The sequence below is a fragment of the Bos grunniens genome, chromosome 19, assembly GCF_055505025.1.
Source record: "Bos grunniens cultivar Pamir isolate PY7600 chromosome 19, Bosgru_T2T1.0, whole genome shotgun sequence".
Classification (NCBI taxonomy): Eukaryota; Metazoa; Chordata; class Mammalia; order Artiodactyla; family Bovidae; genus Bos; species Bos grunniens.
In genome coordinates, this window is record NC_141183.1 from 52,335,554 (window position 1) to 52,452,875 (window position 117,322).

General features: G+C 36.6%; 1 protein-coding gene across 2 annotated transcripts; it reads right to left on the bottom strand.

The window, feature by feature from the left end:
• Positions 1 to 3,680: 3,680 nt before the first annotated feature.
• MED13 (mediator complex subunit 13) lies at positions 3,681 to 100,227 on the bottom strand. 2 transcript variants are annotated; one of them, XM_086360561.1, is made up of 31 exons: positions 99,871 to 100,093; positions 97,820 to 98,054; positions 90,331 to 90,369; positions 89,791 to 89,959; positions 71,849 to 71,994; positions 70,808 to 71,005; positions 69,209 to 69,403; positions 68,491 to 68,653; positions 68,131 to 68,241; positions 56,880 to 57,563; positions 46,059 to 46,272; positions 44,693 to 44,774; positions 42,884 to 43,005; positions 41,109 to 41,199; positions 40,760 to 40,974; positions 40,354 to 40,550; positions 38,705 to 39,621; positions 28,762 to 28,923; positions 24,425 to 24,648; positions 22,525 to 22,714; positions 21,199 to 21,661; positions 19,802 to 20,021; positions 18,968 to 19,159; positions 18,566 to 18,789; positions 16,589 to 16,731; positions 15,968 to 16,126; positions 15,665 to 15,850; positions 13,469 to 13,617; positions 11,741 to 11,914; positions 8,010 to 8,110; positions 3,681 to 7,675 (listed from the first exon to the last, which is right to left on the bottom strand). In XM_086360561.1, the coding sequence occupies exons 4-31, from the start codon at positions 89,865 to 89,867 to the stop codon at positions 7,543 to 7,545; spliced, it is 6,132 nt and encodes a 2,043-aa protein (XP_086216687.1). In that variant the 5' UTR covers positions 89,868 to 89,959; positions 90,331 to 90,369; positions 97,820 to 98,054; positions 99,871 to 100,093; the 3' UTR covers positions 3,681 to 7,542. The 2 variants fall into 2 exon arrangements, with proteins under 2 accessions (XP_086216687.1, XP_086216686.1); XM_086360560.1 differs by lacking the exon at positions 90,331 to 90,369 and having other exon boundaries at positions 99,871 to 100,227.
• Positions 100,228 to 117,322: the final 17,095 nt, after the last annotated feature.

A 117,322-nucleotide genomic window follows, 5' to 3' on the forward strand; every position in this document is an offset into this window, starting at 1 on the left:
CAGTAAGCCACTCAAAATAGGAAAGAATGAAGAGACAGAGCCAAAATGAAAGCAACACCCAAATGTGGATGTGACTGGTGATGGAAGTAAAGTTTGATGCTGTAAATAACAATACTGCATAGGAACCTGAAATGGTAGGTCCATGATTCAAGGTAAATTGGAAGCATCAAGCAAGATATGGCAAGAGTGAAGATCAACATTTTAGGAATCAGTGAACTCAAAGGGACTAAAATGGGTGAATTTAATTCAGAAGACCACTGTATCTACTACTCTTGGCAAGAATCCCTTAGAAGAAATGGTTTAGCCCTCATAGTCAACAAAAGCGTCTGAAATGCATTTACTTGGATGCAGTCTCAAAAGTAACAGAATATCTGATCATTTCTAAGGCAAACCATTCAATATCACAGTAATCCAAGTATATGCCCCAACCAGTAATGCTGAAGAAGCTGAACGGTTCTATGAAGACCTACAATGACCTTCTAGAACTAACACCCAAAAAAGATGTCCTTTTCGTATAGGGGACTGGAATGCAAAAGCAGGCAGTCAAGAGATAGCTGGAGTAACAGGGAAATTTGGCCTTGGAGTACAGAATGAAGCAGCGCAAAGGCTAAGAGTTTTGCCAAGAGAACACACTGGTCATGGCAAACACCCTCTTCCAACAACACTAAAGATGACTCTACAAAAGGAAATCACTACATGGTCAATACCGAAATCAGATTGATTATATTCTTTGCAACCAAAGATGGAGAAGCTCTATACAGTCAGCAAAAACAAGACTGGGAGTTGCCTGGCTCAGATCATGAACTCCTTATCACAAAATTCAGACTTAAATTGAAGGAAGTAGGGAAAACCACTAGGCCATGTAGGGATGACCTAAATCAAATCCCTTACGATTATACAGTGGAAATCGGGATTAAATCCGATAGACAGACTACCTGAAAAACTATGGATGGACGTTTGTGCATTGTACAGAGGCAGGGACCAATACCATCCCCAAGAAAAAGAAATGCAAAAATGCAAAACAGTTATCTGAGGAGGCCTTACAAATAGCTGTGAAAAGAAGAGAAGCGAAAGGCAAAGGAGAAAATGAAAGATATACCCATCTGAACGCAGAGTTTCAAAGAACAGCAAAGAGAGATAAGAAAGCCTTCCTCAGTGATCAATGCAAAGAAATAGAGGAAAACAATACAAGGGGAAAGACTATAGAGATCGCTGCAAGAAAATGAGAGATATCAAGGGAACATTTCATGCAAAGATGGGCACTATAAAGGACAGGAATGGTATGGACCTAAAAGAGAAGAAGATATTAAGAAGAGGTGGCAAGACTACACAGAACTATACAAAAAAAGATCTTCATGGCCCAGATAACAACGATGGTGTGATCACTCACCTAGAGCCAGAAATACTGGAATGCGAAATCAAGTGGGCCTTAGTTAACATCACTTGGAATAAAGCTGCTGGAGGTGATGGGATTCCAGTTGAGCTATTTCAAATCCTGAAAGATGATGCTGTGAAAGTGCTGCACTCAATATGCCAGCAAGTTTGGAAAACTCAGCAGTGGCCACAGGACTGGAAAAGGTCAGTTTTCATTCCAATCCCAAAGAAAGGCAATGCCAAAGAATGCTCAAACTACCGCACAATTGCACTCATCTCACACGCTAGTAAAGTAATGCTCAAAATTCTCCAAGCCAGGCTTCAACAGTTCGTGAACCGTTAACTTCCAGATGTTCAAGCTGGATTTAGAAAAGGCAGAGGAACCAGAGATCAAATTGCCAACATCAATTGGATCATTGAAAAAGCAAGAGAGTTCCAGAAAAACATCTATTTCTGCTCTATTGGCTATGCCCAAGTTTTTAACTGTGTGGATCACAAAACTGTGGAAAATTCTCAAAGAGATAGGAAAATCAGACCACCTTACCTGCCTCTGAGAAATCTGTATGCAGGTCAAGAAGCAACAGTTAGAACTGGAGAAGGATCAACAGACCGGTTCCAAATCGGGAAAGGAGTCCATCAAGGCTATATATTGTCACCCTGCTTATTTAACTTATATGCAGAGTACATCATGTGAAACGCTGGCCTAGATGAAGCACAAGCTGGAATCAAGATTTCTGGGAGAAATATCAATAACCTCAGGTACACAGACTACACAACTCAACGCAGAATGTGAAGGACTACTAAAGTACCTCTTGATGAGTGAAAAAGGAGAGAGAAAAAGCTGGCTTAAAATTAAAACTCAATATTCAGGAAACTAAGATCATGGCCTCTGGTCCCATCACTTCACGCCAAATAGATGGGGAAGCAATGGAAACAGCGAGAGACTTTATTTTGGGGGGCTCCAAAATCACTGCAGATGGTGACTGCAGCCATGAAATTAAAAGACACTTGCTCCTTGGAAGAAAAGCTGTGACCAACCTAGACAATATATTAAAAAGCAAAGACATTACTTTGCCAACAAAGGTCCGTCTAGTCAAAGCTATGGTTTTTTCCAGTAGTCATGTATGGATGTGAGAGTTAGCCCATAAAGAAAGCTGTGCACTGAAGAATTTATGTTTTTGAACTGTGGTGTTGGAGAGGACTCTTCAGAGTCCCTTGGACTGCAACATCAAACCAGTCCATCCTAAAGGAAATCAGTCCTGAATATTCATTGGAAGGACTGATGCAGAAGCTGAAATTCCAATACTTTGGCCACCTGATTCAAAGAACTGACTCACTGGAAAAGATCCTGATGCTGGGAAAGATTGAAGGCAGGAGGAGAAGGGGACAACAAGAGGATGAGATGGTTGGATGACATCTCCAACTCGACGGTATGAGTTTGAGCAAGCTCCAGGAGTTGGTGAAGGACAGGGAAGCCTGGTGTGCCACAGTCTATGGGTTGCAAAGTCAGACACGTTAAGTGACTGAATTGAACTGATTGCTAAATTGTGTTTAAAGGTAGAGAATGACCAGATGTAATAAAAATATATATTTATAATTTTTTTGTCTTCTCTTGACAGAAAAAAAATTTAGAAATTCCAATGACATTCACACCTTTTTAAAGGATTCTTTTTTTACTTCTGCTGTCAGAAATGACCACCAATTTTAAAATGAGCACAATTTTGGGATTTGTCCTTACTCAGCTTAAGTTTGGACAAAAATACTTTGAACAGCTGCTTAAACAAAATCGGCAGAGCTATTTTTCAATTGGTTGTTTATATGTGAACAACACTTCTCTGGAAATTCTCTGGTAGTCCTGTGGTTGGGACTCCACGTTTTTACTACTGAAAGCCTAGGTTCAATCCCTTGTCTGGGAACTAAGATCCCACAAACCATTCTGTGCTGCAAAAAACCAAAAACAAACCAACAGACCTCCCACCCACCTACTTTATGTTTCAATAACACTTAGGCGATTTTTTATAGTACAGAACTAAGCTTTCAGTATTTCAAGGTAACTTGTCTAGACTAGAAAACTAATATGAAACTGATCAGCCTAAAAGGAATTTATATGTATAAATACAATTTTCCTGTATAGTATACACTGATGTATGATTAAAATCTTTTACAAAGCAAAATACTTCAAAGAAATTAAAAGCTCATCAGTTTTTGGATTGCCCCTTTTCATTTATAAGTGACATAAAAATACCACTACCACTTTTAACATGAATTTAAGATGGAAATATTTTCAAGAGAATGAGACACCACAATGAAGGCTTCATGAATAATTTATTCCATTTGAAGTTTTTTTTGTTTTTGTTTTTTTTTTTAAAAAGTATAAACCTTTTCATTTCCTCAATCACAATTTGTACAACTCAGTGTTATGGCATTCGGCAGCAATAGTGTTTGTTCCTTATTCTTTTTTTGTCACGTTAAAAAAAAAAAAAAAAGCAATTGGACCATATTAAATGTCACTGCTAAACAACTTTAAAACGCCCCTTCATAAAGTGACCAAGCTATTTTGAGAGAGTTGATGCTGACATGTCCAGTAATGACATTACAATTTATAGTTTAAACTCAGTAACTTTAAGGTCCACAAATCCAGTTTACTCTGAAAACTAAAGCTATTTTAAAACTTCATGAATACATCAACCTGAGGAGTATTTTAGGTCCCAAATCCAGTTTTAAATTAATACTCCACAAAAAAGAAAACACATATATAAAAATTTAAACCACAGTTCTGGGCCCATTAAAACATCAAGAAAAACTGAATGGTTAAGATTTTCTAGCATATTTTTTTGAGGGTTGCAGGGAAGCAAAAGAATTTTATGTCAAAAACATTTTTCCTTAATTTAGACAAACTAAAGTCTTAAAGGAAACCCAGACCAAAACATCACTCATGAAACATTAAATGTATTAATAGACTGATACGTGATGCCATAGTGGATGAGTAGCAAATTATATGATGCAACAGCATTTAAAAACTTCATTTTAATGTATTCAATTTGAACATTTTAAATAACGCAACATAGTATTTTGATATTACAGTATTAACATAGTGCTTGATTAAAGATCTGCAAATCTTTGTAGTAACACATTAAGTTAAAAAATTACCTCAGAAGGTAAATATGAAGACGAAAGGAGAATATTTAAATACAGTAATCTGTGCCATACTGACAATTGAGTACGAATACAGCTGAGGATAGTTGACTAAGTAGTAAGAGCTTAATTTTTAGTGGTTTAAGAAAAGTTAGAAAGATTTAAAAATTACAGCTACTTTAAAATTTAAGGATTACATATAAGTACACTTGGTGGCCTTGTGGCCAAACAATAAGGTGTACAGAAATTTATTCATACAGTGTTAATTCACAGTCCTGATAACTGAATGGCTTGCATAAGAAAGGTATGGCTAGATGTTTCTCACTGGCTGGAAGCAGACATTATATAACTAATCCTTTAAAATGCCAAAATACTCAACTCCCACCCCACTTTGTAATGGATAACTGCACAAAAAACAGACATTAGCACTGTAACAAAGAAGTCATGGTGTTGGTGATCAACTGGTATAAAGTATATTACTTTGCTTACCTATTTAAACAAAACTTGTCTGTGACTACACTAGTAAGTCAGATCCATCATCCTGCACAAAGGGCTTAATTTTTTTTTTTTTTTCCTGAAACAAGTTTCCTGACCTTTTCGAATGGCTATTTAATAATTTTCCATTTGAGTGTGAATTTATATATGAAGGGAAGAAAAAAATCTTATCAGTAAATCCTATATATTTGGGAACTATTCCTTGATTCCCAGATAAAAAGGAATCATGTAATGGGTTCCTTTCTTATGGCTCCATATAAAAGAAACTGTCAGGGAATAATTTTTTAAAAATATGTTTTCAAACTGAGGTGTGGTTACTATAGATTAGTGATTTTAAACAACTGAGAGTATATTTTTTAAAGAGTCACTACTGAGATAATAAAATATATAAAAAAGAATACCATTTTAATACAAATTTCAAATAAGCATCTTTCCCCTCAAATCTCAGACAAGTATTTTTTTAAGTACAGAACAAAACATGCCAACATAATCTGTAGTGTGTTAGCATAATTTAAGAACAAATGCACAGATGTGACCTTTAAATTTTCACTTCAAAATAGGCTGACCACTGGGATTGCATTATAATTTTGAACAAATGATTGAAAACCTTTGTTACCAATTGTGTTTTCTCTATAGGAAAAACAAGACTTGCTAATGTTTTAATATACACAATCTGAAGAAGTTGTATTTTTCATAAGAAAGTGATATTTAAGCTAAGCATATAGTATTTACAAAACAAGTTTCAGTTTAAAAAAAAAATAACAAAACATACCAAATTACAGTTTTGTAAATACAATCCATTTTGTCCTTGTAGAGAATTAGTGAACATACAAATTCAGAATTTAGCTAGACTGCTTCCAAGAAAGACAGGTAGACTTGGCGACTGTGAATTCAAGTCAGCTACACAGGTAGGAGGCTAACTTGGACTCTCTTGTGAGCAGCACTGTAGAAAGGATTTTTTAAGGGGATAAAGGCTGCATAAAAGCAGTTTTCTTGGCATGTGCAAACAAGAAGAGGGAAAGCTGCATTGAAGGAAGGGGTGAATTAAAGTCCCTAAAATTCAAGTCCCTTCTTTAGGGAGGTGAGAACCTCCTTGGCATATGCCCTGCCTTTTCTGAGCTGTGTTATAGAAAAGTACAGACTCTGGTGTTTGGGACTGCCATCTCCAAACCAAGAAAATTAAATAAATAAAAAAGGCAAAAGGAAACAGGTTAAGTTTAGAAAATGGTTCTTTAACTAGTGGAATAGTCTGAATACCAGAATTCACTGAGAATCTATTTACACCACAGTTTGATTGCACACACACACCCATACATATGCATACTCTCACACACATTCCCAATCTTTAATTAAAAAAAAAAAGTCAAACAATCAAGAGTGACTGCTCTTAAAATAATTTGTAAAATGCCTAGAGCTGGGCTAAATTTCAACCTATAGCAGATCCTGAAGATAATTTTCATAATTAATAATACTCCCATGCCTAGATGTGCCACTGTTAAATCAAACAAAAAATTTTAAGCATGTAACATTAAACACCAAAATTAGTTTAAGCATTCAGTAGCAAATGTTTTTCTTGTAAAACTAAGTTTCTTTCACTGGAAATGGCCTGAAATATTAGTCATAGCCCTAAACCATAGTACAAAATATAACTGAAGAATTCTCATTTTTATTCTAAGTTAAACCACCTAACAATATCACTTGTATATTGCCATCATGTTATTCTGTAAAGGTGTGATCGATATAAAATGTTGTAAGACCCGGTACCTTTTCAATTTATAAACACAGTGAACTTCATTACTGTACATGTACTCTGCAACTACAGCTTAGCTGTAAATCCTCCACACACAATGGTATGGACATTATTTCCCCTCTATCCCCATTAAACTGTACATCAAGACAATACAAATTTACTGTCCCACCCACCCCCTTACAAAAAAATAATACTCTAAAAGCAACCCTACTGCAACTTTTTAATTAAGACGATTACATATATTTTAGACCAATTGCTTTAAAGCAAGAAGGCAGTATAAACCTTCTAGGAAAATTTTTATAAAAGAGGTTAAGAAATATAAGACAATTTATACATTTAAAAACTTACAATAAATAAGAGATGCAGGCATTTTTGAATACTAGATACTATAATCCAATACAAGAACATCTTGATGTTCTGAAGCCATATGTTGAAATTCATTGTTCCTCATGTTTCCTTCTCCATGCTTTTAATATTCATTTAACATGACTGGGTACTATGGCTCATTACTTTTCACAAATACTGTGACTGGAAAAAAAAAGGTTAATTTTGCTACGAAAATGTTATAATACGTTGTGTATGATCAGTCATCATCCTAAAGAGTTCAGTATAGTCAATGAAAAATAACAGGGTTATCGCCCCTCCCCCCAAGTCAAAACAATATTTGTTGAAGTAATAAGAATTAGACCCCATCACAAATGACTTTCACTGAGAAGATAACTGTAACTTAATGTTGCAGCAAAATCTTTTTCCTTGTTCTTTTCTTGCACAGTTCCATCAAATGAAGATCACAGCATATTCATGATAAAGTTATATAACTGATTCAGCACCACAAAATGAATTGGGAGACATGAGCGTCTGTCCTGGATTGCAGGGTCACAGGTTAGCCAGGAGAGTGCATTGTACTGTTCCAAAACAAACCTGAAAAGCAAGTAAACTAAGTCAGTCATGTATGTACCTACATTGTAAATTTTGGAAGCAAATTCGAAGATGGCATATAAGATTAAAAGTCATACACAGAAAAAAAGTTAAAGTATGAAACAGAGGGTCTTGGGGAGGTTAAAGAAAACTGATTTTCATTAAAATGTTCTCAGAGGTAGATTACATGTATTAGAAAGGAAAGCACTCATTCTGAATGACAATTCAACTAGAGATCCAAAGGTAACACAACTGTAAACTACTGCCCAAAAGGACAAAAATATGAAAGGACCAACATGATAATTCCTTCCAAGCTTAATGGTAAAAAGAACTGTACCTGAGGACATCTGAAGTCTGATTTGAGTCAAGTGGGTGGGAGTGTTTACTGTGAAGCAGCTCGTCAGATTGCACTGAAGGCACGTGGAGGTGCAAAGAGGCCTACAAAGTAACAGATAATCGGTCAGCCACATGGAAAAAAATCTGTTGGCTTTACCTTATTTTCCCAAGGTCTCCTCCTTGATGAAATATATTTTAGACTTATGTAATGAATGGGAGCCACTATAAACATGGCTATTCTTCTTGTTTAATTCATTATATAATTTTTAAGTGCATAACAAAATTTTTTCAGTTTCATTGCTTTTTAGGCCACATAATAATCCTACAAAAAGGATTTTTAACTATTTTCTATGTATAACCTGCCTAGATGTGTAAAGTAAACATTTAAGAAAGAACAAAACTGATAAACCTGAGTATAGTCTCTATGTAACATAGACTATGCAAATTAACCTAGGTCTAGCGCTGAAAAAAGTACTGTGCTAAGTAGCTTCAGTGTGTGACTCCTTGCGACCCTGCAGACCATAGCCCGCCAGGCTCCTCCGTCCACAGCGAATTTTCCAGGCAAGAATACTGGAGTGGATTGCCATGGCCTCCTTCAGGGGATCTTCCCAATTCAAGGATCGAACCAACATCTCTTATGTCTCCTGCACTGGCAGGTGGGTTCTTTACAACTAAAGCCACCTGGGAAGCCTGAAGTGCCAGAAGTAAGCATATGCAAATATTTTACCTATAAAGCTATAAATCTTAAGCAGAGCTACTTTCAGTGGCTGGATGAAGCACAAGCAAGAAATCAAGACTGCCAGGAGAAATATCAATAACCTCAAATATGCAGATGACACCACCCTTATGGGAGAAAGTGAAAAGGAACTGAAGAGCCTCTTGATTAAGGTGAAAGAGGAGAGTCAAAAAGTTGGCTTAAAACTCAACACTCAAAAAATGAAGTTCATGGCATCCCGTCCCATCACCTTATGGCAAATAGATGGGGAAACAATGGAAACAATGACAGACTTTACTTTCTTGGGCTCCAAAATCACTGTAGATGGTGACTGAAGCCATGAAATTAAGACGCTTCCTCCTTGGAAGAAAAGTTATGACCAACCTAGACAGCATATTAAAAAGCAGAGACATTACTTTGCCGACAAAGGTCCATCTAGTCAAAGCTATGGTTTTTCCAGTAGTCGTGTATGGATGTGAGAGTTGGACCATAAAGAAAGCTGAGCGCTGAATAATTGATGCTTTTGAACTATGGGGTTGGGGAAGACTCTGGAGAGTCCCTTGGACTGCAAGGAGATCAAACCAGTCCATCCTAAAGGAGATCAGTCCTGAATATTCATTGGGAGGACTGATGCTGAAGCAGAAGCTCCAGTACTTTGGCCACCTGATGCGAAGAACTGACTCACTGGAAAAGACTTTGAGGCTGGGAAAGACTGAAGGCATAGAAGATGACAACAGAGGATGAGATGGTTGGATGGCATCTCCCAACTCGATGGACGTGAGTTTGACAAGCTCCGGGAGTTGTTGATGGACAGGGAGGCCTGGCGTGCTGCAGTCCATGGGGTCGCAAAGGGTTGGACACGACTGAGCAACTGAACTGACTGACTGACTGAGCACCTTAGGTAATACAGTGCACAGATGCATTTTTTGCCCATCCCATTTCATAGTGGAGGCTTAGTAACAACTCATACACTCACTTAGGTATGGCAATCAAGAGTAAAAGAAAGGAATGTGGTACTCTTCTTCACATTTCAATTAAAGAAAGTGAACTGTTTTGTTTGTAAGTCAAAATATATAATAGTGTTAAGCTATGAAAAGACATAGTACTGACTGCAGAAACTCTTGACAGATCTCATTCGGTGTACGACTATAAAAGGTACTATTTTATATTGAGATGCGCTCTCCTCTACAATTGCAATAATACGTGTAAAATTTTGTGTTGTGTATTTAGAAATATAACCAAAAATATGTTTCAACTGCCCATGGGCCCTTGATTTATGAGTTATAAGCAAAAGTCTTTCATATGGCAGATTATAACAAATAAATGAATGTAATTAGTAGCAGTGCTCTAATTTCAATGATAAAAAGATTTTTTTAATCATCTAGGTAACCTTTTTTTCCCAAGACAAGAGAAACATACCAAATGATTTTATTGCCTATGGTATAGAAATAAAATGGAATGTATGAAAAAAAAAAGGTGAACAAAATTATGGTAAGTTATGCCTTACCTGGTAATTCAGACCAGAAGTCCTAATCTTGTTACACTGTATCTGAGGGTGAATGCCCACTTTACACTATCCTCTCTGCAAATAAATATTGAGTAGAAAAGAATCTGGATAGTCCCTTGGACTTCTTATAAAGTGGTGTTTCTTAAAAACATGTTCTGTGAAACACTATTATTTGCTGCTGTTTTTCAGAGCTTTTAATGTGTATGGTAATAACAAAAGAGAGCAGAAAGCACATGGAGCACTTCCTAAAGGAGCAAAGAACCCTTTGTTTTGTAGAAACTCCAAGGATTACTACAGAAGTGCAGAAATCCCCCTGGGAACACGTTCTTGTAATGAGACACAAGACCACTACACATACACTGGAAGGGGTAGAAAAGTCTTATGCTAAAACTATTACCTTGGCCAACACTCTCTAAATATATTATCTCACTAACAGTCAATTCAGATCAACAGCTCTTGTATTCTTCATGAATGTGCTACAGAAATTCACTGTTTAATCAAAATGTGACTGACTCAATGATATGTGAGCCAAGGGATTCAGATTTAATAGTAACAGGCTTAAAAGACAGCAACAAGCTTACTGATTCAAGTACCCACTAAATATAATCCTAAAAAACGAAAGTATATACTATTCAACTTTCATCCTACAAATAAAAATCAGTTGGCAAGTACTTAAGTTAGCATAATTTATGGAATAAACCAGTCTACTTCTGGTGGGTTCATACAAGAGTAAGTGAAATCAGATCTGCATTTGTTATTTTGGAAAAGTAGTAGTAGCAGCAGGAACAAACTCTAGATAGAGCTTTCACATTTCATTTTACCATTTTATAATTTATCTCCACCTTGTTGTATCACTTGAAAATTAATTTGTTTTGATAAAATAAGTCACTATGGGTCTGAGAATACCATTACTTGAAAACCACTCAATAGTTTTAACACAGCAATTTACACAAAGCTAGCAAGCTTTTTTAAGGAGGTAGGGAAATGCACCTAAATAGTAAACATTTTTACAAAGATTATGAATCCTTTAGTTCTCAAAATAATGATGCATAATAGGAGTATACTATGATATAATTCAAAGAATAACATTACATAATCATTAAAAGATCCAGTTTTAATCAAGTCTACTACCAATTTATGACTTTGGACAAATGATTTTTTCTGAACTTTTAACATGCTCACTGAGAAAATGAAAAGGTTAAAGGTATTTTAATACAAGGTTTCTTCTAGCTCTAAACTCTAAATGTGCAGCTAAAAATAATTAAGAGCAAGGGTCTCAGATAGTCCATTTAAAGTTATTTAAAAGTTTAAACTTAATATAAATTTAAGAATTAGAATTGTTTCATAATTATTCTCTTTGTTATTTTATCTAGAGAGTTATATGTGATAATGCATTTAAGACCTCAGACAAAAGCTAAAGACTTCAAAACATCACTTCCATACTTCTTAGGACTTAAGTGGTCAATCAGCATCACTCAGGAACTGGCCAGAAAAAAAATAAGAGCAATACCTTAAGAAAAAGGGGACACTGATATTGTGCTTGAGGACATGCTGACCAGAACCAGTCAGGTAAGGGACCCGCTTTGGCAGTTGATACAAAGTAACCAAGGGCCAATGGTTGCTGAAGAATATTAGTTACTTCATCATGAGATTCTGTTGAAAGTAGTCGATCAGTACCTTGACCCTTAAAAAGACAAAATTAAAAATATGTTAATTCATTTACTATAATAGCTATAAATACAGAATGGTTTTTTACTATCAGTCTCATTATCTAATTACTTCAATTTAAAAAATACTGGATATTTTAAAAAATCAATTTGCTATGTATCATAATTAGTAATAGCATTAAATAAATGAATTTTAAGAGTTTTAAGAAAATATACTATTTTAACAAGTTTGTATTATTATGCCAAGCACATGTTCAGCATGTGAGTGTGTGTATAAATCTTTGTAGCTGACTCAAAAGTACAAAACATTCAATGAACTTTCTAACTTATTTCCTAATACCCTCTCAACTAATTCATGATCATATCCCAATCCAAAAGGTGGACTGAATTTATCTTTGTTCATGTAGCACTATCTATAAAATGCAATTAAGAGTCATTTGGAAGGCATTATGGCAATGCTCAGATCCTTTAGACTAGTTAACACATTCTTTGCTATTTATTTTAAGGAAACAGATAAAAAGAAAACTGATATATCAACAGGAAATGTTCACTGCAATTATTACCTACAACAGAAAAAAATAAAAGATTTAAGTGTCCAATATTTGGGGAATATGTAACAAACTAGATAGTACTGCTGACTCAATGGACATAAATTTGAACAAACTCAGGAGATAGTGAAGAACCCAGGAGCCTGGCATGCCGTGGTCCATGGGACTGCAAAGAATTGGACATGACTTAGGAACTGAACAGCAGTGAGAACAAACTATGGTAAAGGAACAATGCAATTAAAAAGCTGCTAAGGGAATTCCCTGATGGTCCAGTGGCTAGGACTCAATGCTTTCTCTGCCAAGGATGCAGTTTCAGTCCTGATCTGGGAACTAAGATCCCACAAAACTGGTTCTATTAAACTGGTATGATTATTGGTGCTTTTCCTTATTTGTTTCTTTTTTTCCATCATTTCATTTCTTTCCACTTAAAAAAGAAAAAGGAAAGGATGCAAAGTAAGGTCAAACAAAGATCCTTCTTTAAACATATGTAAACATATGCATATTACAATAATTAAATAACCACTATATATATAATTTCATTCAAATAATATTATTCAAATGAAGCTCAAATAGTTTTGAGTTCAAACAGAAGGATAAGACAAAATGTTTCTGTAAGTGGTAAAAATAAAAAGGGGAGGGGTCGGTGTTTTTTCTATTTTTATGGGAAAATCAGTATTTCCTTTATGTTCCTTGTCCACAGCTCTGATATGAATGGCAGCTCTTAGAGTCATATCCTGTTTTTCAGATAATCTAATCCTATTTCTACATAGAAGCTATGGTGAAGTGGCAGGAAAACTAAAAGAAGGATTAATGCCAAGTAGTCTAGAAAATACAAAGTCAGAGAAAGAAGAACCTTAGAGACCCTCTTAATAATGTACAACTCTCTGTGGTAGAAGTACATGAATGGACTGTTTTAATTTTCTTGCTAATTTTCAAGGGAAAAAAGTGTTCTCTCTCATTGATATAATCCATTACTAAGTTAATGAATGACATTTAGATAAACTGAATTTATAACAGGGTTACCTTGCCAGCATCACCGCCATGGGGGTAATGAGATCCTGGAGAATGAACAGGAGAACCCGTTGGAGATGCAGGAAGGATATTAATGATATCAGGGTCAAGATCATCTCCTGTGTCTAATAAATCAAAGATACCCATTCCATCTGCTCCATCTATGAAGAAGGAAGAAAAAATTAAATATTCCCTTTTTCATATCCCACAGTCATTTACAAGAAAGGATTAAAACAATGGATCTTAACCAAAATGAGTTAATGTAATCAACATTTAGTGAATGTCTACCATGTGCCAAATAATCAACTATGCATAAATAAACATGAGACTGCTTTGAATAATGGTCCCTCCCCAAAATGCCCACATCCTAATTCCAGAAACCTTGAATATGTTACGATAAAGAACTCTGCAGATGTGATCAAACTAAAGGTCTTGAGATGGGGAGATTTTTCTGGATTATCCAAGTGGGTCCAATGTAACCAAAGGGGTCCTAATAAGAGGGTTAAAGTAAGCTTAGAGTCACTGAAGATGTGACTGTATTATCTTGCTGGCACTGAAGATGAAAAAAGGGACCATGAGCAAGAGATGTACATGGTCTCTAGAAGTTGTCAAAGACAAGGAAACAGATTCTCCCTTAGAGCCTCTAGAAAGAATCAACCCTGTAGATACCTTGACTTTGTATTTATAGCCCAGTAAGAATAATTTTGGACTTCTGACTTCCAGAACTGTAGGAAAATAAATGTGTGTTGTTTTAGGCCAATAAGAATGTGGTAATTTGTTACAAATAGCAACAGGAAACTAACACAAATGCTGGGAATGAAAATGTATTTAAAATGAGACTAGTCAGAATAAATTCCTTAATTCTTTATTATTAAAATACTCAAGTTACTGTATACACATTAAAAGAGGAGAATAATTATTACGCATACTTTTGACTTTAGAGATGTGCCATGTTCTAAGGTAACTCAGAGCAACAATGGAACATCACTTATTTTCTCTTGTACTAAAATGCAATCTATACAAGTACATCTAGAAAAGTTATAAATTACTATACTCTTTTGGTAAATCAAAATAGAAAAGAATATAAAATGACCTGCAAAGTTTACATACAGGTAACTCAACAGTATGTACATAAACTGTACAAATATTTTATGACCAATGCTGCCTTTTAACCTAAGTAAACATCAGGGACTTCCCTGGTGGTCCAGTGACTAAGACTGAATTCCCAATGCAGGGAGTCTGAGTCTGACTCCCAGGAAACTAGATTCCCAAATGCCACAACTAAGAGTCCATATGCTATGAGCAAGACTCAGTGTAGCCAAATTAATTAATCACTCAAAAAATAAGTAAACATTTATGGGGTAATTCACAGCATTAGTTCTGATATCAATAAAGCAGAAGAATGGTATTAGTCTCCTGTAGCAGTTTAACAAATTTCCAAAAACATGTTTAAACAACAAACATTATTTTCTTCCAGTTCTGGAGGTGAGAAGTCTAAATTCAGTTTTACTGGGTTGAAATCAAAATGCTAGTCATTAGGCCAAAAATCTAGGTATAGGCAGGGGTGTGCTCTCCCTCAAGGCTCCAGGAGAAAAATCTGTTTCCATGTCTTTTCCAACATCTATTCCTATTTGCCTTGGCTCATGCTCTTTCCTCCATCTTCAAAGTCAGCAGCAGTCATTTCTGACTCTGCTTTCCTCTGTTCCCACTACACGGTCCTCTCCTCTTTTGTGTACAGTCAAATTTCTCTTCTATGGATATATAAGACTGCGTTTCAGGCCCAGCTGCATAAGCAAGAGTAATCTCTCCATCTTAGAGCTTTACTCAGATCTGCAAGCACATGCATATAATGTTAACAATCACAGGTTTCAGGAACATATACAGGACACAGATGCTTTGGGAGGCATTATCCAATCTATAATCAGTCAGAATCACCCAGATTTATTTTATATCTGCAAACCTCTAGAGAACAATTTGACTTCCCTGGTGGCTCAGATGATAAAGCGTCTGCCTACAATGCAGGAAACCCAGGCTTGATCCCTGGGTCAGGAAGATCCCCTGGAGAAGGAAATGAGAACCCACTCCAGTACTCTTGCCTGGAGAATCCCATGGATGGAGGAGCCTGGTGGAATACAGTCCATGGGGTTGCAAAGAGTAGGACACGACTGAGCGACTTCACTTTCACTTTTCAGAGAACAATTCACTTACCATTGTTGGGATTGAAAGCTAAGTCTAAATTTTCGGTGGTATAAGTAGCTGAAGCTACTTGCACAGAAGCAGAAGTTGGAAACACAAGTATATGAGTACATGATATATCCTGTGGGGTATTAAGCTGAGACGTCTGCATGTTTAGAGTGGAGCTTCTTCCGAATACAGAACCAGTTGACACAGAATCTGAAAAGAAAATGAAAGGTATTTTTTTCTTTTAATGAATGAAGAATCAATTTTACGTAATACTTAGAAACTTAAGTACATAAGAATTAAATCTGACATAAACTAAAGATAGCTAACCTGGCATGATAACAAAAGAGCCTTGGGGTTCCATTGCTACCAAGCAAGCACTGAGAATGCTAGGAGAGTCTGCAGCAGATATACCACACATTCTACACATGTCTTTCAGCCTTTTACTTAGAGACTGCAGGTTTCGACGACTCAGCAAACAGCTCCAATCTGTGGGTATCAACAGTAAATAATAATAATAATAATATCCAAAGTAAAAGCACTGTTACCAACCTAGAGAACAAAAGTTAAAACATAATGGTTTTGAAATTAATGTACTCCTCAAGAGTCATCAAGTCAAAAGTCTATTACTGATATGTCTCAACATCTTTTACCCCCTAACTTCAATATATGCTGATAACAGTATGTACTGAATATAGGATGAGTTGACTAATAAGCAGAAAGGGGATAAAACTGGAAGATGACAAGAATAGCAGTAAAAGCACTTATATAAAATTGCAGTAAGTTCTCTTAAAATTTGAGTTAGGCCATTTGGGCGCTAGACAACAGAATACTAGGTTTTTATTACCTTTTGCATTTTATTCAGTACCTATTCCTAGATATGCTTTGAATAGTATATGAATTAACATAAAACAGAAATTTAAGTATTAAAAAATAAAAACAAAAATTTACCTTTTAATTCTCCATGACCAATCCTTCCTAGACGGCCAATTACAACTCTCCATGGCAATGAACTCATCTGTACAAGTCCTAAGCACCATTCCCAAAGTTTCTGTAGACCAAATCTTCTAGCAGACCCTTTTTTCCGACGAGCTCTGTTGTATGGAATAGAGACAGTCATAAATATTTCTAAAATTCCAATGATGACATTTCAAAAGAGCTCGAATTTGTGAAAAATTGGTTCCTTCATTTTAATGCTTGACATTTTTTCACAACTCCTAAATAAGAATACATATAAAATTACAGGTTTGGTATGCTAGTTTACATTTTGTTTAATACATGCTAAAATATATACTTAAAATTAAAAAACTATTCACAAATTATCAAAATTCATCAAAAACAGTGCTCTACACCAGAGACTGGCAAGCTCATTCTTTAAAGGGCCAATATTTTAAGCTTTGCAGGCCATCAAAACTCTTCTGCAACAACTCAACTCTGCTGCTGCAGCATGAAACAGACAACAGTTACACAAATAAGTGTGGCCAGATATGGCCCCAAAACTGGAGTTTGCCAACCTCTGCTTCATACATTAAATTGAAAAATGTCAAAAAAAAAAAAAGAAAAAGAAAAATATCGAACAAATTCCCCCATACTTCTCAGAACAAACAAAGCTGTTTTCTGCATGCATGTCCTTTATTAGGCCAAGTACATAAACACTCTCTGGAGAGCAATAGTAGCTATCATTTGTTGAGTACTTACTATGTACCAAGCAGCAGCCTAACTAACTTATATGTAACACCTCATTTCATCCTAAAAACCCTTATAAGGCAGATAAAATTATCCTCCTGATTTTACAGAAAAGTAAGCTATAGCTCAGTTGGGTAAAGTAATTTTCTCAAGATCACACAGCCAATAAGCCAGGATTTGGATTTGAATCCAGATCTCTATGACTCTAGCACTGGACCTCTTAACCATCATCTCACTTTTACTTTCAGTAAAATGGCAATATACTATCTCTGTATTGGGAAGGTAGTATTATTATTTCTCTATTCTCATTCTCATCCTTCATAGATCAATATTTCTATATCTGTTTCTTCAGCGCCACTATACCCAAATAATCAATTTTTTTTGCATACAACCAATTTCTGACCTTAGAACTACAGACTGTTTATAAAAGAAAGAAGAAAATAAAGGAGAGAACCAAAACTGAAAGATCAAAAGTTATTTCATGGACTTTTCACGTTCTCTTAAGCAATGTTCACTAGCTTTGAAATATGGTATCAGTATGTCTATTAAGTGATAACTCAATACAAGGTTCATCTGTTGTAAACTATTAGTCACAGCCTTCATGAATAACTAGTCATGATACCTAACTACTATCAAGAAGAATTCTAAAGAGGGCCACCATTTTCAGAAGACACTCTAATATTTAAATAGTAAAATTTTTAATTGTTTTTTGTTTAGTCACTAAGTCATATCTGACTCTTCTGTGACCTTCTGGACTGTAGCTGCCAGGTTCCTCCATTCCAGGGATTTCCCAGGCAACAATACTGGAGTTGGGAGCCATTTCATTTCCCAGGGGATCTTCCTCACCCAGGGATCAAACCTACGTCTCCTGCATTGACAGGTGGATTTCTTTACCACTGAGCCACCAGAGAAGCCCCAAATTCTCAGTGAATAAAGTTAATTCAGTTTATTAGGGACTGTATCTTAGATGGTACCTGAGAAAAATAAATGTTCTAGGATGCTTTACTGGATTTTAAATTGCAAATGACCTTCTAGTCCCATGTTTCAAAATTTGTTAGGCTAAAATCATTACCTCAAGGTTTATTATATACAATTTAGGGGCTTTAATCTCTTTTGTCTATTTAATAGATTAATCAAAATTATTAATTCCCTTATATAATATAAATATTCACTATAAAAGAAATGAAATGTACCCATAATCCCAAGACTTTATATAATGATACATTTAAGAAAATAAAATACCTGTTTGGGACATCAATGTTAATGATACAAGTTTCTAAAAGTTCTCCATATAGATCTGTGCAAGATGCAAGAATCCATCTTTGATCATGTGATAAACAGTAGCCCACGAAAAGAACATTATATTTCTGTCCAGGTTCCCCAAAGGTTTCTCCTAGCTCTGTTTGTTTATCCTTCACTGGAGCCAGGATAAAAGGAGGTGTGTAAAGTCGAATACACTCTGGTCTCTGTAGAATAAAACGTTAAGTTACTATGGCACCATACAAGTGCAGAAAAACTTTTTATTGAAAATAAAAACCCATTACAAGATAACTGGAAAATAAGAACTAAAAAGAAACCTGCACTTAGTTTTGCATAAAATCATACAAAGTAGTCATTTAATAACTTTGGTTATGGAAAACATACATCAGGACTTTTAAGAGCTGTTTCCATGGCTAAACCTGGACCAAAACCAGTCAATGTTTTCACATTGGTTGATGTTGGAAGTGGTCTCCGACACTGGGTAAAGGCCGAAAAAGCCAGAGATTTTAAATGCTGGGTATAGATTTGTCTATCTTCATGCTTCACAGGTTGCAACAGGTACTGACAGGGAACAATCTAAGAATTAAAGGCAAATAGTACAAACGTTAAACTTTTAAGAAGAGATAAAAAAAGAATAGTAGGTTTAAAACTCTAAAAAATTTTTTAGAAAATTTAAACAGAACCTAAGTAAAATAATAAAGAATTATACTTTCTTATCTAGTATATAGATTTTTAATAAATACTCAATTATACTAATGAGTTATATAAAAATCTTTAGACATTTCTACGTAGCAGCTATATTAATACTGCCACAGTCCTATTGCAGTCTATAAAGAAATAATTCCAATTCTTTTCATACAACTTAATGTGTGGTTAGTTTTTCTCTACTTTTACTTTATAACCAGTCTTATTTAGAACTCTAGCTTATTTCAGACCATTCTTGATTTTCTTATTTAAGCCAATGAATTTAAAAATTAGTTCATATAAAAGTAACACAGGAGAAACATTTACCCTACTTAATGCAATCTTTTTATTCTCCATTATTACTGTAGTATGACTGCAAGTTTATCTTTTATAAACTCTCTAAGATTTCTAATATCATTTAAAATGAAGTCAATAAATCTGGCTTTTAGAGAATCAATCTAGATATAGAATAGTAGCTGTGAACTATCAGGACCAAATTGTTTTAAATAAACTTGTAACATTTATCATTCTTACCTGTACAGAAACAGTATTCTTAATATGAGGAGGAAGAGTCTGGACCATTTCCAGAAAACATCGAAGTAACCCCAAAGTCCATACATTAGAAGAACTAGTGCTCTCATCTTTATTTTCATATGTAAAAGGGTCAATTATATAAACAACAATTGCAGGTGGATAAGTGATTGCATGTGAATCACCATCTGTGGGAATGCCCACTTTGTCTCGATCCATTGTGCTAAAATTTGAAGTAGAAATAAGACAGTTAGGGAAAAATCTGTACTCCACCTTCTTAAAATAGCATCAAAGGAGGTTCTTATCCTCTCCCCACTTTGGGGGTGGGGTGCTATCGAGAGCCTCTCTAAAAATGAGGGACACCATTCCAAAGAGAATCATAAATGTACACAATTTCATGGTGTACAAAGACCTTTGGCATTAAGAGGTTTGCAATTAAAAGAAACAGAATTCTTAAAACCACAGAGTATAGGAAATGTCAGACAGTGTAGTGCTTATGTGCTAAAACTGAGACAAAAGTTAAGTTAAATGAGCCGCCCAAGATCACAAGGCTGTCTAGAGGCAGAGCTAGACCAAAAAGAAACCAGTTTTCCAGACTTAGTCAGTGGTCTACTACCTTTTTAGAAAATACACATTCATTTCATACTTCATAACTTCACTGGTGATTAAGCTTCATTCTTTGATGGCGGTATGAGTTTTTAAAACTCCAAATCTATTATAGATATTAAAGATGGAAGGATCTAGCTGGGTAATTAAGAGTTTGTTTTTAATCACATTTCTAACTTTGGGGAAAACTGCAACTGGGAGCTGAAAGATATAACCAGGCTCAGGCTAACCTAACCTATAAATCAAAAGGGAATATCTTCTTCATAAAAAGAACAGAGCTGTCATCATCATTGTTGTTGTTGTTATAAATAACAAATGTGATTGGAAGCATTTTCTGAGGCACACAATGTACATTATATCCTTCTGCTCCCACTTTCCGGATAAGAAAACACCAGCTCAAAAAGGCTAGGTAACTTTCCTAAAGTGATAGCCAGTAAACGACAGAGCAAAGATTCAAACCCTGGTACAACTCTTATGCCTCTGAACAGGGTCATTCAATAGTGACTTATAAATCACTAGTGATTTGCACAGGCAACTCAACTTGACAATTATGTCACAGAATAGACTCAAACATCACAGGACAACTGGACTAGACAGTTTTCAAGGTCTTCATTTCCACTCTGAGATTCTATGACAAAGACTTTACCAAGAGTCTTCATCATAATTTTATAGGTAAAATATTCAACATTAAAAACTAAAATTTCAAGGGTAAGATCAAAGGCTCTTCTATATTCTTATTCAGATAGAAGCGGCATGTATTTATATTTCTGCGAAATTAGTATATTTAAAGATACCTTTCAGACACATCAGGATGTGGCTGAGTGGGAACTGAAGACGACTCTCCAGAAATGCCAGCTGTTTGTAGAGCTGATGGAGGTTGCCCTCCTAGCTGGCTATTCGGAACTGTACTTGCTTGTGTAGACATGGATCCCGCAGCACTACTGTTCATAGTGCCAAAAGGTGGAAATGAAGGTAGTTTATTTGATGACATTCCACTATTCAAGCTGGAGGACAACGAAGATGAAGTTGAAGTTGTAGTCAAGGTTGAGTTAGCTGTGGCAACTGAAGAAGACATGGCAACACCTGAAGACATTGTCATAGTGCTGCTCACTGTAGACGCTAGGGTGGCAGATGGAGTATTAGCATTTCCAGTACTTGTCATCTGAGGTGGTGTAATCAAAGACTGACTTGTAGGGGCAACTAAATTTGGCTGGGAAAGTAAAGAGCTGTCCAATGGCTGGGAAGCAAGATAAGGACCTAAAGAAAATAAAAACAAGCAGGATATTTAATTCTTTATTTCACTAACTGGTTCTTTAGTTACTATGTGAATAATAACTAGTGGATACTAATTACCCTCTCCCTAAGTTGCCTGCCAACAGTGTAGCGCACACTAGCTTACTATTCCCCCTAGAAAGTGAAAAAAATGAATTCTGAATGGAATTGAAAACCACTTTCAATTGAAAAACCAACAGATACAAAATAAAAAAAATGATTTCTATGAAATATCCAGCAAATTTTCATTAAACCATTCAAAGAGTTCCCTGGCCACAAATTGAAAAGTGACTATATTGGGGACTAATTCAATATAAAACAGAGGGGTTCAAATTATGGAGTTCAAATGATAGGAATGTCTAATGAGGTTCAATGTTTTGGTTCTGTGTCTCTTTCGATTAAGTCTAAAGTAAGTCCATTGATATTTAATTAAGGGTTTTAAAAACAAGTCTCAATAACTGTCATTTTCTTAATTCCAACAAAGAACTATCTCTTGATATTGTAGAGGAAACTACAAGTTGTTTTTATCCCTAAACCATTAACAAATCAAGAATCTTAATGTTAATAAACAAAAAACACATATCTTCCTACTTGAAAGGAGCCCTATTGCAGTGATCAAAGTTTCTTCTGTAAAGGATCAGATAGTAAATATTTTTGGCTTTGCAAGTTACACAGTCTCTGTCACAACTACTTAGCTCTGATTTTAATATTAATAGCACAAGAGGAGGCCCAGACAACCTGTAAATAAATGAATGGCTGTGTTTCATTAAAATATTATTTACAAAAAACGTTGGTGGACTGCATCATACTTTGCTAAAATTGGCTAAAAATAAATATAAATTCAATACCTAGGTCATATCTGCAGACTTGTGCATAAAGCTTTAGTTTAGAAAATGCTTCACTGTTACCATCAGCTGCCTGAGAAAACCATTCTGCTACCAACTTTTCTGATAGTTTCTTTGATGCAGTAGATCCAACTCTCATGATCCCATCCGTCAATAATCGAGAAATAGGTCTATGTTGACCCAATCGACAACACTATAAACATATATACAGAAATCAGAATTAGTGAATTTGCTATAGTTTTTTTTAGTACATATGATAAAATAAAGCACTGAAGCTATTTGAAAAATAAGCTTTATCATTTAGAATTAACATTTGGAATAAAAATATCAAGGGTGAAACAGTGCCATAAGTCTTCATGCTTTTTACATTAGAAATCCATTAAATTTCTATCAAAGTTATCTCCAATGAAATAAAACACCTAGATAATAATAGCACCAAAACCACGTACTTCAAATAACAAAAACTTGCAGAATACAGAAGTAACTGAGTACAGATCTGCAGCCATTTTAAGTCGTATAACTATTTCAAATCATGTATATAAATACAAATATCCAGCTCTGCCTCTAATTCTGCTGGTCACTATGGTTTGTTATACGAAGTCCAATTTCAAATAGGTTTGCAACACTGGGTTACGAAAACTTATGACAAAGAATTTCTTTACTGTAAGAATTTCAAAGGCTTTAATTATCTAACATGTATAATAAATCTCTAAAAGGTAAATAGATACACAATGTCTCCCCAAGCCTATCTAACTATGGAATTTTTTTCTCGGAAGATTTTGCAGGGCTAGTGTTCTAAGTAACACTCTTTGGAAACACTTACTTTTATAAAACACACTACAGATATCTTGCAATTATTAAGCAGAATATTAATGAGGAATTAAACTGGCACAAAATAATGATTCAGATTGTAAAAGAAATTTTAAAGACTAGACTTCCAAGTATTTGTAGGAGAAGGAAAATACCATAAGTCCTTCATATCCTTAGGTTCTACAACCACAGATTCAACCAACCAACCATGGATCAAAAATATTTAAAAAAAAAAAAAAAAATCAAAAGTTTCAAAAAGCAAAACTTGAATTCCCCGCATCTGCAACTACTTACATAGCATTAGATACTGTAAGTAATCTAGAGATGATTTAAAGTATAAGTGAGGATGTGTTTTGATTATATGCAAATACTATGACATTTTCTATAAGAGACTGGGCATCCATAGATTGGGGTATCTGCAAGGGGTCCTAGAATCAATACACTCAGGATACTCAGGAATGACTATAAAATGAAGACTTTATGTTCCAGAGTACTTAAAATTTATAATCATTGCACTCAATGGTCGATACAACATAAGAATTATAACTTAAAAGACCAGCCAAGAATTTCAGAAATAAAATGAGTCTTAGAGAGGCCTATCATAGCTGTATTTTACTATGAGCAAAGTAAGGACTAGAGTCACTACCTGACGACCCAGAGGGATGGTGTGGGGAGGGAGGAGGGAGGAGGGTTCAGGATGGGGAACACATGTATACTAATTAAATAATTTTCTATTAAAGAAAAAAAAAAATAGAAAAAAAAAAAAAGACTAGAATTTTAAAAAATGTAATTTTTTTCCTAGCCATTTAACAACATTACCCTTTCTTTCAGAAAAAGATTATCTTAAATGGGATGTATATGCACACAATGTTTTCCCCTCAGTATGGCAACTTCCACCGTGAGTCATGGCATACACATCTAACAAAGGATCTGGGTCAAAGCTGTAAAGAATGTAACTGGCTGGTACAAGAACTAAACATCTAGCCTGACATCATAATTATTCTTTACCAATCAACTGAAATGTTCAGTATATTTTATATATAAAAACATGCAAATCATAAGGTGTTTTAAAAAGATCTTTTAAAGTACCTACCTCATATATTGCAGTAAGATCTCTAAAAAAGCTTTTGGCTCCATTTAACAAGGCTTCATTTTCTGGACAGAGTACAACATAGGCTATATCTCTTTGAGATCCATAGGGTTCTAGCATAAGTCTCTCCCAATAAGGGAGAGCAAATGGAGAAAGCACCAGAAAATCAAAATCATAACCCAACAAAAACGTGGGGATTGGCAGTGGTTCTGGGGATTCATCAGTTCCTAAATAAGAAAAGACATATTTTAAGAAAAGATCTAAAAGAGGAACATTTAAATGTCAAGAGTTAGTGAAGTTATTATTAGTAGTAAAAATATTTACTACTTTGTCTTTATTTAAAGACAAAAATGCCTAAAAGTCAGTGGCTGAGACTTTTACAGTTAGGAATTTACTAAAAATCTGTATGAAACATGTGACTTATACCTTCACTTAAATGAAAAAAAATTAATTTGGGTGAAACACTTATCAGTAGAAAAGAAAATATGGGACGGAGAGTTTTTTAAAATATCAGTTTCAGGTGTACAACATAGTGATTTGACATTTTTATACATTATAAAGTAATCACCAAAATAAGATGTTATTATTATTCACCACACAAAGTTGTTATAATTTTACTAACTGCATTCCCCATGTGTACATTACATCTCCATGATTTATTTATTTTATAGTTGGAAGTTTGTACCTGTTAATCCCTTTCACCTGTATCATTATCATTTTATTTTGAATAAATTTAGACGAGAAAAAATCTTTGCAGGCATAATGTAAAACCTGTACATATACAAACTGATTGATCTGGACCTCTGGTGGTCCAGTAGTTTAGAATCCACCTGCCAGCGCAGGGGACATGGGTTTAATCCCTGGTCTGAGAAGATTCCACACCCCATGTGGCAACAAGCCCATGTGTTACAACTACTGAAGCCCGGGTACCTAGAGCCCATGCTCTGTAACAAGAGAAACCACAGCAATGAGAAGCCCGCACACCACAACTAGGGAGTAGCCCCACTCACTGCAACTAGACAAAGTCCACACGCAGCAATGAAGAAACAGCAAGGGCAAAAATTAATCATAAAAATAAAATTTAAAACTAATAAATAAAAATGATTAATCTGACAATATAAATTTTAAATTGTGGCATGAAAAAACACTACTAACAAAGCCAAACAATTAAAAGCAAATCAGAAGAAAAGATCTGCAACACATATAACAAAAGGTTAATCCCCTTACCATAGAAAGGGAACCTATAAATCCATAAGAAAATGATCAACATCATAACAGAAAAATGGACAAAGGATATGGACAAAATTCACAAAACCCAGAAATACCAAAGTTCACAAAAACCAGAAATACCTCTTATACATAAAAAGATGCTCAATTTCATTAAGAGCAAAGAATTTAAAATAATTAATAGCAAGTGCTAAGTGCCAGGTAATGTTCAAAGATCTTTACATACATTAACTCATTTAACCCCATGAAAACCACGAGGCAGACACTAATATTAACTTGATTTTAGAGGTGAGAAAGCAGGAATAGAAGAGTTAATAACTTGTCCAGTGTCACACAAGAAGTGGCACAGATGGGATTAGAATTCAGGAAATCTACCCTTACAGTATGTATTATTCTACCATTCAAACTATAAAGAAACACACCATTTTCTCCCATCTACTCAGCACCTTACTGGCAAAGGTTGGGGGAAACAGGCATTTTACTGATGGGATTTTAAACTGCTATGGTAGGGAGCAATCTGGTAATACTTAAAAAAAAAAAAAAGTACACACATGCTTTAAGCCAGGGATTGTATACATTATAGAAAAATAGTTGTAACGATAATGATGCAAACAATATACATCCATAAACAGTAGACTGGTAAAAATTACATCATGTGTGTAGAGAATAATGGAATATATGCAGCCATTAAAAAAAAAGAGAGCTTCTTATGTTATTGATCAGTAAGTTGTAGAACTCTGTGTCTACTATTTTGACTTTTAAAAAGAATGTAAAAATACTAAAAAAACAAATGCTGGAGTGGGTGTGGAAAAAAGGGAACCCTGCTACACTGTATGTGAGAATGCAAATTGGTATAACCATTATGGAGAACAATATGGAAGTTCCTTAAAAAACTTAGAAATACCATATGATCCAGCAACCCCACTCCTGGGCATGTACCTGGAGAAAATCATAATCCCAAAGGATACATGCACCCCAATGTTCATTGCAGCACCATTTACAACAGCCGAGGCACGGAAGCAATCTAAATGTCCATTGAAAAAGAAATGGATAAAGAAGACATGGAACAAATATTGTTGTTCAGCTGCTAAGTCGTGTCTGACTCTTTGCTACCCTAAGGACTGTAGCCCACCAGGCTCCTCTGTCCATGAGATTTTCAGGCAAGAATACTGGCATTAAAAAGAAAAAAAAAAAAAAAAAGAATATTGGAGTGGATTGCCATTTCCTTCTCCAGAGGATCTTCCTGACCAGGGATCGAACCTGGGTCTCCTGTGTGGCAGGCAGATTCTCTACCACTGACCTACTGAGAAGCTCAGCACATATATACAATGGAGTATGTGTCTGTGCTGGGTGTTAAGTTGCTTCAGTCATGTCTGACTCTGTGCGGCCCTATAGACCATAGCCCTCCAGGCTTCTCTGTCCACAGGATTCTCCAGGTAAGAATACTAGAGTAGGCTGCCATGTCCTTCTCCAAGGGACCTTCCCGACCCACGGATCGAACCCAGATCTCTTATTATGTCTCCTGCATTGGCAAGCAGGTTCTTTACCTCTAGCACCACCTGGGAAGCCCTACAATGGAATATTACTCAGCAATAAAAAAGAATGAAATAATGCCATTTGCAGCAACATGCATGGACCTAGAAATTATTATACTAAATAAGTCAGACAAAGAAAAACAAATATCACATGATATTACTAAGCTGTGGAATCTACTTACAAAAAAAAAGATACAAATCAACTTATTTGCAAAAACCAGAAACATACTTACATATATTGAAAACAAACTTACCGTTACTAAAGGGGAAATGTAGGGGGAGGGATAAACCGAGAGCTTGTGATATACACACTACGATATAAAATCAACAAAGACCTACTGTATAACCCTACTCAAGATTCTGTGATGACCTACATGAAAAAAGAATCTAAAAAAGAATAAACATATGTATAACTGAATCATTTTGTTGCACACCTGAAACTACCATTGTAAATCATTTTAAATCTTTTTAAATCGTTGTAAACCTATTTAAAAAATAGAAAAAAAAAAAAACTAAAAATACTATAATTAAACTGCAGTTTTCACTGAGTATCAAGGTTTTGTTTTTTATGACTGAATTGCGTCTTTGCTGTTGCACACAGGCTTTCCCTAGTTGCAGCGAGCAGGAGTTCCTCTCTAGTTGCAGTGCATAGGCTTCTCATTGCAATGGCTTCTCTTGTTGCAAAGCATGGACTCTAGGCACCTGGACTTCCATAGTTGCAGGTCACAGGCTCTAGAGTGCTAGCTTATGGGCTTAGTTGCTCTGCAGCTTGTGGGATCTTCAGGGACCAGGGATAGAACCTATGTCCCCTGCACTGGCAGGCAGATTCTTAACCACTGAGTCATCAGGGAAGCCTCGAATATCTTTTTCTTTTTTTAAATGAAATTTAAATTATTTACCCATTAATAAAAGGAGGAAAAGGAAAATATGAGCAAATCTACTACTTCTGTACATGATGCATTCTAAAACCATGCAAAAAGTCAAGGATTTCAATGCTAAGAACTGTTATTCCAAATATATTTTAAAGTTCCATTACATCTCACCTTTCAGAGAGAATTTTTTCCCCTCTAGAGACAATGTTCAACAGATAGTTTAAATATTTTGAATGTTCCTTCCATTACAGTTGACCACAAATCTACTGTGTACTATGTGGGAGTTATTCTTGTCACAACTGGCAAATTTCATGTTTTTTTTTTTTTAAAGGAAGACCTTTGGGCCTCTTATCACTAGTATTATCCTTTTTCATTTTTCAATTTTGTATGTAAAATGGTAACTTACAAAAAAGTGTATAAATCCTTTTGAAAATTTTGGCAGTATGATTCTTTCTTAGCATAGAATCTTACTGGTCTGTGTAACACGTAAAAACAAGCTTTTCTTTCTGAAGTGAGATTGGAAAATTCAGTAAACTGAATGCTGAAAATGTTTAAAGTAAGGAAGGCTGAGATTGACCACAATGGCCTTAAGTCAAGCACATGCCACAGAAATATTTAAGGAAGATAAATGTGCTTATTAAAGTTCGGTAAAGATACTGAGGACTGATATGAAATAAGTCAAAACATATGATTGTAAATTACTTACCATAAGAGCCTCGGCCAGCCATTTTATGAAATTGTTGCCAAGTGAGAGGACCTTGAACCCCCCAAGGCCTTACTGTTCTTTTTTTCTGAATAGCATCCTGAAGAACTGGCTGAAGCGATAGGAGCATTCGAAGTATATCTTGTGAGCACTGCACACTCACATCTACAATCATTAAAAAAAGAAGAATTGCTATTGTCAACACACAAAAAATTTCAAGATAATAAAGAAATCCATCTAGGAAAGTAAATTCAGCTCTACATCACCAAGATTAAGCATCTGCTTGTATAGAGTGCTATATTAAGTTCTATCTAAAATGATCTGAGAGTGCATGCTAAGTCACTTCAGTCATGTCTGACTCTTTGTGACCCTAAAAACTGTAGCCTGCCAGGCTCCTGTCCATGGGATTCTCTAGGCAGGAATTATGGACTAGGTTGCCATGCCCTCCTCCAGTGATCTTCCTGAACCAGGAATTGAACCCACGTCTCTTATGTCTCCTGCATTCACAGGCAGGTTCTTTATCACTAGAATTACCTATAGAGATGATTTTTCTAGGTATTTAAGACCAAGAAGAAACGTAATAAAACACTTATCATAACTTATCTTCATAAAGTCATTCATTAGCTCATTAACCGATTTATAAATTAATCAAATCAATTTCTTCCTTTTTGCATTTGATTGTCTTTGGTGCTCATAAGTACCTTAATAGAAAGAACACTACCTCATACAGAAATGGGTTATTAATTATCCACTTTATATACCTCTACTGTGGTAAAAGATCAGATAGATAACACTGGTTACAATGATTAAAGTTTAATTTGTGAAAAATAGTAAACTGTAACAATTCTAAAGTATATAATTTGCATGCTATGCTAAGTCACTTCAGTCATGTCCGACTCTGTGTGACCCCATAGACGGCAGCCACCAGGCTCCCCCGTCCCTGGGATTCTCCAGGCAAGAACACTGGAGTGGGTTGCCATTTCCTTCTCCAAATTTGCATAGTAACAGATAAACTTGTTCACACTGCTAGATAGTGTCATAATGCCCACACATACTTTATAAACCTAGACTTAAATACCCACACAATTTTTATAAACCTAGACTTAATAGATTTACAGATTATCAAATTATTATGATCTGCATTTCTGACCAACTATCAGAATGGATATGAAAGGTGATGCTCTTAAACATCAAATGGCTTTTTAAAAAACCATGAAATCTTGCTAATATAATTAATCTGTCCCTTGAGCATGGTTCAGTTTTATCATTAAATCTTGTCTGAGCACTCTGTTACATTAAATCATTCAAATTTAATTCATTATTATTATTGCCTAATTTATTATTTCTTGCTTTAATTCCCTATATCTATAAATAGTATACAGAATCAGAAATAATTTAATTTCAGATATATTGCTGAATAACTATTATACTTAATAAACTAGTATTATACATAGCAAAAATACTATTTAAAAGTGATAAGAGCTATCTGAAGTGGACTGATAATACACTAGTAAATAAAAAACAGGTTTTAAAACTGGAAGATATTTTACACAAACAGAACTGTGTATTGATATGTGTTTACATAAAATCTAGAAAAAGCTATCACTGGCTAAGGTTGTTTATCATAATCAAATGGGGAACTTTTATAAAACACATATACAGAGCTTACCCTGAGAAATTCTGAGGTGAGTAAAGTTCAGGAATTTACAGTTTGATTTTATTTTTTATTTGTTTTTCAATAATAGAACTATTTTATTAAACATATGAACGTACTTATTTTGTACAACACGCATTTCTTTCTTTCCTCTGCCGCAGGAAGCCAGCACTCTAGAACCCCATGTTTATAAAAACACACTTTGGCAGCTACTATGACAAGGTGAAAAAAGTGCAATTCCGAAAGTAACAACACATAACCAAAGTGGGGAACAAAAAAAGGCAGAGGTGAGTGGGCCCAGTGCTGCTCATCTTCTCTCAAGAGCAAACAATTTAAGAATAGAAACTCTTGAGCATTATTTAAGCAGTACTGCCCAACTCTCTTGGTAGCATCTCTTTCAATTCCATTTATCTTGATGTTGTAACTAACTAAACTGTTACTTCTTTAAGAAATTCTGCCCTAGTTTATATCCTTTTCAGTGGCCCATATCCCTTTGAGCTTCAAAAACACAGAAGTTGCTCAGTCGTGTCCAACTCTTTGCGACCCCATGAATTGTAGCCCACCAGGCTCCTCGGTCCATGGGATTTTCCAGGCATTGGAGTGGGTTGCCATTTCCTTCTCCATACAGTTTGATTTTAATTCAGAGAGATTCTCATTCGCAATCTTTCATTATTAAAAACATATAACAAAGACCTACTATGGTTCAGGAATTATGCTAGCTGCTGGGAATACTGTGAAATACATGCTTATTCATGTCTTCAGGGATCTTATAATCTTGTGGGGAAGAATGCATAAACAACAATATAACTGCCAGGTCTCAAAGCTGAAATCTGGTTGGAAAGCAATGGTTTTAGAATATATATTTTTAAGAGTGATCATGAAGAATAGATATTCTGTTGAGTAGAACAGAAATAAGCATCCAAAAATAAAACTTCATATTTACAGTCAATTGATTTTTGACAAAGGTGCCAGCACAATTCAATGTGAAAAGATAATCTTCTCAACAGATGGTTCTGGGTAACTTGATATTCATGTGCAAAAGAATAAAACTGAATCTCTTCCTTACATGATATATCAAAGTTAATTCAGAATGGATCACAGACGTAAATATAAGTGATAAAACAATAAAACTCATAGAAAAAAAAAACAGAAGTAAATTTTCATGACTCAGGATTAAAGTCTTTTTAGATATGGCACCAAAAGTACAAACCAAAAAGTACACAAGAGAGTAATACACTGAACTTCATCAAAATTAAAAACTCTTCTCCTTCAAATGATAGCATCAAGAAAGTGAAAAGACAAACCAGAGAAAAGGAGAAAATATGTGCAGATGTTAAGAAACTTATATCCATAAGATATAAAGAACACTCACAATTCAATAATGAAAAAACAAAACAACCTAATTTAAAAATGGGCAAAGGATCTGAAAAGACATTTCTCTAAAGAAAAAATACAAACAGGCAATAAACACATGAAAAGACATTCAGTATCATTAGTCATTAGGGAAATGCAAATCAAAACAATAATGAGATAATATTTCACAATCCTGTATGATGATGATGATGGTAATAATTACAAATGCATGAAGACAAGTGTTAATGAGAATGTGGAAAAAGTGGAACCCTCACACACTGCGATGGGGATGTAAAATGGAGCAGCTGCTTTAGAAAAGAGTCTGGCAATTTCTCAGAAAGTAAAACAAGAGTTATCAAGTTCACTCAAGACTAATAAAAATATATGTTTACATAAAAACTTGTACACAAATGTTCAATGTATCATTATATTCACATCAGCCAAAGAGGGGAAACAATCCAAATGCCCATCAACAGATGAATAGGTAAATAAAATGTGGTATATGCCTAAATAGAATATTATTTGGCAATAAAAATGAATTAAGTACTAACATATGCTACAACCTGGATGAACCCTGAAAAATTATGCTAAGAAAAAGAAGTCAATCACAAAAGACCATATAGTGTATAATATTATTTATATGGAGTATATAAGAGGCAAATCTACAAAGACAGAAAGTAGACTGATCATTGCCCAGTGCAAGGAGCGGGTGGTTGGAGGAAAACGGGAGTGATCGCTAATAACTACAGATTTTGGGGATGATGAAAATATCCTAAAACTGATTGTAGTGATGGCTACACAAGTCTGTGCTAACTAACCATTCAGTTGTTCACTTCAAATGGATGAACTGTATGATATGCCAAAGTTGCTTAAAGATGAGTGATCATGCAGTGGTGTAATGATGGGCCTGGGGCAATTTTTACTTCTATTTATCTATATTATTTAGATTAACTTTCTTTTCAGAAAGTATGTATTTTTTTATAATTAGAACAGAGCTCTTCCTGTTTTGAAAAAAATAAACATTGCCATTAAATTACAGACTCTTAATACCTTCTAACAAATATTTCAACACCTTGGACTTCTGGACATCTACTACATGCCAGGTACTATTTTAGGTATTTGGATATAACAAAACAGACAAAAATCATTTCTTGTACACAGAACTTGCACAGAGTGAACCTAATGGAGTGAGAGATAATATTTAATATACTATACAATATGTTTAGAAGGTAATAAGCAAACACTAGGGGGAGAAAGCAAAAGCAGCAGGATGGGGAAGATGAAGAGTGGTTTGCAATTTTACACTAAGATGATTTCTGACAAAAGTAAAGAGATAAGAGGGTTACTCATGTAAATACCTGGAAGAACAGTGTCCCAAGCAGAGGAAAACAATTGGGGCAAAGGTACTAATGTATTAAATCAGAGCTTGCTACTATTTAATGAAGCTGTTATAATTTAATGAAAAAGTACTCCATGATTGAAAATTTAGGTTTTATAGCATGTTTACATTGAAATTTTAAACTGAAATATAAAGATATTTCTTTTTTGTTTTGAATTATTTTCTCAATGTAAGTTCTTAGGATAAAATTCATCTTTATGGCTGCAAAGTTATCTGTTTATATCAATGTTTATTGTTATTAAAAAAAAGTGCTCATTAGGTAAACAACCCAGTATTTGTCACTTGTTGCTGTTGTTCAGTCGCTCAGTCATGTCCGACTCTTTGTAGCCCCATGGACTGCAGCACGCCAGGCTTCCCTGTCCTTCACGATCTCCCGGAGTTTGCTCAAACTCATGTCCATTGATTTAGTGATGCCATCCAACCATCTCATCCTCTGTCACCCCCTTCACCTCCTGCCTTCAATCTTTCTCAGCATCAGGGTCTTTTCCAATGAGTCAGCTCTTTGTATCAGGTGGCGAAAGTACTGGAGCTTCAGCATCAGTCCTTCCAATTAATACTTACAGTTAATTTACTTCAGGACTGACTGATTAGATCTCCTTGCTGTTCAAGAGACTCACAACAGTCTTCTCCAGCACCACCATTCAAAAGCATCAGTTCTTCAGCACTCAGCCTTCTTTACGGTCAAACTTTCACATGCATACATGACTACTAGAAAAAACCATACCTTTGATTATATGGACTTTTGTCAACAAAGTGGTATTCTGCTTTTTAATACGCTGTCTAGGTTGGTCATAGCTTGTCTTCCAAGGAGCAAGTGTCTTTTAATTCCATGGTTGCAATAATCATCTAGAGATTTTGGAGCCCAAGAAAATAGTCTGTCACGGTTTCCCCATCTATTTGCCATGAAGTGAGGGGACCGAATGCCATGATCTTCGTTTTTTGAATGTTGTGTTTTAAGCCAGCAAACTCTCCTCTATCACCTTCATCAAGAGGCTCTTTAGTTCCTCCTTCACTTTCTGCCATAAGGGTGGTGTCATCTGCTTATCTGAGACTGATAGTTCTCCCAGCAATCTTGATTTCAGCTTGTGTTTCACCCAGCCTGGGATTTTGCATGATGTACTCTGCATATATTTCTGTTTCTACTTTATTGACTATGCCAAAGCCTTTGACAGTGTGGATCACAATAAACTGTGGAAAATTCTGAAAGAGATTAGAGTACAAGACTACCTGACCTGCCTCTTGAGAAACCTGTATGTAGGTCAGGAAGCAACAGTTAGAACTGGACATGGAACAACAGACTGGTTCCAAATACGGAAAGGAGTACGTCAAGGCTGTATACTGTCACCCTGTGTATTTAACTTATATGCAGAGTACATCATGAGAAACGCTGGACTGGAGGAAGCACAGGCTGGAATCAAGATTGCCAGGAGAAATAATACCTCAGATATGCAGATGACACCACTCTTATGGCAGAAAGTGAAGAAGTAGTAAAGAGCTTCTTGATGAAGGTGAAGAGAGTGAAAAAGTTGGCTTAAAGCTAAACATTCAGAAAACAAAGATCATGGCATCTGGTCCCATCACTTCATGATAAATAGATGGGCAACAGTGGAAACCGTGGCTGACTTTATTTTTTGGCGCTCCAACACCACTGCAGATGGTGATTGTAGCCATGAAATTAAAAGACATGTACTCCTTGGAAGCAAAGTTATGACCAACCTAGACAGCATATTGAAAAGCAGACATTACTTTGCCAACAAAGGTCTGTCTAGTCAAGGCTATGGTTTTTCCAGTGGTCATGTATGGATGTGAGAGTTGGACTATAAAGAAAGCTGAGCACCAAATAATTGATGCTTTTGAACTGCGGTGTTAGAGAAGACTCTTGAGAGTCCCTTGGACTCCAAGGAGATCTAACCAGTCCATCCTAAAGGAAATCAGTCCTGAACATTCATTGAAGGACTGATGCTGAAGCTGAAACTCCAATATTTTGGCCACCTGATGTAAAGAGCTGACCCATTGGAAAAGACCCTGATGCTGGGAAAGATTGAGGGCAGGAGGAGAAGGGGACGACAGAGGATGAGATGGCTGGATGGCATCACCAACTCAATGTATATGGGTTTGGGTAAACTCTGGGAGTTGGTGATGGACAGGGAGGCCTGGCATGCTGTGGTTCATGGGGTCGCAAAGAGTCGGACATGACTGAGCGAATGAACTGAACTCGGCATATAAGTTAAACAAGCAGGGTGACAATATATAGCCTTGACGTACTCCTTTCCCAATTTGGAACCAGTCTGTTGTTCCGTGTCCAATTCTAAACTGTTGCTTCTTGACTTGCACACAGGTTTCTCAGGAGGCAGGTAAGGTAGTCTGGTATTCCCATCTCTTGAAGAATTTTCCAGTTTGTTGTGATCCACACAGTCAAAGGCTTTAGTGTAGTCAATGAAGCAGATGTTTTTCTGGAATTCTCTTGCTTTTTCTATGATCCCGCGGATGTTGGTAATTTGATCTCTGGTCCTCTGCCTTTGCTAAATCCAGCTTGTACATGTGGAAGTTCTCGGTTCATGTACTGTTGAAGCCTAGCTTAAAAGATTTTGAGCATTACCTTGCATTTTCTATTGCTTGGCAAATAAGTGCTTTTTTCTTTTTTTGAGGTATAACTGACATAATATTAGTTTCAGGTGTACAAAATGATGATGCATATGTATTGCAAAATGATCACCACAGTAAGTCCAGCTAACATCCACCACCAAATACAGCTGTAAATTTTTTTTTCTTGTGATGAGACCCTTCATCAAAAGAAGATGAGTTGGTTCTTAAAAACAAATAGTAAAACAAAATACCACTAATGCTACTCTTGCTATTATTACTACTGTTACTACTACAAATATCTGAATTCTTATTTTGTGCCAAGCATTCTATTTTATATGGTCTCTGTTTATTTGTATTAGCTCATTTGATTCTCTTAACATTGTATGAGGTAAATACTATCACTGACTATTTCCAGATACTGAGACAGAGATGAAATAATTTGCCCAAGGTCATAGATTATAGTGATGGAGCCACATTTCAAACCCAAGTAGTCAGTTCCATGGCCTATGTTCTTAATTACTACTTTAAAAATCTATGTATTAAATCTGTATCTATATGTACATTAAATCCACCCCTATAGATTTTTAAAAATAAATCTATGACATTTATTTATACTTCTTTAAAAATTTGATCCTTGAGTATAGTGAGTTTGATGAACCATCAAACTAGATCATGAACAAAATTTAACCACTGGTTCATGCACAGCCCTATCTTATTCACACATTTTCTTTAATGATAATATTATGAACAACTATGATCTCACAGACCAAGAAGTAAAGCTGAGGGATATGATTCTATCCCTCAGCTTTTAAGAATTAACTACTATCCTGAATTCTAGCTGCATCTGAAAAATACATTTAGTTTTGCCTGTTTTACACTATAAAAAAAAAAAAAAATCTCATATAAAATCTTCTGGGACTTGATTCCTCTCCCTCCCCTCATTACTTCTAGTAAGACTCATCTATTATAATAGTTTTATTCATTTTCAGAGCTTATGTAAGATTCCCTCTGTACTGTTATATCTTAATTATTATCCATTCTCTTGTCAATGGGCATTTAGAGTATTTTCATCTCAAACTTTTACTGCAGTTTTAGTAACAGACTTTAGTTTACTTACAGATTCCAAGCAGTCTATAAGTAATTTAAATATAGGATATCTTCCTATCTTCCAGAATACCAAGCACATTGTTTTGCACATGTGTCAAAAAATGACTGATTAGCAAATGACATAAGGGACTAAATCAGAGTTATTAAATGGCACCTATCACCTAAGAATATAAATTCTTAACAAAAACACATGAAAGACAGCTAGAAGATAGGTAGGTTTCAGGAAAGACTAACTTCCTGTGTAATTACCAAAAGTGGTATACTGACACACCATTTTAAAAGTATGAATCTCCTAGTGGCTACATCTGGGGAAAAAAAGAAAAAAAAAAACACCTTATTGCTAACTTTAATAATGGCAGCTTATACAAATTCATTACTTAACTGTGTGATAAGTATTATGTTAAGCAACTCAAATGGATTAACTCGATAACTACATATAAATATTTGATATCAATGATCATTCTGTCTTTCAAACATTTCCTATACTTGGCTTCCAGTATACCATACTTCCTTGGTTTTCTTCCTACCTCCTTAATTTCCTACTCTGGACCCTCCTCTTCTTCCCCCTCTCTAAATGTGAGTCCTACCCTTAGACTTCTCTACCTACAGTCACTCTCTAGGCTGTCCCATGCAGCTCCACAGTCTAAAACACTGACAGGGGCCATGTAGGTGTCACATGCTCAGTCATGTCCCAATCCTTTGAGACTCCACGGAGGAGGGGTTGCGACCCCCTAACGGGCTCCTCTGTCCATGGAATTTTCCAGGCATGAATACTAGAGTGGCTTGCAATTTCCTTCTCCAAGGGATCTTCCCAATCCAGGGACTGAACCCACATCTCTTATGTCTCCTGCATTGCAGGTAGATTCTTTACCCACTGAGCTATCACTGGGAAGCCCCAAAACACTGCTAACACACTCACAAATTTTTTAATCTCTAGCCCCAACCACTCCTCTCAATTTAAAACTTGTATTTCCAAATATGCATTTGGATAAGTAAGGATCATCTTACTTCTTTGCTCAAAGCTGTCCAAGTCATCTCGGAATAAACCATAAAGGCCACAGTTAAACATGGTCCATAAGACTCCACATGACAGTGGTGCTCAGCCATCTCTTAGACTTCCACCTGCTACCAGTCCCCCCATCACCCAACTCAATCCAACAACAGTGCCTCTTTCCTGTGTCTCAAACATTAAGCACATTACTCATGGTCTTTGCACTGTCTGAAAACACTTCTCTCGTTTAGCCACACAGCTTACACTCCCCCACTCTAGGTCTTTGCTCAAATGCTGTCCCTCAGTAATATCTTCTCTAAACATACCTCTAAAGTAACACATTTCTGTCCTGTCTTTTTCTACTTCTTTCCCTGCTTCTCCTTCAAAGCAGTTGTCACTATCTGATACCATATAATTACTTTCATTTAAATTTGTTATTTTGAGTCTTATAGGCTCAGAAAGGGCAGGAAATACGTTTGCTTTAATATTGTAGTTTATAAAAGAACAGTCCCTGGCATATACTAGTTGCTCAATAAATATTTAATGAGTGAAAGAATCCTGAACAAAGCAGACAACCAACAATTTTCTGCTAATTAACATGTGCAAAGTACCTTTTATACTCCTACACAAGTACATAATTACAGATTTATAATAACCATACTTTTGTTGCTGAAATTAAACTAAACTACTCGGAAGTCCTTCCTTTAAAAGTGTCATTCTTGAAGGAGTTTTAAGTGCAAATTTAAGTGTCTCTATCAGCTAAATGGGAAACTGTCTTTCTTACCTTTTCTTAAGAAAGAAAAGTCATACAACTAAAACACAATAGAGAGAAAAACTACTTCATTAGCATACTTACCATTTCTTTTGGACCAGGGGTGTAAGCATGAACTTTTCACAAGTGCTTCATCAACTTTGCCTCCTGACATGTTATCCATGAACTGACGCCCATGTTCTAATGCAAGGTAGCAGTCATTGCAACAGTCCCGCTCTTCAACACGTACCCAATTGTTAGTTACACCAATTTTGGGAAAGGGATCTTGGTCTGCAGCTCCGAAAGGTGAAAATAAATTAGTGCACTGATCTTGTAGCAATAGTATCAATTCATCAGGCAATTTTTCGGATTCCTTTAGTCCTCCATTAACATGTTCAGCAGAAGTGGCCCTGAGAGCTTCAAAACGTTTTTCTGCTTCTTTGCCACATTCTGTGTTGCGTCCTATGATATCTAGTTCATCTTCTAGAAATAATCCTGAATTGTTGCCAAACTTCCTGTTCATGACAGCACTGAAGCCACAAGTACACCTATACTGTGCTTCCTGTGTTGGATCTGGAATGTAAACTCCAACATCGGCACCCTTGATATTCATGTTGCAAACACAGATACAGCAACTATCAAAGTTACAGTCTTTAAACAAATTCATAACTGATTCTGAAAGAATGAGGTTTACATAAAGACTGTGTGCTTCAGGGATGGAAGGAACAGTTGCAGGTTCAACAGAATTAAGGGGTCTGCAGGTGGATGGGGTGGAGGCTGGTGAATATAAGTCTGAATTTTCATATTTGACTGAACCTTGAGCGCTAGCCGGTCCACCAGCTCCACGAGGAGTCCTTGGAGTCCTTGGGGTCCTTGGAGTTGGAAACCTAGGGGTAGACGGAGAAGGAAGAATTCCTGCTCCACTGTTACTAGGAGGTGCACTGCTAGGAGGCATCCCAAAGGAAGTATGAGTCTGAGGTGTATAAGCAGGGCCATATTCTTGATCCATAGTACTTCCATCACTAGCGTCATCAGGGGAAAAGAAAATAAAAAAACATACATAAAGGAACATATTAGTAATGTGAAATACAACTAAAAATGTCCCAAATATTTCTCAGTAACACTGAAAATTATGAAAACACAATTGGTTCAAAAATTGTTAAGTACAATTAAAATATATGTTTGGTTAATATATCCACTCCAGGTGATTGTTGTGTGGTGAAATCCAACTAATTAGTTCTATGATAAATACAATTTGTATACATTGTTCCACATCTATATATCCATGATTACTATCTCTACAGTTCTTGTACTAGAAATACTCATACTTCATCGATTCTAAGACGCCATTAATTGTTTAAAAAAAAAACCCTGATTTTAGAGATCTTTATGGGTAGAAAAGGACAGTGGCAATTTTAAGATGTTACCAATTATAAGACACCCCAATTTCAGAGATACTTAAATATAAAAAGTGTGTGAAATATGGCAAATATACAAATAAGTCTGATTAGAATTTTAGACCAAAACAAAAGATGCTTCCAAATACTAAGTTTTCTCATCTTTTGTGTTCCAATACTTTACTTTAACAGTACCAAACACCATTAGCAGCTATTAATCAGAAGATAATTTTTAAAAATTTTCAAAAACCAGTATCTTTTTCCAGATGCCAATATATTAGGTGTTAATTATTAAAAAAAAATTAAAGCTACACAAGTATTCATATTCTATATCAATAATATAAATTTAAATCATACCCCTCTTTGATGAATGGCATTGTAGGCCCTGAAGAAAGCAATTCTAACTTTCCAACAGTCCAGCTCTGACGGTAAATACACTCTTCTGGCAATTTGATAGGAGGCAGACACTGGCTTGGTAGAGTTTTTAGAGGTGCAAACATGGAACATCCCACTAGAACCTGACAATTTTCAGGCTTATACACATAAGAAAAATCCTATAATATAAAAACATCATTTTCAGCATCTTGTCTTTCAAGGGGAAAAAACAAAGTAACTCTAACCTTTTTCCCTTTTTCAAACAGAATAATAAAATGTAAATATAATTCTACTCTTTCATTATGAAAGGATTTTTGAATATAGCAGTAAACCAATTCTATATAAAATATAGAAGTGAATTATTTTTCTAGAAAAATAAAATACTTACTTTAATTTCAGAAGGTTTTGGGCTACAGAATCCTTCATCAACCTCAATTTTGAACTGTGCTCCAATACCAGAACTATTTCCTTCTAGAACAGTTCCTCCAGGTGTTGTATCCATACTACCATATTCTTTATTATTCATATTCATTGGGGAAAATCCCATAATATGTTGTTCCAATGATGGTGGTGTAGGATACATTTTATGAAGATCTGCAGTACCTATATTTAATAAAACACACATTTTAACATAAGACTAAAAAGAAGTTATTTTGTGTATAAAAGAAAGGGATGGGAAACATTATTGAGATTAAAAGTTTGCAGATATATCTGGAATACAGATTTGGTAAGCTTACTTATGCAAGATAATGGGTCCAGATTTCCTGTCTTTGATTCCTTGCAGCTGGATTTATCATCTGATCCATTCGCCGATTTTTTAGATCCAGGCTATTAAAAAAACACACACACACACATACATACGTATTTCTCTGAAATTTAAATCCAGTGTGATCAAGATAGTAATCATTTGTATGTAACTTGAAAGTAGAGCCCATTTGTGTCGCAGCCAAATATCTACTAGATGCAATTTAAAGACATAAAAAAACTTTAGGTATCAATAATCCAGATTAGTTTCTCTAATGATTATAACAATACTCCAAATTAACAGAGAGGAAAAAGTTCCTTCATAAAAACAACCATTACTTTCAAAACACATTAAAACCTATTAAAATAACAAAAAAATAGTAAGAAAACTTACAGAATTTGGGAACTGCCTCTTAGTAAAAGATACTTATAAAGCATCTGTCTCTTTAAACAAAAGACATTAAAGATTCCTATATAATCAATAACCTCTCCAAATTCCTTTTACATTTTTATCTTTCCTAATAATCTTCTTGCCCCTACAAATATACTACAAAAGATTAAACTAAGCAAAACTCCAGAAAGGTCTTGTACGACAAAGCAACAGTATCCCTAACTAAAGGCAAATTTTAATACACTGAACAAAACAAGTCTTAAAATCTCCAATCAGTCATCAGTGTTGTTAGAGCTGACAATCTGGTTCCTAAAACAAAGTGGCTAACAGGATACAAGGAACCAAACTGTCAGCTCTAACAACACTGACACATCAACAGCAGCAGGGAGAAAGTACAAAAGTATGAGTATTCAGGGACTGTCGTTTAGTCTCTAAGTCATGTCCGACTCTTTGCGACTGCATGGACTGCAGCCTGCCAGGTTCTCTATTCATAGGGTTTCCCATGCAAGAATACTGGAGGGGGCTGTCATTTCCTTCTCTAGGGGATCTTCCCGACCCAGGGATCAAACCCATGTCTCCTGAATTGGCAGGCAGATTCTTTACTGCTGAGCCACCAGGGAAGCCCTGTTTTCAGGCATATATTTACCTAAAATACACTACATTGTGGGATGTGGAGTAGAAGTTTATGTATAGTGATCCCTGCATTATATCACTTAATTGAAGAGACCAAATGTACAATAGAAGTCTCCAAGCTACCTTTATACAGATGAAAAAGGAATTCCCTTTTATAATGCAATACTCGATTCATTAATTTCTCAGAGATTTCACATTCTGAGTGATAGTCGCTCAGTCATGTCTGACTCTTGGCGACCCCATGGACTGTAGCCTGCCAGGCTTTGTCCATGGAATTCTCCAGGCAAGAATACTGGAGTGGGTTGCCATTTCACATTCTAGGGACTCTCATTTTAAGCTTTAATTTCTTGTATCTTCACCTTTCTCTGCAAATGGGTGTTAAAGATTAAATATTACTTTTTCTTCGTCTTTCACTACTATAGTATATAGATGTCTTATAATAATGACTGTGGTACCAAACAGAGAAGGCAATGGCACCCCACTTTCACTACCAAGGGCCTGGGTTCAATCCCTGGTTGAGGAACCAAGATCCTGCAAGCACCACAGTGGAGCAAAAAAAAAACCACCACCACCTGAAACATGAGGTTAAAAAAAGGATACCAATTATAGAAATTTTATTTCAAAACATTTCCTATTGTTCAGGGCTAAAACATAAAATTCAAGTCACATATCACTTCTAAAGAAAAACTTTTATAAAATCAAGGAAAATAAATTATAATTGTAATCATTAATAAGGATACTTACTGTCAGTTCATCTTCATCAGAATTAAAAAGATTATCAAGGTCAGTATAAGAGACAGCCAGGTCTGAGTCATAAATCAAACTGGTTGATGGAGGTCGGGCATGACCAGCAGGGCGGGGAGCATCTACATATGGCAATTAGAAAAACAAAATAAAAAATTCTACTACTGACCAAGTAAGTATTATTCTATTTATTTAAGCTAGACATGTACATTTACATTTATAAGGCTATTATGCAATAAGAAATTCTGATTTGTTTAAAATCCATAGATTTTTTTTCATAGAAATAAAAATTGTAAATATATGGTGATATCTTTCCAAGGAAGCTCACCATATATAGGAAGCTCAGGTTATATAATCCATAACATAGCTAAGTAACCTACATTAATAATGCATCAAATAAAACTGTTAGGACAATAGAATTAAACAGACATTTTTAGTTTCCCTATCTTTCTGAAACACAAAGGAAGCACAGAATAATTAAGCTATCTAGTTATGTCAGAGAGACTATTTTAATTTGAATTCCAATTCCAGCACTAACAGTATGACAAGAATTAAATGTGAGAGAATGCATTAATGGATAAATCACTTTTGCCCAGTGCAGGAACTTAAGTACTCACTTAAGTACCTCTTAGTTAAGTTTCATTTCAGTTCTAAAATTTTATTTTCCTTTTTGCTTTTCTCCCCAGTTTTAGTGAAAAATATGACTACTTTAGAAAAAATAAACATACAAAGGATAGTTATATTCCACCTGCATTCCCACACAAGGAAAAAAAAGCAGTTGGTGTATAAATCTTCCAAAGCATCCTTAGGATGGTTAAACAACTTGAAACAACCCTCTCTTTCAGGAAGATTAAGGTCACTTTCCAAGTGCCTTTGCAAATCCATCCTAAAGATTCACTAAAGCAGTAGTTCTGAAATTTTAGTGTGTAAAAGTCATCTGGAATACTTATTAGACACCAAGATTCCCAAGTTTCACTTCAAAAGATGTTCAGCGTCAGATGGTCCACATTTTGAAAAAGCCACACTACAGGCACAATTACACAGTCCCTTTATCCTAAGGTAGGTAAACAGATTAAAAAACCTCAATAGTTAACTCACCAAGATACTTAGAACCACTGACCATTAAATTTATTTCATGAAAGACCATCATCTCTTCCTTATTTAGATGGACGTTTTTTCCTACTTCGTTTTTGGCTACAGAGTCTGATGGATCCTCCCTTATTTATTCCAAATGCTAAAACAAAACTGTCCTTCATAGACACATACCAAAGAACAATTTCTTTTGCCTCCATCAAAAGTTAAGCAGATCTTGTAAAAGAAACAATACAACCCATCTCTCTTTTCTACTTACAAGGAGGACAAAACAGACACTTTCAAAGTGGAGTCTTCAGTGTACCTCCAGTGCTGAAAACAGTGCTAGAAAACTGTCAATATTAAGGACCTCAGCAATAACTGTTCTAATTTGGGGGGAGGGGGAGAAAAGGACAACCAAATTACAGTAAAGTCTAATTCATAAACTGAGTTTTCATAACTGAGAGGGATCTTAGGTAATGATCTTATCCTATCTCCTTCTTTTACAGATAAGGGAGTTATTTTTATTTGTTAAACACAGGAAAGAAGCTCCACAATTCAAAACAGAATTTCTATCACCTGAGCCTCCTTCTCCTTAAAATCCATCATTTAAAGATTAGTCCCTTTCTATGAGACATGAATTATGCAAAAAGGAATACTAAAAGTCCAAGAATATCAGATTACTTTAAAGTAACAATCCTGGAATGCAGTATTTTGACAGGAAAATAAAAGTTTTACCTTGCTTGATAGAGGGACTAAATAATGACATAGCATCTTCTTCATGTGATAACACTGTAACACTAGATGGCCCATCTTCTACCTGCATACAATATTACATATTAGATGGAAATACATATTTTACCAATAATAAAATATACCAATTATTGAGTAGCTATGTATTGATCCAAACAGTCCATCCTAAAGGAAATCAGTTCTGAATACTCACAGGAAGGACTGATGCTGAAGCTGAAACTCCAATACTTTGGCCACCTGATGCAAAGATCTGACTCATTTAAAAAGACCCTGATGCCAGAAAGATTGAAGGTGGGAGGAGAAGGGGACAACAGAGGATGAGATGGTTGAATGGCATCACCGACTCGATGGACATGAGTTTGAGTAAGCTCTGGGAGTTGGTGATGGACAGGGAGGCCTGGCATGCTGCAGTCCATGGGGTCACAAAGAGTCGGACACAAATGAGTGACTGAACTGAACTGATATACTGATCATTCTGCTGGGTGTTCTACAGACATTATCAATAACTCTCACAACTAACCTACAGGATAAGTAAGTATGTTCACCTTACAGATGAAAAATACTTCTATAGATAACACAGGAAATACAACTGATATGTAGTGGAGCTGGGATTTCAAACTAAATCTGTCAAGTTTCAAAGTCCACGTTCTTTCTACAAAATCTATTACCTTCCCAGCTACTTGTTTTCATATTTACAAAAGAACAAAATGTCAAGTACCTGGCACACAAAAAGGCTAAGCAAAACTTTGTGAAATGAATTCTTTGAATTAAACATATGACTGGGTACTTTTTGTAATTTTATAGCCTTCAATTTCCAATTCTGTGTTTAAGGCAAAACTCTTCTCTAGCAGAGTTATCTTGTACTTAACAGATACTACTTAACAGATCCTCAAATATTTGATTTAAAAATATTTTAAAAACACTTTATTAACATAAGCTTACTTCTTGGGTCACATATTCAAAATATCAATCACTGTATTTTATAAACACAGTGATGTGTATTTTACTGCATTTTTGAAAACTGTTAATTCACTTACAGCATAGTTTAACTCAGAATCAAAGCAGTTCATCTACCTAAGTGTTTTGATTTCAATATAACAGAAATTAATGTCCTTTTTCTCTAATCTCAAAACTTTTATAATAAAGATCTATTCATTATCATCAGAGACCAGTAATAATTTCAAATCCATATAAGCTCTTAAATTTTGTACAATGTGCCTGATTAATCTATTTTTAAGAAATGTTTTTCTAAGTTAATGATGAATCAATCTTTTTTTAAAATGAGAATTGTGGTACCATATGCAGAGCTACAAAACATTAGTGACACTTTGGTGTACTTTCTCTTACTCACCTTGTGTTTTTTTCCAGCTTCTCTTTCATTATTTTGTCTATCTTTCTTATCAGGAAAAAGGAATTCCTCATCTCCTTCAACGAATGCATATGGATCAATTTTAGGTTCTTGTTCTGAATCAGATGCTATTGCTGAAAGATACTGATTTTTAATTTGATATTGCTGCACTAATTCATCAGAAACTTTTAAAGGTTTCTTACATTGCACCATTAACCTGCATCAAAAAACAAAATTAGAAAAATTAATTATATTCTCCATAAAAGCATAAAAATTTCTAAAGTGACTATCACAAAATTTTCAGATTTTCTTAAAAAAAAAAAATTATTTAGAGATGATCTAACTTGCAATCCTCCATTTTACAAATGAAGAAACTGAGGCGTAGAAAGGTTATGTGATTTACTGAAGTCTCAAATTCAGCAACAATGAAATAGAGCTAAAATCCTGGTCTCAGTCTTTCACCCAAATGTGTTGTCTTTTGGTAATCCACTCCATTCCCAAATACTCAAGTGCATTACCCTGTACAAATTCAATCACTTGAAAGGGATTCATATCTAAACTGCTTCAGCACAGGAACTCTCAAAATTTGCACTAAACAGTGAGACTACTGAACTTTTATACAATTTATACCTTTATATAATACCTTTATAATAATTTATATCTACTTCTACACAGTTTATACCTTCACACCTTTATACAATGAAAGTGATTATCCTTTTCCTACTGCCATGAGTGGATATACTTTAAGTTTAAAAAGTTTAAGAGGCTGATTTGTATTTCATGAAAATAACAATTTGTCAACTGTAAATAATTCTAGCAAAACTTTTATAATGTCAAGTGGAGTTTCAGCACAAGTTATCTCAGAGGTTTTTACTAATCACATTGGAAAATAAGTTATTAGTCTTCTGGTTCCACTTCATGAATGATAAAAGTACCTCTATACTCTCCTAAAATATCCAATAAAATGACAAAGGACAACAGAACAGCCAAGACAACACTGAATTAAGAAAGATGAACTACTAGAAACAGAGACCAGAAAAAAGTGAAATCTAAGGCTTAGCAAAAGAAGTCACAACAAACTGATCGCATCACAAAACCCTGGAAATGATCATCAGGACTTTTACATGTCTGAAGACCAAGGTGCTTGGTGAGTGTGAATAGAAAAATGATTCATTTTCGGTTTGTATGACACTTTTAGACTCCTAAATTCATTTTCTCTATGGCTCGCAAAGCTGAGATTCCCACACTACTGTAACAATGGCAGCCCGGCTTCTAGTCAGATAATGCTTAAAATCCTGCAATGACTATTTTACCCTGAGTAAAAAACAAAGTCCTTATAATATCCTATGAAACCTTTCCATGATCTGTCTCCCCTTTTCCCTTCATCTTCTACTATTCTATTCCTCCCTCTCTCACTGTTCTTTCAAGGGCTTCCTTGATATTCCTCAACAGGTGAGACACACTCTTGACTGTTCTTTTTATCTGGAACTTTCTTCCTCCAAATATCTGCATGGTCAACTCCCTCACTTCCTTCAAGTCATGTCACCTATTTATGAGACTTTATTTAAAATAAATCCACTATCTCAACATTGATCCCCCTTATCTGGCTTTACTTTTCCCTCCATAGCATTTATCTCTTAATATACTATGTAATTTGCTTATGCTCATGGCTGTCTGTCACTCCACTAGACTATAAGCCTCTAAATGTCAGGGATTTTGTCTGTTTACTGAACTATCCCAAATGCCTAGAGTAGTGCCTGGGACATAGTAAGTGTTCAATAAATACTTGCTAAATTAATACATGAAATCTAAAAGCCACAGAGGATTGAGATACTGTGTTTGCATTAATAATTCTAAGGTACACTATGTTGTACTTTGAAGTAAATCATCTTTATTTGTCAGAAAATGATACTACTGCTGCTCCTTGTCTGTCCTGGATATTAAGACAAAAAAATCATAAGAGAAATAAGGTTTGGAATCAATGAGGTATTTGCTAGTTTATAAACTATCTGAATGACAGAGCTACCACAGCTAGCTAATCTATTCACCAATGTCCAGCACTAGAAGCACTCTATACCCTATAAACTAAGGTTTGAAATAGAGGCAATCAAAAGAATAACTGACATTTTCTCACAATGCTATCAAATATGATATATGTCACTATAATCTCAATGTGCCTCAGATTTATCCTCAAACTGAAATCTCAAATATACAAAACCTTTTTCCATAGGAACACAGTGCTAACCCAACTGTCAATGGGGTATATGTTCTACAGTTTATCTATTAGAATGGTTCTGTTCTATAAATAAGCATTTATTTCTTAAGAGAAGTTTTCTATCTCACCATATTAGATGCTAAATGTTTCCTGAAATGTCTATCAGATACCAACATAAATCATTAAAATAGTATTTTTATCTACTTTGACATGCATTTTCTTATTTAATACTTAAAAGTCATGAAACAGGAACCAGAGGGTGTGCTCTCTGACTTGGATGTGAAAATTATGTTGGAAGAAATGGTCAGATAGTGGCAGGGTTAGGGCAGGGAAGATTTTAAATATGCAAATACACATAACTATTCATAGGGGGAAAGTATAAGAACCTACCCCTCATCCCCAGTCACTAACCTGAAAGACTACTCTGTGTTGAGGTGAATAAAACAACTATTTCCATATTAAGTTGTCCTCTGGCAGAAGCAGAAAAACTGCCACACTGTTCACATAAGTAGTTGTTAAGCTAGTGGGCAGTAACATTAAAAAGAAAAATCCTACTGCACAGGGCTCTTTTAGGAATAAAAATGAGTAAACCAAATGCAATACCTAAAGACAACTTTTTGTTATTTTATTGAAGGGTTCTCACAGCAAAGAACTGAAATGAAGTCAATGATATCAAGAGTATCAAGTCACAATAAATGAAAAATGTAAATTATTTACATTATACATCCTTCTGTATTTAAATCTGATAAAAGAAATAAAAACTGTGATTTTTTTTTAAAGATAAGCCAGATTAAAAACTCAAGTTAGCATTTCATCACTATCCAATTATAAAGTATACAGACACTTTTGTGAACAGGAACAACACACCTCTCCTTTTCTAAAAGGAACTTTCACATAAAGCCAAATTGTTAACTACAGAGATAATTTCAGTCAGATATAAAAGTAAATACAGACAAACTGGAAACGAATGATTAGGTACAACCATGAACAGGAACCTTTGTAATGCCCAAAGCAAACCAAAATTACTTTTATTAATTAACTGTATCTCCTTCTTTTCACTATGACAAAGCAGTACACTACCCTAAAAAGTATTTGTAGAGAATTTAACATGGCTTACAGCTTATGCTTTTATATCTTTATTCAAAAGAAATTCTTTCAGACAAGATGTAACAATATTTTAGAACTAGCAATTATAAAAAGAGGTAAGCTATAATTTAAGAATTGTTAATGAAGAAATTAATTTAATAAATCTCAAAAAAATTAATAGTACCTTTTCTAATACCATCTCCAATATTCAGAACCAATCCTTAAACTGAGTCAAGCTAGCTGTCAAAAGTATAGCTGTATTGCATTAAAGTAAGATATCAAATAAGGAAGAAAAACAATCTTAAAAAGAAAAAAAAACTTAAAAGATTTAGAATACAGTAAATCAAAGCAAGTTTACTTCATCATAGACATCTTTCTATGAAACAAAGTAATTAAAATCTATCTTTTAGAGATCAAATAATGCATTATAATAACTATATACATACAATAAAAATCTGATATATCACTGATACAACATAAAAGCTAATTCTACTAATGGACATTATGGTTAAGATATCTTGATATATCCTTAATACTGACCAAGACTTCATGATAAGAACTATGCTCAAGTACAGTTCTTTGTTCAGGGTTTAGAAAGATTCCTTGTGAATCAGAATAGCAGATTATTTTAAGCTGTCACAAATTCTACTAAAACTAAACTCTTGAAAAAATATGTCAAAAAGCAACTGTAATGTTTCTTGGCAGAAATTTTGCTTTTTAAAAATATTTACAAGGTCTTAAGCTACTATTCTAAAATAGATGTTATCATTAACAAAGAAACTATAATCAGACACAAAAAGAAAATAAAGATATTTGTCAAAGATGTGTATATCTTGTGTGGGAGATATGCTAAGCTCCACCCAACCTCTCTCTCCTCCAATTAAATTCTAACAAATCAGAAAAGGAATTTTGCTTTAAAGGGGCTACTAAAAAATGCCGTGCTGGATGAAGCACAAGCTGGAATCAAGTTTGCCAGGAGAAAAATCAGTAACCTCAGATATGCAGATGATACCACCCTTAGGGCAGAAAGTGAAGAGGATCTAAAGAGCCTGTTGATGAAGGTGAAAGGGAGTGAAAAAAGGTGGCTTAAAAGTCAACATTCAAAAAACTAAGATCATGGCATCCCGTCCCATCACTTCATGGTAAATAGACAGGAAAACAATGGAAACAGTGACAGACTTTATTTTCCTGGGCGCCAAAATCACTGCAGATGGTGACTGCAGCCATGAAATTAAAAGATGCTTGCTCGGTGGAAGAAAAGCTATGAACAACCTAGGTAGTGTATTAAAAAGCAGAGACGTTTCTTTGCCAACAAAGGTCCATCTAGTCAAAGCTATGGTTTTTCCAGTAGTCATGTATGGATGTGAGAGTTGGATCGTAAAGAAAGCTGAGCGTCTAAGAATTGATGCTTCTGAACTGTGGTGTTGGAGAAGATTCTTGAGTCCTGTGGACTACAAGGAGATCCAACCAGTCAGTCCTAAAGTAATCAGTCCTGAATATTCATTGGAAGGACTGATGCTGAAGCTGAAACTCCAGTACTTTGGCCACCTGATGTGAAGAGCTGACTCACTGGAAAAGACCCTGATGCTGGGAAAGATTGGAGGCAGGAAGAGAAGGGGATGACAGAAGATGAGATGGTTGGATGGCATCACTGACTCGATGGACTTGAGTTTGAGCAAGCTCTGGGAGTTGGTGATGGACAGCGAGGCCTGGTGTGCTGCAGTTAGTGGGGTCACAAAGACTTGGACACCACTGAGCGACTGAACTGAACCGAGCTACTAAAAAATTTGGCATCAACTCCTGCACATGAAGCCTAAGAATAAAGGAAATGCTTAGAAATGATGAATTACTCTTCACAAGTGGCCATCACCAAATAAAACTGATTAGCAAAATAAAGAGTATGTCTTTCTTTTATCTACTTATTATTAATACCTATTACAACCCTTTAATACCAATCAGTGGAAAACTTCATTTATTTATGCCAAATGTAAACTGAATTGCCACTTAAACAAAAATAAAGGTCTAAATTTCTCCTTCATTATTTCCTAAAAAAGCATACATTTGTAAAAGTCAACTAGTATAAAGAAACTTTTTATTTCCACTGATGCATTCTTGCCACTCTGTATTATAGATCTATTCTAATTGGCCCTAAGATTCTTTAGTCTACTCCACATCTATAAAATCCATCCATCCCTACTGCATCCTTCTAATTTCCTAGGAAGGTCCCTGTATCACCTTATAAACAATAATTTGCTACTCTATTATACAGTTCCACCCTACTCTTGAGATTTCATTTCTCATCATGACATACCAAATCATTGAGCAGCACCCTATAATCTTTCCATACTAAGCTACTTAAAGCTTCTGATCTCTATAAATGGAATTATTTTCTACTCTGACTCTGTGTTCCTACTATATTGTATATATATCTGTATCAGAGAATTTAATATTATTTTCTATTAGATTACAATTTCATTTAGGGCCAGGACCAAATTTATCTTATACTCCAACATCTTATGGCATCTTGTATGTTACAGAAACTTCAGTTTTATTCAAATTGATAATGCATCTTTGAGGAATATGAATTTTAAAAAGATAATCTTCCTACAAAAGGAGAAAGAATAATGTAGGAGTTGCAACAATCTTCTAATTAATTAACCTCATTAAAATTAAGTGTTATACATTTAAAGACTTTCAAAACTCAAAGTATTGAAAAGGATGATAGAAATTTACAGTGACTGGGTAATAGGAATTCACAAAATTTTTTAATATAAAACAAACTAGGCTTTTGAATGGATTACTATATGGCCAGAAAGGTGTTTGACATATTACATCTTTGAAAATATAGAATACTTCTACAAAGAATTTAAGAAGATTGTTTAAATGCCATTAAGGAAGTTTAACAGTAATTTAGGGTATTTATAATTCTTTTTAGAGAATTTATTTTTAATCATAAGGGACATCATCTGACTCTGTCAACTGGCTTTGCCATTTACTGTAAGGAGATGACCAGTCCTCATGATTTCCCATCTCAAGTGATATTAAGAGCAGGCACTTGAATTAATAAGTTATTTCAACAAGATCTCTTTAACTGTGAGAAAAAATAACTTTTGTTTCAGCACAATACAAACACAGAAGACCATGCCAGGTATTTTACTGTGGTTTGGAGAGACAGAGTATGGGAGAGCTCTCACGTGAAACTAATCATTAAACATGGTTAGCATATCTAATATAATAACTTATTCTAGATTTCTATTTCTGTTAAAAGTTATTCATGACATTAAAGGATCTCAACATGACTAACATTTCAGGCTGGAGAATAATTTCTTGTTGTACGGGATAATCCTATACATTGTAAGATATTTAGCAGCATCCCTGGCCTCTACCTATCAGATGGCAGTAGCACACTCCCGGTCGTGACAATCTCTCTCTAGACACTGCCAAATGTTACCTGGGAGGGGGGTGTGTGTGGTGTCTGTGTATCAGATGCCAGTTGACACTGCCAAATGTCACCTGTGTGTGTGTGTGTGTATCAGATGTCAGTAGGACACTTTCGGTCGTGACAAACAATCTACCTCTAGACACTGCCAAATGTCACCTGGGAGGGGTGTGTGTGGTGTGTGTAACAGACGTCTGTCAGCAGCACACTCCCGGTCATGATTAACAACCTGTGTATGTGTTTATGCTGAAAGAACACAGTAGTACACAAGACAAAATCCTTACCCTCATAGAGTTTACATTCTAATGGGGGAAGAGACCATTAACAAATATGCAATTTCAGGTAATTTTATATATATATATATACACATATACGTATACACGGAAAACAGGAAGAAAGCAGTTCACAGGATAGGCAGTCACTTAGGGATTAAAGAGAAGCCACAGTTTAGTTACAGTGGTCAAGGAAATACTTCCTGAGAAGGTAAATTTTGAGTTCGACTGAACAAAAAGGAGTGAGCTGTCCCCTCTCCCCCACTGCCCCATAATGCAGTTCTAAAGGCCTTGAGGAATGACCTTAGCTTTCTGACAGAACAGCAAGAAAGCCGACGTGGTTAAGTCAGGAAGCAAATAGGAGAGTAGTAAACACAAGTGAAGAACCAGGTATGCAGGAGATTGTGTAGAAACCTTACAGATGAGGAAAAGACTATGGATTTTATTCTAATGTAAAGGGGAACTACTTGTTTCCAACATATCAGTTGTTTTCAAGAGAACTGTTGACTAATTCAGTAATTAAGTTAGTCGTCTTCCATGATCATAAGGATATCCTAAAGTCCCTCAATTTTAAATTAATTTTAATTTTAAAAAAAGTCATACTAGTATGCTTTTACAATTCAAAGTGCTAGACAAAGCACACATTTATATCTATTAAAATAATAATCAAGGAACTTTAAAAGAAAATACATCTCTGCAGGGAAAATGAGAGGTTATAAATGGATCGGGCATTTTACTTTATCTCAGGGAAGCTCAAAAATCAATGAAACACGAGCAAAATGAAAAAAAAGAAAAAAAAAAATCAATGAAACACTGTAGAGAAAGTTCATAGCTTAGAATATGCAAGAGGGGGCTAAAGGCAAACTACATTAACAACAGGAGGGCCAAACTGCCTAAAAACCAGAGAAAACTTCTACTTTTATCTCTAGAAAGAAATGAAAAAGCTGAAAATGGAGAAACAGAAAGTGTTCCTTTTAAAAAATAACCATTTTTTAAATTGAAGCATAGTTTATTTACAATGTTCTATTACTTTCAGGTGTATAGTGATTCTGTTTTGTGTGTGTGTGTGTATACATTATTTTTCAGATTCTTTTCTATTACAGGTTATTACAAGACACTGTAATATAGTTCCCTGTGCTATACAGCAGGTCTTTGTTGTTTATCTATTTTATATATACTAGTATGGATATGTTAATCTCAAACTCCTAGTTTATCCCCCTCCTCTACCCCCACCCCAGTCCTGAAAGGGTTCCTTTTCTAAGAAAAATGAATAAATAACCTGCTGAAGGCACAAGATTTGTCATTCTTTTTATCCTGAAAGTTTAGGTATAAGGCCTCTGCTCCAAAACATCCACTACCCCACTACCATAAAGTGTTTAGAACTGATACACAATTGATACTGAAATATTTATTGAATGAGTAAGTCCTGCCAATTGACAAGGTTCTATCTTTACACACAAATTTCCACTCAGCTTCTCTATTCCCTCATTCTAAAATGTGTAAGATGAGGAGCTTCCCTGGTGATCCAGAGGCTAAGACTCTGCACTTCCAATGCAGGGGGCATGGGTTTGATCTCTGATCAGGGAACTAGGATCCCATATGCTGCAGAGCCAAAACAAATAAATAAAATGTGTAAGATTAAACAATAATATGATGAGAATCAGTATAGTAAAGAAAAAGAAAAAAAAAAAAAAAAGAAAAAGACCAAAACAAAATACTTCTAAAGGAAAAAAAAGTTACAGGACATTTAACAAGGGGGTGCTATTATTTTTTAATTTAGAAATTAAAAACACATGAATAATAAATATTAAAACTGTAAGAAAAGAGCTAGAAGTTGAGGAATCCTCTCAGGAAAAAAAAAAAGAGAGAGAGAAAATATAAAAGTTCAACATCTGAATTCTACAAATTCCACAGAGAAGAGAGGAAAAAACAAAGACATTATCCAAGAAAAAAGTAACTTCCAGTAATGGGACAAAAAAAAAAAAAAAGACTTCAAATTAAACCAGCCCTCCTCAAAAGTTCAGTACAAGGAATGAATGAAAATATCACATTTATAAGTGCGCGTGTGCGTGTGTATATATATACACATACACGTATTCTTGTGAAATTTTAACATTCTAAGCAAAAGATCCCAAAAAATTTCACTGACGACAGAGAAGAAAATGAAATCTCTGCACACTACTTGGCCTTGTATTGATAAATAGGTAGATAGTTTTAATGACTATAATAGTAAAATGAATATAATGGTTTTCACATTAAAAAAAAACACCAACTGATTCACTTTGCTGTACACGTGAAATTAACACGACACTGTAAATCAACTATACTCCAATAAAAAATTAGGGGGAAAAACCCTACTATAGATACAAATGCAAAAAGCTGTGGGACTGATGATAATCAGAACAACAGAGAAAGTAAAGGGAGAACTAAAAATAAGATCATTTTTGCCCCAAAGTACATCATACATAACATGTACCTATGACATACTTTGTGGACAAAGAAAGCAGACCACAGAACAGAGGAAGGTATTTGTAGTACATATAACTAACACAAGAGTAACAACCAGAAGATACAAAGAATAAATCGGGGTGGGAGGGAGATGAAAGACCAAAAATGGACTAAAAATTATATCCAAAGTATATATAACTAATATAAGATTAACAACCAGAATATGAAAGGAATAAATCAGGGGGAAAAAAGAAAATAGACTAAAATATGATATACAGTATAGGCCCATAAACACTTAAGTGCTGCTTAACCTGACCCCACTCCAGTACTCTTGCCTGGAGAATCCCATGGACAGAGGAGCCTGGTGGGCTGCAGTCTGTGGGGCCGCTAAGAGTCGGACACGACTGAGCGACTTCACTTTCACTTTTCACTTTGACGCATTGGAGAAGGAAATGGCAACCCACTCCAGTGTTCTTGCCTGGAGAATCCCAGGGACGGGGGAGCCTGGTGGGCTGCCGTTTATGGGGTCCCACAGAGTCAGACACGACTGAAGCGACTTAGCAGCAACCTTACTAGGAAACTGTAAAACATATAGTAAGACAATAATATGCCATTCTGCATGCAGCAGACTAGAAAATTAAAAGTCTCTTAATACCAAGTACTGAGGAAAATGTAGAATAGCTATTCTCATACTCTGCTGTTTGATGAGAGTGTAAACTAGTATAGTTTAGAAAGTAATTTGGCAACAACCTTTAATGCTGAATATCAATATACGCCATGGCACAGCAATTCCACTTTTTGTTATATTCCCTAGAGGAATTCTTACATACAAGTGTACAAGGAAATGTGTACAAAAAAATTCACTGCTACATCTTTTGTGAAAAACTGAAAATAATCAACATGCCATCTCAAGAGAGTAGATAAATTGTGTAAATTTTGGCTAATATATTCATAACAAAGAAAATACTTGAAAGCAAGTGAAATTAATTAACTAGAGCCACATGTCTAAAAACATGTAGAGAACTGATAAATACCAAATTCAGGATAGTGGAAGAAAGAATTAGAGGAAAAATAATAGTATACAAAAGTGCTAATTGCATGTAAAATCCTTAAGTTGGCTGATGGATCAACTTAGTTGATGGATAAACGTTATTATTTTCTCTGCTTTTTTTGTGACTAAAATATTTCATAATAAAGAGGTCCCCTGAGGAAAAAATACAGTAGAGAAATTATCCAAAATTAATACTCAACTACTGAAAGGATTTATTATTGTAAATCAAACCCTGAAACCATTCTGGTGTCTATTAAGAACTTACATCATTTCCACCCTTAAATTTTAATTGACTATTAAAAAAAATACATACTCTGTAACTGATGTTACACTTTCCTGTCCAAAAGGTCCAACTGGATCATCCTTGAATTTATCACTTGGAAGTTGAGGTGGTAAAAACTCTAAATCTTTTTTCTTTGGGACCTTGTAATACTTCCAGGCTATATTAGCTTCATCTTCTTCCAAGTTTACTGCTGTACCAACATATATTGTAGGTTCTACAGCTTCCTGGAATTGAGCTGGGAAAGACTGGGATAAACTGTCTATCCCATCTTCCACTGGTTTAGAAGGAATCAAGGGATCCGGTGTTGGCATTTGATAAAAGTGTTGACTTTGTGGAGTTGAGGGTGTTTTAGTCACTCCTTCATCAACCACATCACAGGGGTGAGGACTAAGTGGGGGTGGTTGAGGTGAATTTGCCATTTCAGTGCCATGCATTTGAGGAGTCTTTGCTACATCATTAGTTCGGATATTTGTAAATCTCACTTGACTGTCTGGAGCAGAGATCACAAGTCTTTGGCTGGCTGAATCTGTGTCCATGCCAACATCATCACTAACAGATACACGATGGTGAAAAGGAGTCAAGGGGCGTTTTTGTGGTTTTTCACTCTTTTCTTGCTTTTCATTGGTCTTGTGCTTCGGAAGTACTTGTTGTTGCTGACTTAAAGATGGTGCCTGTCCTTGTTGTCCAGGATTTCTAGGTTTGAGATTTTTGTGTCTGAAAAGTTAAAAGAAAGGTGTATTAATAGCATAACTATTGTATCAAAGTATATAAGTTAATAGTATTAGAAATTTCACATGTCATTTGTTTTTCATACATAATCCTAAAAATTATTTAAATTTACATAGGAAAATTCTCTTTAGTGGCCTAAAACTAAGACCATGTAGAAAACTTTATAAAAGTCAATTCTCTCATGCTCACTTAATATGTAATCAGATAGGCAAAGGTGATTTGCCTTACATAATTTAAGTATCTTAGTATTTGAATATAGAGATAAGAGTCTAGTTAAGATAAAAAGGTATAAAATAGACTCAAATCTATCCATTTAACCCTCTCCACTGAGGGAACATACTGAGATACCCTTCTGTGCAGAGCCTGGGACCTCTTATTGTACAGGAAGGGAAAAAAGCATGAAAGTTAAAACTGCAGTTATGCTGAAACGACACAAGAGAAACCCATTATTACCATGACCAAAATCAAAGACACTGTAAGAAAACAAAATCATAGAACAAAATTCCTTAAGAAAACAAATGTACTTGGTGATTACATAGTTGTATATATTTGTCAGAACTCAAAACTGCCCACCTGAGAAGGGTGAGTGTTAGTTACTCTATTAAAATTATACCTCAATAAATTTCACTTGAAAAAAAAAAAAAAAACCACAGATGTAAATCAGTAACAAAAGATAAGCAATTGAGAAATGCATAAATTAAGAACACATCATAATCAAATGGGATTTGCACCATGAATGTAAGGTGTAACATTCATAAGAAAAAAAAAACAGTATTGTTCATCATATTAATAAAACAAAACCATATGATTATCTCAATAAATACAGAAAAAACATGACAAAATTCAATACTTATTCATATATTCATATAAAAAGATTCGGCTAGCAAGTACTAGAATTTAATCCAATAAAGTTCTGTTCAATTCAGCTGCTCAGTTGCGTCCGACACTTTGCAACCCCATGGACCGCAGCATGCTAGGCCTCCCTGTCCATCACCAACTCCCAGTTTACTCAAACTCATGTCCAGTGAGTCAGTGAGGCCATCCAACCATCTCATCCTGTTATCCCCTTCTCCTTCCGCCTTCAATCTTTCCCATCATCAGGGTCTTTTCAAATGAATGAGTTCTTCATATCAGGTGGCCAAAGTACTGGAGTTTCAGCTTCAGCATCAGTCTTTCCAATTAATATTCAGGACTGATTGCCCTTAGGATGGTCTGGCTGGATCACAGTGCAGTCCAAGGGACTCTCATGAGTCTTCTTGAACAACACAGTCCAAAGCATCAATTCTTTGGTGCTCAGCTTTCTTTATGGTCCAACTCTCACATCCATACATGACCACTGGAAAAAAAATAGCCTTGACTAGATGGACCTTTGTTGGCAAAGTAATGTCTCTGCTTTTTAATATGTTGTCTAGGTTGGTCACAACTTTTCTTCCAAGGAGCAAGTGTCTTTTAATTTCATGGCTACAGTCACCATCTGCAGTAATTTTGAGCCCCCCAAAATAAAGTCTGTCACTGTTTCCTGTTTCCCCATCTATTTGCCAGGAAATGATGGGACCAGATGCCATGATCTTAGTTTTCTGAATGTTGAGTTTTAAACCAACTTTTTCTACTCCTACACTTTCATCAAGAGGCTCTCTAGTTCTTCTTCACTTTCTGCCATAAGGGTGGTGTCATCTGCATATCTAAGGTTATTGATATTTCTCCCGGCAATCTTGATTCCAGCTTGTGCTTCTTCCAGCCCAACATTTCGCATGATGTACTCTGTACAGAAGTTAAATAAGTAGGGTGACAATATACAGCCTTGACGTACTCCTTTCCCTACTTGGAACCAGTCTGTTGTTCCATGTCCAGTTCTAACTGTTGCTTCTTGACCTGCATACAGACTTCTCAGGAGGCAGGTCAAGTGGTCTGGTATTCCCATCTCTTTCAGAATTTTCCATAGTTAATTGTGATCCACACAGTCAAAGGCTTTGGCATAGTCAATAAAGCAGAAATAGATGTTTTCCTGGAACTCTCTTGCTTTTTCGATGATCCAATGGATGTTGGCAATTTGATCTCTGGTTCCTCTGCCTTTTCTAAAACCAGCTTCAACAGCTGGAAGTTCACGGTTCATGTACTGTTGAAGCCTGGTGTGGAGAATATTGAGTATTACTTTACTAGCGTGTGAGATGAGTGCAATTATGAAGAGTTTGAGCATTCTATGGCATTGCCTTTCTTTGGGATTGGAATGAAAACTGACCTTTTCCAGTCCTATGGCCACTGCTGAGTTTTCCAAATTTGCTGGCATATTGAGTGCAGCACTTTCACAGCATCATCTTTCAGGATTTGAAAGAGCTCAACTGGAATTCCATCACCTCCACTAGTTTTGTTCATAGTGATGCTTCCTAGGTTGACTTGACTTCACATTCCAGGATGTCTGGCTCTCTAGGTGAGTGATCATACCATCGTAATTATCTGGGTCATGAAGTTCTTTTTTGTATAGTTCTTCTGTGTATTCTTGCTACCTCTTCTTAATATCTTTTGCTTCTGTTAGGTCCGTACCATTTCTGTCCTTTATTGCACCCATTTTTGAATGAAATGTTCCCTTGGTATCTCTAATTTTCTTGAAGAGATCTCTAGTCTTTCCCATTCTGTTGTTTTCCTCTATTTCGTGGCATTAATCACTGAGGAAGGCTTTCTTATCCCTCCTTGCTATTCTTTGGATCTCTGCATTCAAATGGGTGTATCTTTCCTTTTCTCCTTTGCCTTTCACTTCTCTTATTTTCACAGCTATTTGTAAGGCCTCCTCAAACAACCATTTTGCCTTTTTGTATTTTCTTCTTAGGGACGTCTTGATCCCTGCCTTCTATACAATGTCATGAACCTCTGTCCATAGTCCTTCAGGCACTCTATCAGAGCTAATCCCTTGAATCTATTTCTCACTTCCACTGTATAATCATAAGGGATGTGATTTAGGTTATACCTGCATGATCTAGTGCTTTTCTCTACTTTCTTCATTTTGAAGTCTAATTTGGCAATAAGGAGATCATGATCTGAGCCACAGTCAGCTCCTGGTCTTATTTTTGCCTACCGTATAGAGCTTCTCCATCATTGGCTGCAAAAAATACAATCAATCTAATTTCGGTGTTGACCATATGGCGATGTCCATGTGTAGAGTCTTTTCTTGTGTTGTTGGAAGAGGGTGTTTGCTATGACCAGTGTGTTCTCTTGGCAAAACTCTATTAGCCTTTGCCCTGCTTCATTCTGTACTCCAAGGCCAAATTTGCCTGTTACTCCAGGTGTTTCTTGACTTCCTACTTTTGCATTCCAGTCCCCTATAATGAAAAGGACATCTTTTGGGGGTGTTAGTTCTAGAAGATCTTGTAGGTCTTCATGGAACCATTCAACTTCAGCTTCTTCAGCGTTACTGGCTGGGGCATAGACTTGGATTACCATGATATTGAATGGTCTGCCTTGGAAACGAACAGAGACCATTCTGTCATTTTTGAGACTGCATCCAAATACTACATTTTGGACTCTTTTGTTGACTATGATGGCTACTCCATTTCTTCTAAGGATTCTTGCCCCCAGTAGTAGATAAAATGGTCATCTGAGTTAAATTCCCTCATTCCAGTCCATTTGAGTTCGTTGATTCCTAAAATGTTGATGTTTACTCTTGTCATCTCCTATTTGACCACTTCCAGTTTGCCTTGATTCATGGATCTAACATTCCAGGTTCCTATGCAATAATTGCCCTTTACAGCATCGGACTTGACTTTCGTCACCCGTCACGTCCATAACTGGGTGTTTTTTTTTTTTGCTTTGGCTCCATCTCTTCATTCTTTCTAGAGTTATTTTTCCACTGAACTCCAGTAGTATATTGGGCACCTACTGACCTGGGGAGTTCATCTTTCAGTGTCCTATCTTTTTGACTTTTCATGCTGTTCATGGGGTTCTCAAGGCAAAAATACTGAAGTGGTTTGCCATTCCCTTCTCCAATGGACCATATTTTGTCAGAACTCTCTAATCCAATAAAAAACATCTATTAAAAAACTCCTGGAGAAGAAAATGGCAACTCACTCCAGTATTCTTGCCTGGAGATCCCACAGACAGAGGAGCCATGGGGTCGCTAGAGTCAGACATGACTTAGCGACTAAACTACAACTAGTAGAAGAAAAACTGTCTTTATTCACAGAACACATGGTTAGAACTTTACAATGAAGGCATTAGGCTGATCACCACCTTCTCAATCTTAACATTATTAAAAGTGGGAAAACCAGGCACATGTCTCCTCTGATGTGACACCATACAAAGCAACACAACACTACCTATGAAATATTCTCACCAAAAATATTAAACCTGAATCTCACTAAGCCTCTAAATCAGTAGCGCCCAAAAGAATTTTCTGTGATGACAGAAATGTTATGTGGCTGCTGCAGATTTAAAATGATACTTATGCAATGGAGGGACTAAATTTTTAATTTTATTTAAAACCAGTTACTTTAAATAGCCACTCGTGGTTACAAACATAGCTAGCTAGTATTGGAGGGTATGGCTCTAGAGCTACCTTCCATTTTCAGAAATACAAGGAATAAAGAACAAGTTAAAATATATGACAAACTGAGAAAATTTGTAATGTGGGACATTCTAGAGAACAACTTTTCTAGTTTCTCCAACCAAGTCCATGTCATAAAAGGGGGAAGAGGACTACAAGAGAGACCTGGAAAACTTAATATCAATTCTACATTCCTTGTTTGAATCCTGGAAGTCAAACTAAACACAAAAAGATATTTCTGAGACAAATCTATATAAAGTATCAGATGACACCAATAACATGCAGTTTCTTTTATCAGATATGATAATGGAATTATGTAAGAAAATACTGACTTTTTTTAAGAGTTGCATGCTGGAGTAGGAGTGAAATGAAGATACTTGAGATCTGCTTTAAAAACCTTCAGCAAGAGTGCAGCTTTGAGGACTAGCCAAATAAAGCATTATATCAACAGTATTATAGAGTACTATGAACTTGAAAAAACAAAGTGGAAACTATGTGCTGACAAGGAAAGATACGCAGGATAACTGTTTTTCTAAAAAGCAAGTTAGACAACAGTATACATAGCATGATTCCTTTTGAAGAAATGAAAGCAAGCAGGCAGATCTACATACATACATAAGAGGGAGAACTTGTCATTTTAATTTTTATATAGATATGCATTATTAATAGCATTTAAAATTTTAATAAAATTATTGGCTATTAAAAAAATGAACAGTAGTTCTTACCCAATGTTAAGAATAATCCCTTCTCTACCTACCCCCTCTTTGAATATTTTCAACAACAAGGACCACATTACCTTATGAGGAAATGCATTCCATCATCAAATAGCTCTAGTTGTTAGAAAATTATACTGAAATAGAAACTTGTCTTTTCTATGCCAGACATTCATATATGTGTGTGTGTGTGTGTGTGTATATATATATATATGCGCATTTTTCCTATACCCAGGTATTAGTCTTATATTGAACTCTATTTCTAAAGCTGTCCTGCCAAGAATGGTATCCAAAGTCACACATGCCTTATAATGTAAAACATACTTTAATTTTTAAAGACATTTATGAAAGAATGTCAACTATCTAAAATTTTTTTTTTTTTCTTTTCAAAATACAGTTGATTTCTATAAAAGTATTTTACTCATGTTAATTTGTACTGGGCTTATTATTTTTTTAAATAAACTAAGCAGTGCTTTAAAATTTCTCTAAAATTATATAAACAGACATGTTGTTTATTCTTTTGTGACCCCATAAACTAAATAACCCACTAGGTTCCTCAGTTCATGGAATTTCCCAGGCAAGAATCCTGGAATGGGTTGCCACTTCCTTCTCCAGGGGATCTTCCCAATTGAGGGACTGAACTCACATCTCCTGTATTGGGAGGTGCATTCTTTACCACTAAACCACCAGGGAAGCCCCATAAACAGACATAACCCATATAAATGAAAGCACATTCAGAGCCTCTGTAACTTTTAAGAGTGTAAATGAGTTCTGAAACCAAAAATTTAAGAATTCATCAAGTTATGCAAGGCACTAAGGAGAGAAACAATCTCTAATAATCTAAGGTGTCCCAAGTATACCAGGGATACAAAAAGTATCCTTCTGTGAGGCTAAGAACTATTAATCTGAGCTATATAAGAACAGCAGTGGCTCTCCAAAACTTTGGTAACATCAAATCATAGTCCCTTTCTTCTATATAGATAGACCTTTGCCTAAAAAGTCTAATCTTTAGAGACAAGTGAATTTCACACTAAAAGTCAACAAAGGGGAAATTTTTCTAAAAAAGAAACTGTCCTGAAAGTACAATCCAACAAAATGATTCCTTTAGATTATGTTTCCTACTGACTGAAGTTCCTAGTATTTCAATGTTAATATCTAAAATAATTGCATCACTTTCTACTTATATAGCTTGCTAAAGTTTAATTTTCTTATGCACATTCCACCAGACTAAAGCCTAATAACCATAAATGTGTAATTTTTAATCTCACTAATAACTAAAAAAAATGCCAATTAAAATAATGTTATGTTTTTCATGTTTTATGTTTTATTATAATGGGAAAAAAATAATTTTAAGGGCAGTTCTCAGATCAGTGAAAGCACAAGAAAAACCAATACCTTTGTATGTAAAAAGTGGAAGTAAAACTGGTAGTCCTTCTGAAGTCAAAACAAAAGTATTTAAAAAGGTCCCCTCACCCACAACTGTCTATCACATCACCCACCTAATTTTATTTCCTTCTTAGCACTCATCACTCATCAATTTTAGATTAAGAATTCTTTTTGAAAACAAATTAATTATTTGCCCCTCCCCTTAGCATGCAGGCTTCATAAGAGGAGAAGCCCTGTTCACTAATGTATCCTGAACCTTGGACATCATCTATCACTGAGTGTTTCCAAAAAAAAAAAAAAAGACCTAGCAAGTAATTGATAGTCACAAAATTGTTATTTTACTTTTAAAAAGTTAAACACAAGCTAAAAACTTTTGCAAACAACCTATTTGCCCATCAATCCTAGAATGATTAAAAACACTATGATACCTATATTCAGTAGAATATCAAGAAGTTTTTTAAAACAGTAAGGCAGAGTCACAAGTAACTAGAATGAAGAGATTGCAGGCACATTAAGTGAAAAAATAAGTTGCTAAATACTTCGGTATTATGTTTTCGTGTTGGGAGGAAAAACATATATACACACAAAATTACACACACACACACACAAAAGAATAATACTTAACTGGCAAGTAATTATTTCTAGTGAGAAGAGAGTAGGATTTGGAAAGAGAGAGCACTCAAGAGGTACTTCAGCTCTATTTATATAATTTAAATTCTTAAAAATCACATATACTCATGCAAACTGCTTATATAACTATGCAACTTTTTTTTCAAATCAATTTCCAAGAGAAAGGTCCAGTCCTATCTTTCACACAGAGTTAACTTACTACAGAGAATCATTTACAAAAAAAAAACACAGGAAAATGAGGTAACAGAGAAAGTAGTAACAGCAGGGAGCTTCAATCACTACTATGACTGAAAGGACAATAAGATGATGTAGTCCCATCAGATCACAAAAGCCTGGGACGATGCTAGAACCACAGCAGGAACTACCTAATGGAAACTGGGACCAGGGAAGAACCAGCTGATAAAGGGACACAGCTGTTGCTGGAGCTGGCTCAAAAAAGGGGTGGGGAAATACCCTGGTTTCTTCCAATCTTAAGATTACAACTAATCTTCTGTTAGTGCCTCCAACTAGTCAATTCCAAAAAACAAGTGAGCCTAATCAATCATCATGCTGTACATCTTAAAGTCATACAGTATCACTGTCAATTATATCACAATAAAGTTGGGAGGGGAAACCAACAAAACATGTTGAAAGCAAGGAAGCCTACAAAATGTAATTCCCTGCAATACAGAATAGGGCAGGGAAAAGATACGGATAGATTTGATAATAAGCTCGTTGACTGGCACAGTCAGTTATCAGTGTATGCCCTACTTCTGATATTCTATGGCAGGAGAGGACTCACACATATGGTGGCTCAAAGTCCATTTCAAGCCTTACTTAAGTAAAAAAGAACCAGATTTGGGGGGAGGGGCAGGGGTAGAGCAGGAATCTAAAGTACAAAATGCAATAGTAAAAAAGTAAATGATTAGAAACACTATTTACTAGATGGGTAAAATTACCAAAGTTAGTCAAATACATAGATTATATCAAATTTCACCATATGAAATCTCTGTATTCTGGAGGAATTTCTGGAAATCTGAGACAAAGTATGTCTTTAAAAATAAAAGTTTAGCTTAGAGACCAAGAATTAACACTTATGTTTACCAATGTGAACTTTGAGTGTCTTCCTCTAAAACTATTCTAGGCAAATAGCCTTAAAACCTAAATCTTTCAAAAAGAATAAAGCAAAGCCTAGGTTAGAAACTAAAACAGAAGAGCTGCTACCAAAACATGCCAATACAGGGAAAGAAAAGCCTAATTCCATTATGCATTCTAGTGGTCTTAAACCAGGGATTAGCTAACTTTTTCTGTAAAGGACCAGACGGTAAATATTTTAGGCTCTAGGAGTTATACAGTCACTCCTGTAACTAATCAACTCTGTAAAAGCAGCCACAGTTAGTACATGGATGAAAAGATGTGGCTCTGTCCCAATAAATTCTTATTTATGGACACAAAAATTTGAATTTCACATAACTTTCATAAAATATTTTCTATTTTTTTTTTCAAATATTTAAAACTGAAATCATTTCCGCTCACAGGCCATACCAACCACGTGAGCCAGATTTGGCCAACAGATCAGTTTGCCAACCCCTGGTCTCAGACAAAATAATGCACTGAATCCCTATGTTTCAAAACTAAGTTTGATTTTTCCCTCCAAGGTGAGTATAGCTTTTAACTATTTTAAACTGTTCAACAGGAACTAATCCATCTATATTTTTAATCCAATCTATCAACAACACAGGTGCATTTTTTTTGTTGTTCGCCCCCATCCCCACCTGCACTCCCAACCTGGCGCTTCCCTGATGGCTCAGTGGGTAAAGAATCTACCTGCAGTGCAGGAGACACAGGTTCCAACCGTCCCTGGGTCAGGAAGAATCCCTGGAGGAGGAAATGGCAACCCAGTCTAGTATTCTTGCCTGGAAAATTTCATAGAGGAACCTGGCAGACTTACAGTCCATGGGGTTGCAAAAGAGTCAGACATGACTGAGCACATGGCCCACCTCCATCCCACCCCCAGCATAGATGGATTTATTCAGGATAAGCAGAGAACAGCAATATGGGGTCTACAAACATGGTTAGCAAAGAGTGAGTTCCCTGTATGGCAAGGGAAGGCCAACACTTTGATAGAGGAATAAACGAGGGACAGGTACAGTAAACAGAGACCATGGTTTTTCGTTGGCCTCACCCTTGTTGGAAAGGAGAGGAGTGTTTCTTCTTTCTGTTGTGCTCTTTGATTGTCACACACAGTGTGAGAGCTCCCCCCATTCTGGTCAGAGCCAAGTTTTTAACGAGGTTGACAAATATTTTAAAATGTAGTCTTTAACCCAAAGAAATCTATATAAACATAAATTTAATCTATGCAAAAACACACCAGAACACTTGAAGGGGTGTCACTGTACTCAAAGCTAATATAAGAAAAACCCTGACCCTAACCTGCATGCCTCCTTCCCTCTGGCTCACAACCATGACAGTAAGAGGTGGCTGGTCAGTGCAGGAGACACAGGTTCCAACCAATAAATAAACCGTATTTATTCACAAGTCCTTGATTAGGGGGTGTCAGTGCCATTATTTGTTTACTCATCTGCAAAAGCATATGATCTGCCTTTAATCTGTAGACTAAAATAATAAACTCTTGGCAATACAATCTGCATCCCTTGATAACCAAACCTCATCCAAGTCCCTAAAGAATTCCATGTACATTCATTCTTCCACTGAGCTTTCAATCAATATAGTCTATTAGAAAGCCTGTATTTTTACAGCTTTGGTCCCTTGTTAATATTATTTTCTGAATCTTAGTTCAGCATTTCACCTACAGCTTGACCAAAGGGATGCTATAAGAAACTGCTGCACAAAACCCAATATTGTATTTACTATAAAAAAAATTGAGAAAAATTTTATCTAGTATATCATGCATCATCTTTTTTATGAGGACCCTTGGGAGAAATTTCTCAACCATAGTGCTATTTATGAACAGCTTTCTCAAGAGACTTGTGTTCCTCTTACCTTATAGATACTATATATTCCATAATTCAGTATAAAATTCTTTTAGGCTGTGAATTCAAGCTTTCACAGTCCAACTCTGGTAACTGTGTAAGAATCTATGACATACATTTTTATGTACTTCTATAATTAGCTCCATATTACTGAATTTTTATTTTCCTCAAATTTTTTTCTTTTGGGAAAAATCCTGACACTGTGTTTATATATTTTTACCTCAAACAAAGTGGGGCATAAGTATGCAATGGCGTAAGAAACTATCACACACATATATGTACTTACATCATTCAACTGGGGGAAAAAAAGTACTTACCTCAAACAGCTGCAATTTGTTCTTTGTGTGGCTTCAACAAAATCCCAGGATGCTACTTTATCAGCTGTCTCTTCTTCACACAGACCACCTGATGAAGCCGAATACTTCCTCCTAAAATTTGAAATTATATAATCTTTAGAATTCATAAAAATTTTTGTAAAATTGAATTAAGCATTAAAATTGAATTTTTTAAAATCAATTTTTTTGAATTAAAATCATAAGAATGATTTTATACTTATACTTTTTTTGAATTAAAATCATAAGAATGATTTTATACTTATACCACTTATACTTTCAAATCTCTTATCTGCAAGTAACTACCAACATGCAATTTTTAAACTTGAAGATGAAAATACATACTTGTTCTGTGCTCTGTTCATATTACATTCTTGCCAAACTCTATCCACCACATGATTTGCTAATTTTCTGGGTATCTTCCCACCATGATGGCTAGTACTATCTGAGCTGAAGCCATCAGATACTGAAGAAAATTTGATCCACTTCTGGGCAGACTGAGGATCAACTGAAAACAAAAAAAAATTGATTGTAGGAGAATAAAGGCAGGTTAAAAAGAGTATTACTTTGTTTTCTGTTTCTTTGATTTCTCATACAACTTGCTCCAGCCATCTGGTAAGCCTACTTACATTTTGAGGAAAAAAAGCAGGTCACTTCACTTAAAATACAAAAAGCAAAAAAATGTGAACAGGAGATGGGCAATGATGGTAGTATTATATTAATGTTAATTTCCTGACTTGGAAGATTAAATGGTAGTCATATAGAAGAGAGCCCTTAATTTTGGGAAACAGACTTAGTGCTTAGGCGTAATGAGGCATTATGTCTGTAGCTTGTTCTCAAATGGTTCAGAAAACGACCCATGTTAAGGAATATATGCATAGAGAGAGGGTGATGGAGCAAATATTAACAATTTGGGAATGTGAATGAGTAGAGCTTTTTGTAAGGTACTTGGCAAACACTTCAGTAAGTGTGAAATTATTTCAAAATAATTATTTTTAAGTGTTTATTATATTCAAGAGAACAGATTTACCACTAGAGCTAATAAAACAGATTAGTACAACACCTGTTTGGACTTCCTCAGGAGATGTAGGTGGTGTAAGAGTAACCGAAGACATAGCAGGATCTCTTGTGGAAGCAGGCACTTGGTGGACACCCAAGCAAGAAGCTGAACAGTGAGAGGATCCCACAGAGCTAGGAGTAGGAATGTCTGACTGAGGGACTAGAACAAAGCATGCTGGGTAGATCATTCGGACACCAGCTAAAAGGGGGGGAAAAGAGGAAAATCAATTACCTTTGGGTTTGTAATGGGATTTGTTTCACTCAAAAGTGCAATAATGGAAAAGCAGATACAAAATGATCACATTTGTTAAAATAAAAATACATTAACTATAAAATACATTTAGTGTATTTTTATAAATATACACTCTTTCTGGTAAAATGTTTTTCTGAAAAGAAACCACAAGAAGCTGGTGGTAGTGGTTACCCTTCGTGAGAGAGACTTAGAAGAAAGCAGCTTTCTTGTTTCACTTTTGGATTTTCTAACCATGAATGTGCATTACTTAAAAAAACTGTATTTGCAAATTTGATCAAATTTATTTTAAAACTTTAACAAAGGTAACTGGCACTAGAATTATGGACCTTTTTATTTTCTTCTTTATATATCTCTATCTGAAAAGTCTAATATATGTTATTGTGTTTTGTTCCTGTTTCTGACACAACTACTCTGATAATGTATTTACTGAAACTGAATACTGATACTCCTTCGATTAAAAAAACAAAGAAGGTAATCTTCATATAACATTACCATATGAATTCATTAAATACAATGCTGCAAACTTTAATCCCAATTATCTGCTCAACCATATATTCCCCACACTTCCCACATCTCTCTAAGGTGGAGTATACATCTGCACTCATTGTTAGGTTGGATGTGCACCTTGCTCTGGAATCTACATGCAGGTGACAAATGCCGTGACCCAACAAGAACTTCAGATACACTTGCAGGATCACTGCAGCCTCTCCTACTTTACGTCCTCTGCCTTCATATTAGCATGTCTCAAATATAGTTTACCTTGTTAACTTAGGTCCCTGAGGAGGAAGATGCATGTAATACAGCGTACCTAAGCAGAGTTGACCTGGACAGAGCTAATCAGCCACAAGGTCTTTAGGTATACATTTTCTGCCTTTCAAGTCATCAGAGGCGACAGTTTTACCAAACATTAAGATACTGCATCACACAGGCTGTCAACTTTCTCACCTCCAAATATTCTTCATTCACAATTATTTTCTTCTCATCTTTAGCATGCTTCCCTCTAGGTGGGTTATAGTTCCCTTCCCCAATGACTGACTTGGCCATATACTAGTTTTTACCTAATGGAATGTAAGCACATGCCACATATGTCATATCCTAGCAGAAGATTAAATATACTTAATATAGTTAGGCTCAGTTCCTATTATTCCTCTGTTCTTTTAAGAATATTATGTCCCAGATACTGGATATTCCTTGAACCTAGGTTGCAGAATGAAAAGATATAAGAAAGCCAAACCAAATGTTTGATATTAAAAGCCACTAAGATATTAAAGAGTTATATCATTCAGCAAAAGCTAACTAATACATATAGTCACACATTTCCCACTTAGGATTAATACTCAGAATCCGTACCAACAAGAACTTCTACTGCAGCTAAAGAATCATCTTCCCAATCCATATCTTCCTGTTTTTCTTCAGACATCTCCTTCAAACAAGATGAGATAGGATAGAACTGTTTCCATTCACCAATCAATTTTTTTGTAGCTGAATCGGACATCTTGAATGCCTGTCCTGTGAGAGTGCCATTTAGTCCAAATGGGCTTAAGATAACTAGAAACCCAAAACAGATATTAAGTAAGTAACTGAAGACAATTATACCAAATAAGATGACACTGAATAGTATGGCAAATAATTACGCAATTCAAACAAAGAAAAGGAAACCCATAATGATCAATTCCAGAGAAAATGAATTTACTGTACTTCATTAAGTGAAGATAAAGTATAACCCCGAGTTTATTATAAAACTTAAGATTCTGTCTACCCAAAAATCTCAGATGGATAGTTTCAACATAAACTGTGAATATTCGTATATCCTTCTATTTCTCTTGACTTTCCACTAAGAAAAAGCAATTTAAGGAAAAACAACATATAAGTCCTTATTATATACTGCCATATAAATTTTAAAAGAGCAAATAGGAAGCTTAGAACTAAAACAAGAACACACTGTCTTACAAAGAACACACTTGTAAGAACTCATAGTCCTTGCAAACAAATACTTTTTAATCATCAATCTTACAAAATTATTTCCTCTAGAGTTCAACCACTTTCATGGTATGAATTATATCAAAAGTCCTATGTACCTACATTAAACATGGCTTATGTGAACTGATACAAAAGATAACCTTGAATATATATAACATGTATACCATCTATAGCCTATTTAAAAGAACACTTTAAAATATGCTAACATTCATGTACAAGAACTTTTAAAAATAATATTTGCATTAAAAATTTATTTAATTGACGTAATACTCTAACAGGAAAGAAGTAAACTACATCAGAATCACCATTAGGCTAAAGACTGGGGGAAATCTCATTAATCTCTACCAATAAGATTTTTTTCTTGAAACAACAATAAAAAAATCAAGGAACTATACCCATAAAATAATCTACCTTGAAATGGGCTATTAGACTGTTGAGCAAGGGTGATATGTTCTTCACTAAGAAGGTATACAGGTTGATGTTGATTAATTTCCACACTGGTACAAACATTGCTGTCTCCATGCAAGAAAAAGGTGAAAGAGCAGGACAAGTGTTCACTAATAAAGAAGAAAAAATAGTATTTTAATAATGATTTATAGCCAAAAACAAAGTCAGTTTGCTTTTCTTTTTTAAGAAGTTACACCACAAAAATGCACATTCTCTTTAACCCCAAAATTCTACCTTATCACCTAAAGGGAAAAAAAGAAATCACAGATATAAGCAAAGATTTAGCTATAAGAAATGTTCTTCACAGCACTGTTTATAATAGGAAAAGCTGCAAAGAAAGGAACCAGTTAAACAAGTTAGGTACACCCACACATAATGATAACATAGCCACTAAAATAAATAAAGGAGGGGTAGTGCGTTTGATGGGAAAGGTAATAGTACAGTTTAGTATAGTTTCAATTTTTTTTTAAGGAAAAAAAGGTTATGTTGATGAAAAAAATCTATGCATACAACAGAATTAAAAATGATCTAATTTTTATTTCTCCCTTATTAAAAAATAAATGCAAACATATTTTCTCATATTATTTCTGAAACTAGGCTGAATGCAATTAATCAAGCAGCTAATGTGCTGCCCTCCCCCTCCCCAATGAATATTTTAAAGCAATGATGAGTGTTATAATTGAAGGTATTCTAGAATCAAAGTTACAAGCAAAATAGACCATCTTAGGAAATTTAGATATGACTGGGTATACAGATTGGAAAATGAAAGTTCCCAAGAGGAAAGTAGATATATCCATAAGGTAAAATTTAGAAAAGTCAAGTGGCCCAGAAGAGAATGAGATTATACACCAAGAAGAATTTACTCACCTTATTCCTTCTCCAAACACTTATCTTAAGGATCATCTTAAAGAACCAATTCTTTAAGCTATAACCATTAATAAGCTTGAAATCTACTGTATACATCTATAAACCCCTTGAATTTTTTCTGGACTAGACAAGGGTATAATAAATTAAGTTACAGTAAAAGTAATTACTGTATTTTCCCCATCCCAGTAGCTTTTGTTGTTAAATTATTTTCAGGATAATTTTGAATTTACAGAAAAGTTACAAACATAGGAAGTCCCCATATACCCTTCACTCAGTTTTCCTTAACGTCTTACATAGCCATGCTTCATTGGTCAAACAAGCAATTAACACTGGCACATTACTACAACAAACTCCAGTTTTTTATTTGTTCACCAGAGTTTTCCACTAATATCCTTTTTCTGTTCCAGAATCAAATCCAAGATATCACAATGCATTTACCCAATTATTTTTTTGCTTTAGCTGTATTGAGATTTAAGTGATAACTACAGGAAATAAAATTATTTATATTATTTAAAAATAAATTAAGCTCATTTCTTCTGATTAAAAAACCTAAGTCCTTTGGAATAACTATGGTTGGGTAATTACAAAGACTATAGACATTTGCTTATATTCAGACATAAACGCACTCTATATTAAACAACCAAGTAAAGAAAAGTGTTACTCCTTTTATTAAAAAAGTGTTTTGTAGCAAACCACATGACACTATGTTAATCTCAATCATTTAATTACAGCTATGCTAAGTGATACAACAAAAATTATGCACAGGATACTAAAAGACTGTCTTAACAAGACCTAAATCATGAAAATAAACTTATATACATACATTATATATATATAATTCCTAAGGGAAAAAGAATCACACTTGGGTAACGCCATAAAAGTTATTACGTCCTATGATACCTTTTATCAGCCTATCCCCCCCATAACTCTTATTTCTCCAATTTCATTTCTTACTTATTGTTCTCTAATACTTCCCCCTTTTCCCTCAATTGACCCCTCTGCTGTTTCTTAAACACATCAGGCCTTTGTACCTGTTATTCCATCTGGAACACTCTAGATAGCTATACTCACCTTCACCAACCTCTCTCAGATTTTTAAACACCTTTTAAGTGAGGTCTTCACTGATCACCCTCCTTTAAATTGTTCTTCTGGGATTTGTTTTGGCTTAAGAAATAATCAAAATCTAACTTATTACACAGTTTATTTCTTATAGTCACCAAGAATGTAAGCTCTGCTGGAGAAGGAATATATTTCCTTCATATAATGTTGTATCCCTGTATTGATAGAACAGGTCCTTGACTCATAGTACTAAATACTGTAGAATAAAATCCATATTTGATCTTTTTTTTCCCCTAACCATTCTCCTTTTCTTATCAAATCTGCAGAGTTGTGCAAGCAAGATATCATCTCCAATTTTTCAATTTCTCCAAACTTCCTACCTTCAACTAATCCATCACTAATTCCTACTGATTCCAGTTCTTAGATAATTTTTTTGTTGTCTTTTTAAGGTCTGAGTAGTTGTTAAAATCTCTAATTTACCTTTCTTTACAACACTGCCAGCGATCTAAAAATTAATTCTAATCATGCAACTGGGAGGCTCAAAATCAATAGTTTTCCAATGCCTTCAGGACTAAGTCAAAAAACCCCTAAAACCTTATCACAGCACTTTAGATCTTCCACAATCTGACCCTTGCACTAAACTCTCTAGACCAAGATCACTTAATCCACCAAGAATTACCCCTTTGTTTAGATACCTCACATAAGGAGAATCATACAATATTTGCCTTTTTGTGACTGGCTTCTTTCACTTAGCATAATGTCCACAAGGTTCATCCACAGTGTAGCAGATGACAGGATTTCTTCCCTTTTAAAGGATGAACAATAATTCACTGTATGTTTATAACACATTTTGCTTAGCCATCATCCATCAATGGATATTCGCGTTGGTTCTACCCCTTGGCTATTAAGAATGCTGCTGCTATGAACATGGATGTGCAAAATGTCTTCAAAATCCTGCTTTCAATTATTCTGGATACACACTCCGAAGAAGGTCTGATGGATCATATGGTATTTTGTTTTCAATTTTTGGAGCAATCACGTAACATTTTCCACAGTGACTATACTATTTTACAATCTCACTAATCATGCATAAGGGTTCCAATTTCTCTATCCTTAGTAACATCTGCTATTCTTTATTTCAATAGTAGCCACCTAATATGTTTTTGGGCTTTTCTTGTGGCTCAGCTTGTAAAGAATCCACCTGCAATGTGGGAGACCTGGGTTAGATCTCTAGGTTGGGAAGATACCCTGGAGAAGAGAAAGGCTACCCAATCCAATATTCTGGCCTGGAGAATTCCATGGACTACAGTCCATGGGGTCACAAAGAGTCGGACACAACTGAATGACTTCCACGTTTTTATTTGTATTTCTGCGATTAGTGATACTGAGTAACTTTTTTTTTAAGATTTATTTATTATATTTTTGGCTGTGCTGGGTCTTTGTTGCTGCACATGGGTTTTTTCTAGTTTCACAAAAGAAGGCTACTCTCTAGTTGTGGTGCATGCTTTTTATTGCGGTGGCTTCTCTTGTTACGGAGCACAGACTCTAAGCGTGCAGACTTCAGTAGTTGCAACTCACGGGCTCAGCTGCCTCACAGCATGGATCCTCTCAGAACAGGGATAGAACCGTGCCCTCTGCATTGGCAGGCGGCCTCTGGATCACCAGGGAAGTCCTGAACATCTTGTCTTATGCTTATTGACCATTTATATATAGTCTTTGAAGAAATATCTATTGAAGTATTTTTCCCATTTTTTAATTGGGTTATTTGATATTTTGTAGAGTTGTAGTTCAGTTCAGTTGCTCAGTCGTGTCCGATTCTTTGCGACCCCATGAATCGCAGCACGCCAGGCCTCCCTGTCCATCACCAACTCCCGAAGTTCACCCAAACTCATGTCCATCAAGTCAGTGATGCCATCCAGCCATCTCATCCTCTGCCATCCCTCCCAGCATCAGGGTCTTTTCCAATGAGTCAACTCTTTGCATGAGGTGGCCAAAGTATTGGAGTTTCAGGTTCAGCATCGGTCCTTCCAATCTTTATAATGCTGGCTATTAACACCTTAGCAGATACATGATTGCAAATATTCTCTCCAATCCATAATGCAAAAAAAAATTTAGGTTGGATATAGTCCCATTTGTCTATTTTTGCTTTTGTTGCCTATGTTTTTGTGCCATAACCATAAAATCACTGCCAAATCCAGTGACATGAAGTTTTTCCAATATTTTTTTTCTAGGAGCTTTATAGTTTTAGGTCTTACATTTAGGTTTTTAATTAATTTTAAGTTATTTTTTGTATATAGTATAAGATAAGGGTCCAAGTTCATTCTTTTACATGTGAATACTTGTTTTCCCAACACTGTTTTTTGAAGAGAATGTCCTTTCCCCACTGAGTGGTCCTGGCACACTTGTCAAAGGTCATTTGAACATATACACAAGAATTTATCTCTGAACTTTCTATTCTCTCCCATTGGTTTACATGTTTGTCTTTATGCCAGTACCATACTGTTTTGATTACTGTAGCTCTGTAATGTTTTGTTCATTCCTCCCTTTATCCAGACTTTGTAGTTCTTCCTATTAGAGGTGAAATATACTTCTCCAACCCTTGAATCAGGCTCGCTTTGTGACTTGCTTTGGCCAAGCAGAAGGTTGAAGAATACTTATATATTTCACATATAATTTAGCTTGTCCTCTGGTGCTTCTATCATCACAAGAATATGCCCTGACTGGTTCACTGGTCGAAAGAGGGATGAGAATCATACAAAATACACCTCTACTCATACTACAGTTTACAGTGACTAGATTGACTAACTCCTAGCTGACCTGCAGGTACACTAGTGAGAATACGTAACTGTTTTAAATCCCTGTGTTTTGGGGTGGTTAATTACACAGCCATACCTGATATAAAACTGGCACCAAAGGTGAGGCACTACCATAAGAAAAACCTAAACATGTGGCATTCATTTTTGAGATCAGAGAATTGGTAGCAAAGAATACAAACACTGAAAAACAGTCAGGAAAATGGGAACCTATGTTAATATAATACATGAATACTTCACAGAACCGTTGCCTGAAATAATCTGGAATGCAGAAAACATGCCTAAGTGAACTTACTGCAGGGCTGGAAAATAAGTTTCCCAACAAAGCAATAATGTGGACTATGTTACAACACAGCTCAAGAAAATACCAAATCAAGAGCGTGAATCTCAGGAACTTCCCTGATAGTCCAGTGGTTAAGAATCTGTTTTCCAATACAGGGAATGAGGGTTCAATCCCTGGTCGGGGAAATAAATCCCACATGCCACAGGGCAACTAACCCTGCGCACCGCAACTTGAGAGTCCCTGTGCTACAACAAGAGAAGCCCTTGTGCCACAAAAAAGACCCAGCATAATTAAAAAAAAAAAAGTGTGTAAAATCTCAGACCCTCTTGTTAATACCAAACGCTACTCTTAATACCAGCTGAAACACTGGGATTTTTTAACAGATTTTTTTAAGGCAATGAATTGAAACACAATTCAAATATACTTCAATTAAAAAAATACATTAGAATGACAATTCAGGTCCTCTGTGCCTATGGAGACAAGGCTAACTTGAATAAATGCAAAACTACTGGCTTGCTAAAAAATAATTTTGGATTTTTTAATTAACTACCATTGCTATAAATAAGGACTGAGCAAAATGTGCATTTCTTCTTCTGAAAGCGGGACTACTAAAATCAACTTGTTAAAAATTCAACACCTTTGTGAAATAACAAAAGTATTTTTCCTACTCCTAAATAAACTATTTCTTTGTAACACAATTAACCACTTTTTAACAGTTTTACTAAAGAAATCTTTACCACCTTCCTTTTAAAACTTACTGATATCTGTAAAACAATTATCCTTCAATTAAAAAATAAATTAGAAATAGAACAAAGTGATAAAAAGGTGCTGGCAAATCATTACGGACATGAGCCACATGACCTGGTGTATAATAAATGCTCAGCAAAATTTACTGTGTTGAAGTTCTACATGGTAATGGCTTCTTTCTATGTAATACGTACTTTGTTATTGTCAAATCTCAACTTTTTTTTCTTACTATCTTTTAATTATTATCTAGGCCCTGCTGCTGCTGCTGCCAAGTCGCTTCAGTCGTGTCCAACTCTGTGCGACCCCATAGACAGCAGCCCCTACTTCTCTTTAATTATCTTTCTAAAGCTATTTTTATTAGATTTAATTCAAATGTAAAAATTTGTACTAGGAAAACATACTAAAATGCGATCATGTTGGAACTGTTTTCTCTTTAATCATATGTTTTCATATCTGGAAAGATAAAAGAACTCTTAGAAGGGTTGCTTTCAGAAACAGAGTATTGGTGGAAAAGCAGACTTTCACTAATTAATTAGTTCAGCAAATATTTAATAAAGCACACATTATGTGTTAGACACCATGCAAAGTGTAGGCTACGCAGAGGTGACCAAGACAGAAAGAGTCCCTGTCTTCATGAATTTCACAACCTAATGGAAGAGGCAGGCATTTTATGTGCACACACATAAACACACATAACCTATACATGCGTTCGTACATATACATATTTATTTACTTAAAAGACTGTAATGAATGATACAAAAGAAAAGGATGTTAAGAGAGAACTCACTAGAGGGAACTAATTTAATTTGGATGGAAGGCGGTTTAGGAAGAGTGATCTTTGTGCTGAAATTTGAAAGATGAAATCAGTTTACAGGTCAAGAAGTAGAGGAAAACATTCCAGATAGAGCAACCAGCAGGTCCAAAAGCCCTGGGGCAGGAAGGATTTTGGCTTACTGGAAGAATTGAAGATCAGTATCAACTGGAGTATAGACAGGAGCAAAAAACTGGGATTAAGATGGAAGAGGAACAAGCAGGTCAGAATATACAGAACGAGGCAGTTTGAATTTTGTGCTAAAGTGCAAGGGGAAATTATTGAAGGATTTTTAATCAGAGGAATGATAGTATCTGATTTTTTTTGTTTTTACTTGGGACATCTCACCAGCTATTAGAGAAGAGAATCCACAGGATATGTGTGCATGTGTACACGCTCAATCGTTAAGTCCGACACCTTGCAACGCCATGTACTGTAACCCTTGAGGCTCTTCTGTCCACAGAATTTTCCTGGCAAGAATAATGGAGTGGGTTGCCATTTCCTCCTCTAAGGGATCTTCCCAACCCAGGGGTTGAAACTGTCTCTCTTGCGTCTCCTGCATTGCCAAACAGATTCTTGACCACTGAGCCACCAGGACCTAGAGCAATAACAGCCCAGGTGAGAGACAGTGGTGACTTGGACTAGGGTAGTGACAGTAGAAATGGACAGAAGTGGGCACATCTACAATGTGTTTGGGAATTTGGTGATGGATTTTATACGGGAACCAGGAGGTCCCTAGAATTAAAGCAGTATCTGATGACATGAGCCTCAGGGTACAGCATACAGATGTCTAGAGAAGGAGCAAGTTTGGGGTAAAGATCAAGAAATCAGTTTTTGGACAAAGTAACTTTTATGATGTGGTGGAGGTTTGGGTTTATAGTATAAATCTGGGGATTATCAGGGTGGATGGTATTTACATCTTTGTGAATGAATGTGATCACCTAGAGAGGGAATGTTGAGAAACAGAGGGAACTGGCCCTAGGGAGCTCTAAAAACTGCAGCTTTAGTATAATAGAAGACACTCACAATCGGGACCAAGAAAGAACAGCCTGAGTGTCAGAAGAAGACATTGAGAAGAATGGATGCTGTGAAAGCAAAAAGCGTTTCAGTAAGAATTACGCCCATTCTTGTACAGCTGGAGTATGCGCTTGTGCATGTGTGCATGCTCATTTGCTTTAGTCATGTCCAATCCTCAAACTACCGCACAACTGCACTCATCTCACACGCTAGTCAAGTAATGCTCAGAGTTCTCCAAGCCAGGCTTCAGCAAAACGTGAACCGTGAACTTCCAGATGTTCAAGCTGGTTTTAGAAAAGGCAGAGGAACCAGAGATCAAATTGCCAACTAGAGAGTTCCAGAAAAACATCTATTTCTGCTTTATTGACTATGCCAAAGCCTTTGACTGTATGGATCACAATAAACTATAAAAAATTCTGAAAGAGATGGGAATACCAGAGCACCTGACCTGCCTCTTGAGAAACCTACATGCAGGTCAGGAAGCAACAGTAAGAACTGGACATGGAACAACAGACTGGTTCCAAATAGGAAAAGGAGTACATCAAGGCTGTATATTGTCACCCTGCTTATTTTACTTACATGCAGAGTATATCATGAGAAATGCTGGGCTGGAAGAAGCACAAGCTGGAATCAAGACTGCCAGGAGAAATATCAATAACCTAATAAGATATGCAGATGACACCACCCTTACAGCAGAAAGTGAAGAGGAACTAAAAAGCCTCTTGATGAAAGCGAAAGTGGAGAGTGAGAAAGTTGGCTTAAAGCTCAACATTCAGAAAATGAAGATCATGGCATCTGGTCCCATCACTTCATGGGAAATAGATGGGGAGATAGTGGAAACAGTGTCAGACTTTATCTTTCTGGGCTCCAAAATCACTACAGATGGTGACTGCAGCCATGAAATTAAAAGACGCTTACTCCTTGGAAGTAAAGTTATGACCAACTTAGATAGCATATTCAAAAGCAGAGATATTACTTTACCAACAAAGGTCTGTCTAGTCAAGGCTATGGTTTTTCCAGTGGTCATGTATGGATGTGAGAGTTGGACTGTGAAGAAAGCTGAGCGCCGAAGAACTGATGCTTTTGAACTGTGGTGTTGAAGAAGACTCTTGATAGTCCCTTGGACTGCAAGGAGATCCAAACAGTCCATTCTGAAGGAGATCAGCCCTGGGATTTCTTTGGAAGGAATGATGCTAAAGTTGAAACTCCAGTACTTTGGCCACCTCATGCAAAGAGTTGACTCACTGGAAAAGACTCTGATGCTGGGAGGGATTGGGGGCAGGAGGAGAGGCGGACGACAGAGGATGAGATGGCTGGATGGCATCACTGACTTAATGGACATGAGTCTGGGTGAACTCCGGGAGTTGGTGATGGACAGGGAGGCACGGCATGCTGCGATTCATGAGGTCGCAAAGAGTCGGACATGACTGAGCGACTGAACTGAATTGAACTGAATCCTTTGTGACCCCAGGGATTGTAGCCCACCAGATTCCTGTCCATGGGATTCTCCAGGCAAGAATACTGGGGTGGGTAGCCATGTCCTTCTCCAGGGAACATCAGGATTTTTTTAAAAATTACTCACAAGCCGCCATACATTTTCCTCAAAGAATGTATCTAAAGTAAACAAATATACGCAACCAATCCCATTACTAGATGTGGGAATGCTTACAAAGCCATATTTACACTTTTCTTTCTAGTGACCTCTTTTCTGACAAAATTATTCTATAACTGTTAAGGGGTACAGAAAGTATATATACATAACATCATTTCTAAATATTTTTTCTAGGTATTTTTATCTTAGCAAGCCAATAGTGTTCAGAGAAGGTTATGCCCATTATACATTGCTTGTTGTTTAAGTACTAAGTCATGTCTGACTCTTTTGCAATGCTGTGGACTGTAGCCCTCCAGGTTCCTCTGTCTGTGGGATTTCCCAGGCAAGAATACTGGTTTGGGTTGCATTTCCTTCACCAAGGGATCTTTCCAACCCAGGGATCAAACTTGCCTCTCCTGAATGGCAGGTGGATTCTTTACCACTGAGCCATCTGGGACCCCAATTATATGTACTGACATAAAACAAGCAGAAATGAACTTTCAAAGCATCTCTCTCCAAACAGTGGATAAAAGATGTGGTTAAAAAAAAATTAAGAAAATTTCATATTAAACTAGTTAGAATGAATATATATATAGTTTTTAACATTATAACTCTATACAGTTTTTTCAGAAAACATTAAAAGATAAATTTTGCCGACAAAAAACTAAGAATTTAAAGGGGCATAACTAAAAATTCTCTATGTCAAGGGAAACATTTACTAAGGAAGTGACTCAAGTAATAATAATCTACACATAGGTAAACTGCAATTTGATTAAGTTTAAGGTAAGTATGCTATAGAAATCATCACGAATGCTGTGTGCTTAATCAATAATTCAACAGCAGATTCCAAAAGCTAAATTGCAAACACTTTTAAGAACGTCTGCAAGTTTAAGCAACAACCTAGAACAGTCCATTGTTCCTTATTTTTAATGTTCATTTGGCTGCCTGGGGTCTTGGTTGCAGCACGCAGGATCTTCGTTGACATCATTTGGGATCCTTAGTTGTAGCACATGGGGCTCAGTAGTTGTGGGGCACAGGCTCAGTTGCTCCGTGGCATGTGGAATCTTTCAGACCAGAGTTCAAACCTGTGTCCTCTGCATTGCAAGGTAGATTCTTAACCAGTGGACCACCAGGGAAGTTCATAGTCTTTATCTTTAAAAGACAAAGAGGCTTGGAGGTATTTTATATCCTCATATTTAATCAGTGAACTATAGTTAAAACTACAGCTTTCAACTGTTTCATTTCATACATAAAATATTAAAAGAAAATAAACTCTCCATTCCTACTCTCTGTACAACCCTACTAAACAGCAAGCTCTCAATTCCAGTTGCCTATTTTAGGAAAAACATCACACCATATACTGCTATGTTTCCTATACACACTGATCTAGTTGTAATAGAAAATGGTTTAAAATAAACCAAGTTTGTGCATGTATAGGAGGAAAACAACTAAAAATTCTAAATATGGGATAAATTTTCTCAAATTCTTACACAAGTACACCTTGCTTTCCTGTGCTTCACAGACAACTGAGGGCTTTACAAATCGAAGGTGTGTGACAACCTGGCACTGAGCAAGTCTGCTGGCACCATTTTCTCAACAGCGTATATTCACTTCATGTCTGTGTGTCACATTTTGGTAATTTTCACATTTCAAACTTTTTCATAATTATTATACTTGGTATGGTGATCTGTGGTAAGTGATCTTTGATGTTACTATTGCAAAAAGATTATGACTTGCTGAAGGTACAGAGAATAGTTAGCATTTTTTAGTAATAAAGTAAGTTACGTACACTGTTTTCTACAAATATTGCTACTGTATACTTAATAGACTACAGTTAGTGTAAACGTAACTTTTATACGCACTGGAAACCAAATAATTCCCTGTGACCCAATTTATTATGATGTGTGCTTTACTGTGGTGCTATAGAATAATAAGATTCAACACAATCACAATAAAAATTGAGCAGTTATTTTGCAGATACTGACAAAATGACTCTAAGGTTTATGTGCTGTGCTGAGCTTAGTCGTGTCCGACTCTTGGCGACCCCATGGACCCCTACCAGGCTCCTCTGTCCATGGGGATTCTCCAGGCAAGAATACTGGCATGGGTTGCCATGCCCTCCTCCAGGGGATCTTCCCAATCCAAGGATCAACCCAGGATTCTTTGCCATCTGAGCCACCAGGGAAGCCTAGCAATAGTGGAGTGGGTAGCCTATTCCTTCTCCAGAGATCTTCATCTTCCCAATCCAGGAATGGAACCAGGGTCTCCTGCTTTGCAGGCAGGTTCTTTACCAGCTGAGCTACCAGGGAAGCAATTATCTCCAAGGTATACCTATATTAAAGGTAATCTAGTCAGAAAGTATTATAGGCCAAAGTGAATGTTAGGTAATACCACCATACTAAATTCGCAATGGCTTGTCTTTTGAGGAGAGAGATCATTTTACAACACCACTTCATTTTTAGTACTCAGCACTTAGAAAAGTGGAGTTAAAACAAATATGTGCAACTACAATAAGAATCCAAGGCACTGTTAAGTACCATAAAGTATTATGGAGAATAAAACTGCTCTCCAGGAGCTTTTACTATAACAACCAAAGCAAAAAGTTAAGAATAAGGCATAATTTTACAGATGAAACCTGGACAGATAATCTGTTGTAGAAAAATGTTAAGTACTGAAATTAAACAAAAGATTATTTATTTCTAAGACATAAATTGAAAATATGCTTATAGATTAAAGTCAGCTGTTCTAATATTGTAACAGGTAAGTATACTGCTTTAGGAAGTGCTGTATTCTTAGCACTTCTGTTAGGCAGGTACAGAAAGATGATATCCCATTTTGCTGGTAGGGAATTCAAGACACAAAGAAGTTAACTGACTTGTCTTAAAATCATAAACCTATTTAAAGGGAGTGTTGAGTTAAAGTTCTAGTCATCCTAACAATCAATTAAAAATGGGCAAAGGATTTTAACAGACATTTAAGAAGATACACAGCTACCCAACAGGTGAAAAGATGCTCAACATCACTAGTCATTTAGAAAATGCAAATTAAAATGACAATGAGATAACTACTTCACATCCATAAGGATGGCTGCTATTTTTTAAAAAATGAAGTGTTGGTGAAGATGTGTAGAAACTGCAATCCTCCTACACTGCTCGCTGGAATATAAAATGGGGCAGCCACAGTGGAAAAGACTTTAGCGATTCCTCAAAAAATAAATTAAAATAGAATTACTGTATGCCCTAGCAAATCTACTTCTTGTATGTTTCCAAAAGAACTGAAAGCAAGGACTTGAATAGGTATTTGTATACTAATATTTATAGCAGCATTATTCACAATAGACAAAAAGTAGAAACAACCCAAATGTCAACTGACAGATGAGTAGATAAACAAGATGTGGTATAAAAATACAATGGAAAATTACTCAGTCTTAAAAAGAAATGGGGACTTCCCTGATGGTCCAGTGGCTGACTCCACACTCCCAATTCAGGGCCTAGGTTCAATCCCTGGTTTGGGAACTAGATCCAACAAGCCGCATGCTGCAACTAAAGATCCCGAATGCTGCAACTAAGACCCAGAACAGTCAAATAAAGAAATATGTAAATATTTTTCTAAAGAGAAATGAAAGTGCATGCTACAACCTGGATAAGAACCTTGAGAACATGGTGCTAAGTGAAATAAGCCAGACACTAAAGGACAAATACCTTTTGATTTCACTTATGTAAGGTATCTAGAACAGTCAAATTCATAGAGACAAAAAGTAGAATGGTAGTTACCTGGGGCTGTGAGGGGGAGAAATAGGGAGTCATTAATCAATGGGCAAATTTTCAGCCTGGAATGATGAAAAATTTCTGTAGATAGCGTGATGGCTGTGCAACAGTATGAATGTAATTAATGTTACTGTACCATACACTTAAAAAATGGCTAAAATGGTAACTTGTGTTGTTTATATTATACTACACACACAAAAAAAGAATCCTAGTCATCCTAATTCAAGATTTTTATTTCATTGATTAAATAGTTTTCAAACCTATCTTTCATTAGAATCACACAGAGATCTTTTATAAATTCCAAACCCTACACCACATTCTCAGGTTAATACACAGATTATGTTTTTATTCTCTCAAGGTGATTCCATATCCAGACAAGTTTGGACCAGACCACTGCATTAATCTATACTTCTGTAGCCCTCAAAGTGATTCTTTAAATTCCTTAAATTTATAGGTACAATTTCAATATCAAATATCCTTACCATACATATCTCAATGAACAACAGATGTATATTAAAATCCAAAATATAACACCTTTATCTGTAAATTTTATATACTTCAGCTCACTTAGTGAACACATTACTTACATTATATAGTAAAGAATATTCAGAAAGCAATGACATTATTTTGGTTTACAACTTCAAGTGCTCAGCAAATATAGCATCTCCCTAATATTTTTAAGTCTTCTGTTTTACTATTTTCTATAACTTTAAAAAGATGTAGGTTAAGACCTCCCTGGTGGGCTAATGCAGATCATGTGATGTGGGTTCAATCTCTGGTCAGGGAACTAAGATCCCACAATGTTGTGTGACACAGCTAAAAGATTTTTTTAAATAATAAAAAATAAATAAAATAATAACACGTAGGTACAGGAGATACAGCGATCTACAGGGCACACTCTGTCTCATATTTTTTCATGCCCTATAATCCAGCTCCAATACCTGCAAGATGAATGAATTCCAAGAAGTTCCTTAACCTCCCTATTCTTCAGATTTAACAACTGTAAAACTGGACTAACAGGTCTGTTTTGAAAACTGATTTAACACCTATTAAGCCCTAATTTCAAACACGGCCTGGTCAGTTATGCTTATGCAAAGGTTTCTCATTCCCTTCAGAAAAACAAAATTTCTCTATTATCATTCAAATCTAAAACCAACAGTTCAAAAGGACAGATTTGTATGAATCTCTAAGAATCACAGTAAGAAATGACAGTAAGAAAAGCTTAATGGGAAGGAAAAAAGAGAGAAAAAAGTCTTTCCTAGCCCTGAATTTTTCTCAAAAATGTTTCTAGAAAGCATGAGAATGGGGAAAACTGACCATGCAAATCCTAATGACTCAAACATCACAGAGAGATTTCATTAGGTCTTAAGTACTATTATATCATCACTGAGGACTTCAGAATAATCTTGATGATGGACATTAATGATAGACTAAGCTAAGAGGAGGAAAAATAAGACAGTAACCAGGCCCAACTTAGCAAATAAAGGACATCTTGACAGAAGTTGGAAGTTCCCCTATTTTTGAGTCTCAAGTACAATCCCAATTTAGCATACAATTCCAAGAGGGTTCATCACCACTGATGCAAACCAATATACACATGACTATCAAGCACTTGTAAATGTGGACAGATCCCATTGAGATGTACTCTAAAGAACGAAATGCATATTAGATTTCAAAGACCTAGTTTTAAAAAAGTAAACTACCTCATTAATATCATTTGCATATGCAATTACATACTGAAATATTTTAGATATATTGGGTTAAATATATGAAAATCAATTTCACTTTTTAAAAAACTTTCTTTAATGTGCCTACTGCAAGATTTTAAAATACATATGTGACTCATATTGTATTTCTATTAGACAGTGCCATCTTAGAAGACAAGAAGAAAAGAATTGAGTCCTGAGAAAACATAATAGCTTCCGTAGGAGTTAAGTTTTCAAAGGTATTGAGGAACCCAACCAAAGGATATCCCAAAGCTATACAAAACGGCTACTTAATAAGCCACCTTAAATCTTGTGGTGCTTCTATTTAAATAAGATGGAGTTGAAGGGACTGTGTAAAAGCCACAGGTGTATGAAAGAAGACAAAGCTTTACGAGTGAAGTTTAAAGTAGTCTTTCAGTTACTGCCCAACCCCTCCAAAAAAAACAAAAATAAAAACACCCTTAACTGATTTCTTTAGTGATGCTAAGGCATTATTTTAAGTGTAAAGGCTCTGGTGTAAGCAATATCATCCAAAAGAACTTATGCAATACAATAACCAGCACTCGTAAGAGTATTAGAAATGTGGTTTAGACAACTGAGGAACTGAATTTTTATTTTTTCAATTTACTGAAATTTAAATAGCTACAATTGACTGGTGGCTACTATAACAGCACAGTTCTAAATAAAAATGGCCAAGTCCCAGTCCAATCACCTTACTAAAGGCTGCAGCTTGCTTCATAGCTATTTACACATACAGAACTTCCAATCAGCATTTTAGTGCCCAGAAGTCTTAAGAGTAGAAAAAGAGATAATTCAGACATCCAGGATCTCAAAAATATTACTTCTTATGTATTCTCTTCTCAGGAAACTACAGGTAGATGGGCATTACCAAAACAGTAAGACAAAAAAACAAAACATGAAATCCAGGAAATAAGTGACCCAACACAGACAAAAAGGCAAAGCAAATTCCCAAGATGACTACTATGAAACAGGCCTAATAAAACAACAAGTCCAAAACAGAACCGAACAATGAAGGGTTCAAATAGGGATACTGAGAGAGAGTGAGAAGAAATTAAAAGATTACACAAACTCCTTAAAGGTAAAGGGGAGACTTATACTTCCTGTAGATGGCCTAGGGGCGAATTACCAGTAAGTATACAGGTTGGGGATCAGCAAACTATCTGTAAAAAGCCAGAGAAATATTTTAGGCATTGTGGGATCATCAGTCTCTTATCACAACTATTCAACTCTGCTGGAGTGTGAAAGCAGGCATAAAGTAATCCAAAAATGAAGGAACAAGGCTGTGTTACAATGAAATTTACAAAAACAGGGGGCAGGCTGTATCTTCCCTGTGAGGAGGTAGTTTACCAACCCTTGACAGGTAATTAAGGGAAAAAAGAGGTAATCACATTAACACTGGGAAAAACAAAATTATATAGAGGAAATGGAATGTAATCCTACATGCTGTATGACTCACTAAATATGTATAAAATTATAATAATAGAAACAATAGGTACTTTTTTTTTTTTTTTTACCAAATCTCATAACTATATTGGTAAGATAAGGGAAAAAAAAGAAAGGACAGGAGAACAGAGTATCTCAGCATGCCAATGTCCACGTGGTAGGGACGGGAGTTGGGAGATGGCTGGGGTGGAGGGGACGGTAAGATAGCTAAATTATTAATAGAAGATTAAATCTTGAATAACTGAAATAACAGAAAGCTCAATAATTAGCATTTGCTTGTAAGTTTTTAAACGGGTAAATTAAAGTTAATTTAGAAGAATTTAAAGGGATTGCCTCTGAGGAGCACATCTAGTAGTTGGGGCTCAGGATTACAGGTTCTCTTTTTAATTCTTGGTAATCAGCTTGAATTCTTCAAACTGACTACCTACTATCTATTCTCCATTTCCTCTTACTAACCAAGGTTTATTTTGCTCAGAGTGGCAATGTTCCCATATACAGAGTATTTATCTCAAGATAGCCAATGATATGTCAGCTAAGAGTTCCAGAAAAGAATCTAATTTCTGATCCAATGGTCACCCCTTCTCATCTCCTCCTTCCCTTCCTCTTCCTACCTGGAATCCACCATGAGTGAAGTCTGGAGATGCAACATTTACTGGAACCATGAAGATAAAAGCCAAAGGCTAGAGATAAAAGAGCAGAAAACTCCAGGGAACCTAAGTTTTGATGATATCATTGAACATATCTTCCTCCAGACTATTAAGAAAAATCAATTCCTACATAAGCTAGTTAGGACTTTTTTGTCATTTGCAACTGAATGCACTCCTACCTTGTACAATTATTCTTTTGACAATAAAGGTTTGTTTTAATTTTCAGAGAGAAAAAATGAAAGCCTTGATATGTCTTACCTACTCATCGATTATAATGAAACTAGAAAGGGAAGTTTACAAAAAATTGTGTGTGTGCATGAAAAAAGATGTGCACCTGACATAAAATGACATCTCAACAATGATTACAACCATCACATCTTTTAGGGAAAACGAATAAATTTCCTTCATTTTTTTCTTTTCCCATATCCCATCTTACACACCACTGTTTAATTTCTCTCGAAGTCTCACTAATTCAACAACTGCTTGCGACTAAATCTTCTAACAGATTACGCCTTATATTATTTAAACCAGAGAACTGTAGTAACCTAAAGCTTTTACCTGAATATGTCTTAAAAGTCTTCTGTGCCTCCATCTGCAACTATCCTACACATTAGCATCATGAATTTGCTTAATTTAAAGCTGAAGAAAATCATAAGCACCCCAAAAGTAAACATGTCCTACATAGAAACATACAAATTTAAATAACTTTAATTAAAGCGAAAAGATGCTGAGAATGAGGATTACCTCAACCCAAACATGACTACAGATCACCATCTAAAAAAACTATTAATACTACTTAATTTTAACAGAGTACCATGAATATATTTCCACTAGTACTAAAAAATATATATACTTTAATGCGTAAGTCTCTGCTTTCATCTCACATTTTTTCTATTATCCCAAATCAAAACTTAAGCCACTGTACTGACACACAACCTATCTGTACTACAAGAAAATTCTTAAAATGTGTAAAAGAAAGAATGAAGGAATCAAAGAAAACTGAATACTTATAGGACTTTGCCAAAGGTAACCTTCTGAATGTCTGTGAGATACTAGTTTTATCACACATTCTATAAAGTCATTAATATTAACAAGCCTAAAGAAATATCAAGTAAGAGTTTAAAGATAGCTTACCTTTTATTTATAGGTTTTTCGTCTTTTTCATAAGGCTTCACAAACCACTTGCCAATACGTACAAAGTTCCGGTTCATTAAACACCGTTCCAACAGATTGTGAACTGCTTTGAAAAGCAAAGTTCGGCATTCATAGGAAAGTCCATTCTCCCACACTCCATCTTCCTCTTCTATAAAAGAAATGAAAGAAACAAAAAGTAACATAGAGGCACTATATCTACTCAGAGCTAAACTGAACGTATTACAGTTTAATCCCTAAATTCATAAACCCTACTTCACCTCAGAATATTGAACTACGACCACTTTGCTATCTCTCTAGACACTAAAACATCAGGTTTCAAAGCTAATCCATAGAGAATAAAAGGCCAAAGTGCCATGTACTCTATTAAATTACCTGAAAATTATTTTCCCACCACATAAAGACAATGATATATCACAAACATACTGATTTGGTTTCTGTATAAATGAATAGGACATTTGCATAACCAAGGGAAATACCACACACTCTATACCTAAAGTGCCAATTTCTAAGTTGACTCACTTTTTAGTTACTTTGTCCTAACTCTTCCAGTCATTCACCCTGCCAAAAAAAAAAAAAACTAGACAGTTAATAATTAAACTCAAAACATCTTATGTCCATCAGCATTCTAATCCATGACTCAACTATAAAAATAAGTGATGGATAAAAAGGAAGTTTCTGGCACAGAGCCTAACAAGTAGTGCATTATCAGCCACCTTAGGTCTCATTTCAACCAAATGATTCCCATGCTTACTATTTAGTATAAGATTCTCTACATGGGGGAGAAATTGAAAAATTTAAAGACAAATTTTAAATGGCACTTCTGATATAATTATGTTGGTAGTTTAGTCGCCAAGTCGTGTCCAACTCTTTGTGACTCCATGGACTGCAGCATGCCAGGCTTTCCTGTCCTTCTCACCATCTCCTGGAGTTTGCTCAAATTCATGTACACTGAGTCAGTGAAGCCATCCAACCCATCTTATCCTCTGCCGCCCCCTTCTCCTTTTGCCTTCAATCTTCCCCAGCATCAGGGTCTTCTCCAATGAGTCGGCTCTTCACATCAGATGACCTAAGTATTGGAGCTCTAGCTTCAGCATCAATCCCTCCAATGAATTTTCAGGGTTGATTGGATTGACTGGCTTGATCTTGATGTCCAAGGGATTCTCAAGAGTCTTCTCCAGCACCACAATTCAAAAACACTTATTTCTTCGATGTTCAGTCTTCCTTATGGTCCGACTTTCACATTTGTACATGAATACTGGAAAACCGTGTCTTTGACTATACAGACCTTTGTCGGCAAAGTGATGTCTTTGCTTTTTAATACACTGTCTAGGTTTGCCACATCTTTTCTTCCAAGGAGCAAGCGTCTTTTAATTTCATGGCCGCAGTCACCATTCACAGTGATTCTGAAGCCCAAGAAAATAAGACCTGTCACTGCTTCTACTTTTTCCCCTTCTATTTCTCATGAAGTGATGGGACTGGATGCCATGATCTTGGTTTTTGCAACCTTTGCTAACTACATAGCCTCAATTTTGCCAGCAAATCTATTAACCACTCCAAGTGAAGTTATAAAAAAAAAAAAAAAAACAACATAGTCATTTTGAGATAAGTATGGATGTGGTTCAGAAAAAAAGCTTTTTACTCTCTATCCATCTATACCTATAATAAAGCATCCAAGGAATCCTACTATAAATAGGAGCTACTGCCATCAACATTTTAACTTTTGGAATATTTTAATTTGCTATTTCAAATATAAAATAGTGTGGCATACTCCTATAGTCTATTTAACTTTATAAAACATTTTTAAAGTATGGACCTTCTTTCAATTTAAGTAAAAGAAAAAATCTTTCCTAATTCAACACTAAAAATGCACAACTATCCCAAGAGAAAAATAATAAACCATGATGCTTTAGAATAAAAGCAGAGACACCTATTAAGAGTGACAGATGGCAAACATTCATAACTTGTACAACAAACGAGCAGAATAAACATTAACTCAAAAGCACAATAGCACAATGACAGTGGACTTTAACTTCACTAGAAATTTGTGCTACTACAAAAGTTAACGTTGATTTTATGTTGTTCGTTTCCTAAATTACAGTAAAAATCTTTCAAATCAACTTTTTCCCGAAAGATAAGCTTTTTAAAAATGAGAAAAGCTTTAGAAAATGACCATATTTGAGAGTTGAAATAATTTTTAAATCATTAATAAACAGAAAAAGTTCTTCATATTCTACTGTATTATAGACATCCTTATCTACTTCCAATTAAAGCCAAAATTTCCCAAGTTTCACTTTATTAAAGGAAACAGGAGGCTAGAAGAAAAGGGGAGTGGCACACAGTGGCTTCACTTTATTTAAAAAGTCTAGATCACAAGCATATCCGAATTTTGAGAGGAAAAAAAAATCAAAACTTTCTCAATCTGTTTTTAGTCTAATCAGTTTCTATCATTTCAAAATGAAAGTTACATTAAAAGTTTTATCTAAAATTATGTGATCTATGATTACTAAAAGTACACATATTCTTAATTCCAAAAGAATTATGCTGGAATTCTTCACTTCTTTATAAACTACCTAGTATACTTTTTATAGCCTTTTACCTCAAAAATCCTTACCTTCTAAGGAAATGCAATGGAGTTAACATGTCATACACAAGAAGCCCCTACCAAAATCTTTTCTCAAACTACTTCTAAAACTACTTCTAAGTTTTAAGCAACAAAGAACCAAAACACAGATACCATTACATTTCAAACATCTACAGTCACTATAAACTTCAAATATCAGAAAATTATTCACTTAAAACTTGAGATTGAATTCACCTTCTTACCCAAAAGTTAAAAATCTTTAAAATAGTAAAAACTGCAATACAATAATTTTATTAATTTTTACATATTAAGATTGTATTTTAAGAAATCTATTTCAGTTAAACCTGTATGTAGTTAATAGTTTAAGAAAACTAAATACAGTTTAGAAAATTAATCAGTATTAATATTCAAGCATCTCTCTCTCATTGCTCTAATTCTCTGTCTAGAAAAACTCAGGTGAACTTAACCCTCATTTTACATTAAACCCTCAAATGCCCACAATGCTCATTAACACTAAATGGGAGTTATGCATAAAACAAAGATCTGATCACCTGTTAGGATTTTCTAAGGCCAACAAATCTCTTAAGCACATCTTCACCTATATGGTAGATAACTAAGCAACCATCACACTAAATAACAATTTGATTTTTCATTGCTGAGGAAATAAGAATAATTCCTAATAACATTCAATGAAAAGTCGGAAGGTTTTTTTTTGGAGGGGCAGGGGGAGTGTCACTCAGAAAGAAGCCTACTAAGCCAAGCTTCTATCTTGATATTATAGTAACCATACTAAAAGTACTTCTCCACATCTTGTATTCATAGATATAAAAAACAAAGTGGTACAACCAAGCCACCAAAGACATAGCGGCACACACCCCTTACATTAATTAAAATAAGCCCTGTGTCTCAACACCAGCATGACAGCAAAGGGTGGGAGGGGGACACACGGGCAAATCTTTACCTAACTTTTTTGAACTTAATTAACCACAGCCTAACGGAAAAAGTCTGCTTAATGTATTTAAATAAATGTTTCCCTCATCTTCTATCTGTATCCCCAGAGAAAACAGTTTCAATTCTGTGTTTTTAGTACTTTTCTGTTAGCCTTAGGATTAGAACTCTTAACCGTTATTGTTACTTGAAAAATTTTTACAAAATATTTGAACAATGAGTAAGTTCAAATGCTAAATTTGATTTCCATAATTTTTTGAGGATACAGATTATAGTGATACAAAACGATGTGATAGGTCATCAAAATAATTCTCTATGAGTAGGGGGAAAAATAAAAACAAAAAAAATTTTTGATATACCTAAGCATTTGTACTGTTTTCTCAAAACTGACATTGTTAAATATCCTCATAGTGGTAAGCCAGTAAAAAAGGAATCTACCTAAGTAAGTCTGCCAGGCTATTAAAATGCAGCATATACTAAAAAATAATAAATGGGTCAAAATCGATCATTGTTGAAAATACTATGTATTTCTTGAAAGAATAGAGAAATGTTTAAGTGTCTAGTTTAGCACCTGTCTTGACTAATAATTGCCCATTCATAAGCTGCTCTTTCAGCAAATTGCTGAGAGCCTTAAATTCGCAGCATTATTGATCAGCAAAACCTGAAAAACTGGTTTTAAAGCAGCCTCTTATGTTTATCTTTGATTTGAAAATCCAAAAAATACACTTTTCTTGCTTGATAGTACACAGAAAAGCATGGCAATGCTGTCCCTAGAAGACGAGCAAACATAAAAGGTTGGATCACAAGTAAATTATGTAACAGAAGACAGAAATGAATTAACTCTCTTCAGGCTACCTGGGGCATAAAATAAATTCTTAGTTGACTAACACTAGACTGCTATACTTGGCTGCTATTTATCTATTTGTCAATCTTGTTAAAGCTGTCACTTAAGGTTAAATTCCACTGTAATTAATATCCTTCAGTAAAAGCATCCAAAATTAAATTCTAAGACTAAACAATGACCTATTTGACAGTATTTACGATGAAATTGTTACAATAAAAGTATTTGGATATGTCGCTAAAATCCTGCATAAATACCACAGGAGCCAGGAAAGATATATTTTTAGCCCTGACTGATTCTGTTTTTTCAATTCTCAGGGTATCAGTTTTCTCAGAGTCTCATCACATTCTAGCTACTATAATTTTTTTTAAGATGCAAACCTCAGAGAGGGGGTAGTTGTTTTTATTTTTGTTTCAAGGGAAAAACTAAAAGCCAATAGTGACAACAATAAACTTCGAACTGAGGGTTAAAGTATCGAATCAGATTTGGCTTGCTATAAAAGACTTTTACCAATTAGCAATAAAACAAGTTTATATTCTATTTCTACACATTAGCAAAACTTGAAGGTAACCCAAACATGTGCTACATGTAAGAGGCAGGCAGAAATTAAAAATGCACTATGGAACCTGACTAGACTCTTCATAACTATAAAGATCATTAAAAATAAAGCAAGTCTGAGAAACTGTCAGAGTCTAGAACAGTCAAAGGAAACATGACAACTAAATGTAATACAGTATCCTTGATGAGATCATAGGATAAAAAAGGGCATTAAATAAAAATAAAGGATAACCAAAGAAACTATCGATTGTAGGTAATAACCAATGTATCAGTATTGCTTCATTAGCTGTGGACAATGCACCATTTGATGGAAAGTGTTAGCAATACCAGAAACTAGGTGAGGGTAGCTCAGAACTCTATGCTGTCTCTGTTAAATTTATGGAAATCTACACCTATTTTAAAACAAAAAGTTACTTAAAAAAAAATGCACTATGAACGACACAAATGAAATGAAGGGGGTGAAGCAAAGGCAATTTTGCACTTTTATTACTGACTTAATATGAAAAACTGACAATTCTCATCTGCAAAAAGGAATGGCTTCTGCCTTCTCTCACCAAGAATGGCAGAGTTACTGCCACAATCACAAATATTTCAGTAACAAGATGTGGTAGCTGCTGAACCAAACAGAAAGACACTGCCTGCAAAGAGCACACTCAAGCTAAATTAACCAGCCTATTAGTTACCACCTGGGTCCTTCCGGTTCCCCTCTCCTTGCTACCACACCTCCACTTGGAACTCAGGACTGCCTCCAGCAGCTGATGCCACCCCTACTGTCCAGCTGCTCTCTTCTCAGGGGAGCTTAAAAGAAGGGGATGGAGTGCCACAGATGGGAAGAAATGAAAAAGGGGTTAGCTCGAGAGACAGCGGCAGACTAATTACCCCAAAAGGGAGGCAGACGGTGTCCCTGGAGCAAAGAAAAGGGCGAGACAAATATACTCCATCTGAAAAGACCTTATTATTCTTTAAGATATGTCTGATTTAAGTAAAAACATTCTAAAGTAAATGACAGGTTAAAAAAAAAAGCTAAAACATTATAAAAATACCATTGGCTACACAAACTGTTTAAGATAGTACCAGACAGACTTTGGAACAGAAAATATGATTACATATAACCATTACTATATTTAGGTTTACTATTTTAATTGCTTTCACTGATAAATTCTTAAGTTAATTGGCATTCAGCAAAATCTGACAAGTAAAGCCTAAACTTCCAAAATTACTTTCATTACGTTCAAATAAATATTTTAAAGTATAGGCAGCACTATTTTAAATAATTATGCTTACAAGCAAACTAGAGAAAAAAAATTTAATAGCTGTGAATTTTCAGGAGAAAACCTATTTAAAACAGAAAAAGAAACTACCCACATAGTATTTTAATATACATCACGCCAGTTCACAATGAACTTTAATAGGCTTTTAATTTTCAAAATGTTAGTCCTACTAATGTAATACTAATATTACATAACTGTTAAATTATGTTTGATTCCACGAAATGTATTTCATGGAATCTGGGGGAGAGGGGGTGGGGAGAGGGAAATGGTCTGTTCAGATGTTCTAACTTTATTAAGAAGCCTGAAACTTCCAAGTCAGCATAAGTTTATCTATATGATCAATAATATTAAAACAGTCTTCAAATATTTTAGTAAGGTGGTATTTATAATCACTTCAAGATTAAAATAACTCAAGCATACCTAAAGTCAATGAAAGAAAAAGGAAGCTGGCAGGCTTAGTTTTTGGCATGACAATTACAAAGCATCACCTTGCTGATGCTGTAAAGGAATATTATACTCTGACGTATATGCATACATCATATACACATACATATATACAAACTCATCATTTAATATATTTAGAACCACACTACATACTTAAAAATAAGGGCTAGATTCTCCAGCAGGATCTTATTAGAAAAGCTGGAAAGCACTTTTCATAAAAGAATTGCAACCACTCTCAAAAATAAATATTAAGTCTGAAGGGTTTGTTAATTTGAAGATAAAAAATGTGACACACACATTCCTGCACAAACACTGGTCTTAAGTGCTTGTCTGAGATAGTCACCTGGATTACGTACATCCAAAAATAAAATAAGTTCTATAGATCAAATAGACAATAACAGAAACTCCAGAGTACTTGATTTCCAGTAAGAAAACTTTTTCAGTTATCTAAAAATTCCAAATTTTCTAGTCAGGAATCATTATGTTACATCTTACTGAAATCTTTGGTACACTGCAGCAAACAACTAATCATTTACATTCCTATCATCAAAGATTCAGCTAACATGGACTCTAAAGTGAACACAAGCTTCAGTACTACATGAAGAATTATAGTTTCTCTTTTGAAAGTAACATTTGGTCCTAAATATCAAGAAAATAAGACAGAAGTAACCTTATCAATTTGCTCATAATAGAATCACTTCCCTAACTTTTCAGATTATGACACATGTCCCACTATAAAAGCTAAACAAGTTGGCACTGTTTCATATCAAAGACAGTCTTTGATGGAACAGTACCTAAAATAAAAGAATCACATTCCAAGAATAAGAAAATTAACATATGCCTTCATTTGTTAATAATGTAACAACCACAAATAAAAATACTGAAAAAACTATGTGCCTAGGGGGGAAAAAAAAGCACATGAGAAAGTTACCATATTTCCAGATATTTCTACAACTATGTGCGTATTTACACAGAAGAGAATAGTAGCAGAATTGACTCAAAGACGAATTACACTTGGTTTCAAAAGTATTTTTTGACTTTGTTAGGAAATGCTCCCCAATTCCATTTTTCTTAATTTTAATTAATTTACTAACATGCCTTCCTTGGGGCTGTCTGCCAGAAATTCATGAGAAAGCTGGGAGGTGGAAGAATAAAGTTATTCAAGGCTCAAAAAAACCTGCCATAAAATGCATAATTTTCAGTAAAATAAAATAACTGCAGTGTAATAAAACATGAAGCTGAATTTTTGTCTGGTTTCACAGTAAACAATATTCCACCAAAAAAATCATTTGTAATACAAATGTTTTTAGGAAAAGTATACAACATTGCTATATCTTTAAGTTAGAAATTATAAGCTGCTTTCACCTGATAAGTCATGGTGAATAAGGTCAGCAAAATTGGGGTCTTCACCCCACCAAAATATCCACAATTCTCTTCTTCCAGGTCTCTGATCACGCCGCCAAACACCAAGTACATCTGCCTTAAGGCAGCGACTAAAACTGCTCAAAATGGGGTCTTCCTCTGTCACCGGAAACAGAATAGGGGCAGAAGTTGGGCCTTGCCATACATATCTCTTCCATTTAATTCCCGTCAAGTCAGCCTGAGGAAAAGAAAGTATGATTTTTTTATTATTGCATATTCACTCAAAATCAAAAGTCCTCACTATTAAAGTCCCCTATTTCATGAAGGCATTACACTTTTTCAACATATCCTTGGGATACTGAAAACTGACCAGAAAAGAAAGGGGGAAAAAAAGCTTATTCTGATGATTCAACAACCAAAAATTAAAGGAGAAGAACAAAGACACTGAAAAAATTAATACTGACATGTCACTGAATACAAGTCAATAAATGTGTCCCAAGGATAAATTAAAAAACTTTAATAATGTTAAATACAAACATAGACTTTAATACTGCACACTGAGTAAACATTTGCTCTCAGTCCTAAATTCTGTTCTTACTGGTTACATTTGTTTCTTGGTATCAAACTTACTACAAAATTAACTTTTAAAGATTCATCATTCCGTGTTTATAGAAGTCACAGCTCTAACGAAAAGAAATCTCAACTACAATTGAAAACATTCTTGTTAAATCTTTACATATCCCTTTAAGGAAAAGTCAAATAGCTGCTCACAAAGAACTGTCAGATTTGTGCTAGTCTTATCTTCAAAGAACTCGATCCTAAAAGTACCAAAAATAGACTGAGTTGGAGAAGACAGAAATGTAAAACCTGCTGTTTGTCTACTATATCTGAAGAGATGCTGATTAACGGATATTCTACAAGAAACATTTTATAACGGGGAAGGTATTAAAGATCTCAATTTAGTATCGTAAAAGAAATCATCAGCGTAAATTCAGTAATTTTTTAATCTAACTTAAAAGTGCAAGCTTAAGGTGCCAAAAATGAAACTGCTGATACATGACTGGCAGTTTACACTTGCCAACTAGTTGTGCTCCGCCCACTCAATTCACTTACCTATCACACACTCTTAATATTTCTCATAGGACAGGGAAAATGAAAAAAAAAAGTTACCGAAACTTCAAATCATTGATGAAGCTAAGCTCCTATCCAACTGCAGACTGAGTATTTGCAACAGTTGGTACTTTTGAAAGTCTTTATTGAGATGTTCCCAGACCGGAGCCAACCAACACAACTGCCATCCGTAGAGCCAGCTTCCCCTGACTTTTCAATAAGAGGAGGAGCAGCCTTCTGTATAAAAATATTTAGTCCAGAACCACAGCATCTCTTCCATAAGTTCGCTCCACTCTCACAAACCTAATACTCTAATAAAAGCAAGTCGGCTAGAGATTGTCAAAACCTCAAACTGTTTCCAAAGTTTAAAAGAAAAACTACGGAATGGCATTCACTGTTTTTTTAAAGAGTCTGAAGTCACCCAAGGAACAAACGAACCCCCTAGAGTTTGACTCATCTTTATTAAAAAAAAAAAAAAAAAAAAAAAACACGTAAAATTAAAGGAGTGCTAAGTTCCGGGGTCCCGTTTACTGGGGGAAAACAAGAGGAGCAGAGCCAGGCAGTGAGAGAATGGGCAATAATAGAAAGTGGCAGAAAAAGGATACACGGTCAATAAGGAGACAAGCAACAGTTAAGCCAGCAAGACAAGAGGGAAACGCCGCTGTCCTGCCAGGAAAGGAGCCCAAGTTGGGAGACAGGACTGCGGGTGAGAAAAGTGTCGGAAACGGGAGAAAAGGCCGACGCTGCTAGGGCAGCCCCGGACGGCGGGCGAGGACGGCGGCTCCGGGCCGGTGCGGGGCTCCCGCGGCGCCGGCTCGGGCCGGGCCTCGCCCGGGGACTCGGGCATCTGGATCCGACCCGGACCCCCTCCCCCACGGCCCAAGGGCGCACCTCGCGGCCCCTCCCCCACCGCCCGCCCGCCGCGGCCCCCGCCCGGCACTCACCAGGCAGAAGAGGTTACAGTGACAATCTTCCAGGCTGGCCCCGTTCGGCACGAAGGAGGAACTCATCGTCCCTCACAGCAGCCGCCGCCGGCGCCACAACCCACCATCCGCCATTACCGCCGCCTCCGACCAGAGAGAGAAACAGACACCGGGGAGGGCGGGGGGGTGGTGGTTGGGGGGGCGGTGGAAGAGAAGGCCGCCGGGCCGCCCGCCCTCCCCACCCACCCCCCCGCCGCCGCGAGCAGCCCTCGCCGCCCGGCCGGCACCCAGCCGCCCGGGGCCGAGGGCCGGAGGCGGGAGGGCCGCGCCGCGCTCGCCCCGCCGGCCGGGCTGCGGCCGCCGCGGAGCCCGCGGACGCTCGTCCCTCTTTGGGGGACGGAGGGGATGTGTGCCCCTGCCACCAGAAAAAATAATAAATTACAGAATAAATAATTAAAACCGAGTCCGAGCGGGCAGAGCCCGAGCCCCGGAGGGTGCTCCCGGGGCGGAGAGGCGCCCGCAGAGGGGCGGGAAGGGCGAGAACCGGGAGAGAAGCCCAGGCCCCCGGCCCGGCGGCGGCGATGTCCTTAAGCCCAGAGTCTCCTCAGTGGCGGAGGTTGGTGGCGGCGTCTGCGGGCTCAGACCATTCTCTGGCTGTGTCTTCGTGTCGTCCCTGAGCCAGACCGGCCTAACGTCCGCTCTCCTGCGGCCTCACCGCCGGGACGCCGTAGTCTCCCCCATTTTGTGGGCCCAGCGGGCGGTGTTTTTCCCCCTTTAATCCGAATTCACGGGTTTTCCCTTCGCTTTAATGGCGGCCACAGGGACCAGCTCGCCCTCTCTGCTCGCCCATTGGCCGCCTGGAGGTCACGTGGGCCCAGGCTCCGTGGGGAGGGGGAGAGAGAAGGGAGTGAGGGAGGGCCGGGAAGCTTTCAGCGGAGGCGCTGAGCCCCGGGGGACGGGGCAGCCGGCTGGTGGCCACCGAGACAGCGCCATCTGCTGGGTGCCCCGGCCAGTGTGCGATGACCCGGGCCCTGGCCCTCTCTCTCTCCTTGCCCGGCAATTGACAGTACCAGAGGGTTCACATCACAAATCTGAGAATTACGTTGAAATCAGTTTGAATTCTTTGGAAGAGAAAAGTACGGCAAAATTCCAAGCCAATCTCACTTATTCCTCAAGGCCGTTGGGGTGCGGCACAAACCCCTGGGCTTGGGCGTCAGATCCTCTGAGACCAGACTCGGCCGCTCGAAAGTTGGGATATTAAGAAAGAAACATAAATGAAACAGTATAGCCTTGTGGTTCACAGCCGGGGAGTTAGAAGTTACACTGCCTGGATTCGAACTTTGAGCAGATCACTTACCTGCGTCCCAGTTTACTCATCTGTGAAATGAGGAAGACTTGTCTCCCTCACGGGTTGTTGTGGTAAATGAGTTAATACAAAGAAAACACGTAGGTAAGCCCAGTGCCCGGCACAGATAAACACTGCTGAGAGTTGTCTATTACTGTTGTCATCATTACCTCGTGTGGTTATTGTGAGGAGTAAGTGACCCAAGTGTATGTAAAATGCCCACTGAGAGTCATCTCTCTGCGAGAACCCGCACTTACTTTGCTTTACCGCTGTATCTCCAGTGTCTCAAAAAGGTTCCTAGCACACAGTAGGTGCTTGATATTTGTGAATTTGCGACTGAATGGAAAGAAGTAGGAGCCAAATAAAACGTTCGTTCCCGTTCCCACAAAACATTTCAGTTCTTGATTGGATCATACTTCAACGTAGGAACTCAAGACATTTTCCCTAAGTTTTAGAAGGGAGAGAAGGGAAGAGAGAGAGATGGAAAGGAAAGAGAGCGGCGAGGGGAAAAGAAGGGAAGAGGGAAGAAGGGAGGGAGGAAGAAGTAAAGGTGATTCAAAAAATTGGAGACATCATCGAGTTAGGACTTTACCATAATTTTTCATCTTAGTTGCCTCTGTAAAATGATGGTGGATTCTTCTATGCCCTTTATTCAGCCACAGATTGAAAAGCCTTCCTCCTGTATTGATTCATATATGGTAGTGAAGAGCCCAGATATTGAAGTCAAAAACCTACAGGAGAAGTTCTGCCACTTACTAGTTGATCTTGGATCAAATTTGACTTTAGATCAAATTAATTTCTCCTGCTTTCAATTTTCTCATTGTGAAATAGGAATAATAAAAGTACTTTCCTCCTAAAGTGTCTGGAGGATGAAACATTGCAGACATAGGGTTTGCCACAGTGCTTGCTAAACGTTAGCTGTTAATATACTTTAAAAAAATCATTATTGAACACACTCATATATGTTCCTGGTCTGTGCTAGGCCTGGGATACAAATATGAATAAGATATATGCATAACCCTAAACACTTTGGCCACCTGATACAAGGAACTGACTCATTAGAAAAGACGTTGAGGCTGGGAAAGATTGAAGGCAAGAGGAGAAGGGGATGACAGAGGATGAGCTGGTTGGATGGCATCACCGACTTAACAGGCATGAGTTGGAGCAAGCTCTGGGAGTTGAGGAAGGACAGGGAAGCCTGGTGTGCTGCAGTCCATGGGGGCTGCAAAGAGTCGGACAGGACTGAGCAACTGAATTGATTGAACTGAACTGAATTCCTGAAGCAAGGCAACAAAGGAACCGTTTCCCACAGGATAAGATAAAATACATGTAGGTATTGCTTGAATAAGGTGTGTATCAACTGGCACAACAGGAGTGCTGGAGGAGCACCAAAGTCAGAGAAGGCGGCTCAAAGTAGGTAGCATTTGAAATCAGATTTGAAGGATAAAATGAATTCTTATAAAGCCCTTTGAAGCAGTTAAATCTTATTAAACCCAATTCAGATCCAAAGGCCACATATCAAAGTCAATTATGCAACCAGGACTAATTCAATCCAGGAGCTCAAATCAACTAAAGTTCGCATCCTTTCTAACTAAGTCCTGCACTGGGAGACTGCAATCTCCAGACCCAACAAGGTAGGAGACCCTCTGCTCCTCTCTCTTTCCTGGACAGCATCCTCAGGCCCTTGCTCCCACTGCTTCTGTCACTCTGAAAAGCTCTCCCCCGTCATTTATTTTATCTAAAACCAACCTTTTTAGAAGTCTCGCCCTCCACCGTCCTGCCCCCAACTTGAGCACCTTCCTTAGGACTCCAGAGGCAGACAGGATCTGCCTGAAACCCACCTGATGGGAAGTAACATTTTGACTGGCATTTCATTTGAGTATCAATCTTCCCCTAAAGACAGGGATGGGGGTGGCCAAGAATGGAAGGAAGAAGTGAAAAAGTAAAGAAAAATTGAGAGAGAAAGAAAGGAGAAGCAAAGTGGAAGAAAGAGACACCAACAGTGAGAGGAATGGAAACATGTTGAGATCTTGGGGAGGAGATAAAAGAACAATATATCATAGCCATCCACATTCTCTTAAAATGGCATTTTGTGTGATGTAAAGAATAAGAAATAAAAATGTATATGTACATTGTCAAAAGTTTGGAAGACACAGGAAAGTGTAAAGGTGAAAACATTTTAAATGCATGTGCTACCTCCTCCCCTGTAAATGCCCATGAGCACATCACCATTCACAGTTAACTGTCAAATGTGTATATACAGGGAATATATATATATCTGCATGGTTGAAGTCATATCACAATACATTTTACTACACATACTTGTCATCTAGAATGTCAGTCAGGTCATGAAAAGATATACAAGGAACTCATTCATAATCTTGCCAGATTCGGCATTTAGACAGTTGAACAAACTAGTATCAAAACTCCACAAGATGCTTACTAGTCCCCTAACTTCCATTTCCTCATTTGTAAAATGTATTACTATGTCATAATAGCACCTACATTTTACTGCTGTGATGACAAGATGTAATTCAAGTAAAAGAGGAGAGCCAATCAGGAATCTCAAGATGAATCTGGAGTTGCCTTGAGTTAATAATCACCGATTGTCTTCTACTCTTTGAATTGTGGATTCAATGATCTACATTTAAACTGTTCTTTCACTTCTTCATCCTTTTCAGGGCTCCATCCTGAATGAGAAAATGGAGATCCCAAGCCTCCCGGAAGGGTGACAGTTACGTCACCTGAGACTGAGAAAGTCCAGGAAAGGGCAATGTTTGTCCTTAGGACTCCTGCTTCCCTCCTGATTCTGAAACAAGCCAGGGTCTCAAGCAGTAGAAATAATAAGAGCTAAATAAGTAACTAAATGTTTTTCGTAGCCACATTCAAAGAAAAAAAAAGAAATAAGTGAAATTCATTTTACTTTTGTACTATATTTGGGTTTCCCTGATGGCTCAGCAGTAAAGAATTCGCCTTCAACCCAGCAGTCACAGGAGACGCAGGTTCAATCCCTGGGTGGGGAAGATCCCCTGGAGGAGAGCATGGAAACCCACTCCAGTATTCTTGCCTGGAGAATCCCAAGGACAGAGAAGCCTGGCGGGCTACAGTCAGTCTATAGGGTCACAAAGAGTAGGACGTGACTAAAGTGACTTAACATGCACACACTCTATTTACCCTAATATAAATCTTATTATTTCACATATAGTCAACATAAAAATTTATGTTTTGGACATTGTTTTTTAATCAAAACATTAAAATCTTCATGTATTATATTTTCACTTATAGCACATTTCAGTTTAGTCGCATTTCAAGTGCCTAATAGCCACATGTAGCTAGTGCTACTGTGGTGGATAATACAAGTTTACAGTCAAAAGCTAAAGCTAAGGACCAGTTAAGCTGTGGAATGAATGGTCTTCAGCCTGGGGACAGTATTGATTTTCTTAAGGTCATGTTAAATGGTTTAATGTTGTACTTAATTCAATAGAAAACAAAACGCTGAGGCATCACAGACTATTTTATTTAGTGAATGCACAGACACCACTTACTTGAAGACAGAAATAAAGAGATACCCTTGGACTGCAAGGAGATCAAACCAGACAATCCTAAAGGAAATCAACCCTGAATATTCATTGGAAGGACTGATGCTGAAACGGAAGCTCAAATACTTAGGTCACCTGATGTGAAGAACCAACCCATGGGAAAAGACCTTGATGCTGGGAAAGACTGAGGGCGGGAGGAGAAGGGGGCAACAGAGGATGAGACAGTTGGATGGCATCACTGACTCAATGGACAATAGTTTGAGCAACCTCCAGGAGATAGTGAAGGACAGGGAAGCCTGGTGTGGTGCAGTCCATGGGGTCACAAGAGTTTCAGCTTTGCCACCTGATGCAAAGGACTGACTCATTTGAAAAGACCCTAATGCTGGGAAATATTGAAGATGGAAGGAGAAGGGGACAACAGAGGATGAGACGGTTGGATGGTATCACTGACTCAATGTACGTGAGTTTGAGTAAACTCTGGGAGTTGGTGATGGACAGGGAGGCCTGGCCTGCTGCAGTCCATGGGGTCTCAGAGTCGGACACAACTGAGAGACTGAAATGAACTCAACTGAACTGAACTGAATGCAAAATACTTAGCACAGTGCTTGACATATATTAAGTATTGCATATTAGGTGATACAATCATACCAGTTATTTAATCTGATCTCTTTCATTAGGTTTGAGGAAACAGACATCCAGAGGAGTCAAAGACTATCTCAAGTGGAATAAAGATTGGAGAGGGAGATATCTGATTTGCTTATGAAGGTTTACAAATCTAGTTTCTAAGTAAGGAAATTAGAGGGAACTGACAGAGATCAGCACTGGGATTTCTTTGGAAGGAATGATGCTAAAGCTGAAACCCCAGTACTTTGGCCACTCATGCGAAGAGTTGACTCATTGGAAAAGACTCTGATGCTGGCAGGGATTGGGGGCAAGACGAGAAGGGGACGACAGAGGATGAGATGGCTGGATGGCATCACTGACTCGATGGACGTGAGTCTGAGTGAACTCCGGGAGTTGGTGATGGACAGGGAGGCCTGGCGTGCTGAGATTCATGGGGTCGCAAAGAGTCGGACATGACTGAGCGACTGAACTGAACTGAACTGACTTCAAATTTAACATTAAAATAAAACATTTATTGAGAAATAGACGAGCTTGAGAAAATGTACTACTAAGAAAATGGCCAGTCAGGGCAACTTTCAAAATAATTCAGGATATTTAAGGTTTAGAACTAATAAGTGTTCTTATTGTCTCAACTTGCTAATTTACTATTGTTGTTCAGTTGCTCAGTCCTGTGGACTGTCAAGAGTCATCTCCAACACCACAGTTCAAAAGCATCAATTCTTCAGCGCTCAGCTTTCTTTATAGTCCAACTCTCACGTCCATACATGACTACTGGTAAAACCATAGCCTTGATTAGATGGACCTTTGTTGGCAAAGTAATGTCTCTGCTTTTTAATATGCTATCTAGTCATATTGGTTGATCATAACTTTTCTTCCAAGGAGTAAGTGTCTTTTAATTTCATGGCTGTAGTCACCATGTGCAGTGATTTTGGAGACCCCCCAAAAAAATAAGGTCTGTCACTGTTTCCACTGTTTCCCCATCTATTTCCCATGAAGTGATGGGACCAGATGCCATGATCTTAGTTTGCTGAATGTTGAGCTTTAAGCCAACTTTTTCACTCTCCTCTTTCACTTTCATCAAGAGGCTCTTTAGTTCTTCTTCGCTTTCTGCCATAAGGGTGGTGTCATCTGCATATCTGAGGTTATTGATATTTCTCCCGGCAATCTTCATTCCAGCTTGTGCTTCCTCCAGCCCAGCATTTCTCATGATGTACTCTGCATATAAGTTAAATAAGCAGGGTGACAATATACAGCCTTGACATACTCCTTTCCCAATTTGGAACCAGTCTGTTGTTCCATGTCCAGTTCTAACTGTTGTTTCCTGACCTGCATACATATTTCTCAGAGGCAGGCAAGGTGGTCTGTTATTCCCATCTCTTTAAGAATTTTCCACAATTTGTTGTGATCCACACAGTCAAAGGGTATGGCATAGTCAATGAAGCAGAAGTAGATGCTTTTCTGGAACTCTCTTGCTTTTTATATGATCCAACAGATGTTGGCAATTTGATCTCTGGTTCCTCTGCCTTTTCTAAAACCAGCTTGAACATCTGGAATTTCAGAGTTCACATACTGTTGAAACCTGGCTTGGAGAATTTGAACATTACTTTACTAGCGTGTGAGATGAGTGCAATTGTGCAGCAGTTTGAGCATTCTTTGGCATTGCCTTTCTTTGGGATTGGAATGAAAACTGACCTTTTCCAGTCCTGTGGCCACTGCTGAGTTTTCCAAATTTGCTGGCATATTGAGTGCAGCACTTCCACAGCATCATCTTTCAGGATTTGAAATAGCTCAACAGGGATTCCATCACCTCCACTAGCTTTTTTCATATTGATGCTTCCTAAGGCCCACTTGACTTCACATTCCAGTATGTCTGGCTCTAGGTGAGTGATCACATCATCGTGATTATCTGGGTCGTTTAGATCTTTTTTGTGTAGTTCTTCTGCGTATTCTTGCCATTTCTTCTTAATATCTTCTGCTTCTGTTAGGTCCATACTGTTTCTGTCCTTCATTGAGCCCATTTTTGCATGAAATGTTCCCTTGGTATAGCTAATTTTCTTGAAGAGATTCTAGTCTTTCCCATTCTATTGTTTTCCTCTATTTCTTTGCATTGATCACTGAGGAAGGCTTTCTTATCTCTCCTTGCTATCCTTTGGAACTCTGCATTCAAATGGGTATATCTTTCCTTTCTTCCTTTGCTTTTCACTTCTCTTCTTTTCACAGTTATTGTAAGGCCTCCTCAAACAACCATTTTGCCTTTTAGTATTTCTTTTTCTTGGGGATGGCCCTGATCCCTGCCTCCTGTACAATGTCACAAACCTCCATCCATAGTTCATCAGGCACTCTATCAGAGCTAATCCCTTGAATCTATTTCTCACTTCCACTGTATAATCATAGAGATTTGATTTAGGTCATACCTGGATGGTCTAGTGGTTTCCCCTACTTTCTTCAATTTAAGTCTGAATTTGGCAATAAGGAGTAAATGATCTGAGCCACAGTCAGCTCCCGGTCTTGTTTTTGCTGACTGTATAGAGCTTCTCCATCTTTGGCTGCAAAGAATATAATCAATCTAATTTCGGTGTTGACCATATGGTGATGTCCATGTGCAGAGTCTCCTCTTGTGTTGTTGTAAGAGGGTGTTTGCTATGACCAGTGTGTTCTCCTGGCAAAACTCTATTAGCCTTTGCCCTGCTTCATTCTGTACTCCAAGGCCAAATTTGCCTTTTACTCCAGGTGTTTCTTGACTTCCTACTTTTGCATTCCAGTCCCCTATAATGAAAAGGACATCTTTTTTTGGGTGTTAGTTCTAGAAGGTTAGTTCTTGTAGGTCTTCATGGAACAGTTCAACTTCAGTTTCTTTAGCATTACTGGTCAGGGCATAGACTTGGATTACCATGATACTTAATGGTTTGCCTTGGAAATGAACAGAGATCATTCTGTCGTTTTTGAGATTGCATCCAAGTACTGCATTTTGGACTCTTTTGTTAACTATGATGGCTACTCCATTTCTTCTAAGGGATTCTTGCCCCCAGTAGTAGATATAATGGTCATCTGAGTTAAATTCACCCATTCCAGTCCATTTTAGTTCACTGATTCCCAGAATGTCGATGTTCACTCTTGCCATCTCCTGTTTGACCACTTCCAATTTGCCTTGATTCATGGACCTAACATTCCATGTTCCTATTCAATATTGCTCTTTACAGCATCAGACTTTGCTTCCATCACCAGTCACATCCACAACTGGGTGTTGTTTTTGCTTTGGCTCCATCCCTTCATTCTTTCTGGAGTTATTTCTTCATGGATCTCCAGTAGCATATTGGGTATCTACTGACCTGGGGAATTCATCTTTCAGTGTCCTATCTTTCTGCCTTTTCGTAGTGTTCATGGGGTTCTCAAGGCAAGAATACTGAAGTGGCTTGCCATTCCCTTCTCCAGTGGACCACATTTTGTCATTTTGTCACATTAATTTTGAATTAATTATCTATATAATCCTTGCCACAAGCTTCTGAGGTAAGTACACACTACTGATATATTATTCCAGTTCTCTAGATTGGGATAAGTAAGTGTTAGTCACTCAGTCATGCCTGACTCTTTGCGCCCCCATGGACTGCAGCCCACCAGGCTCCTCTGTCCATGAGATTTTCCAGGCAAGGATACTGGAGTGGGTTGCCATTTCCTGCTCCAGGGATCCCTAGATTGGAATGCTGAGGTTTAAAGAGCAACTTGCCTACGGCCAAAGAGGTCTGTGTTGTTTAGTCGTTCAGTTGGGTCCAACTCTTTTGTGACCCCATACTGTAGTCTGCAGGCTCCTCTGTCCATGGAATTTTCCAGGCAAGAATAGTGGAGTGGATTGCCCATTTCCTGCTTCAGGAGATCTTCCCTTCCCAGGGATTGAACCTGCATCTCCTGCTTGGCAGGTGAATTCTTTACCACTGCGCCACCTGGGAAGCTCAAAGAAGTCCATAAAGTATGCTAATCTACCATGAGGGGCTCAGGAGAAACCTCCAGGAGGGACAGTTGAAACTAAATCTTAAAGGATGAGTGGGTTGAACTGGAAATGCAGGTGAGAGGGGATGGAGAGGACAGAAGGCACAGGGGAAGGCTGGAAAGCCTGGTGTTGGTAAGAAAAGATTTGGCTCAAAAAGGAACCCCCAAGGCCAAATCATGAAGAATTTGGATTTAGTCCAGAAGAGAATTAATAATGATTGAAAACTTTAAACATGAGAGTGCCGAGCTAGATTTGTTTTTAGAAAGAAGATGCCAAGAGACTTGTGGGGGGCATGGTGGTGATCCAGGCAGGAAGTGAAGAGGCCTGAACTAATTAAAAAGAGTTTATCTGAAAACATGCTTTCTGTTTCACATTTATTCCCTCTATTAAGGCATCGGCAAGGAAGACAGGGAAGTAGAGGAAATCACTTTTGCAAAATGCTGAGCATTCTTTTCTTACTAAGTAGATGATTTTTCTCAAAGTTGAGACAGGAAACAAGTGCAGTTTACTGAACCTGCTCCTCCTGTTAAAAGGTTCCAGGCAGGACTTTGGTCTCACAGGATAATTATTCCTGGCAAGATACAAACCGGTTTGCAATGTTATTGTACTCTTCACCCAAGAAAGGGTTCAAAGGAGTTCAAAGGATGTAACCAGCCAAGAAAATAGAAGATTATTCTAGAATCTCTTGGTTCTAAGAACCAAGAGGGATTTAATACTGATAGTAATATAGAAGAAGGTAACAGTTTTATACCATTTCTACCACTGACTTTGACCTTCACTCATTCATTCACTTAATACCTACTGATATCTACTATGAGCAAGGTTCTGTACTACGACGTGTTATGATGTTGGGGCAAGATGCAAAAATATATTAGAAACAGATCTGATCCTCAAGAAGCTTATTAATCTCAGACAATAAGACATGCACTAAATAACTGTAAGTTGTGTTTGAAAATACCTAAAATGAGTATAGGTTAAATGTTGTAGAATTGAAAGAAGATGAAGCTACCCCAGGTAATAAGGAACAAAAGGTTAGCAGAGAAAGACTTTGCATTTAAGTGGATAAGGGCTTACCTGGTGGTTCAATGGTTAAGAATCCACCTGCCAAGGCAAGGGACACAGGTTTGATCCCTGGTCCTGGAAGATTCCACATGAGGAGAAGAAACTAAACCCCAGGATGGGGAACACATGTATACCTGTGGTGGATTCATTTCGATATTTGGCAAAATGAACACAATATTGTAAAGTTTAAAAATAAAATAAAATTTAAAAAAATATATATATAAAAAAAAGAAAGAAACTAAACCCCAGCTAAGCCACAACTACTGAAGCCTATGCCCTAGAGCCTGTGCTCTGCAACAAGAGAAACCACCACAATAACCCCAACCACTGCAACTAGAGATTAACACCTGCTTGCCATAACTAGAGAAAGCCCTCACGCAGCAATGAAGACCTAGTGTAGCCAAAAATAAGTAAATAAAATAATGTGGATAATAATTGATGTCTAAGATTTGAGCTTACAGAGATTTGGGGAAGACCCATTTAGGCCATTATTTTCCAAACTGGAGTTTGAGGTCATGCTTCTGAAGAGTGTATTGGGAATTCCATGTGAAAAAGGTCCTTGGTTGTGCTGGAAATTTGCCTATTTGTATTCAGATTAATTTCCTTTTCTTCCTCTGCCCTGTTCTGTATTGCAAGAGGTTGCTGCTTGCAAATGACACTTTTCAGGCTCCCTTATCGATTTCCTTGTGGTTTGGTTTGGCCAATGGAGGCAGAGGTGAGACGTAGGGGCCGTGGAGAGAGTAGGTCTTTCCTTCTCCTTGTGCTTCAGGCAGTGTCTCCAGTAGTGGCTGCATCTTTTTTTGTGACTCCAACTGCAGACAGACAGCCCCTCCCTTGGTGGTCTCAGTTTCTGCTGGCAAGTCCTGGCTCTTGGGCTGGTGTGTTGGTTATCCATTGTTGCATAATAAATTACCTTGAAACTTCACAGCTTAAAACAACAGGCATTTCACTATCTTACCCAGTTCCCAAAGTTTAATAATCTGAGAGTGACTTAACCAGGTGGTTCTGGCTCATGGTCTCTCATGAGGTTGCGGTCAAGATATTGGCTGGAGCTACAGTCATCTCAAGGCTAGCATACGGCTGGAGGATTGATTTCCTAGTTGACTCACATGGTTGTTGGCAGGACATAGCTTCTAGCTGGCCATTGGCCAGAGGCTTGAGTATTCTTCCAGGTGGCCTTCTCCTTAGAGCTATATACAACGTGGCAGCTTGCTTCTCCAACAGGGAGTTATCCAAGAGATGGAGATGGAGATGGAGAGAGAGAGAGACCGGGATGGAAGCTGAAGTCTTTTTAATAACCTAATCTCAGAAGTAACATACATCATTTCTGGCACATGAGGTTGCTCACACAGACCAACTGTGATAGTGTGTGTGTGTTTGGGGGAGGGGCTACACAAGTGTGAATACCAGGAGGCAAGGATAATTGAGAACTACCTTGGAGGCTGGCTACCACAGTCCATCCTCTGGTCCCGTGATTCATGTTCCTCCCACATGCAAAATATACTCACTTCCTCCCCAAGTCATCAAAAGTCTCATCTCATCACAGTTTCAGCTTGAAATCCAACATCTCCTCATCACTCCTTGAGGCTCCTTGAGTGTAGTTCCTTAAATATAGCTACTTGAATATAGTTCCTCTCCCCCTGTGAAACTAAATGACAACTTATGTGCTCCTCCATACACCCAACACACAATGGTGAGTCAGGTGTAACAGGGTAACCGTTACCGACAATCCTATTCAAAGAGAGGGAAAATGGCAGGCACAGAGGAGTCACTGGCCCATTACAGTTCTGAAATCCAGCTGAACAAATGTTGAACAAACCTTAATTAAGTCTCAAAACCTGGGAGTAATTCTCCCTGGCTCTCAGATCCATGTTCTGGAGTCTTGGTTCTAACCCCTGAGTCATCCCCCGACACGCCCTTTTATAATGAAAGATAGCCCATGTTTACTGTCTCAGCCTACTTCTTGCCAGTGGAACTTGAGGGTCCAAAGGGTTCTTCTCGCTTTGCTTTCTATACCCCTTTCAGTCCAAGGTGGCAATGTTTCTGCATAAGTATTTATTTTTTAAATGCTATGAGTCTTACATGAATGTTATTGGGGCCCACTCCATTAGATGAAAGTCACACCTACAAATATCTTTCAGATAAGTTATTCTCTACCTTGGGCTTCTGATGAGATGACTGACAGGCAATGCCCTTATACTTCCTAGGTCCTTAATCATTTTACGGACAGACTGTGTGAAACACCTTTAATCTTCTTAGAGGACCAAACAGTATTCTGATGTACAACCTTCAATCTTTCTGAGACTTTAGGTAAAGATTTTACAATCACACTCTTTGTTTCGTCTTAAGACCATGTACTAACAGAGCCCTGGATTTGTAGCTCAGAAGGTACATCTTAATTTTAGCATTGTTTACCATATGAAATTAAAAGATGCTTGCTCCTTGGAAGGAAAACTATGGCAAACCTAGACAGCATATTAAAAAGCAAAGACACCACTTTGCTGACAAAGGTCCATATAGTCAAAGCTATGGTTTTTCCAGTAGTCATGTATGGATGTGAGAGTTGGGCCATAAAGAAGGCTAAGCGCTGTAGAATTGATGTTTTCATACTGTGGTGATGGAGAAGACTCTTGACAGTCCTTTGGACTGCAAAGAGACCAAACCAGTCAATTCTAAAAGGAATCAGTCCTGAATATTTCTTGGAAGGACTGATGCTGAAGCTGAAGTTCCAGTACTTTGACCACTTGATGAGAAGAGCCAACTTATTGGAAAATACCCTGATACTGGGAAAGATTGAAGGCAAAATGAGAAGAGGGCGGCAGAGGATGAGATGGTTAGATAGTATCACCAACGATGACCACAATGGACATGAGTTTGAGCAAACTCTGAGAGATAGTGAAAGACAGGGAAGCCTGACGTGCTGCAGTTTATAGGGTTGCAAAGAGTTGGACACAACTTAGTGACTGAACGCACACTGTTTAGAGAGGCTGAGAATTCTCAAAACCATTAAATTCTGTTTGCCTTTTGTTTAAACTGTTAACACTTTGTCCTTTAGTTTACCTCTCTGCTCTCACATTTACTATAAGCAACAAAAGGTAACCTTTGCTTGGAGATCTCCCTAGCTAGACCACCCAGTTCATTAGTCACATTTCCTGCATTTTGGTTACTGTGGGCAACAGTGTTATTTAACTTTTTGTACTATATATTAAGGATTTCCTTCCCTCCAGTTTCCAATAACATTACCTAATTTTTTGCAAGCCTTCACCTGCAGCATATCAAAAATTGCTATGCTTATATTTACAATCTCTTCAAGGTAACGTAGTCTTTCACTAACACTCTCCCCAAAGTGTATTGTCTGTTCCAAAATTACTTATGGATCTAAGGATTTTGTTATGGCTGAATCTCACTTTCAGGTAGCAACATCTCTATTAGTTACCTAAAGTTTTAGGATAATTTGGTTTGCCCAAATAGGTAACTTAAATACACTACCATTTAAATATTGCTTTTCAGAAAAGATGCCTATTCTCTCCCTAATTACCAGCTCAGTGGTCGTGTCGCACAGGCTTAGTTGCCTTGAGGCATGTGGGATCTTCCCAGTCCAGGGACTGAACCAGTGTCCCCAGCATTGCAAGGTGGACTCTTAACCACTGGACCACCAGGGAAGCCCTATTTGTTGTTTTAAACTGCTAAGTTTCAGCATAATATGTTACACAGAAATGTTGCTATTCAGTCGCTCAGTCCTGTCTGACTCTTTGCAACCCCATGGACTGCACCACACCAGGCTTCCATGTCCTTCACTATCCCTGGAGTTTGCTCAAATTCACGTCCATTGAGTCTGTGATGCCATCTAACCATCGCCTCCTCTATCATCCCCTTCTCCTCCTGCCTTCAATCTTTCCCATCCTCAGGGTCTTTTCCAAAGAGGCGGCTCTTCGAATCAGGTGGCCAACGTGTTGGAGCTTCAGCTTCAGCATCAGCCCTTCCAACCAATATTCAGGACTGATTTCCTTTAGGACTCACTGGTTTCATCTCATTGCAGTTCAAGGGACTCCCAAGAATCTTCTCCAGCACCACAGTTTGAAAGCATCAGTTCTTTGGCGCTCAGCCTTCTTTATGGTCCAACTCTCACATTCATACATGACTACTCATTGGAAAAGACTCTGATGCTGGGAGGGATTGGGGGCAGGAGGAGAAGGGGACGACAGAGGATGAGATGGCTGGATGGCATCACTGACTCGATGGACATGAGTCTGAGTGAACTCCGGGAGTTGGTGATGGACAGGGAGGCCTGGCGTGCTGAGATTCATGGGGTCGCAAAGAGTCGGACATGACTGAGCGACTGAACTGAACTGAACTGGAAAAACCATAGCTTTTGATATAATATAGTCATAATGTTTAGCACAATGTCAGTTAGTGCAAGGGCTCAATGAATGATAGTTATTATTAACAATTTGGGAGACTTCCCTGGTGATCCAGTGGTTAAGAATCTGCCTTTCATTGCAGGGGACTCGGGTCTGATCCCTGGTCAGGAAAACTAAGATCTCACATGCAGGGCAACTAAGCCCACGTGCTGGAAATAGGGAAGCCTGTGTACTTCAACTAGAGAAAGCCTGCACGCTACAAGGAAGACCCAGCGCAGCCAAAAATTAAAAACAAAACAAAACAAAACCCCCAACAACAACAAGACAATTGAGCAAGCAATGCTACCCATGAGAAGTTCTTTCTAGTCTTCAGCTCTTACCTACTCCTAGTTACCTACTCCATAGCATTATGAGTGTAAAGTGTTAATCACTCAGTTGTGTCCAACTATGCAGCATCTGTGACTAGTGATTTCCAAATATTGAAATGAAGGAACTATAAAAATAACAATGATTAAAAAACTCAATTTATGAGTGTGTGTGTTGCTCTTTAAAGTTTTCTCTGGATGAAAGCAGTCCATTCAATACCTAATTTAAATACAGACTAGAAATTTTTTAAATTTGTTTTTTCTTACAGTAATGATTTTCAAGAAACACAAGATACTGTAACACCACAAAATGGTCATTAGCTTATCAGTCTGGGCTTAATTTTCCCAAAGACATAAGTCTTGAGACATTTTGAGAAGTACTGAATGAACTTTGGAGGTATTCACCTTTGTAAGACTCTTTCCTTGTCTTTTCTAGATGGAAGGTGGAGAAGGATTATATGTTCCTAAACCCTTTTTTGTATATTCAAAGGCAGAATAGCCATGATCAAAGAGATGAATTACAGAGAATAATCAGGAATGTAAATATGTACACATTTTGAATCCTTAGTAAATAAGTTTGATACTTTTCAATGCAAAACAATTTCGTACTTCGTATATATTTACACTTTGACCTTTTTATATACTGTAAAAAACAAATACAAACAGCACTTAGAAAAAAACACAAAATGAGCATTCCCACTTTTAGGAAAAAAAAAATAAGTAAATCAGATTAAGAATACATGATTTTTTAAAAACTTAATTTGTGAAGCAGCTACAGATATTATATTATTAAAAATAGTTTAGACAAAGTAGGCTAGTTTTCTTTTGTGGGGGGCAACTCAAAATGATTCTTAAAGGACCATAGCCTATATGGATATGATAGAATGCCATATAGCTATCCCAGATGACAAGAACCTAGCTTAATGACCATACATGAAAATGTGGACATAGAGTAAAAACCCAGGTCTCCCATATTGCAGGCAGATTCTTTACCATCTGAGCCACAAGGGAAGCCCATATAAACAGAAGAGACACAACATAGCATATGTGCTCTGATTAAACCATGTAGAAATGTATGTATAAATACGTATGACATAGTGTAATGGAAAGGAAAGTGGGAATCAGAAGAGGTAGGTTCAGGACTTTCCTGGTTAAGAATCTGCTTTCTAAAGCAGGGGACATGGGTTCAATCCCTTGTTGCCTGTATGTTGCAATGAAGAGCCGACATAACCAAAAAGAAATAAAATAAAAAGAAGGGCTGAATTCTAGTTTTAACAGGGCCTTACTTGGCTGGGCATCCATGTATGAGCAATTTATTTGCTTGTTTCCTCACCTGTGAAAAAAAAGGAGTTGATCTCAACTGACTCCAAGGCCATTCATACGCTGGCATTTAGTGATTCCATAGTTCAAAGATTTGGAGTGTCATAAATGGAGTTGACTATTTATTACCTTCTTTCCTGTAAGGTTGTTGAGGTTAATAATAACATTAAAAGGATACCACATGTCTTTAGTAAGACCTAGGAGAATAAATAATATTAATCAATAAAGAAGATTCAGCTGTAGATAGATACACTATTTTAAACTTTGCTTTTTAAAAAAGGCAGTAGGAAGTCACTGAAGGTTTTAGAGTAGAAAAGTGTCATAATAAAAGTAGTATTTTGAGTCAGGCAATGGGACTTCCCTGGCAGTCCAGTGGTTAAGAATCCACCTGTCAATGAAGGGGGCACGGTTTGATCCCTGGTCAGAGAAGACCCCACATGCTGCAGGGCCACTAAGCCTGAGGTTACAACTCCTGAAGCCTGAGCACCCTAGAGCCTGAGGCTCTGCAAGAGAGAAGTCACCTCAATGAGAGGCCCAAGCAAGGAAGAACCAGTGCAGCCAAAATTAAGTAAGTAAATAAAATCAGGCAATGGCGTGCGTCACACATGCAAACAAGGGAGGGAGTATGAAAGCAGAATGTGCCTTCCTGTGCTAAGTGTAGAGGAAACAAATACACTGTGAGTACACAATTATTCTCCATCCCCTCTTCCAAATTAATTATCTTCATAGAATTTATCATTCCCTGAAAATTTATTTAAATACGTGTTTATGTATTATTTCATTTTCTGCCTCACCCTCCAGAATATAAGTTCCATGAGGGCAGATAGTACCATACGTATAAGTACTCAACAAATACTTGCCGAATTAAAGAA

Excerpts from the sequence above, each read along its gene's own strand:
- MED13 (XM_086360560.1), bottom strand. The coding sequence starts at position 99,936 with ATGAGTTCCTCCTTCGTGCCGAACGGGGCCAGCCTGGAAGATTGTCAC. Across the intron at positions 71,006-71,848 it reads GTCTAATAGCCCATTTCAAG|TTATCTTAAGCCCATTTGGA; the intron begins GTAGATTATTTT and ends TTGGGTTTCTAG. Across the intron at positions 46,273-56,879 it reads AGTGTAACATCAGTTACAGA|GTTAATGGTGCAATGTAAGA; the intron begins GTATGTATTTTT and ends TTTTTGATGCAG.